Below are 144,179 nucleotides of genomic sequence, written 5' to 3' on the forward strand. Positions count from 1 at the left end.
TGAGCTTTGATTAGCAAGTAATTGGTGAAAAATAGCAACATTGCCTACCATGGCTGTCATGTCAGATAACCAAATTTGCCATTTCAAAAATGTTATCACATTCAGTCGTGTGATTTCTAACTTCAAAATATGATGAAGCGATGAAGTCATTCTGGAGAACTTCAAGCATTCGAAATGTTCGAGAATCCATCTTTACAGTGCTGTAGTTTTTTTTTTTGGAAAAATTAAACAGAATAAAGAAGATTGAGAGCAATGAGCATTCGGGATCAATCAGGTTGCATAGAATATGCTTCGAGGAATTCACAAAAATGGTGATATTTACATTGTTGAGAGAATCAATCGTGAAATTGAGAGCACGCTCCCCCTGCACCCCTCTGGCTACGCCCATGCTAATGCTCTATTGAACGTCCTGAAGCCCCATGAAACCTGCGGAAACTCCCTTACACCAACTAAACGCTCATGATATGCTTGGGAACGACTCTGAAATCCTCTCGAAATTCCCCTTTAACCCCCTTCAATCCATTTGTGGCATAGTAGCACCTTGAAATATGTCTCCTTAACTTCCCCAAAAGCTTAATATTCTTCTTCTTCTTATTCGGCTTAATTTCTCAACTGGAACAAAGCCTACTTCTAAACTAACTTCTAAAGTGTGTTAGTGTTCTATGAGTACTTCCACAGTTGATATCTGTGAGCTTCCTCTGCCCATGACATCCGTTATGCGCATATCGTGATATTTGAACGAAAATCCTTATGCACAAGGACAAACCCGTCACCCTTAGCATGGGTCTTCTAAGCTTCGGTTGTATGAGCTCTGTTTAGCTCGATTTAGCTAAACAAACCTCGACCAGGACTCATTCCCTCAATAGAGGTTTTGGTGTATTAAATGTCTTCTAGATTTTTAGATGCTAATTACACTAGTTTACAGCATTTTTGAACTCGGTAAGCTGATGATTGTTTTTGGTGTAGAATCATGCCCTGAGTTCGAAAACGCAAAGGAAAAAAATTACAGTAGAGCGGAATTTTTTTCGACTTTCCATACAAGGTTGATGATTTGAAATCGAGTTTTGTTCTATTTTTAAGCAAAGTCGCTCACTTGACACATCTCATTCTCCATAATCAATGCGCCGATTGAGCAGATTTTTTTACTGTAACTCGCCCACATATGAAATGTCAAATAAACGTTGAGAAAGGATTTTTAAATTATTTTGTTCTTGTTGAAAAAAATACATTTCTTCATATAATTTTGGAAATTTTTCTAAAATTTAAGGATATCGACCCCAAAACTCGCCAATATCTTGAATTTTATCAATCTGCCGCAAAACCTGTATTCAGATGATCGAATGGTATTATATTTAGCTTTTAATTTATGGAAAAGATTTAAAATTGGTTGAACAAAACGCAAGATATTTGAATTTTATTAAATTCCATCTTTTAAAAAGTTGTTAAACTCGATATTGAGCTTGAACTCAAAAACTGTTCTGCTTTAAATTTTTTGAAGCACGGTTTCGAAATCAGCGCTAAATTATGCTTAAAAAATTTTGGTCGCTGACAGAAGTTCACGACTTTCGTTTTATTTTGTAAACTAGTGTTATTATAAACGTTTCAAAAAATGCCTCTGGGAACTTTATTACTGAAACGTCCCAACAGTGCTAACTCCAATCAATAATCATGGTCACCGAAGGAAGTAACTAATCCTACAGTTACCCATAATCCGATTTCAAACAACATTCAATGGAAACTTTTGTGTGTCTGATATCTCCCTCTCTGTGACAATCAGTAAACATCACACGTTCGTCACCATATCCTTGAAGGAAAACTATTTTTAGTCACACTCTACAGGAAGGAAAACGGCATCAGAAACAATCAAAACGACCGATGGAGGATGGTGAAGGTTAGACAACAGCCAGCAGTATGATACGAATAATGGACGGTTATTTTCTTCCTCCCTTCGCCGGGTGCTGTGATATTGTCACTGCCATCATTGAGAAAACAACGCAGGACACGCGGCCCGTTCGGAGTTGTGTTGATTTTGTTTTCCATCTTGTTATTTTATTCTCAATTGTTTTCATGGTCATAGTATAATTAATATTATATGTACAAAGCTGTTTGGGGTTTTCTCTAGATAGTTTTTTTTTATAAATATATAGAGAGGATATGTACATTTGCGTTTTTTCTCTTTTTCATTTTAGGTTTTCTGAATGTATATATAGAAGAAGCCTCAAATTCCACTTGTCCCCGGTCGATGCTTAATATTTTTTCGATTCGTAGCAGTATTACACATGTTTAGGAGAATTGCATGATTTTTATGTTTTGGTAACTGCTGTATCTAGCCTATCCTATGGAACTGAATCACTCACTGAGATGTTCTTGTTGTGAAGCTTGCCTATTGAATTTTATATCAATGCAAAGTGAGGATCAAAATCGGACTTTGAAAATCATGTCTATGTGTTTAAAGTGATCGAAGTGGAAAATGGGTTCCAATTTTCATCATTCTTCATCTCTGGGGTTTATTTGTGCATCTAACAACGCTTGCTGATTTTCCATTCCGAAATTGAAAGCCAATTTCCAATGTCAATGATGGTTAGGATTTTTTTCTTTACTTTGTAGAAAAATATCATCTCTTAGACAAAATTTGGATTTAATCATATGTTACAAAATTAAAACATCAACTTTCTTTGCTCTGCGCTCTGCACATGGTTTTCCTTCCGTTATTTTTCTGTGATCTATAACATCTCAGCACCTCAGACTCCAACAAACAAACGGATAAACAGGTGTATTTTCTTAGAAAACTTGGCACTGTGTTAAGTGAGTGAGAGTGTCAATCTCGTATCGTATCGGTTCATCCTGTATAAAGACATCCTTAAAACGGAAAACACACTAAAAACAGAAGGTGTTTAACATCAATCGATCGAGCTTGCGTGTGTGTGGGGGTTCTCTCATATCGTGTACCATCTATAATACTCTTTGCTAGCTGGGCATAGCGGAGTCCGTTCTACTAACAACAGTAGCAGTGAACAGTCCTACTCCTCTGCCAGCCCCATTTGATTGTTTCAGTTCACACACACATACAACACACTTGGTTGGTGATTCTTCGGCTTTGTTCCACTCTTCTAGTCGCTACAAAAAATACACTTTTTTAAAAAGTTAGTTATTGTCAAATTTGTTTTCGCTTGTTTTGTTTTTCTCTTCATCTCGTGTTTCGTTTGTTTTACATTTTGCTTGTCTTTTTCTATCTTTTTTTTTTTCGATTGTTATAACACAGATTTTGTAAGTGTGCTAAAAGCGCTTTGTTCGATTTGGGAAATTTTGGAAACAATTGCGTGCAAATTTAAATTTGATCTCAAAGGAAGCGTCGCTTGCTGTTTTGTCTCAAAGAACCATGCGTCTCCATCGGAGTTTGGAACTAATGCCAAACAAGGGAACGCATGGTAGTTTTTTTTTCTTTCTTCTCATGGCACAGTGTTCAGTTAAAACATAGAATATGAATTGAACAACACTCATTAATGTCTTATTTTTCTTGAATATACGTCGAAACTATGAGCAAACTAATCGCTTCCATTGCCTGTTTGTTACATACCGTTTGTGCACCTAAATTTTCTATCGAGGACACTTGGTGGCAATAGTTTACGATAACACATGGCGTTTACAGACGTAGTCCTACGTCAACATTTTCAACCACTGTTTCATCGTTCTCAAACTACTGCCACCGATTATAATTCTGATGAATCGTGGAAATAGAAAATCCGGGAAGAAATAGGAAACAAATGTCATCTAGGATGGAGCAGAAGGATGTGAGGAGGAAGCAAGATTCACCCAGTTCTAGAAGCTGATATGGCGACCGTGACGCCGCGATAGACGGGGGGAAGAGGAACTATAGTGAGAGGTGGGAGAAAGATGGTTTGTTTGCAAGCTACTAGCCTGTGTTTACATTCTCATTCCGTTGAGTGTTATGTATTTCACATCGAGAAGGAATGTCTCCTGTGATTGTGAGTGGTATTGATCTCTGGCTGTGTGGATGGGACGAGAAGGGACCACGATTAAATGGGTCACGCAATGATGTGATGGCGGCGACGGCATTCCGGAAGCAGGGTGTGTGTATGTTTTCTGATGCTTTCCCTTTTACCCGGGACGTACGGTTACATATCAAAGTGTGTAGGCTTTAATATTATTTGTTTGCTTTAGTCGTTATTGTATATCTATCTATTAAAATACTCGTTAGTTGTTTTGTTTTTGTTTTTCATCTTGTTTATTGTTTAAATGCGCGTATGAAATAGTAGTACTGCTCTATGCTTAGTTATTTTTTTGTTATGTCACATCCACGTTTAAAATTTATGTCATATTTTCAATTAGGTACGTAGAATTTCTCCCTCTCGTAATGTTTTGTGTGTGCAATTACTTTTTTCTTTTGTTTACCTATACGATGATGCTCTACTATGGAGTGGTTGTAGAATGAGAATGACTGTTGTGAATCAATTGGCTTCCCTTTGAAACAGTCCCTCGAAGTTAAGTCGAACGAAAGTGCCTACGCGTGATGAATCAGTGCCCGAGTAAAAAAATATATTACCAAAACATCAGCTTTTGATGCCTACACCAACACGTTGATGTGATGTAATTTGAAAATTCCCAAGCAACATTGAAGCATTGGTATTTTTGACATTTCTTGTTCCCTTAGATCAAGAACATGATGTTGGAATACACCAGCAACTTTTACTCGGGTGTTATGGTAGTGAAAAAGTTCCTAGCGCCTTGAGGGGATCAAAGTAATCCGCTGTGCGTTGTTCCCATGGAGAATTAAGCGCTCCGAACGATGAAGACAGCCAAGTGCCCAACAAAACGGTAACTTTCTTTGAAGATTTGATTCAATCATCTCCATCATGGTCGTTGTTGAGGCGAAAACAGATGAACAGCGGTATTTATTAGGTAGCTTAGTGAGTTAAAAACGTGGTTGAATCCGTAAGCAGTCAGCTTGGTGAATTTATAAAAGGTTGGCTTTTGGTCCAATATACCATTCTGATTGGTTATCCGAAAAACAATAACCATGTTTTTCAACCAAGTCTATTTTTGGACTATTGTTAAAAGCTGTCTAAACATAAAAAAATGAACCAACGGATTTCAAAAAAAAAACAAAAAAATAAAGAATAAAAACACAGATTTCTGAAAATTAAATTTTTTAATTTTTTTTGGTTTTTTAAAAACCGTTCCCAGATTATTGCTTCCTAGGTTCTACCTTAGGTTCCTCCCTAGGTTTTTACTATAATTCTTGCACCTTGCACCATTTCAATATTTTCAAGTTTAATTTGTCGTTTTTACAAATTTACACAGAAATTTGTCGAGAAGTTTTGAAGAACAAACAATCACTTAAATATTAGCAGTGAATCATTAACATCAAGCCAAATTTGTCATGTTCCTTTGTGTATTGGATAGATTTATTGTCTTCGTAAATTTCCGCTATCTGGTTCGAACAATTTGTTTTTTTTTTTCTATTTTTTTCAAAAGGTTCCTGTTTTTTTTAAAGAATTATCCTCCACAGAATTAGTTATTTTTTCATGATATGGCTGCAATTTGAAATGCATATCCTTTAGAATTTCCCAATAATTATACATCTATTTCAACTTTTCATTGGATACATAGTAATATCTGCAGAAATTCAAATCTTTGATTTTCCAACAGTTTAAAAAAAAAAAAATAAAAGGAAATATAATGTGTAAAGGCTTAGTCTCTCATTCTCAAATTAAAAACCATTATTTTTATTCTCTTCGACGTTTTGGTTATGGGTAGAATAGTATCAATCTTTTGAATTTTGAGAGTTGAGACTGAGATAGCCTTTCCCCATAATAATATCCAGTTTAAGGCGAAACTGGATCTATTTCCTCACTTTTTAGTTTTCGATTTTTTAAAATAACGAAGCAATATTTTCAAAATCGGTTTTCGTACACATGTAGAGTATGGATCAAGGTATCTCCTGAATTTTTCCCTGGTGGAAAAAGTTTTTCGTTTTTGCAGAAACCATTTTTAAACAAAATTGCACAAAAAAATGGTTTCTGCAAAAACAAAAAACTTTTTCCACCAGGGAAAAATTCAGGAGATACCTTGATCCATACTCCACATGTGTACGAAAACCGATTTTGAAAATATTGCTTCGTTATTTTATTAAAAATCAAAACCATAAAAAAATGAGGAAATCCTTCCAGTTTTGCCTTAAGTAGAAAATTTGAAAAAAAATATTTTAAGTTTTACGTTTTTAAGCATTTTTTCAATCTCCTCAAAACCTTTAATGAGAAGCTTTTTCCGTATAATTACAAAGCACACCTGACGTTCCGGACAAAGGTAGGGAAAAATAGTGATTTTTATCATTGAGACTAAGACAGTCGTTGTACGATATAACATTCAGATTTGATTGAAAATTGAAAAAAAAAATGAATTATAAAAAAGGTTTACACCAGTTTTTACATTAAAAAAAAGGTGAATCCTTTCCAAACCGTTAATGAGAAGTTCGTCCAGAAAAATTATTTATTCTTTCTGGTTATCTACAGAATTTATTTCAAGTAATCCACCCGAAAGCAACTCAAAGTTCTTCAAAAACTTCATGTGTGATTAATCTTGAAAAGAAAAAAAATATTTTCGAGATTTTCAAAGAATTAAAAATGGATTCTCTGTCAGTTTATATTCGTTCTCAAGTTTTCCGAATGTTAAATACATGGTTTTGTGCAGAAACTGCGTCAGGTTTTTTGTTTTATTGAAACTCTCGCTCAACCCAGAACACATCTGATAACATCTGATATGTTTTTTTTTCATTTTTTTTTACTTGGGAACTCATTTCAAGTTCTACATGAGCTCCTCAGGAGTTCATTGAGGCGTTGTCTCTGAGCTTCTTTCAAAGTTTTGTTGCAAGTTTGCGGAATGTATTAAGAGTTCTTCTGAGCTGTAAACGAAATAAAAGATAAAAAAAAAAACAAAAAAAAAAATGTTTTATTTTTGAGATATAGCGTGGTTTTACACAGAGTTTCCGTCCAGTTTTATCCAGTACTTTTCTGAATAAATACTTTTGGAATCCTTTCAGGATATGTCCCTGGAATGCTCTCAAGTCGAAGATCCTAAACTGCACCAGGGAAATTGTTCAAGGAACTGCTCCAACAATGTTTCCAACAAGCCCCTCTAAATTCTTAAAAAAAAAAACAGGCCACTCCAGAAAAACATTATAAAGTTCCTCAATCGATTTATCCAGAATATTTCTCAAATTTTCCAGGAATGCTGTCTGGAATCGTTCTAGGACATTCGCTTCTAATTTCTCTGAACATTCCATTATCTCTCACGTGCATTTTTGAGTTTTCTTTAGAATCTTTTGCTGCCGTGATTTTGGTTTAATATTCAAGTTAGATTTTGTTTACTAGTTTATAGATGAATCTTGATGTTTTGTAACAATTTCTTCAGAAAAATGTCCGTATAGGGTAAGGGAGGTATTTTGGACCGCTTTAGGAAGTGGATGAACAATTCAGCGAAAAAAGAAGGTTCCCACTTCTAAAAATGGATAAATTCAGTAGGCATTACGTAGAGCAACATGTTTTCTGTCGAAAAAGGCCAAACAGAACTCAAAATTGACGTAGTAAATACAAGAAATATCAAAACTCCTGAAGGATCTCGGGCTTCTATTTTGGACCACCTGACTTTATTTTGGACCACCAAGTGCACATATTTTGGCCCACCAAATTAAACTTCAATTGATTGATGAAATGAAGGCCACCTCAACAAAAATTTAAACATAGTTAAAACTACGTGAAGTTTACATCATTTCTATTCATTTTTTGAGGCAGGGAACGTTTAAAAATTACGTAACGGTAAAAAAAGATGAAATTTTGTTGATATTGCCAGTTTTTACGCATTGTAGTATTATGTTTCATAAAAAATGTTACGCAAAACGTGTATTTATTAACTATTGATTGACGTAAGTCATAATGTATAAATTACGTAACGCTTCATAGGAAATGTGAAAGTCTAGTGATTTTGCTAAATATAAAGGCATTCCGCACATATTGTAATGAGTGGAAAGGCCATCAAAAATAAAGTGATTTGAATGATGCGTAATTTGTCAAACATACATTAGATAACACATTGTCTCAGTCATCAACTAATTGCCGAGAAGGACAACTTTTCTAAACTGGATGACTGAACACCTGAGAACTTCAACTTGTCGAAAAGCTGTTAGGGCACAAATCGAAACGAAATAACATGGCGAAAACTTGTTACAACAAATCGAACCCACAACAATCTCATTGTGAAATAAACGTATAGCAACCCAAATCACGGGAGGTCCAAACTTATTCTATTTATCTGTTTACAGAGTAAATTACATTGGCATGAATGTTTTCTCCCTTTAGAAGGAACTGGAGAGAAGAATCTGACAGGTGGTCCAAAATATGTCCACATCTGATTATGTTGAACATATTTTGGCCATACCTCAAACCACCATTTTAGTAAATATTATCGCTCCACCGAGGTTAAGAACAGTTTATTTTGCGTTTTTACATGGCCCTAACTCCATTCACATGAAATAAATATTTATTTATAAAATTTAATACCTCTTCGAAGCCGACTACAAATTTTTGACTGTCTTTGTTTTTGGTGCTTTTCCGTGCGTTTCATTGGAAGTGAAAACATTTTCTCTATTTTTGATATTGAACAGCATATTTAACTGACATCCAAAATAAAGGTCATCAAACAGTTGAATACTTTTCGTGTTCCAATAAAAATTTACCAAGATTTAGTAGAAATTATGTGATAAATATCATAAAACTCCCTAGGTGGGCCAAAATACCTGCCCGGTCCAAAATACCTCCACTACCCTATTTCTCATGGTTCTTTTTTCAGAAAATTCATAAAGAATCCACGATGCATAGTTTTCCATGTTATGGCAACGGTTTGGGAAGCATATTTTTCAGAATGTCCCCAAATTTTTGTGCTACTACATATTTAAGCTTGTCCTAGAACATATTGTAATTCTTGCAACTGTGCTTCGATCTTTCAGCCTTTATTCAACTCGACGTTTGGGCCATGAGTACCATAAAATACCCTTTTTTTCAAATTGAGGCTGGGAAAGCCGTTAAACGTAAGAAAACGTAAAAAAAAAAGAAAAAAAAGAAGAAAAATAAATAAACATAAATGTGGTTTTTAACACATTTAACGCTTTCAAAATAAAAAAAAATGTGTAACATCAATTCAGTTTGCCGTTCCATGTAATAACATTCAAATCATGTGAAAAAAAGGAAAAATAAATAAAAATAAAATAAAATCTTGATTTTACGTTTTCAAATCTTTAAGAAGTTGAATTCCCTCTTAAGTTTTAAATGAAATACTCCCGGAAATTTTCCATGAGTTTCCCATGTGTATTCCATGAGAGAGTAGTGTTGTCTGTTTTCAAAGATTTATTAAAACATTCTTTTAATTACTCTTTAAGAAGTTTCACAAGAAGATCTTTCAGGCCTCTCAATTTTCTTACAATAAGTTACTCGAGTCAATCATCCCGAAGCTTTCATTTTATCCAGCATAACCAAACAACCAAACAACCAAAAATAAGCATTCGAGGGCCCTGTTAAGAGCTGCATATTTCATGAAAGATTCGTGTTGTGTGTTTACAAGCACCCATCAGATGATTTATTCAAAACTTCTTCCAATAAACTCATGGGAAATTTCCCAAGAAATTCTTTCAGACATCTCAAAACTCTTGAAAAAAACAGGCTACTGAAAACCAGGGGCGTCAGGTCAGTTTTCTAAAAAATCTGGATGACTTGGGAAGATTTGTCTGGAAAAGTTTGGATTCGCGTGGAAAACCTTACAAAATTTCTGACAAAACCTTACAAATTCTGGAAGGAAAATGTGTGGATCTTCCTGATTTTTGTAAAATGAGACCGCAAAAATCTGGAAAATCCAGATAAATTTGGAAGGTTGGCAACGCTGCTCGAAACCATTATCCCAAAGTTTCTCAATCAATTCATCCAGAATATTTCGAAATATGTTGAAGACTGTTTTAGAAACTTTTTACTGGAGATCTCATGAGAATGTTATCAAATATCAAAAAAAAGAAAAATAAAAAAGAAAAGAGAAAGATAAAAAAAACATATATATGGATTTTAACATATTTAATGCTTTCAAAATAAAAAAAAAAGAGTAACATCAATTCAGTTCGCAGTTCCACGTAATAACATTCAGAACCCGTTAAAAAATAAAAAAGGATGAAATAAAATCTTGATTTTACGTTTTCAAATCTTTGAGAAGTTGAATTCCTTCTTAAGTTTTAATTGAAATACTGGAAGATCCGGATAAATCTGGAAGGTTGGCAACGCTGATTAAAACCATTATCCCAAAGTTTCTCAATCAATTCATCCAGAATGTTTCGAAATATGTTGAAGACTGTTTTAGATACTTTTTACTGGAGTTCTTACAAAAAGGTTATCAAATATACAACTTTGATTAATTACACCAGTTTTTTTTTTCTCGGTAGGTCTCTATGAGTTGCAACTTTTCTGAACTTTTCTAAACACAGTCCTCCGGAAAGTTTGCCATGAAATTTCTCCAGGATTTTTTGAAAAAAAAAAACAAATGAATGATCTATGGAATGATCATAAAAAAATGAATGATCATGAAGTATTTGAAAAAAGACTCGTCTAAAAAAACTTGAAAGATTCCAATGAGAGGAGACTTGAGAAAGTTTGACTGATATGTGTGCTGTTTGCTCTTTTATCGGCGCTGCAGTCTTAAAGACTGTTTTACGACTGTTTCGGATTTGTTCCGACCGAAAACCAAAGTCTTCTTTGAAGAAGACTCGAATTGAAGTCGAAACGTCAGGACTAATCTATAACAGTAGTTTTGATTCTAAAAGATTGTAGCGCCGATAAAAGTAGCTAAAAAGTTTCCATAGAGATATAGTCAAGCTTTACAACGAGTTTAGATCCACTTTGTTTTAGATACCCTTCAGAAAACTTTTATGGAGTTCATCAGAATCAGGAAGGAATTGCATTAGGAAATTGGACAAGCAGAGTTGCTTCAGGAGTTCTTCCAGCTATACATTTCAGTGTTCTTCATAAGGATGTATATTTACATAAGAAATTCTCCTGACAAATCTTTCAAGACAAATATACCATCAAATATCATTATCTGAGGAAATTTGAAAAATAGATACTCTTGAGTTCTTTTAGTAAATTCGCCAGGAATTCTTTTGACGTACCCTTCACGTTTTTTTTCAGAACTACAACTACTGAAAGCTGCTTCAGAAACTTATTCAATGATCATAAAATATACTACGATCAAAAAGGCTCTACCCCATATGGAATAATGCTGTTTGGCATAACGCCATTGGGCACAAATGCCATTTGTCATAATGGCCATTTGGCATAATGCCGTTTGCATAATACGAAGAACAGCCTTCCTGGTAAAAATGTGCATAATCTTTTATGGCTTTTATGCCAAATGGCTTTATGCTAAATGCCATTATGCCAAATGGCAAAGGTAGATCCATCAAAATACTTCAAGGCAGGAAACGAGTATAGTTCAAATTCCAGTCAGCAGTTTTCTGGATAATTTGTTTCAAATGCCCTTCAGAAAATTCTTCTGAAGTCTCCCAAAATCTTCAGTCATGATTTTATTAGGAATTTGTGCAACCAGATCTGCTCCAGGAGTTCTTCCAGCATCAGTGTTCTTCGAGGGATTCTTGTTGATTTACAAGAACCGTTTCAATAAAGTTAATCAGGAATTCCCCTGGCAAATCGTTCAGGAATTTCAAAGCCCATTCCCTGATGGTCCTGAAGAAGAAAAATCATTCAAGACAATGATCTCAGAGGCCATTATCTCCGAAGTTTTGCGAAATAGATTTTCTTGTTCTTGTTGTTGTTGAGTTCTTTCAATGAATTTACCAGCAATAATTTCTGAAGGATCCTCCATGAAGTTTTACAGAACTTTATGAGTTCATCTGTTGAGAACTGCTTCAGAAACTTCTTTAGATTTTTTGTCAAGATCTTAGTCAAGTTTTTTTTTATTTATTTGAACTGGCAACCCTTCAGAACTTTTTCCTGAAGTTCCTCACAATCTTCAGTCATGAATTCTACCAGGGATTTGTACAGGCAGAGGTGCTCCAGGAATTCTTCCAGCTATGCATTCCAGTGTTCTCTGAGGGGTTCTTGTTGATTCACAAGAACCATTTCAAGAGAGTTAATCAGAAATTCTTCTGACAAACCTTTCGGAAATTCAAGGTTAGCCTTTAATCATCCCTAAGAAGAAAAATCGTTCAAGACAATGGTCCCAAGAGCCGTTATCCCTGAAGTTTTGTGAAGCAGATGTTTTTGAGTCCTTTCGGTAAATTTACCAGGAATTCCTCTGAAGGATCCTCCATGAGCTTTTTCAGAACTTCATGAGTGCATCTGCTGAGAGCTGTTTCAGAAGTATTTTTGAAATATTTGAAGGCAAAGTACGTTTAATTGACAAATTGAGAGATAAATTTGTGAAAAAAAGAAATGAAAATGTTTTGGTGGGATTCGAACCCACGACTCCGTATCGCTAGTCCAGCGCTTTAACCAACTAAGCCACAGAGAAATTAGTAATCCTACATTATAGAGATCTGCGGAAGCGGCCATTGTGAACCAATCGTGCAGAGAGAAATGTCAAAGTGTGTGCCAAACGAACATGTTTATTGTTTGTAGGAATGCGTCCTTCGAACGGTATTGGAATCAGAACTAAACAAATTATAATTATTTACTTTTGATATCGATGAATTGATGGCATATTAAGGGCGGACGGGACGGTCGGGTAAATATCCGCCATTGCTCTGTTGCTACTAAGATGGTAATCTCAGATTCTACTTCATATTTTGCAACAAAAACCTATCATTGTGTATGCTCACTTGCACTGCACATGCTGATTGTTTTTCATCATCTTCAGTGCAATAGAACTCGAGATTACCATCTTCAAAATCGCGAGGCAAATTGTTAGAAAGAGAGGCAAGATAGGAAAAATAACACGGCGTCCCGTTTCACCTTAAATTGTAGTAAAAAAGATAATAAATAATTAATTATGCTTTAAAGTACTCATGTTCAGGTAGAAACTTTTGTATCTTCTCTTCTCGTAAAACCTTCCATTGCTTTTGCTTGATTCACTTCTACTGATATGATTTGCGCTGCTCTTTGCAATGCATTTCATATTTTTTCGATTGCGCTGCTATTTTTTCCAAAATTTTGTAAAATAAAGCTCGACCATTAATTAGCAATCGTAAACAAAACAACTTGCACCACACAAAGTCACGCACAAAGTTTGAACATCTAGCTTTGTTGCAAGTGTTGGAAGCAGTTGTAAACAAAACAAACAGCGTTGCCGATTCGTCATATAAAACTTCCGCTCATCTCTATATAGAGGATTTCTAGAAGAAATACAATAATCCGGAAAAACTGCTGACAAATTTTTACATGAGTTTTCAAAAGTTTCTGAAGTCAAATGTGTAACTATTTGACTTCAGAAACTTTTGAAAACTCATGTAAAATTTTGTCAGTAGTTGCGAAGTATTTCTTCCGGATTCCTTTTAGGAAACTCAAGAAATTCTCTATTTTTTTCAGGAGTTCATAGGAGAAGAACAGTTGATACCCGGATTGTTAGAGAGTTTTCCATGAGCTGCTTTAGAAACTTTTTCGAAAGCGCCGTCAAAGGTTCTATTAAGAATTCTTTCAGAATATATTGCAAGAGTTCTTACAAATTTTTTTTGGAAAATATTCCCAATGCTTGAGATATTTTCAAAAACTGTTTCACCAATGCAATGGAGTTTTTTTTAACAAAAGATCTTCCAAACCTTTAAAGAAAGTTGTCCCTCATAAGTAACTCATTCAGTATTTGTCAGATTGTCAGTTGTTTATGTGAAAAAAACACTGGTTTTTCATAAACCAGAAACAATCTGGTTCATCATTTGTAATCATCTGCTCCAAGATCTGCTCATTTCAAATGTCAGATTTTCAAAGTCTTGCGTTACAGCTTTGGCATTTTCGCGTGAACTCCCATGGGACCGGCAATTCATGAGTGCCTTCTGGCACTCTCACGATCAATAATTCATCAATTTCTTCCAATCGTCCCATTCTTAATGTCACGTTTTCCCTTCTGGTACTGGGGTACATTCCACAATGAATATTCAATCGAGGGTTTTTTTTACCGGTTTTCGTGCGTCGTGATGCGCATTGGAAAGGCGGTATAACCTTTCGCTCGAAAAATGGATAACTTCATTTACCGAAACGACCACTACGTGGAAAGAACACTGCACTGTCGTTTCACAGATCCGAGCTCTTCTGAAGAATGCGATTTGAAGCGTCACTGATTCACTGATTTCATGTGATGAGAGAGCCATGGGAACTCACATCGCTTGATGTATCGGCCAATCGCTTCGAGTTTCCTAATGTAAACAAACTATCAACAGCGCTACCGTAGCCTGACGAATGTGCGACAGAGCTGCAGGGATATCCCAACTATTTTCAGATGGTGAGTGTCAAATAAGTTCCATTCAATGAAAACAACGATGTAATGTTACAGACGATTGACATTCATTCTTTCAAACAGTTGTAAACAATGACACACATGGAACAGTTACTTGAAAAGGGTTCCACATGAGATACCTTCAGTAACTCAGGGAATTCATTCCGCTCGACGACACATTGGAAAGACAATCCAATGCAAGTGGTGGATCAATCAGGGTGATGTGATTATAGTGCCCACACCAAACGATATGATTTTCATTGACCGTGACAGCTGGCGCAAAGTAACCCGTGAAGTAACCGCAGCTAAGCACACCTTTCGCGGAAAATCGGTTCTGCGAATTACTTTGATTCCGTGTTCGTTCTTTCTCTCCGTTTTTTTTTGCCGCCATGGTAACAGCACAGGGCATCAGATAGCACGTAAGTAGGTACTTGTTGCCCGGTGTGACTGTGTTTTCCGCGAAAATTTCCCACCGAAAGAAAAAAAAACGAAGGGAACCATAATTTGTGAATTAAAACGAATCAAACGAACGGTTTTTTTTTATCGTTTTCGTTGGTTCGTTGGTGCGAGAGGCGGAGATGAAGTAGGCGTTGGTTGAACTGTTTGACATTTGCCGATTGAAGACACCCCTCCCCCTCGGATCCGAAGCAAAGTAGGCGGCGAACAAATCCGCACCAGACAAGGGCCGTGGGTTCCGCTTAATAACTTCCGAGAAGTTTTTCGGGAAAGTTCGTTCAATGAAGATGTTTTCCAACTTGTTTGGGGGTTGTTTTTGTTGCTTCTCTGCTGATTGATAAATAATGTTTGGTAAGGAAAATTACTTTGTGGATGGTACGGCTTGTTACGGCGGAAATTGATAATTGGTACGAGAAGTGTGGAAGCAATGGCACTCAATGACGCACTGTGGAATTCAAGTTTCTGGAATCTCGCAGGGTACGATATGGAGTCACATAACGTCACCATCGTTCGTTGTTTTGGTGCAGTGAGTGCCAAATGAGTGTGTGTCGAGTTCACTAACTCTGAGAATTCTCAAACTTATTAAAATTTACCAAACAAAAGTTCGCTGCAATGCCGTTTTCAGCCAGTCATTATTAGAATAGCTCACTTTACCTGTCACAAATGAGTTCCCAGCATCATCGACTGACGCAGGTGAAATAATAGATATTGCTATTATTGTTTGGCATTTCTGGTGCTGTACTAGTTATATCTATTACTAATGTTGAAATTCATGCCCACTTTGCTAAGTGCCACTGTTTAGTGGCGATGAGTTACCAAATGAGTTCCCTTCTTTTTCTAACATGTATTCAATATTGAAACTCACTGAGTCAAAAATTTCCAAGCATCACATTGGTATTAGTTACTCTCATTTGTAAGGTCACTCAAACTAATTCGTTCTAGAACCCGTTTCTTTAAATCCCAGTACACTGAAGATAAAAATCACACATATTTTGTCACAGTGGCACTCGTTTTTTGCCACTGTGTCTCTTCGCATTAATCACCCATACGATCAACGGTAATCAACAGTTACTGGAACAGCTCCTGATGGATTAATAAATTTCCTGTTCCGGCTGTTCCGCACTCTTGTTTCGCCATCCAGGATGGCGTGACGTGAGTTTTACCAGTCAGGGAAATTTCCACGTTGTTTGCAGCTCGTTTCGTGAGAACCCAATCACGCCTCAATACTCATTAGAGGCGACAGGGCAAAAGCCTATGCAATCTTCTAAATCGGTTTCGAATATTCGAAAATTGAGCTAATTAGTGGCTACCGGGAAGTTGTTCGACGCGGCGTATGAAGAGAGGGGATGAACGAGTGTGGATAGGAAACTCAACAAGCGAGACGTGACGCCGCCACCACCGATTGACGTCATCGCAAGGAGCATACATTTTTTATGTTCTTGGTCCGTTGTTGCTCGGTTTGGGGTTAGGTCGAAAATTTTCCGAGCGAAAGTACTATCTCTCTGCTCTGCAGAGTTTTCAGTTTGCTCCAATCACGCTCCAAATGGGATGACTCTCAGCAGCAGAAGCGTGGGCAAGTGGGAGTGCGTGTGACGTATGTGTGGCGAAGCATCATAGTAGGCGTTCGACGAGGGGTGCTTCAATAGGGAGGCGAAGCAATCATTTGGCGGTGGTGAGTGTAAATTTTTTTGATAACTAGCTTTTTGCAGTCCTTTTCTCGTGTAGCTTGTGAGCTTTTTAAGAACAAAAAACAACAGTTATATAGTGCTACTTTGTCCTACATGCAGTCCTTGCTCTCGTAATGTTATGTTTTTCTTTTATGATTGAGTGGTTTATTCTAGTGAGGGTTTGAACTCTGCCATTATTTTTTTTTATAAGCAAGCGGCTGAAGAATTTGGGTTGCGAAGGAATTGCGTTCAGAGGCTATCGTTTTTCTTCTGCAAGCGTGGGTTTGAGATTGGCATTTCAATTCTGCTTCATTGCCATTCCAGAGACAGGCGGCGTAAGAATCTGAACCGAAACTTTGTCCGATTTCGGTGCGCTGCTGCTAGCTGTCAGTGTGAAAGTGTGTGTGTGGGATGTGCTTATATTAATCAGTGCAAGCGTGGGATAGGAATGTTTTGTGCCTCTCGACGAGGTACAAAATGTCAAAGGTTGAGGAAAGTTTAGGGCTTTGATGGAGAACCATTCCTGTCAAATCTAATTCACGTGTTTGCCCTTTGGCTACGAAGAAAATTTAATAACCATTGATGCATTGGCATCAGCTTTCAACGCGTTACCAGACAAAATAAGAAATTTGTAACAAAAAAAAATTAAGATAAACAAAATCATCTCTTAAAATAATGAGCTTGGAAAAGGAATCAATTCATTATTCTGTCAATTGAAAATTAATATGTCAATTTGACAGTTCTATCTAAACAAGCAATGGCAGTCATCATTTTAGTCCTTTTTCATTCATGGTATAACTGTCAAAATATCATGAGAAATGATAAATTTTTCCACAAATAAACCAAAGGTTACTTTACATAAACAGAAACCTGTCAACTGTCAAATTAGCGACTGCAGGAGAGTGTACTCTAGTAGAAAATAAACCAATGAAATGTGATACATTTCGTGAAATTTAAATTTAAAAGCGTACATGTACCATTACATTAGATTGGACAGGAATGGCTCCATGTTGAAAAAAGTGAAAAACATGAAAAAATGCAGATTGGTATGATCGATTCTTATTTACAAGTTCCTGTTGTGGGACCCCTCGGTGGGATTAAACTTTGATAACAGATGCTGCGAACCCGGCCGGGTTTTCGCTCCGAACGAGGGGTCACGCTATGATTAGTTTCTTGTTCTCTCTTATTTAGTTCTGTGTGGTAGTGTTCTGATACACCACCGATTACTAAACATCAGTTCAATTACCCTATATAGTTAGATAATGTTAATAGTGTTTATATCTCTTCTGCCATCATCCTCCTTCCTTCACATTTATTTTTATTAACTAGTTTTTTGCTGTTTCTATTTGTTTTATTTCTCATAGATCGGAACTGCAAAAAGTGATTGACATTCGACATGACAATCAACGCCCGACGAGGGGCGTTCAAACGCCCGCACCGCGACGGGGACTGATTACCGAGTGCTCACACACATGTATCTTCTTAATCATGATTAAATTTGGGCGCTAGCTGCCATTGGAAGGGTCTTTCGTCTCCGTCCGCTGTCTGATTATCCCTCTTAAACACGATTATACACAGGTTTTTTGTTTTGTTTTGTTTATATGCTTTGCATTGTTTACAATTATGATCGAAAAAGTGAGCGTCTGAGAAGCAGTTCCACGCGCAAGTTGGAGCAGTAGGCGCGACGTTTGTCTCCCAATTTGTACAGAGAGGAAACAGTGCTGCCAATGCGACCAATTCAAACCCTGAAAAGCGCCAATGTGACAGCTGGCTCGACCGGGTGACAATCGCGCGCCCACATGTCAGTGTATAATCCATATAGTATTAGTGAACGACTCAAAAGTGTAAAATATAAAAAGCTACTTCTGTTTCTGGCTAAAAATTGACACGATTACACAATCTCCTATACGTCGTAAAATTTGTGTTCAGGCAAAGGCGACGGTCACGACAGCCCCGCTCCGGCCAATTTTTTCCAACAAAAACATTGTCCAACTCGTAACGGCCTGAGCGGGCCGGCGAGCGTCACCTTCCACCGTGGATCTCACCTAACAGCATTATTGTAAGGGAAGAATCTCAAACTCAGAAAGTCGATTGGCAATGAGCATTCCGCGAGGAAAAAACGGTATTTACAGTAAAAAGTACGGTTCCTTACAGTATGAAGAGAGAGATAGAACGAGATAGCGAGAGAATGAGTGTTAGGTTGAAATCGAAGAAAAAAGTGTTTCGACTTAAATATAGCTTAAAAACTTCAAATGTGTTTCAATTTGAATGCTGTCTTCCATCTCTCATCGTCGTCATCCTCGTAAATATATATGTATATACCTTTGTGTTTATACTCATTGTTTATAACTATTTACATAAATTCAGTCTCAATCAGTGTTCTCTTTTGTGTCTCAGTAAGTATGTGTGTGTGAGATAATTTACCCTCCTCTCCTCATTACAGTAACTTTTTAGCTTGATCGGTTTCTAAATTTGCAAAGGAAAAACTTGGAACGAACCACACATTTACATGATTACTATCACCACTGCTATTGATTTTCTTCTTCCGATTACCATAATTATTAAGTTGAACTATCTTGTTTTGTGTTGGCCGTCGCTCACTTGGATGGCGCGCGTTAATTTGGAGCGAAAGGTACAGAGCTAACTGGGTGCACTGCCGCGCCGTCAGAGAATCGATGTGCAAAGAGATTTTGGGCGAGTTGGAAAAGGGACAGTGTTGCGAAATCGGAAGTGGAAGTTGGATTTACAGCTGGAGTTGGAAGAGGATTTTGCAGCGACTTTTTGGAGAAAATTATAGGATCATCTTTTTACCGGGTAGCTAGGCGGGTTATATTTACGCTGTCCGTTTGAGGCCGTCCAGTTGCTGCACCAGGGATTCGGCCGTCGAGACGAACCGCTTGTGGACGCGGGTTCCCTTGTGTCGCTGGCTTTCCAGTTGGTGGCTCAGATCGGCGTCCTGTAAATGGAGATGGAAAGAAATGGGAAACAATGAGAAAAGCGATGGATAGAATGAAAATTTTTACATGACCCCGAAATATTACAGGAAACTTTATATTTTTAGTAGACCCTGTAAAATATTGCAGCACAACATAAAAAATAGTAAACCGAAAATTAAATTAAAAGGTATTCGAAAATATAATAAAAGTGGAACGAGCTCACCACTTTTTCTTACCATCGGTGGGAAAAATAAGTATAATTGTGTGCGCTCTCTTACATGTAGGTAAACAATAAAAATCTCCTTTGTGATATTAGAAATTTTTCTAACACTCTGCCTAATATATTGAAATTGCATAGAAAAATCTAATTTATGGTTTTCAGATATTTTCTTTAAAATTACACAAAATTGAATGTTTACCATTTTTTTTTGTTTTTTTTTCATCCATATTTTAATTATAAAATTTCCAAATTTCTACTTCCAATAAAATTTCCAAATTTCCCTAATTTCTGAAGGGTGGGGTGGGAAGACAAAAAGTCAAAATAAAATTTGTACACTGAAACCTCCATTTAAGTCGATGAATGGCTGATCGAAAATAATTTTTACCGTGCTAGCAATGACTAAACTATACAGTTTTATATTTTTTGACAAATCTCCTTTGTCATTCGAAGTGTTAAAAAATATAAAAGTCTCTAGTTTTGTCATTGCTTGTACGGTAAAAATTATTTTCGATCAGCCATGCAGCGACTTAAATGGAGGTTTCAGTGTATCAGCCTTATTTATTATTTCTCCAACTACTTCATCAGGAATTCCAACAGAAATAAGTCCACGAATTTCAGAAAGCATTCAGGATTTTCATAAGTTATTTCAAGGGTTTTATAATATCTTAACACACAAGAGTTTTTTCCAAGAATTTCTTCAGGTATTCATTTGGGAACTATTTCGAGAATAACTTCAGAGATTTCTACATGAAACAGTCTATAAATTCCTACAGAAATCGCTTGAGGAATTTATTCAAAAAATTGTTTGAGAAATCCATTGAAAAAATCTTCCTAGGATTTCTTCTAAAAGTACGCCAAGGATTCTTCAGAAATGTCTCCAGAGCCTCCTTCAGTATTCCAAAGATTTCATCGGGAGTTTCCAAACCTTTCTTTGATTTCTTAAGGAATTTTCTTTCAGGAGGACTCTTTTTAAAAGATTTCTTAAGAATTGGGTTGTTGAGTGAATAAAATATTGCTATTTTCTATAGCCTAACCGAAAGAGCTCATTTTTATGAGTATAACGTGATTTTATTGGATTCCAATACCTTTGTTTTGGTGGTTTAATTAACAAAACAGTTTTAATTTTCGTGGATAGAATGACAGTTCAATCGATAAAGTGACAGTTCGACCCGAACAAAAAAATTTCTCCATACAAACTTTAAATACATTTTAAAAATAGTTCCCGGACTCCAAAATTTATGAAATTTTGGATTTCGACTAATTTTTGGGCGGAGAATCCGATTATGAAATAATCCGGATACCCCTAAAGAACCCAATTCCCCCAGGGATTTTTTAGAAGATTAGATGATTAGATTGGAAAATTGCCCAGGAACTTCATCAAAGGATTTTTCAAGTTTTTTTTTTAATCTCAAGAGTCTTTATTGGATATTCCTTCAGGAGTACCCTAAGAACTTTCTCCAGGCATTCCTTTGATTTTTACAGGAATTTCTCTTGAATTCCTTCAGGTATTCATTTGGCGATTATTTGAAGAATAAGTTCAGAGACTTCGACAAGAATTCGTTTTTTTTATTTTTTTAGAAATTATTTCAGGAATTTATTCGAAAATTCAGTTCAGTCGTTCCTCCAGGGATTTCTTCTGAAATTACTCCAAGGGTTCTTCAGACATATCTCCAGAGTCCCCTTCAGTATTTCAAGCATTTCATCAGGAATTTCAGCAGTTATTTTTTTCAGAAACTCTTCCATGAACTTTTTTTTTTTGATAATAACTTAGAGGAAATTTATAAAATAAATCCTTCAGGGAATTGTTTCAGGAATTTTCTTAAGAAACTCCTACAAGGGTTTTTCCAAAAAAATGTTGCAGCGATTAGATTTGAAAATCACACAGGAACTTTGTCAATGGTTATTTTCAGGGTTTTCTGCAATATATCAAGAGGCTTTATTCGGAATTTATCTAGAACTTTTCCTTAGGACTTTCTTAGGGCATTTTCCTTCCTTCTTCAGCAATTTTCCTTGGATTCTTTAGAGATTCATCTAGGGGTTATTTAAATAATTTAAATAAATAAATAAATTGCTTGAGAAATCCCCGATTCTCTTCAGAAATCCTTTCGGATGTTCCTCCAGAGATTTCTGCTGAAAATTTCCCAAGGGTTCTTCAGAATTATATGCAGAGCTTCCTTCAGTATTCTAAGGATTTCATCAGGAATTTCAGCAATGATTTTTTTTTTCAGAAATTCTTTCATGGATTTTTTCCGGAAATTACTAGATTGTTGTTTATGAAAAATTCTTCAGAAATCCTTTCAGAAAATTGCTTAAGGGATTCCTTTAGATATTCCTACAAGGGTTTTTTTTAGAATTTGTTGCAGCAGTTCGTTCAGTATTATCTCCCGGGAATATTTGAGAGATTTCTCCAAGATTTTCTAAATATATTCCTCCAGGTTACTTTTGAATGATTAGAAGCTTAGATTAAAAAATCGCTGAATAATTTTACCAAGGGTTATTTCAAGGTTTGTAAAAATATCTCAAGAAACTTTCAATTAGGAATCTTTTTAAGATTTCCCTACGGACATTCTTCACGTGTTCCTTTGATTGCTTCGGAAATTTCCCTTGGATTACTTCAGATATTTATTTGGGGTTTATTTTAAGAATATCTTAACCCTTTGAAGCCATTTTTTTCCAAGCGTTATTATGGAGATTTTTCTACGTTTTTCGATAGTTTTGGTGGTCAATAGCATAAAAACTGTAGAATATTATGCAGAATATTTTTTCTGGTTATTCTAGGTCTCCCAAACTATTCTCGAGTTTATATCATAAAGTCTACGGGTATAACGGTAACTTCTTTCATTATACAAAGCTACGTTTTGTAATCTATCATCTCCAGTAAGTCTTCTGAAAGGTTATTAGACAATATTAGATCAGTTGGGATATCCTAGGTCATCCAAACTGTTCTTGAGTTTAGATCTTGAAGTCTACGGGTGTAACGATAACATCGTTCATTATACAAAGCATCGATTTATAATCTATCATGTCCAGTGAGTCTTCTAAAAGTTCAATAGACAGTATCAGATCAGTAGGAATATCCTAGGTCATCCAAACTGTTCTTGAGTTTGGATCCTTAAGTCTACGGATTGAACGGTAACTTCTTTCATTATACAAAGCTACAACTTGTAATCTATCATATTAAGGGGCTGTCCATAAACCACGTGGTCATTTTTTGGGACTTTTCAACCCCCCCCCCCCACGTGGTCATTTGTCCATACAAAATTTTTTATTTGTCCATACAAAATGGTCATTGGCCGAACCCCCCCCCCCCCCCACAATGACCACGTGGTTTATGGACAGCCCCTAAGTAAGTCTTCTAAAAGTTCAATAGACAGTATCAGATCAGTCAGGATATCCTAGGTCATCCAAAGTGTTCCTAATTTAAGATCTTAAAGTCTACGCTTGTAACGGTAACTTTTTTAACTATACAAAGCTACGATTTATAATCTATCATGTCCAGTAAGTCTTCTGAAAGGTTAATAGACAATATCTGATCAGTCGTGATATCCTAGGTCTTCCAAACTGTTCTTGAGTTTGGATGACAAAGTCTGCGGGTGTAACGGTAACTTTTTTCATTATACTAAGCTACGATTTGTAATCAATTATGTCCAGTGAGTCTTCTGAATGTGCAATAGACAGTATCAGATCAGTCAGGATATCCTAGGTCATCCAAACTGTTCTTCAGTTTAGATCTAATCTAAAATCTACGGATGTAACGGTAACTTTTTTCATTATACAAAGCTATATCATATATCATCATATCATATCATATATATCATGTCCAGTGAGTCTTCTGAAAGGTTAATAGACAGTATCAGATCAGTCGGGATGTCCTAGGTCATCCAAACTGTTCTTGAGTTTAGATCTTAAAGTCTATGGGTGTAACCGTAGCTTCTTTCATTAAAAGCTGTAATCTATCATGTCCAGTAAATAAGTTTTCTGAAAGTTACAGTGGTTGTTTTCATCAACTTAGCTTTATAACAGTAAGGAAATCTATAATATCCCAAAAATATATAACAACGCTTATTGTTCCTCTAACTACTTTGGTAAGTACAGTGGATTATGTAACACTACGTATTGTTCATCTTATTGGACGCAGTGGCTTAATTTCCCCAACAGGGGAGAAAAAAAACACTACTTAACGTAGTGGCAAAAGCTATTATCACAAGTGTAGACCTGAAGCAATGGTCTTCGGAGTATTGTTGTTGATCTGGAATATCTTGAAATGACTCATGATATACCAGAGAGATTACAGTTTAAAATTCATTGTGAGAATAAATACTGTTACTATCGAAAGCTAAGCTTCAGGATAGTTTGTACGACTCTTCATAATAATATATAGTAGACTTCAGGTTGGTCCAGTCACATCAATTGATTATGAAACGTTACTTAGTATAAGAGATATAGCTGATATTACGAGAGTAGACCTGAAGTTCTGAACTGAAAGATAATTGGCAAGACCTGGAACATTCCCATAGTGTCTCTAAATGATATTTGAGAATTCAAGAGCTTCACGGATCTCAGCAGATCATGCAATGCTATTATTTATGGTGAAAACACCTAAAGTTTTTCTTGTAGATTTGAATTACTTCATTATATAACAGTTTGGACGAACCTGGATGTCACAAAGGCAGGGGGCCAGCGAAAGGTAAAATTCCGGTAACTTACAACAAAAACACGTTCAAAATTGTTTGTGCTGAACATTGATGCATTACACAATTTCTTACTGATTTATTTGTTATCTTTATATTGTTATAAATATGCAACGTTACTTAGTATAGCAGTTATGGCTGTTGTTACGATTGTAGACCTGAAGTCTTGAGCTCTAAGGTAGTTTGGCTGACCTGGAATATCCCTGTAGTGTCTGAAATGACATTTGAGGTTTCAAGAGATTCGCGGGTCTCAGCATATTATGCAATACTCCCAATTTATGGCGAAAACACATAAAGTTTTTCTTGTAGAAATGAAGGACTTCATTATAGAACAGTTTGGACGACCCTGAATGTCCCAAAGGATTATAATAAGCTAGTAGACCTCAGATTGCTCCAGTAACTGCGGTTGATTATACAACGTTACTCAGTATAACAAATATGGCTACTGTTACGAGTGTAGACTTGAAGTTCTGAACCCCAAGGTAGTCTATTAATAACATTGTAGATGTCAAGAGCTTCACGGATCCCAGTAGGTTATGCAATGCTATTATTTGTGGCTAAAATACATAAAATTATTCTTGTAGATTTGAAGAGCTTCATTTTATAACAGTTTGGACGACTCTGAATGTCCCAAAGGATTATAATAAGCTAGTAGACTTCAGATTGCTCCAGTAACTATGGTTGATTATGCAGCGTTACTCAGTATAACAGATATGGCTACTGTTACGAGTGTAGACTTGAAGTCCTGAACTCCAAGGTAGTTTGGCTGACCTGGAATATCCCTGTAGTGTCTTTAAATGACACTTGAGATTTCAAGAGTTTCGTGGATCCCAGCAGATTATGCAATATTACTATTTATGACGAAAATACATAAAGTTTTTCTTTTAGAATAGAAAGTCTTCATTATAGAACAGTTTGGAACACCTAGAACATCCCAGAATTAAAAAAAAAACCTTTTGATATTCTTAACGAAGGCATTTACATATAAACGTGACCCACATCCAAGCTCAGCTTTTAGAACAACTGGTATGTAAATTATTTCGTTTTTCCAAATTTCTTGGCGTTCAGGATGTTCTAGGTTTTCAATGAAGTCCCAAATACAAATATTCCCATTTTTCCCTTATAAAGGACTCAATTTGCAACAACTTTGCCGAAGACAGTATTCTGTTTTATCGAATGGGTGAAATTAAGTTTTCTATATATATATTCCTTATAAGAACTCCCTTTAGGTACCGTCAAACGGGGTTACTTGCAACAGCGGTGTAACTTGCAACACGATGACATACACTAAATGTGAAGCACTTTCTATTAATAATGAAAACTAGTATGCTCTACTATTTCGGTTAGAGAGATTATGTGTATCAAAGATCGATTTAGTATAAAAATTAGCTTTGTTTCTTTGTTTATGGTTTAGCTACACTGTTAAAACGGATTGCTCATTTTATGTCATAAAAAACAAGTATGAAAATCGTGCTTGACCTCTCCCTTATGGTAAGTGCGATAAGTCTGATGACCTTGCTTGCAGTTAGGGTACCTAATAGTAAGCTTAGCTAAACGATAAAAGTTTGATAAACTTATCAACTAAGTAATGCAAAAAATCATTATTATATTCGACAACCACTATGGGGTAACTTGCAACATTTGAATTTGACGAAACCTTCTATTATTTATCTTCATTTCACGATATATTTGACAGAAATAACCGAAATGGATCATTTATTGATTACTTAACGCGGTTATTTTCAAATGACAATTAATTTTTACATTTTTTTGCACGTGACCTTCAAACATTTTTAGGAAATACCATATTTTGAAGTTTCATTCATGTTTCATCATGTTAAAAGTTCAATTTTTGTTTATGAACGCTGTAAAGCAATCACCAACATCAATTCTGAATGGATGGAGTAAATTATTTCAGTTTAATACACAAATTAGAGAGTTTGACATTTAAAAAGTAGAATAGGTGTGTTTCAATCATGTTAATTCAGCTGAAATTGCCAAATACCACTTCAAACTGAAAACTACTTGAAGATGACTCACTCTACCTTTTCAAGAAATGACAATAATCATTGTTGACATTTTGTAATGAGTGCTAAGTCACGAGAATCACATATATATTTTGTGTTTGAGGGACGTGAGACCTGTTGCTAAACGACATACTCTCGCTTGCAATAAATATCAATCCTTTCATGAAAAATTGTATGTCAATTGGTTAGTGTACATCTTTTCATGGTATGTTTCATGCATAACATCAAAAATTTACAATACGACTAAATACTAGAATGTTAGTGCTGTTTAATGATAGCTAACTTAGCTTCATGTCCTATGTTGCAAGTAACCCCACAGATGGGGAAACTTGCAACAAGCATGTATTTCGCACCTCCTGATTAGGTGGCAATGTATTTTGGTAAACCAAGTGCTGCATAGTATTCTACTCGGGGTAATTAGCGTACACGATGCTTCACAGGATGTTTCAAATGTTTAGATTTTCAATGATATTGCTTCAAAGTCGAAAAGTGTTGCAAGTTACCCCATTTGACGGTATTCCTTTGATTTATTCAGGTCTCCTTCTCAAGAGTCTCCTTCAGCATTCCAAGGATTGCATCAGGAATGTCTGCAACTGTTTTTTTTCGGGAACTTTTCCCTAGATTTTTTTCGGAAACTACTAGTGAGATATTTTTAAAAAATCCTCCAGGAAGCCTTTCTGGAAATTGCTTCAGGAATTCTTATACGAACGCTTACAAGGGTTTTTCCATATATTATTGCATCGGTTCTTTCAGAAATATCTTCAATCACACCATGGTTCCGAGAGTAAGATGGCAGATGATCGGAGTTTCATGACATTTTTTTTCCATGAAATTCCGAGCCATGTCCCTTACCTGCTTTTGACGTCATGGACTTATACTTTGTCTGACAACGCCCACTTCACCACTCACCTGCAGGTTCTGCTGCATGTTGATGATCTTCTTGATCGTGTCGTACACACTGTTGTTGGAAGAGGACACCGGCATCGCCGGAGATGCCACCTGCCCACCTTGCAGCGCCACCGCATTGTTTTTCGTCGATGCCGGCGCTGTTGCTGTCGCCGCTCGGAAGCCGGTGTGCTGCTGCTGCACCCCTGCGGCCATATTAGCAAACGGATTGCGCACCGGAGCGGCCGGCCGTGGCAGAACCACCTCCTTCTGTCCGTTGCGACCCTGGACGATTTCGACCTTGGGCTTTTCCGTGGGGGCGACGGTGGTGGTCGTGGTGGTTAGGGGGGCGTGCGTTGTCGTGCTGCTGGTCGTTCCGACCGGGAGGATGAGTTTCTTGGGCTGGACGTTGCGTTTGCGGTCCCAGTGGCTCCAGCTGTCGTCGTACTCGTTCTCGCTGTCGTAGTCGCTGTAGGTGCTGTAGGAGGGGCTGTCCCGTTGCCAGCTGTCGCTGCTGCTGGGGTACTGCTGGTAGTCGTTCGATAGGGACCGTTGCTGGTGCTGTTTGAAGTCTTGAACGGGGGATGGGGTTTGCTGTTCGGGGAATTGGGGTTGTTGGAGGAGTTGTTGCTGCTGCTGTTGCTGCTGGGGTCGGCTGTTCTTCTGCTGGTGGATGAGGGATTTGAGCTCTTGAACTTCTTCATCGTCTTCGACGGCGTTCTTGGCCATACTGTTTCGGAGGCTGGTGATTTTGTTCAGCATGTTACGGTTGTTGGTGTTGGAGCCTTGGCTAGGACTGTTTCCCGTGTACGGGTTCACGTAGCCACTGTACGAGTTCCGACTGTCTGCGTACGGAGTATCGTAGTATTCTGGCTCAGTGTCTTCGTACTCTTCGTAGTCCTCATTGGACTCGAACTGCTTGTTGCGAAGCGAATTCATCTGGTTGTTGTACATGATGAGATTACGGAGGAAGGCGTTGTCGGCGGGATGCCGCGAGGGGCTTTCGTACCACTGCTCCTGCCCGACGGGCATAAAGTCTCGCGCACGTTCGCGTTCGTCTTCCTGGAGCATCTCCTCGTGAAGGTCATCCAGGGGGTTGTTGGATTCACGGTCATCCGAGTAGCTATAACTGGGAGCGTGTGCATAGTAGTATGGGGTGGGTTTGTACTCGCCTTGGAATGTCGGAAGGCCGTACGATGGATACCGGTCGAACCGTTGATGCCGCCGCTGCACCGGTGGGACATAATAGTAATTGCTATTGTAATAACCGCTATCGTCGTAGTAATCCGACGCAGCTGGTCCCATCGAATACGACGGCATTGGCATGTACTGCGGCTGATTGTCGTAGTACTGTGGTACGGGTGAATACACTGGCATCGTTAGAGAGCTTCCATAGTCGTTGGCTGGAAGCAGATTCGCTCGAGTGTACCGTTTGGTGCCGAATACTGGATAGCTCAGCGAGGCACTGCCGATGGCCATCAGACCGAACAGCGGCAACAGAAGGGTTTGCATGATTGTTGATTGCACACCTGTTGAACATGGAAGAGAGAACAAAATATCGTGTTTAGTTTCGGGTTTCGTTGACTAGAGGTAAATTGTAGAAATAGGAGAAGCAAGAGAGTATATGTGATTGAGAGAAAGAGCGTCCTTGTAAGAAGCGAACTTTGCAGAGACACCAGTCGCGGTGGTTCACAATTCATCCAACCGGGTCCAGATTGATTGAATGCTTGGAAAACACTTATCCGTGCACGTGTTTGTCCGTGAGACAGACATTTTCTGTATCAACAAAATTATGACCATCATGAGGTTGGAAGTTCCTCTAGGCAACAACCTTGTGAGTGCAACGCGTCAACAAGAACTGGAGAACCTCTGCTTCCCACTAGAATAACGTCACGTTCGCGCTTTGAACCGCTTCTAGTTAACTGGCTGTGCTCCAAAGCTGTTGAACCTCGATGACTTGCAAAGTAATCCCACTGACTGACTAGAAGGGTTATGTGGCAGCCGGCCATCGAGGTCGGGGTTCAGGAGGCGAGTTTGCATTTGCGTCATCGCCGCTAGACAGGGACAGCAAGCAAGTCAACGCGAAAGTCTGTGACTGGTGGCGGCTGCTGTCGCTGCTGGCTGGTGGCCTTCGTTCGCTTTTGGTCGTCCGGAGAAAATGTGACCGATATGTAGAGAAAAGTGCGCACCACCACCGACCGCCATGCTTTGCGAACGACCTCATCGGCGACCTACCACCGCGCGCGCGGTGGAGCTCTCGTGTACCGGGAAGCTACTGTCTACGGGAGCCATGAGGCCGGCCAGAAGGGTATATGAATCAGTAGTTTTTATTTAGCTTGACTACAATCATAATCATTTCGAAGTATGTTGGGGCGGAACGAAATATCTATAAGGCAAAATTTCATTTTTGTAGAACGTTTTTTAACAAAAAAAAAAAAGCTGAAACCGGATGATAGATTACAGAGATAACTTCTATAACAACTTGCAAAGTCAAATTGGTTTAGAGAACGTTATGAGAACCGTCATAAAGCCTAAAATGATTCACATTGGTTTTATGATGGTTTTAAGAAGTCTGTTTGACCTCAGATTATTACTTGGGATGACATCTCAGTTCATATTGTACTCAGTCAAAGAAAAGACACACGGTGAGGCCAGGAATTCCGGGGAAAAGTCGTTGCAAAAGTGGATCGTCTATAGATTCTGATGAAGTAGTTTCAAACAGCGCGCATTTCACCCCAGCCATCCGCTATTTTCGTAGAAAAACCGCTGTTTGGGGTTGGTGGTTGACGGTCGCGCGTTCCTTGTTTGCGTCACATACATGGGGGCCACCCATTTTTGGCTCGGGATTTTGCTCGCTTGTGGTGGCCGGTCTGCTCAATTTTCGCTAACACGGTTGGTGGCCATTGGCCACTGCACACTGGGCCACGAGCGGGATCTAGCAAGTAAAAACCTCTAGCGTTTTGGGAGTACATTTTTTTGAGTTGGTGTCTTCTGAGACTTGTATTAATTTTACCTGTACTTTAATGTGGTGAAGAAAATTAGTTGGTAATTTTGCCGCATAGGTGGCGCTGCGATACTAACTTTTTTGTCTTACGTCCTAGAGGTTTCCCGTTTTGTGCAAAGTTGTAGAGCGTGCAAAAATAAGTAAAGTTGTCGAAGACACCAAAGTTGTGTGACTTCAAATAACAAAGTTATATTAAAAATAGTAAAATTTACGTGAAAATCACGTTTTCATGACTATTTTGAATGTTTATCTCAAATTTATCAATTTTAACACTACACGTGTTAATCAAAGTAGCCTGTGTCTTATGATACCAACTTTACAATTTTTTGAGACCTTTAAAATGGTTTTTCGGGCATAATAGTAAAAATTACTATGATTTTTACTAGCAGTTTTTTCAAAAAGCTGCAAATTTCGGCTTAATTTGATGCTTGCTTCAAAATATACCACTCAAGATCTATTAAATCTGAAAGTTTTCCGGAGGTATAATTTGGTGTTTTTGAAATATCTTGTTTTTAAATAATGATGTTTTTAAATCTAAATTATTTTGAAAGAGAAGCAATTCTTTATTCCAGAGTTTTTTTGTCTGTATTAACGAAATTTTTAATCCTAGGCTAGTTCATCTCGGGAGATTCCGGAGTTGTCCTGCCAGTATTGGTATACCGGAACTTTGCACTAACGTAAGTCACTCACACAGGATCAAAAAGCATTTTTTTTCTTTCAATATACCAATACATATATGTGCATTGTCGATTCAATACTTTGATGCGCAAGACAATTGAACACAAAACGTTTCAATTTCAAGTAATTAAGGCGTTGGGTAAACATAAAACTTTTTATTTAAAAGTGATCCGTGAGGGTCTAATGGCAGGACAACTCCGGAATAAAGAATTGCATCTCTTTCAAAATAATTTAGGTATAAAAACATCAATATTTTAAAACAAGATATCTCAAAAACACCAAATTATACCTCCGGCAAACTTTCAGATTCAATAGATCTTGAGTGGTATATTTTGAAGCAAGCATCAAATTAAGCCGAAATTTGCAGCTTTGTGAAAAAAACTGCTAGTAAAAATCATAGTAATTTTTACTATTATGCCCAAAAAAACATTTTAAAGGTCTCAAAAAATTGTAAAGTTGGTATCATCAGACATAGGCTACTTTGATTAATACGTGTGAAGAGTTAAAATTGATAAATTTGCGATAAACATTCAAAATAGTCGTGAAAACGTGATTTTCACGTAAATTTTACTATTTTTATTATTACTTTGTTATTTGAAGTCACACAACTTTGGTGTCCTCGGCGACTTTACTTATTTTTGCACGCTCTACAACTTTGCAAAAGACTGGAAACCTCTAGGACGAAAGGCAAAAAAGTTAGTATCGCAGCGCCACCTATGCGGCAAAATTACCAATTAATTTTCTTCACCACATTAAAGTACAGGTAAAATTAATACAAGTCTCAGAAGACACCAACTCAAAAAAATGTACTCCCAAAACGCTAGAGGTTTTTACTTGCTAGATCCCGCTCGTGGCCCAGTGTGCACTGGCCACAGTCAGCGCGAAGCTTTGATGGCACTTAAATAAATGGAGTAAAATAGGAGCTCTTGTTTTGGTCCTATATGTGACCGGCGGCGTTTAGTAAGTTTGATGATGTTGTAATATTTTTAGGATGTGACCTGCCTGCCTAACCAGCATAAGTGTGGGGTTATTGTGGTTACTGGTGCGATATTAAATTAGCGATAAAATCATATCTTTTCCCATTCCACAGATTGTTGCATCTAAATTTATTTAATATATAGTGGGTGGGGAAAGTTTCGAGAGCAGTTTGTGACGCAAGCTCGGAAGAGTTGTTGATTACTTGCAGCACACATGTTTGTTGAGCAATCACTCATTTTGCTTTACGTCACACGATACCGATGTGAGTGGGGTGGGGTATAGTTGTGGAGTTGTTTTCAACTAATGTCGATCTAATCGCTTGTGTATAGTATTGAGCTTAATTCATCTATTTTTATTTGATCATGATGTGGGTGGTTTGACGACACCGAATGTGTTTTTCTATTTTTGCTTGCTGCACAATTTCAACTTGTGGTAAATAGTAATATTAGAAATAGGTGTCACACGAGATTAAAAATCTGGAGCTTAGAGGTGAATCGTTATCGGAAGACAAAACAATAGTTTTTAAGCTCATTCAACTTTATGCTAGACCTCGTAAATGGATGCATAGTTTAACCCAAGCAACCATTGGCGTATCTAGGAATTTTTCCTAGGGGGTGCCTAGGGGGTGCCAGTTTCAGTGGCTTCCAGGTTGTTTTGTTTTTTTTTTTTTTGTAAAAGGAAATACCGATCCACCCTCAATTTCTTAGTATAATGATATACTGCGTCGCGGGAAAAATTAGCCCGCAAATTTAAACACGCTATGCATATTTTGAAGAACAGTTTTTTTTTAAATCCGAACCGTTGTACTGATTTAACACTTTCCCTGCCATGTGAGGTTTGAAAACTTGATACCCGATTGCGTATAATATATGAAATCTGTATTTTCAGTTTGAGTTTAACAATCGTCGCGACAACCCCTTAATTATGAATTGAAAACAATAGGGTCCGTGAGAATACATTTTCACATACAAAATTTGGACTCGATTATACTGAGTTCCGTTCTGAAGCTTCACTAACATATTATCAATCCAGTTGAAACCCGGAGTTTGGGGCGAGTGAACTTCGATTTTTCTCTTCAGGAGTCTGATGCTCGCACCAAATTCCAATTTCGTCTGAATTGATAATATATCTGGTTTGACTGACTTAAAACCAACATTGTAGTAATAAGTCAAAATTTCAACTTCGTACATTTTGGATAATTGAGTCTGGTATGTACGTATGATACAAGAAATGTATGCTTTCGGCAAAACATTGTTTCGGTAATTCTTCAGGGAATATTCCCGGCAATTTATTTGGAAATTGGGTTTGCAATTTATTTTTATCAGTAATTCCTTTGGATTTGGCAAATTTCTTCGGTTATATCTTTGGATCCCATTCGGCAGTTTATTTAAGAATTTATTAGGTTATAGGTTTGGGCTTTAATACTAAACACCTTTCACGCATTCTTTGAAAATTAAATTGGGACAATTCTTCAACAATTCCATTAGGAGTTTATTTTGATTTTTATTTCATTCGCAAATTCTTTGATATGTTTTCTCGGGATTTCCTTCGCCAATTTTTAGTAGTATTTCAAGCATTGTGTTGTTAATGTCTGCAATACTATTGATATTTGATTTTGAAAATTCTCCAATTAATCTTCAGGCAATTGCTTTGGGGATTTTTTTAGTGAAGCCTTTGGTAATTCATTCGACAATGTCTCTGGGAATTTCCTATAATTTTTTTTTTGGAAATGTCTTCGGCAAGTCATTCTACTTTTTTTTATTTTCGTCGATTTTTTGTACTATCATTATCTATGCTATCGGTATTCCTTCGCCAATTCCTTCGAAAACCTCTTTCGGAAATTCTTTTATAAATCGCTTCCATAATTTTAATGAAAATTCTTTAGACAATTTCTTCTAGATTTATTCATTATTTATGTAAGGAACTCCGGCAGCAGATTATTTCGGAATACCTTCGGCAATTCCGATGTTGCTTGCATTAAAAATTTATTTGGTAATTTCATCAGCAATTCCATCGGAAATTTTGAACTTCGATTAGTACTTTGAGAACTTCTTCGGTAATTGCTTTGGAAAATGATTCGGCAAATTTCTTAAAGTTATTCTGCGGGAATTTATTTGAAAGAAAAAATCTTTGGCTGTACTTTAAAAAATCTGTCACGGTAATACGGCTATTAATTTTGGAATTATTTCTAAATTTTCTTAAGAAATTCATTTGATGATTCCGGATTTTTTTTAGAATTTCTTTGATTTTTTTGTTAATGTTTGTGGAAATTTTTATAGAATATATTTCGGCAATTTATTTTGAGATTAGATTCGGCCAATTTAAAAAAAAAGCCTTAATATTTTCTTCAGGAATTCCTCTGGAAATTCTGATATGAATTCTTTGGTTCTAAGGTAATTTTAATGGCAATTTTTCCGGTAATTTTTTTGTGAATTTCATAGATTTTTCTTCGAGCAAGTCGAGTTGAGGATTTCTGAATTTCCAGTTCAGCAATTTTTTAAAGCAAAAATATAAATACAATTAAATCATAAAACAATACAAAAAAGTTACGATAAAATTGCCTGAAAAATTTGCAAAATAACAAAAAAACAACTATGCCGAAGGAACCCTCAAAGAAATGGCCATACTGTGGTCTAGCGAATACGGATTCGTGGGTTCTAATTCTACCAGAATTTTTTTTTTCACAAATTCACATCTTAATTTATCAATTAGCAACATTCTCTTAGAAGGCAGAGAATTAATTACAAGTTTTCCTGTACATTCCTATAGGATTTCACTAGAGATTTCCCTAGTAATATCTCCTAGGATTTCTCTGGAAATTCCAAACACTCCCGAAACTCGTTTAGGGATTCCTCTAGAGATTTCTGTTGGGATTCAGATGGAATTCCTTGAAGAAAGCTAAGAGGAGTTCCAGGAGTAATGCCATAATAAATTTCTAGAGAAATACATGAATAACAACGCTAGAGGAATTTCTGTATGAGTCTTTTGATAAAATCCTGGAAGAATAAGAGCCATTTCTGGAAGAGAAAACCCAGGTAATAAATTTCCTTTGGGGTTTTCAGGAGGAAACACCGAAGGTACTTCTGCAAGGCTCCTAGGTAGATTGCCTTGAATAGTCCCAGCAAGTTTTTGAAGAAATCCCCGAAGAAGTTCTTAGAAGAATCTCAAGAAGAATTCCGGGAGTTATTACAGTAAGAATTTCTGGAAAATATCCTAGGAGAGATTGCTGAAAGAACCACAGCAGGAATAGCTTGGGAAATCCAGCTGAAATTTCTGGAGGAAGGTCAAGAGGAGTACTGCCGTTCTACGCATAATTGTCCCATGTTATATGGGATTCCCATACAACATGGGACAATGTGGCGTAGAACGGCAGAGTACCTGGAGGAATTCCGTGAGAAATTTATGAGAGAAACCTTGGATAAAAATTCCTGGAGGAATTACCGAAGAGCTTCTGAAGAAATCACAGGAAAAATCTCAAGAGGTATTCTTAGAAGGATTCTGGAATGTATCATTCTAGAAATCTCAGCAGAAACTCTAGGAGGAATTGCTGGAGGAAACTATACAGAGAAACCCTATCAGGAATGTCTGGGGAAATCCAAAGAAAAAATCCTTGGAATACCTAAAGTAGTCCCTGCAAGAACCGGTAGAGATATTCTGGAAGAATCTATAGAGAAGGCCCTGAAGGAATCGCAGGAGGAATTTCTGAAGGAATCTCAGGAAGATTTCCCGGAAGAATTCCATTCGTATAGGAATCACTAGAAGAATTTCTGGACGTATCATTGTAAGAATGTCTGGAGGAATTGCTGGAAGAATCGCAGGAGGAGTTTGAAGTATTCTTGGAGGAAGGCCAAAAGTAGTTTCTGCAGGAAATCCATGAGGAATTTCTGGAGGAATCTTTGGATTAAATCTCTGGAGGAATTCCTGAATGCGTCCTTGAAGAAATCCCTGGCAGAACAACCAAAGGAATTTCTGTAAGAATTCCAGAGAGATTGCAAGGAAAGATCGCAGCAAAAAAGCCAGGAGAAAGCTCTAGAAGAATCCGCAGCATAATTTCTGAAGTGCCACAATTAGAATTTCTGGAGGAAGAATAGCTGGAAGAAATTGCTTGAGGAATACCAGCTGGAATATCTGGAGGAATTCCTAGAATTCCGGGAGATATCATAGAAGTAATTTCTATAGACATCCTAGAAACAGGAATGCCGGAGGTATCTTAAGAGAAGTTCCTCTAACAAATTCGTTGAGGAATACCTACAGTTCTCCTTGAAAGGGTCGGTAGAAGTATACTGGAGGAACACCTGATGGAATCGCAGGAGGAACTTCTGGAGAAATCTCAGGAAGATTTCCCGAAAGTATTGCAGCAAGTAAGTATGCCAGGAGAAATCCCTAGAAGTATTTCTGAAGGAGTCCTAATGGGAATTGCGTGAAGCTGGAATTTATGGAGGAAGGTCAATAGAAGTTCTTGGAGAAATCCCCTGTGGAATTTTTGGAAGAACCTCTGGATGAATTCCTTAATAAACCCTTGAAGAAATCTCTGGAAGAATCACCGAAAGGATTGTTAGAAATTTTCCGGAAGAACTTCTGTAGTAGAATTCCTGAAGGTACCACAGTGAGAACTTTTGGAGGAGTTCTAAGATAAATTGCTGGAAGAATCGCAGCAGGAGTTGCTTGATGAATCCTAGCCACAATTCCTAGATAATTGCCATGAGAAATTTCTGAAAGAATCTCTGAACAAAATCTCTATAGGAATTCCGGGAAGAATCACCGTGAGAACTTCTGAAAGGATCCCAGGAAGATTGTCTTGAATAATTCCACCAGGAACTCCTGAAGGAATCCCAATAATTTTTTTAGAGGAATCCCTGGAAGAATTTCGAGAAGTATCATAGTAAGAATTTCCAAAGAAATCCTAAGAGAAATTGCTGGATCAATCTCTGCAGAAATTCCTAGTATGTATAACCCCATCAAGACTGCCTGGAGAATCCTAACGCAAGTTTATTGAAGAAATATCGGGAAGAATCGATAAAGAAAGCCTAAAGAAATCACTACATGAATAGATAGAGATATTTGTGGAGGAATCCATGATTGTTCTTACCAATATCCAAAACGTCAAAATGTACAACAGGTATATAAGTAATTCCAGGTGTGCTTAAGTTTTGTTCAAATGTGCCATTAATAAATATTGTAATTATTGTGTCAAGTTTGAAATTTTAGGTGACTGTCAAGTGTCAAGGAAAAATTCTAGGGGGTGCCAAATTTGTTCTAGGGGGTGCCAGGCACCCCTGGAACCCCCCCTAGCTACGCCAATGCAAGCAACACGACTTGTTTCAAAGCCAGTACCAGCAACATCAGTGCAATTTATTCACTGTTCAAATTAAGGACAACAGAACATAATTGCTTTTTCTTTGAAACGCAAAAAGCGCAAATTTCAAATCTTTATGCAATTTGAGCTAGGGGGAATGATAAAAAAAATGAAAAAAATATATTCAGACTCGAACCATGGACACCAGGAGTATTAACCACTCACCTTACATACTACACCAGAAGCTCTGTGAAAGATTTGCTGCTCAATGCACCATAAAAACTACAGAAGTTACGCGTTATTGTACCGTCTTTGCCACAAGTTAGAAAGCTGTCAAAATGAAAAGACGCGCAAGTTCTCCGCAATACATTTGGAACCTAATCTGAACAAACAAACCAGAGTAAGATGTTTCATGTGTGTTACATAGCACATGTAATGCAAGCTGACTGTATTGCCACTTATGAGGAATATGTAAGCTCCGCCTCCATAAATCGATGTTAAATACGATGTTATTTGTAATTCCTATGAAACAAAGCTGTAACTTAACGATATTCGGAGTTTAAATGCAACTCAACTAACAAGATGGAAGTTGCGTGCGCTTTTATTGCAACTCTTTTAGACCAAAGCATAGAAAACCACATTTTGGATGATGTTGCAGGTGCTGCATGGGAACCACCCAAGTAACAATTTTAATTTTATCAAAGTTTTTTAGCGATTCAAAAATCCTAAACATAAAACCATTGATGCCGACTTGAAAATGCTCTCGAGTTCTTGTATGCCTCAATAAGCCCACGTTCTGGCTAGTTGGCCCAGTCTTATTAGGGTCTACAGGACTTCGTATGCAAACCGGCTTAGGATTTCGGGTTGTATCATAGTTTTAACAATCTTCTAAATAAAACCATCTTCTGACTTGCCAAATAATTGTTTTGATTATTTTTCACTCTCAATGTTCGATCGTCAGAATAAATTATGCTTGGTTCTTTATCCAGCCATCAATTGGAAAGATGCAGATATGGAATTCAGATTTGTTTTCTTATTTAATACGTGTCAGGAGACATGCCACGGAAAATTTATGATGAATGTGACTGTGATAATGACAAAAACTAAGTGCGCCATACAAACTATGCATAATTTGGAAGTTAAATGCATTTAATTTACTCGGTGGAATTGGGTGCAAAAAAAAGGTTTTTTCAACACAGCGGAGTTTAAAAGACATTATGTAATTTTTCTAACAAAATAAAATGACGGAAACGTGTTGTTTGGTTTAATTTGATCTTAAGCTGTACGTAAAATCATAAAATTGAGTAAATTTTTTTCTGTATTTACATGAATTATCCCGGCTAGGCGACATATTTTTCTGATAAAACTCTGTGTTCCTGATGATGCCTCCAATAGAGCTAACCCTCCTGAGGTAGTCATAACTGAGCTTATGATAGAACTAGCGGTTTTATCACAGCATTTTTTTGGTTTATGTTACGGCCACGAAATCTTTTGTTGGTTTTATGCATTGCCTCACAGTTTTGTGTATTTGTTTACAAAAAAAATCTCTCCGACAACAACCGCAAATGCAAGTTTTATTGAAATGGTATATAATAAGTGATAATACCAATTCATGTCTACTTGCAAGTCTTTAATTAAAGATGTTTATAGCAGAAGTTATATGATAGTTTTATGGAACGCCAAAAATTCAAAGTAAAAAACTACCACATAAAACTAATTTAGAACAACTAGCTTTTTGACATGCTCGTATAAAACCAGGATAAAACATGAATAAACCTTCAAGGCATGCTGATTGTTACTTGGGCATCGCAGTTGAAATGCTGCAAATCAATTTAACATTTCACCGAGTAACAATTCTTCACATTTTCGAAAATTAAGGTGAAGATATAATGAAGCCACGTCTTGAGTTGCCCAAAAGTCTACTAGTGATCTACTCGATCAGTCCTTGAATTACCCAAAAGCATAACATAAAATTTAGATTCCCATTATCGAATTACATATTGGTAAAAAATAAAGAACTACCGAGTTTTATAACAAATCAAATTTAATATTTGAGAGCTTCTTGTGCATTTTGCAAAGCTTCTGGCAAACTTTTAACAAATTCACGGTTTTCTAGCTGTAATGAAAAGTTACTCATCAGTGCAGTTTCTTGGTTATAAGATACCGTAATCTGATGGGAAATTTATTATTTTTCCTCTAATCTTTTGAATAAAATCAGGTACAATGCATGTGACTCCAAGCAAATATTTTTAAAACATGTACTGAGTGGACCTGTTGCAAGTTCCGTAAACGAAATTATTACAAGAAACTGCTACATTTTGTGAAAAATATATAAATGGCAAAATTTGAATACTTTCAAGCAGGGGTAGAGTGATCAACCAATGACATACCATTCCAAGAACCGAAAATTATTGAACAAACTAAACTGGATGATTCTGAATCTGAATTAATTTTTAGAATTTTTAGAACTAGTGTATTGTGTATGTTGAAAATAAAATAAAGTTAAGTAAGTTACAAAATCTAGACAAACATGTGAAATAGGCGGATTTCCAAAACCTTCGAATGGAGAAAACCGCTAGCAAAGATATGACATCGAAAATCAAATCCTGTTTATCAAGCATGGCATTAATTGATCATTTTTCATTATCAAATTGACGGTAATTAAAAAAATTCCCATAAACACTGCGCAACGTTCATTTAAAATTGTAATTTTAAGCATAAAAGTGTAAAAAGTAAATTACGGCTTGTTTATTTGCAACGTGTAATTTCGCCGCCGATTTTTTTCGCCCGATAAACGTCATCCTCTGGAATTCCGCCGTGGAAATGCACCGTTATTTCTTCTGTGTTGTTGTTGCGCCGTGGTGTTTATGTTCCATTAATCAGCAGGTGTGGAATTACGCCTCTGAAATATTTTTGCAAATCCTCGCGATTTTTCTCGGATTCGTGATTACAGGTGATGCGTGAGTATATGCAAGAGGCAGCGTACAAGAAGCTTGCAACATTGTGCAAAGACAGTGCAAAGGTGCGATTTGAAAGCAATTTTGATGCACCGAGGCGGCGACGATAGTGAAATTTTCTGTTGATTGCGTTTGTCCGATTTTTTGTTTTTCTGTACAATGACGGCTTTGCTTTCGCAAAATAATGCTACGGGCTGTGATAGTATTACATGGTATTACCGATATTACCGGATTACAGGGCCTGTATAGGCAAACACAAAAACAAGGCGTAACAACAATTTGTCTTCACGAACAGCATAATTCCCGGCGGAATTCCAAGTTGGCATTTCAAGAGACGGAATGTACGACGTAACGACGCGTGCAGGGGTTTAGATGGCGTAAGGATTAATTTTATTTTATTTCAACTTAATGATTTTTACAATGAAAAACGTTCCTAATCGTTCCTATTGAGATAAAATTGAGTGACTAGAAGCTACATTTTGGAAATTATTGCAAATAAAACGTCCTCCCATCAAATTTACCGGCGTAACAACACTAAGCGGAATATTGCAAGTGAACTGGAACTACGCCCAAATCCAATTTACGATTTCTAGCATTGCGTTGCTTTATTTAATGAAACGGTAAAGCTCAATCAATAGTTTCATTGAAATTCTAATGATATTGAGGGAAAACTCATTTGTTTACATTTTGGCTCTTCCGCCCTTTTCACATGTTCGTCTAGAAATGATCCACATTAAACGCCTAAATGTAGGCAATTTCTCAAAAAATCGTCTTACTTTCGCAAAAATATGCTAATTTCAAATTAAACTTACATATTAACATCAATTTCAAACCAAAGCTATGTTTAATAAGCCTACCATGCATAAATAAAAGTTGTTGTTGTTGTTGTTGTTTGTCTATTACCAGGGATTTTAACCTTGTATGGGTCATTTATCCCGTATAAATAAAAGTGTTTTGTGAGTCATCTAATACACAAGGTATTGATGGGAAGCGATTTTAAAAAGGCAGTCTTTTCGCCGAATTTTAATACACACATCCAATAAAGTTGAAATGTTTGTGTAAAATCTATCACAATTGGCATAAAAACCTTAAAAAATTCTTCAAATATATGCACAGAATTGATTTACGTCAAAAGTTCTTTCATTGAAACAGAATTGTGGTGTCCTCAGCGGTTGAAGGACGTGGATCCCATAGTGATCAACTACCGCTCAGATTACGGTATCCAAAATACAGTTTAGCCACGCGAATTTCGTCAGTAATATTCTTTACAAGAAGAACTAAGAAAAGCTAAAACCTCAGTAAGAAAGTCTTGTAAAAATTGCCCAAAATTTTGGTTTGAGATACAGGATGGCAACCAAATGTGGATGACATGATTTTTTTTCATCGATCCTCTCTTCAATCAGAGGCAAATTTGATTGTACTTTTGGCCACAGAATGCTAGCTTGCAGTTCAATCTTACGACCGAGGTATTCCTTTGATATTTCTATCAATTAATGTACGTCTTTTTACAAAACCACCATTGCACAGTGGTCCACGAACCAGATTTACGAGGAAAGATGCATGCAGCGCCTTCAATTACTTTTTAGACAAATATGGTCTTCTACAAAGTTGTTGCTAATAATAAGGTCCTCTTTTCAATGCATATGAAAATTAGGGTGGTCCATATTTTCACAGAAATTGGAAACCAACGTTTTTTATTTGCAAGAATAACTATATACATTCTTCGGAAAAGTTGGAGACCTATCAATTTTGAGCAAGTTTGCTGAAGAAGGTTTTTTTGTAGCTTCAAAATTGACCGATCTAGAGATATATTTCTGAAATAGCTTAGGGTGATTCAAGAAGAACAGGTTTTCTGGCTTTAACTTTTTCAGTTTCAATTTCTCATCAAAGTCGCCCAAGAATCACTTGTAGACCATTTGAAAACGCGTTGTTTCGTGCGCTGAGACGATCGTTATCTCTTTTGGTTCAAAAGTTATGAGTGTTTTTCTTTAAAAATCATAGTTTATTCAAAAGGCGATATTAAGAGTTGGGGCAAAGATAAAAAATATCTTTTTCCAGCATTCAAAAGAAGAAATATTGTTACAAAACATATCAAAAAATTAGAGAGGTGTTATTTTTGTAATTCAAGTAAAAAATACTTGAAAAGTGGCTATTTTTTCTAGAAAATCATCGATATCTTTTGAACGGAATGACGTAGCAACATTCTCAGCGCACGAAAACGTGCGTTTTAAGAAGCTCTAAAAGTGGTTCTTTGACGACTTTGATGAGAAAATCCATCATCTTCCATATTCTTATCCGTCAGGAAGCTTGCCCCGTATCCGCAACATGAATAATTTCTATTAAATAAACAACTTTTGATCTTATTTTTGAAAGCTTTAGAGGTTTGAGGTTTAGATGAGGAGTATTCCATGCTCAAAGCGATATACTGTTCTGGGCTTCAAAGAACAATTTAAACAGGTTGAATTTCATTCCAATATTTTAGAAAAGTAACAAAAAAGAAAATGGCTATCTTGAAAATGAAGGAATTAGTTAACAGTTTGTGCTTAACACGCTGAAAGTGATGGCATTAATTTCGAAAACTATTTTGCCTATCTCGGGAGAAAATCTAGAATAAGGTTTCTAAATTGGCTTTAAATGGTTCAGTTAATTCTCTTGGTTAACGGCTACGCAGTCTTGAGAATTATAAAACGAATTGTTTTATTCACCCGACGTTTCGACACGGGGATAGTGTCTTCCTCAAGAAGCAAATAATTACTATCGTTTTTTGTCAATTGTTTTGTCTAACTGTAACTGTCCCTTATTGTGCCGTTTTTGGTACATGACTTCGGAATCACTTTCAGTTTAACAGTTTTTGGCAATGACTAATGGATAAACTTTAAACTTTACCTGAACATGAAAATCTCCATTACATTATGTTGGTTTTGCAGTAATTTCCAGTAATTTTCCAGTAAAACAAGCAACACTGGACAAATTAGAAGATTGTCGAGAAGTATGCTGTATAGTGAACAGTTTAAAGTAGAATTCCATTGTTAACTGCGGATTTGTACACTTAAATGTTAGTTCACAAAGTGCATTAAGGAGTGCAGCGGAAATTAGTTAAGAATGTTCACAATTTCATTAAAAATGTTGGATCAACTGTAGGAGATATTGTTCTTGATTAAGGAATGGCAAAGCCGATTTTCTAAAAATAATAATATAACTGGGACTTCCATCTCAAATATGGGGATTTTTTTTATTACCGAACAGGTTTGGGCTGATGGGTCTCCGATTTCAATGAAAATTTCACCAGAGCTAAACGTCGTGGATATATGATCGTATATGGAATACAAAAAAAAATCATAGAGGACTATTTTCCCGGAAAACGCTAGATAAAATTCCACGATTTTCCAAAATTTTCTTCAACACCCCAAATTTCAAAAAATCATATCTCAAAAACTACACATCGTAGAACAAATTTTTCTTGGTGAAATCGACGCCAAATTACTTCAGCAATCCAAAAAATTACACCGAGAAAAAAAACTCATAAAACTTTTCACCATATAGAAGAAACGTCTAAAATGCTGATAGAAGTACCGTCCCCAGCAAAGTCTGATAGCAAATTGAAAACTTATTTTGATGTTGTGATATTGCAAATTTTGATAACTCAGGTTGATTTCGTTTTGGTCGTTTTAACAGTTAAAACATCAAAAATGAGAGCAGAAAAATGTTCCTGTAACAGCAAATTGAAAACAATTCCTGCTATCGATGACAGCAAACTGATAACTGTTTTTGTTACCAGCACAAGAAAAATGAAAAATCGTTAAATGTAGAGTTTTTCGGTTGATATCAAATCATAAATAAAAAAGTATAATTGCACTAATGACGTATCCCTTTACATAGTTTACTTAAAAGAGTCAAAACTATTCTTACACTAAACATTTGCATTAATTGAAAATGAAAGCAAGCTGAAAACACAATTTGAAATCAAATCAAGTAAAGATAAACTGATATCAAAATGTGATATCAATTTGTTGCTGAATACAAAACATGTTTTCGATCTGCTGTAATTTTGCTGTTGGACTTTGCTCGGGGTCTGTATCATAGATTATTTTCAACATTTTTTTTTTCTAAGCGCAAAAACAAATGTGAAATGAAAATCTTTACAAAATTGCATTTTGAACAGTTTACATTTTTGAGAAGTGAATTTAATCAACCACAGTTTCAATAATACTAAACATTTGCCAAATTGTTTCAGGCTGTCCTAAACTTGACTTTATTTTGAAGATTTGATAGAAGAACCGACATGAAATTTCAACATTACTTGTTTTCTAGATTCCAGATTTGGTAGAAATATCGAACGTTTTAATATTTTAGTTTATTAATTGGTTGTGGCCAATCGATTAGTTTTTAGTGCAATCCGTTATTTAGGTTTTCAGATTTGTGCTCATGATAATTTGAGGAATAACGAAGCCATCTCTTCACCTTAAGGACATTTGGCGTATCAAAAAAAAAAAAAAAAAAAAATAAATAAATAAAAATTCTTGACCTATCTGGATGCGTAGGAAGTTCAAGCACTACTTAAGAAAAAAAAACAGTTTAAGTGGAAATCTTGGAATCGGCCAAGAAACTCCTGAACACGCAACTGAAGCTGGGTTAAGGACAAAATGTCGTAATCAGAGATATATTTTCCTGAATTCTCATGTTAAAAAACTGTTCACTGTTGGGCTGAGGTCGTTGAGCTTCGCCCTTAGAATTAATTTTATATATATAAGGGTCCATATCATTGAGCTTAAAACCCTTTTTTTAATAAAGTATAGAGGTGTATGGTGATGGTTCTAAAAAATAGAAATGAAATAAAGAGGTGTAGATTTTTTTTTAAATTACTTGGTATTCGTATTTTTAAAGCCAACGTTGTGTGTTTTTTTAAATTTCAACTCTTATTTGTGATTTGCTCCCTTGGAAGAACAGTATCACATAATATTTAGGTTTGTTTGAAACAATTATTTGCCTTTCTTGAGATATTTATTTGACATTGTAGCGTTGCAATTTTAATATATTCATAGATAAAAAAAAATTAAATACCTTTTTTCGGTACAGTGCAATCAGTTCCGCACTCTAATGCTTTTTTTTGACAGTCGTCCTCAGTGTCAGTTATCCAAAGTCGAACTAGATAAAATATCCTTTAAAGATTTAATCTACATGCAATCCTCCAAGATTTCGATGGTTGAAATTAATGGGAAACATGTAATTTTTACATTATTTTAATATTTAATTTAGATTATAAGTTGCAAATTTTCGTCCGAAGTTATAGGAGTGAAGTGAGTTTTTGAACTTAGAGTTCAGTTTAAATTCACAAACTTCAAATGCTCCAACATCGAAATTGTTGATTATCTAAAAGGATTAAAATTTAGATTCGTACAATTAAGTTACGAAATATTTTTATACAAAGTGTCTTGTTAGCAAAATTTGAATTCTACAGGTGGAGCCAGGGATGAATTTACAGAATATGCCATGTAAACTTTCGTTATTTTCCGCGTAACCGAACATGAGTCAAAGTGATTATATATTATATTTCACAAACTGACACTGTATGCTATGTGAATCTACATGTTTCGGAGTTTACGTGACATGAAAAATTAAATTTTTATGACATGCAATCATCACCCAACTCGTGCATCACTTAAGACACACTCTTCACTTAAGACATGACAAGAGTTTTCATTGAATTGGAGTACAATTTTTAAGGGTTTTGATAATCCCTACATATAAATACGACTTCAGCCTTACGTCACCAATTGAGCTGAAAATTAGACAGCGAACTACAAACATGGTGAATTTTGTTATAACAAAATCTGAGAATTTTCGAAGCACGTAGAAAATAGTCAAACACTATGTAAAATTGTTCAAATTGTTTTGTCTATCAATGGTTGTGTATCAGTGGTCTAAATTTGGAAATTTGGGCTATTCTCCACGAAGTTATAAAGATTCTTGGAAAAGGTATAATTATCCGATAGCCAACTTTTAGCTGTTATATCTCCGGATTCAATAAACTGATTTCAATGAAATTTTTACCATCCAAAACTTATATAATGAACTCTCAAAAACGATTAACTTAAATTGAAAATTTTAACAAGAGAAAAAGTTATAGTCATCACATTTATTTCACGATTTTTTAGTAAATTGATCTATTTTTAATATGCATCCTATTACTTTCTCAATTTATTAGCGGCTATGTTGTTACTTTCCATTACTTACATTTATATATAAGTCATTTAGAGGGAAATTGAATGAACTATAATTTGCATCTTGAATTTTGAAACGATGTTGATGTTTTGGATAATTTGGTGTTTTATTAGAAATATAATCTAACCGTTATAATTTTTTTTCGTGTAAGAATTTTAAATTATGTCAAAGGTTTTCCATAGTTCGTTAGTCATTGATGGTCAAAATTTCATTGCATTCGGTTTATTGAATACGGAGCTACAACAATTCAAAGTTGGCTATTAGAAAAGACAATTCACACCGTCTTTAACCAGAAGCTGTAGAGACTGAACACATTGGTTACACTAGACAACGAACAACACAAAGAACACCCAGTGGCCCAGTGATGAATTTTTCGTTTGACGAAAAGTTTCCACCGACAAGAGCGGGAATCGAACCCACACTCTGAGGCTTACGATACGCCTAGACGACTGCCGCCGCTAACCGCACGGCCACGAAGCCCGAAGCCTGAAGGATAATTATACTTTTTTCTAGAATCTCTATAACTTCGTGAAGAATAGCCCGATATTTTCCAAATTTGGACCACTGATACACAACTAGTTGATGAACTTACATTAAAAATTCGATGAACTTACATTCGAGAATATTCGATGCAATTTTCAAAAAGTTACAGCAAGTTCAACATTTTTTGAAAAGTGAAAATTTTGCCTGTCCTGATCATATAGTCTATCCCCTGTAGCTGTGTTATTTTATTTTTTCATTCAGTAAATATTTTTAAAAATTTTAACATTATACATTAATTTATTAAACTCCAGGGTGAAGACTGTTTGAATAGTCTGCGAAAATATTTCTTGCTTCTTCAAGTTAAATCTACAGGTAAAGTGCTTCGAAAACTCTCAGATTTTGTTACAGACACACTCTACCGTGACGTTACAACGTTTTGACGCCTTTTTGGTTAGATTTTTCACAATAACTCGTAAATTAGACCGTGGACCCTCAAATATTTTTGCATCCCATTTTTCACATACTTTTCCGATGAAAACTAACTGTTCAACAGATAATACTTATTGGATATTTTACAATCATTTCGAATATGAAATGATATTTGAGGGTTTACGGACGAATTTACGAGTTATAATGAAAAATCTGACCAAAAATGCGTCAAAACGTTGTAACGCCACTGTAGAATGTGTCTATAACAATATTCAGCATATTTGTAGTTCGTTCAAATTTTCAGTACAGTTGCTCATAGCAGAACAAAGTTAGAACATGTACAAATTGGCCATTTAGTATGGAAAACGATATCTCAGTTCTGTACTCGATAATGAATATATCTAATAAATATCTATTAGTTACTAACAGCAATTGCCAACAAAGGACGACTCTACCTTTCTTCGATGACTGCAGCAGCCATTAACCGGCGGCCTTCAGCCTTCGACCAGCGCTAATAGCGCAACATTCCGGGTACAAAATTCACGCCAGAAACAGCACCGAAAAAATAAATGCCGAATACCGAGCCAGGAAGGACATCTCAATTTGCTGCCCGGGGGGAAGGTCATCACACGTGTGTTTTGTCCTGCCCCCGATATTGGTCGCCATGCTCTCACAAAGTGTAATAATGGGACAACAAGATAACGACGGCTCTGTCGTCGACGACGACGACCAATATTGAGGCCTGTCGCTAGGTCCGTGAAAATTTTCCCAGAAGGACTACTTTCTTTCGGAGAGAGGGCTTATCCAATTTCGATCCGGTGGTGTTTGTGTGCGGTGACAAATGGGAAGAACTATTAATCGCATTCAATTCGTTGCGGGGTATGAGGAACCGACCGACGGCGACCGGATCATCGCCATCATCGAATCCACGGATGTGGTTTGAAGCACCATTTGATTAGATCCGGATATGGTGATGATGATGCAAGACCGTCCATCGAACCGGCTGATCGAACTCGCTCGAAAAGCCTCGAATACCTCAGCTGATTGGTTTCTATTTTTAAACCCCCAGCGATAAATAGTGGACTGACGTCGGTCGGTCGGTGTCGGTAAGTCCCAGGCTTGCACCCAGGAGATAATTGTCCATGCGGTAGCTTGCAGCCAGAATTCCCGAACGGGAAATGGTGCAGCTGCGTGCAGAGTGCAAGCAAACAGAAAATGGGTTAATTCGCTTTTGTCTACGAACTTCTGAACGGAAGCTATGGGGAGCTGCGAGGACTGCGGGGACTATAGATTCTGAACACACAACGACCCAGTGCAGAATGTAGTGCTTGCTGGGACGACGACTGGCAATTTAGGCTCGACTGGGCGCCAGCAGCACGCAACTGGAACTCAGAGAGAAGTCCGCACCGCACGTTATGACCTATTTTATGTCAACAGGTTTTACACGAATTGCCCGCAGGGGGTCGATGCACATTTGGGTCAATTTTCGAGCATGACATCAGAAGCATATGTTACTCACCCAGTACGTATGTAGATCCTGGTTAGTTTTTTATCCAAGGAATTGTGAGCACACTGCGTAACACTGATGTAACTTTACACTGAAACAGTTATTAACCACGGTCCAAGGCAATGCTATTTACAGAGATATCATCCACTGAGATTCGATTACTTGTGAGGAAGAGTTTCACTTCCCTTCAATTCTACCACTTCACTATTGCACTTCGATTTGTATTGTAATCAATTTTCCAGTTTTTCCAGCTTATGCTGTGACACCGTTATCTTCGCTTCTAGTTGCTACCGTTTGTGTAGGAAGCAAAATTTTCATCTGCGTGGGTGTCAGTTGATCGACACCCCACACTAAACCTCCCACTCCTCGTGGCACTCACTCTCAGCGTCCCTTCTCCCTATGGTTCCACCTTATCAACCACACAATTTACTGTCTCAATATGGGAGCACTTCTTCTGGTTCGGTGCTGCTTCGCTCTGTTCTCCTTTCACCGTTTTCACTATCGTAGTCACTGGCAAATTGTACAGAAACCGAGCAGCTCAAAGCCTTTTATAGACTTCCGCTCGGTTTCGACTCGGTTTTTCATCCGAACATCCATGTCTATCGCCCACACGTTCTGAATGAAAATTGCTCCCCGTGCACCCTCCACCCGTCACAGTAACCTCCCCCACCTACCCCCACCGACCACCTCATCGGAAGCTTCATTGAGTTGTTTTCCCCGCTGTTGGTAGTGGTATCTCATCCCATCCAACGCCACACTCACACACCCTCACTGCCGGAGCTTTCTTTCATCACTACCCCATGTAGTGAAAGCACTCCGATCGCTCATCTGATTGGTTCGGCAACTCGTGTGTAAAAGCTTCTTCTCAGTTTCCACAGACCACGCTCATCACACACTGACTGACACTGACTGGTGTTGGTGAGGCTTTGTCGTACAAGGAAAATTGCCACCACAACCGGTAGTCAGCCGGTGCAAGGGACGCGCAACTTTTATGACGTCGTCGTCGTCGGCAGCCGCATACACATACTGCGGAGACGAGCTTTGTCCCTTCGATGCTCCCAACAGTCAGCCAGCAGCTAGCAGCAGTGGATAATTGGGAAAATGGAAAATCTATTTTTAGACCAGAGCTATATTGCGTCGCCCGAATGTGCCATCTCATGCGGACGTAGCCCATGAAGTGTTGGTTTCGCTCACTCTTGGAGGCGACGAGAGGGTGCTCTTGCAACTCGTTTGTCCGTTTATCTGGTAGGTATCCTTTGTGCTTTGAGAATGTAGGGTTACCATGTTTGTCGTTGCGAAAAAAGAATCTTAACTTACACACATTTATGGAAAAGTAAAATAGGTAGGATGCGGGCACCGGTTTAGTTAGTCTAACGGATATCATTTTTATAAAAATAACTAGCTGTACCCGGCAAACTTTGTTTTGTCTACTGCGTTTTTTGACGTTTCAAGTCCCTAGTCAAGTCCAAGTCCCCGTTTAAAATGCACAAAAACCCGATTTTCGAAAAACTTTCAATTTTTCCATGTTTTTTGTCTCATAAACCTTCCTTGGGTGAAAACTAACAGAACAAAACTTAGACGACCCAAATCGGACTATCCGTTCGCAAGTTATGTGCGGTCCCACGTATGCCACTGCATTTATATATATATAGATTTTAATACACTTCTGATGAATGTATGCTTCTCCTCTCTGGAGCCACCAAATGTTGGTGTCAGCACAATCTTTCAATTGGCAGCACGATTGGCGTGGTGTTCCTATTGTGGTGGGACTAGGCCAAATACTCACTGAATCCAGCGATTTCTTTAAAATTTTCCATAAGGCTTTTTTTAAGACTGCATAAATTCCTGTTAGGTTTCCTACAAGAATTCCTACTGGAAATACTTTAGGAATTCTTGATGTGATTTTTCCAGAAATTGTTGCTACGAATCCTACAGACATTTCTGCTAGGCAAACCCTGTGCTGCAGGTGCGACGCGTTTGTACACGATTCCACCAATCCCGTTATTGCACGATCAGATGCACGCTTGAGAATGTATGGGAAACTGCAAGGGCCATCGATATCTCATTAATGTGGTCAATGCTCACCTATTTTTATTTGTTTTAATGCTTTAAAAAGCATTCCGAGCAGAGGTGGATAGCAAATTGATAACAACAGAATTACATACCCTGTTTTTATATCATAGTTTGTTATTGTTATCTTATAAAAATATGTATAGCTTTTTAATAATATGTTTTGTTGGGTAATCTTATTTTGCTATGTTCAAGTTATTGGGATATATCCACAAGATAACATTTCAATAATATATTTTGTTGTAGAACGAGTTTAGTTCTCTTTCGTTTGTCGGGTGAAGATCACTGCGTCCAGATTTTAGAACTATTGTGACGTACCCTTTTGCTGTGAGGTACGCAAGTTATCTCAGTAACATGTTTGTCACTGAGATACCTTAGTATCGTCTGAACTCAAGACCATCTATTTTTGATGAATAGAGATCCTGAGTTACAGTATGTGACTCCCCTATTCTGGCGATACTAGCTTTATGAAGCCAACCACGTCCTTGGGAGATAAGATCCATATGTCAGCAGGCCCTAAAAAGGGCTTGCTGAGAACTTTCAACCTACGTTGAGTGAGTGCACTGCAATAGCAGAGGATGTGTTCTGATGTTTCCCTCTCCTCGTCACAGAAGCGGCAATTTGAGGTTTGGATTGCTCCGATCTTTTGTAGATGGTATCGGCAGGGGCAGTGTCCAGTTATTACACCGGGGCAGGTGAAGCATTGCGTCTAGGGCCAAAGTGGGTGTACTACGAACTGCACCAGTGATGGCTATGCAAGCGGTGCGTTGGATTTTGTTGAGCTTTTAGCCCTTGCAGCAGCCTCATTAGTTTTAGGCCACCAGACAAGGGAAGCGTAAGTGGTCCTGGGACGGACAATGGTTTTATATATCCACATGATCATACTTGGTCTTAGGCCCCATCTTTTACCAAGAGTTTTTGAACAAACCCAAAGAGTATTGAGACCTTTCTGCACAACTGATTGGAGATGAGAGTTCCAATTCAGTTTTGCGTCTAGTATGACACCTAGAAATTTAACTTCACTTGAATAAACTAATTGTGTTTGATTCAAGAAAAGGGGTTTCAGTTGGACCTTTCTTCGTTTGGTGAAAGGAATAATGGAAGTTTTTGTAGGATTTATACCTAGTTGTTCCTTTCGACACCAAAAAAAAAGTGTGATTTAGGGCAGATTGCATTCTTTCCACGATAACACTTTCGAATTTGCCTCGTACAATAATGACAACGTCATCAGCAGATCCAAACACTTCAAAGCCTCTTCTCTCTAAGCTGTCTAGAAGCTAATCCACCACCAGAGATCACAACAAAGGAGAAAGCACTCCGCCTTGCGGACACCCCCCTTGTGGCTTTAACAGTGATGTATGAACCGCTAAGCTCAGAGGAGATTTTTCGATTAGCTAGCATAGCATGTACCCAGGTAACAATGCATGGGTCGAATTCTCTCCTCAACATTGCTGACCCTATAGACGAAAAAGAAGCGTTATCGAATGCGCCCTCAATATCAAGAAATGCTACAAGAGCAATTTATTTTTTATTTTATTTATTATATTAGAGTATAACAGCACAAGTAACCTCCTAATGGTTTTCAAAGTATATGCTATTATAATTATTGATTATAAATAATGCCGATGTACTTTACTATTAATTGAAATATGAACTAACACTATGGGGATTCACTTAACAGCGTAAACTGATTAAACTGATTAAACGTCGCGATCATCAAGGCAATCTTTGATTATTTCATTCGCAAAATCATGAAACATTTCAAATAAGCAGAAAATCATGGCTTACGCAGTAATTTAAACTGTTTAGTAAGTACCCCTACTGTTTATAAATGAATTATAGTTTCTCCCACACCTACACGTTCTCGGTAATTGATTCCAGGCACTGATTGCACGATGACGAAACGAATCTTTTAGTCCACAAGAAGAGCATCTCGGAACAATCAATAAAGGACCTCTCATAGATCGTGCATATGAAAAGAAATTTTTTAGGTAGACTGGAGGGTCATTTAAAATTTTAAAACTTTGTGTACAAACCCGAAGTTTTAGATGACTAGTGAAATTTACACCTAGTATAGCATTTGCATACCCGGATATATGATCATATTTGCTTAGGTTAAAAACATATCTGTGTTGAAAGCTCGCTGAAGTTTCCCTAAATTCATTTTAGAGACTAGTGAATATAAGACATCCCCATAATCAAAAATCGGAACTATAAGGGATCTTGCCAAAAGCAGACGTATATGTTGTGGAGTGCTACTTCTTACAGCAACGAGAGAGTGAAGAGCTTTGTACACTTTATTACATACAGCGTTCACTTGGTCTTTCCAGCTCATTTTGCTATCCATAATTAATCCAAGATTTTTCACAGTATCAGAGTATTCAATTTTGTCACTGTCCACTTTTATTTTGGGAGCACACGTTATTCTTGTACGTTGATTACAGAAAATAATTGCTTGTGTTTTCTTCGAGTTCAATACCAACCCGTTGATTTTACACCAATCCAAAACCCTTTGAATATCGCTGTTAATTTTCATGATAGTATGCGCTAAATTGGACATTGAATCAGATAAATAAAGTTGACAATCATCAGCATAAAGATGAAATTTGCAATAATTTAGCATCAACGGTAGATCATTGATGTACATAGAAAAAAGAAGCGGACCTAGAATGGATCCCTGGGACACCACAGGGAACAAATATTCTGTCAGATGTTGTGTTATTGAAGTACACGTATTGTAAACGACGTGATAGATAAGAATTCAGTAAACCAACTGACAAAGAGTCCAGAATGAAATTGTGTTTCAGTTTATCACAAAGAAGGCTATGACTAATTGTATCGAAAGCTTTACTGAAATCAAGTATAGTGCCATGGCTGTGACCATCTTTTTATCTAGCGCTTCTATAATATCGTTCTCAACCTTAATCAAAGCAGTCACAGTGCTACAAGATTTTCGATATCCTGATTGTAAAGGACACAACAAGTTATTATTTGATAGGTATTCTTTCAGTTGTTTAGAGAGGATCGACTCAAAAATAAGGGGGTTAGAGGCAGAGGGGTGTAAGTGACCAAAAAATTAAATTTGAGATAAATATCGTACGTGATTCTACGAGATCAGGTTTACTTGTTGCCAAAGACCCATAATTTTTAAAAATGTTTGAGAATGTTTAAACATTGATTGAAAATATGACGCTTAACCGTTGAGGAGATTTGCTTGGAGGCAGAGGGGTGTGAGTAATTTATTATATTTACATGATGTATTGAATCAATTTTTTTTAATGATTTAATGTACATCTATGATCTCGTTGAATAGGTTTTAATCATGCTTTATGTCATGGACCCATGACGCACTTGGCGAATGTGTTCTCAAAAATGTTGAAATCGCATTGAACCTGTTGTTCCAATATAACTGCTCAACATTGTTTCAATCAATTTAAATTCTCAAGTTTATTATGGCAGTGATGGTATTCTACTAGTTCGAGTCTTACTGAGAGGAGAAGTAACCTTTTCGTCATTTGCCCTTCTCATTATCTATTTCTCACTTACGCCAGTATTTGCGAAGTCTAGCTTTTGGAATAAGGCTTAGCCGCAAACATCGATAGTAAATTAAATGACTGATATTTTTGCTAAACTTTCTCACATAAAAAAGTGACAATATCACTTTCTTTTCGTTGCACATCGTGAGTACGAATGACGATAATGTACCAATTAAGATTACAACACTGCATTTTATTCACAATTGTTCATTCCAAAATTTAAGATTTTATGACGATCCTGAAGATCAGAATTAGGTTATCAATTTGATTACCAAAATTTTGTACAGTCTCACGAATTCAAGCGGTGGTTTGCTAACTATTCGACGTTTCGGCTGTGTTTGGAAGTTTTCTTCTAGGGAAAATTAGGTCTATTTCTCCTAAAAGAAGGCTGCCAAACACGGATGAAACGAAGGGCAGTTAACAAATTACCGTTTGAAATCGTGAGACGTCCAAACTCCACATTTCATTATATACTCGTTGGAAACCACTGTCAGGGACGAGTTTACATACGCAGTATTACACTAGAAGTGCATTATTACGTCGTATATGATGTCATTGAGGCTCTGTTTTAGAATCCGTATAATAAATAGTTAGATTTTAAATCCGTATTGTTGGCGATTTCCATAATTAGGAAGGATCAAACATGTATTAGTAGCGCACTCCTATCTATTTATACATTTAATAATGAGTTTCTGTCTGTCTGTATTACCCTTATAGACTCGGAAATATCTGAAACGACCGGCGTAAACATTTACATGCTAGTTTTTTTTTTTTTTTTGAGCCGTGAAAGATTCTAAACAATTTGACAAATTACTTCTCTATGGGGAGCTGTATGTCAAAAAACCGCACAGCTGGTTTTTTATTATTTTTATCTTTTTTTAATATATCAGGTTAAAATGTATTTTTATTTACATTTAAAAATAAAATAAACTTACATTTTTGAAAATACTATGATGATTAAATTGTAGGTACTTACTGACGTAACAATGATCCGACAAAATGGTCACTAAGGTTTTATGTTTGTGTATTTTAAAAAAATGTTACGGTAGACGCATCACGATAACGCAGTGTTAGTTCAGGGAGCCTGGGTCATAATGACCCCAACATCCCACTAGGGTTAAATTAGGGGTTTTTCTTAATTTGTCACTACTTCATCTGATTTTTTAATTCAGAAAAGTAATAATGCTTCCACATCTTCATGGTTGCTTGCATCATTCATTTAAAACGAAATTAAACATTTTAGGGACAATTTTATTCATAGTAATACTTGAGTCCACATGTAGAGTATATGGCCTATTGAGAACTTGTTTGGTACCAAAGGGGTGTAAGTCAACAGTTTGGTGATAAAGGGGTGTAAGTGACACTAACCCAAAAAATAAAATTTTCCTATCTGCAGAAAAACAGCGTATATAATGTCTGTTTCCATCTCAGATGGTGGAGTAACTTGATATTAGAGTTTTCGGGGCAAATCCAAACTTTTTCGAATATTGTTGATTTTTTTATAAGATGTCAAAGTTTTCGTTCATTATCTCAAAATCAGGTTTTGGTCACTTACACCCCTCTGCTTCTGACCCCCTCAAATCTTCGATAAAGCACACAAGATGCTAATCGGGCGAAATTCATTTTCGGTGGTTGGATTATCAACCTTTTCTATTGGAATGACTTTTGCAACTTTCCAAGCTTCCGGAAACTCACAGCAGGTTATACAGTAATTCATCAAATTAGTAATGAGCGGTAAGGTAACTGGTAAAGATATTTTTAGGATATTTAAAGGAATTAGGTCATCTCCGATCGAATCACATGATGCTGTAGCAAATTCTTCGAGAACTTCGTTGCAAGTTACTCCACGAAAAGAGAACTCTGAGTGTGACTCTGTACTATCAAAATTTTCAACAAAACTGACTGGTGTATAATGAGAAACAAAGTAATTGTTGAGGGTCGTAGCGTTCACATCTCCACCACCCATTCTGGTATTCGTTTGCGTCAATTCGTTGCATTAAGTGTTTTTTCGATCTTTTGAACTACCGTATGTAGTTCCGAGAGCGTGGATTTTCCACTTTGATAAGCGCATACTCCTTTTCCATAATTTTGAGCATTACAGAGGATAAACTTATCGGCCTGAATGCTTTGGGGTTGGTTTTATCTCTCTTCCCTGCCTTCGGAATGAAGACAGCCCGGATTTGACGCCAATCGTTAGGTATATGCCCCTAAATCAGACTCGCTCTAATAATCTCAACCAAGGGTGGAACCAGTGTTTTCTTCTCTTTTTGGATCAATGCTGGGAATGTTCCATCCATGCCAGGAGACTTAAATGGCTCGAAAGATCTCACAGCTCTCACAACCCTGGCCCGAGTGAAAGCTTCCTTTGCAACCTTTATTGCGTCTTTTTTAGATCCAGAAACCCATTCCAGTGCCTTGGTCGCCGATGCTCGACTCAGGGATTGAATCAGGGAAGTGGATCTTTAACAATTCGCTCAGTGTATCGCTAGGCTCTACAGTGAGCGAACCATCCGTCTTTCGGAGGCTACCCACATCATTGGAGTGGTCTTTTGAAAGAGTTTTTTGGAGTCTGGCCACTACGGGTGTATTCTCTATGCTTTCACACATTAGAATCCTCGATTTCCGTTTGGCTGACCTTATTTCTTTGTTGTAGTTCGTCAGGGCCTTTCTGTATAGGCTCCAATCGCCGGTTCGCTTGGCACGGTTGAATTCCCTACGCGCAGTTTTCCTAAGCTTCTCAAGAGTTTTATTCCACCATGGAACGTCTCTACTCGAACCAATTGATTTAGTTGGACAGCTCTCTTGGTAGGCATTAGGGATTTCGTTTTTTATGGATTTGGACGCATCTTCCAATTGTGTTATGGACTTGATGTGACTTTCTATGATGTACTCTTCGGATTGTAGGATAGCTGAGTAGGATTCCCAATCAGTTTTCTTGGGATCTTTAAACGTTTTTTCTATCGTTAGACCCCCTTCCCGTTCGAAGATGATGTGTTTGTGGTCTGACATTGATATTTCTTCAGAAACATGCTAGTTTCTTATTTTATCAGAGATAGACCGACTACATAGAATCAAGCCAAAATTTCCTAACGAATGGAGTTTTCAAACGTGGGCTTGTCACCAACATTACAAATGTCAATATTCTTGGAAGAGAGAAACTGTAACAGGTACTCACCTCTGGTGTTTATATTGGTACTTCCCCATCCGGTGTGATATGCACTTGCGTCACACCCTACGACGAAGAGGATGTTGTGTCGGTGGCTGTAGGCTACGAGCGCAGCTATTTCTGGAGGAGGAATTTCCTCCACGTCACCTGGGAAGTATGCCAAGACCGCCAAAATCTCTCTACTCCCTCTAGCGGAAGGTACCTCCATCCTGACCGCTACGATGTCCCTTTTTATAAATTCTGAAATTGGAAAGTATTTACTGTTTTTATGTAATAAAATAGCAGCTCTAGGAGAAAACTGGCTCTCATCATATACCAACTTACATGAGTGTTGTGGAATGCTTTGTATTCTGGATTTATTGACCCATGGCTCTTGAATGAGGACCACGGCTAAATTCTCTTTGGTGAACCTCCGACAGAGCACACCCGTGGCGCTCTCAGCATGGTGGAGGTTCACTTGCAGAACTTTAGTCGCCATTTCCGGGGTTCCCGCTTTTTTCCGGATGACGAATGCCCGGCTTTGGATGTTGCGGATCATCGAGATATCGTTTGATGTTACAGTTTGGGTTGTTTCTCTTCCCTGTAGCAACCTGGCCCGCCAGTTTCGCCTCTGTGGTGGAGCTGTCGCTTTTTGCACCCCCTTTGCCCTGTTTAGATACCTTTGGATTGGTACCACTAGAGCAGGGGGTCGCATGTAAGCTTCGAGCTTTTCCTTTAGAGGCGGACAGACTAGCCTTTATGGTGCTTTTGGGGTGAGATTTACTAACCTCGCCCGAACTGAAGGCTTCCTCAGGCTCTTGGGTCGGCCTTCCAGTCGGATTTGCGGTAGCGGCAGTCGGTTGATCTGTAATCTTCCTTAGTTGGATTCAGAGATGTCTCGTGACCTATAGAAGTGACTGTGCACTTGCAGAGTTTTCACATGGGACTGTAGTGCAAAAGGAAAACATCAGGAGCCTGCACTCCGCACGACGAACGAATCTTTCAACGATTTCGTCGATAAAACTACTTTGCTATTTCAATTGATGAAACAGGGGTTTTCTATCATCATCTGTATAGATAGGTCCTTATTCCTTTATGCCGGAGGGGTCAATATGACTTTATCGAAATTGGGGAAACAAGAGTAGGCATTATCCATCAATTATTTAGGATTTTTTTTAACCATTACACAATTATGGGTCACTCTGTAACAATTATTAGTCAGTCAGTTCTCCACGCTATATTATCCATGTGATTGTGCTATGACTATAGTCGAAATACGCGTATCTGTCTAAGGATAAGCATTCGAGAACGGAATTTAAATTACATATCTGATTACACCCAATCCACACTGGGCCACGAGCGGGATCTAGCAAGTAAAAACCTCTAGCGTTTTGGGAGTACATTTTTTTGAGTTGGTGTCTTCGGAGACTTGTATTTATTTTACCTGTACTTTTATGTGGTGAAGAAAATTAGTTGGTAATTTTGCCGCATAGGTGGCGCTGCGATACTAACTTTTTTGTCTTACGTCCTAGAGGTTTCCCGTCTTCTGCAAAGTTGTAGAGCGTGCAAAAATAAGTAAAGTCGCCGAAGACACCAAAGTTGTGTGACTTCAAATAACAAAGTTAGACTAAAAATAGTAAAATTTACTTGAAAATTACGTTTTCATGACTATTTTGAAGAGTAGTCAACGCAATTTATTAGACTGAGAGCCGACAATTCCAAAGAATTGCATCTCTTTCATTTTAATTTAGGTGTAAAAACATCAATATTTTAATACAAGATATCTCAAAAACACCAAATTATACCTCCGGAAAACTTTCAGATTTAATAGATCTTGAGTAGTATATTTTGGAGCAAGCGTCAAATTTTGCCGAAATTTGCAACTTTTTGAAAAAAACTGCTAGTAAATATTATAGTAATTTATACTATTTTGCCCAAAAAAAAACATTTTAAATGTCCCGAAAAATTGTAAAGTTGGTATCGTCAGACGCAGGCTACTTTGATTAACACGTGTGAAGTGTTAAAATTGATAAATTTGCGATAAACATCCAAAATAGTAATGAAAACGTGATTTTCACGTAAATTTTACTATTTTCAGTATAATTTTGTTATTTCCCGGGTAGAGGCTAATGGCAAACAAAGGACAAAATAATAACTGGTTTTGCCATCATATCTCGTTTTGCCATTCTTCTGTTATTATGAAAAACTTAAAATGGCAAATCAATAGCAAAATATACAATCATAGCAAATCTTGTCATTGATATGTTATTCATGAATAATGCTAAATAACACATCAATAACAAAAATTACTGTCATGGTAAAACTTGCAATTGAGCACTGTTGCGGAGGCAATAAAGAACAGGATCCAAATTCAATGAATTTATTCTCTGGGTGGGAAAAAATTATAAAATTCCTAAAAATACAAATTCATAAGCATTTTCTTAGCTTTTCTTAATACGTTTAACAAGCTTACTCTTAGTGATCCAGCCTCAGATCGTATCTCCTGCAACAGTGTCCCTTGCTGAACGATTGTGGAACCTCTGTATTTATTAAGAGAAGCTTAGTGATTTCTCTAATATTTATGGAGAATGTGAAATGCGGCTTATAGTGTAAATATTACCTTTTGAGCTGTACCTAGACCAACTAACGATACTGTCTAGGGTTAGCCAATAACAGTTCTAGCTCGACCGACCTACTCCTGTTCTGAGCAAAAAGATATAATGTCAATCAACATAGCGTAGGTAGAACCTACCGTAGAGCATCATACGCTAACCTGCTGCAAACTATATCACCGATACTATATCAACTAATCTGACTTCTAGTTCACCGTCTAGCAAAAATTATAGCGTATCTTAATATGCAAACATGACTCGCAGGCAACGATGCAATGTTGTGGATAATCAACACTCTATTGTTGCGCCGTTCCTTCCACGTTGGACGTCTCGCATACTGTAGCAGGTTCACCACCGTGTGTGTCACTCAGTGGCGTAGAAATAGATGGGGTCGACCGGGCGTAGTCAACAGTCCCCCCCGAAATGCGCGGTGAGCTCCCCAGCTGCGTATTTCCGCTAACGCCTACGTCGAGAACAGCCAACGACACTGCTGATCGCTCGTAGATTCCACCGGACGCAGTTTGTACGGTGGCACGACGGACTTGACCATCGGAAGCCTTGTGCGTAGCAATTACTCTGCCCTTCGGCCAGCAATTTCTGGATAACTTTGGGTCAACGATGATGACGATGTCGCCAACGGTGATTGGTTTCACTGGTGTGAACCACTTAGACCTTCGCGTAATAGTTGGCAAATAGTCTCGCAACCAGTGCTTCCAGAATACGTTCGCCATAGCTTGGGATTGAGTGTAGGAGTTTCTAAGAGTCACGGGACTGTCATCAAATGGAACCCATGACCTCAGGCCATTTGCTGAACCTAACAGGAAGTGGTTAGGCGTCAACACGGGCGAATCATCATCGTCTATCGGAATATCAGTCAGTGGTCTGGAATTGACTATATTCTCTACTTCTGTGAGTGCGTTTTGTAAAACTTCATCGGTGGGTAGTCTGTTGGGTTGCAACACTGCAAGGTTTTGCTTGACGCTGCGGATCAACCGCTCCCACGCTCCTCCCATGTGGGGCGACAAAGGAGGAATGAAGGACCACCGGGTGTGGCTTGAGGTGAACTCATTAGCAAATCGGTCGTGGTCGAGCTGCTGGATTGCGGCCTTTAGTTCCTTGCTGGTAGCTTGGAAGTTGGTTCCACGGTCGCTATATATAACAGCGGGAACTCCCCTCCTAGCCATTATGTTCCGGATTGCCATAACGCACGAGTCGGTTGTCAGTGTGTGACTGATTTGCAAGTGGATGGCGCGAGTGGTTAAACATGTGGCGAGAACCCCCCACCGTTTCTCGGAGCGACGACCCACTGACACTAGCATCGGACCAAAATAGTCCACCCCCATATAGGTGAAAGGACGACTGAAGGCTGCTAAACGTGACTGAGGAAGATCAGCCATCATCGGTACTTGTGGGTTTGCCTGTTGTATTTTGCAATACTGGCAATTTCGACGGACTGTATGATATGTAGCCTTGATTCGAGGAATACGGTAGCGCTGCAAAAGTTCGTTGATGATTGTCGCATGGTTCTGGTGATGGAACCTCTCATGAGCGTCGGCAACGATTAACCATGTAATACGGTGTTTTCTCGGAAGGATTATAGGGTGGACGGCATCACGGTTGACGAATGGACATGACTGGGTTCGTCCCTGGATCCTAACAACTCCGCTTTCGTCAACGAACGCGCTACGGAATAGTGGATTGTTTCGAATGATCCGCTTCAATGAGCTCCCAGTGCGATTTGAAGTCAATGTAGCGATTTCATCTGCATAGGTATCTAGCTGTGCCTGGCGGAACAAGTAGTTTTCAGCTTTAGCAAGCTCTTCCTGAGTTAACGGGCCATTTAAGCGAATTTCCATTTTAATAGAACGTCTTAGGTTTCCGATGAATCTAAAGACGTAAGCAGTTCGTCGAAGCAGAGGAATCCATTTGGAGAAATTTTGTGGATCTATGATCGGCTCCGCTACTGTAGTGTGAATGAGGAGGTGTGGGCGTAGCTCTTCATCAGTTGATCCCCCGAAACTAGGTGTAACTGGCCACGAATCCTTGTCTCGCCAAAGAAATTCTGGTCCACGGAACCAACGGTTGTCAGAAGAAAGATCCGGCACTCTTGCCCACTTTGTCCCTTCATCGGCTACATTCTGCTTTGTTGAAATCCATCGCCATTCGCATACTTCGGTCGACTCCAGAACTTCACTCACACGAAAGGCAACAAATTGACTGTAGCGGCGATGATCCGACTTCAGCCAACAAAGAACATCTTTGGAATCTGTCCAGAAATGTCGCTTGCTTATCTTGATCGAGAGAGATGTCATTATACTATCTGCTAAACGAACACCGAGAAGAGCGGCTTGTAGTTCAGAGCGAGGAATGGATAGGAACTTTAGCGGAGCTACCCTGGTCTTTGCTCCTGCAAGTGCGCATTCAACAAGATCTCCCTCTTGGAATCGTAGATAGGTAACCGCGGCGAATCCGCTCTCACTCGCATCAACAAATGTATGCATTTCAACCAGTGCTTGAACTGATGTCACACGCCTGTAGCAACGCGGTATTTCAATCGATTCCATCTTTGGAAAAACGGATAACCACGTAATCCACTTCTCGAACTGTGCGTCTTCAATGGGGTCATCCCAGCCGACATCCGTTCGCCAAATCTCTTGCAACAGCACCTTTAGAAACATCAGTAAATGTGCTATGAAACCCATTGGATCAAAGATCATCATGAGCGTCCTGAGTACTTCGCGTTTGGTTGGCCGGCGGCTGCCTGATAACAAATGTTCGTCATATCTGGATGACTTTTTGTACGTAAAGCAATCAGCTGACGTGTTCCAGTACATCCCGAGCACCTTTTCTGTTGTATCTGCCTCTCCGATGTCCAAATTCTTCTCGTTTGCGACCGTCTCTGTTAGTGAAGCTTGAACTGCAATGGAGTTGGAAATCCAGTTACGCATTTCAAAGCCACCCTGCGCGTGAATTTCCTTCACCTCTTGGGCCAGATTTACGGCTTGCTCTTCTGTTTCCACACTGACGAGCATATCGTCGACGTAGTGTCTTTTGATAATAGCGTCGACCGCATCTGGATGATCCTGCTCAAAGCGTTTCGCGTTGCTATTCTTAACGTGTTGGGCGATACTAGGAGAACAGCAAGCGCCAAAGGTCAACACCTGAACGACGTAAATGCTGGGTTCTGTTTCACCACCGCTTTTCCAGAAGAAACGTTGACATTGTTGATCTTCCTTGCGTACTTGTACTTGGTGAAACATTTCTTTAATGTCACCACATACTGCCACCCGGTGTTCACGGAAACGAATCAGAACCGATAAAAGCGACGTCAGTTGATCTGGTCCTTTCAAAAGAACCGAATTCAGAGAAACATTATGCACAGCAGCTGCCGCGTCCCATACTACCCGTATCTTGCCTGGCTTGTTTGGATTGACGACTGCGAAAATCGGGAGGTACCAAATTCGTGCATGTGATTCGTTGATTTCTTCGGAAGTCAGCTTCCTAACATATCCCTTGTTGATATGCTCATCAATCCTTTGTCTGAGTGCCTCAGCTAATGCTGGATCCTTGTTCATCCGATTCTCTAAACAATTCCATCTTCTAATTGCCATTGCTTCACTGTTTGGAAGCCTAATCTGGTCGTATCGCCACAGAAGGCCAGACTCGTAGCGATTGTTCGTTCGACGCGTGAGTGATTCTAACAACTCTTGCGCCCGCTGATCTTCTTGAGAAAGAATTAGCTTGTTCGGCTTGATAACTCCCATGCTCTCTAGCGAGAAATAAGATTTCATAGCTTTATGGAGACTATCATCCAACTCTGCATTACATTCGCACCTTTGTACACTATGATAGTTCGTATACACAACAGTGTCATCTTTTCCGGAACAGTTCCCGTAGACCATCCATCCCAAACGTGTCTTCACGGCGATAGGCTCATTCCATTTTCCTTCTCGGCTCTTAGTGCTATGCCCGAGATTGGCGTAGTCCAATCCAATGAGAAGTCGTGGGCTAACTTCCTGATACGATTCGAGGGGCAAGCCTTCGAGATGTGAAAATCGTTTTTCCAGTTCGGGAAATAGTAGCGTCTGCGGGCGAATCTGTAAGGAGGATAGGGTGCTGATTCCTAGAAGATCGAACTTCGTCGCTTCGCTGTTCACTCCGGATATTTTTAGGTTGACTTGCTGCGATTTGTTCTCAATTTTGCGGGTTCCGCCAGTCCATTTTAAACATAGCGACTTTCTTGGTCCTTCAATACCTAGTTCCTCGGCGAGACTTTGCTCAATGAGAGTAAGCTCAGATCCGTCATCTATGAATGCATATGTTTGTATCGCCTTTTTCGGTCCGTACAGTATGACCGGGAGGATGCGGAACAACACTGCAGACTGTCCTTGGTGCACATTACAACTTGGCTCGGATTTGGCTGGCTCTGGTAAAGATGTCGTAGGTACCGGCCCAGAAGGTCTGGAGTCCTGGATTTCTGGTTTATGGAGTAGAGGGTGATGCAGAAAAGTGCATCCATTCGTATCACATTTCTTCTGTTGCTTACAGGAACCATTATGCTTACGAAGACATTTGCGGCACAGCTTGCATTCTTTTACCGCTGCCCATTTCGACTCGTAGTTAAGTTCGGCAAATCTTCTACACTTGGTGATAGCAGGACAACTTCCCTTGCAAACTGCGCAGGAGTCTGTGGTGGCATTTGGCGTTGTGACAGATATTGGCTTGTTGGACGGATGAGTAACGCTCTCATCGTTCAGCTCCGACTCGGAGTGGAAGTTCAGGAAGCCATCTTTCTTACTTCCTTTAGTTCGTTGCTCTTGGCCTGAAGTGGCCATCACAGTGCTTGCATCCTCAGCTATGGTGTATAACCAGCCACTGAAATCAGCTAGATTAGGATCTGGATAGTTCCGAGCAAACCTAGCCCAATCCAACTTGAGAGTTGCCGGAAGGCGTTCAACTAATTCGTAACGGAGTGACGCATTGAAGATGAAGTCGTTAACTTCGCAAGCTCTAATCGTTGCAACCATGTTTTTCACTGTTAACGCAAAGTTTACTAGTGATTCTAGCTTTTCTGTATTTGGTTGCGGCAGATGTCTAATCTTCTTAACGATGGATTGGATGATCGCGTCTGGCCTGCCGTATAACATCTTCAACGTGGATAAAATATCTCCTACGTTCGACGGATGGAGTAACTCACATTTTACCGCCTCTAGTGCGTTCCCTTTGAGACATTTGCGTAGTCGTAGCATGTTCTCCTCGTTTGTAAAACCACACATCTGCGTTGACGAGTTGAACATGGCATAAAATAGTGGCCAGTCCTCTAATGAGCCATCAAAATCTGGCAGATCTCTGGACACTGCCTGACGCGCTGCAATTTGGCTTCTATTGAGGACACAGACGGTTTCATCATCGAACACTGGTGAGCCTGAGTCCTGCTGAGCTGATCTAATCGGAGTTGAACGTTGGCCTGGAACAAATTCGTTCACTAGATTTGGATTCACCGCTGAAACAAACTCCCTCCTGGCTGATAGTTGGCGACATGGTTGTCCTCCTGGAAGATCTCTCGAGTATTGGCCGAAATGCATTTCTGGTAGCGACGAAGACACGACTCTTGGATGACCGTAGCTCTGCGGGTAGGCGGAATGCCTTTGGTGACCTTCGGCTTGGCAACGTTCGTTCTGGTGAAGTATGTGAACAGAGTTCAGTTGAGTGCTGTTAGCATAATGCACTCCTTGTGAGAGACGGTTGTACTGTGGACGTGTAGCTGACGTAGACGGGATCGGTTGATCTTGTTGAATCGACTGCTGCACCGATGAAAAGGGTTGATTCCCTGCAAGGCGTTGACCGCGCCGGCTAGATCGGAGAATTGATGGGTGTAGATTTCGCTGGACCTCCAGAGCGTGGTGCTCCTCGAGTTTTCCCGTACTGTTCGGGGTATGCTCATTTGCCACTTCCGCAACTAACCCAGAATCCTCAGCTTCACCATGACGTTCTGTTTCGGCTAACCATTCTTCGATTTTCGATAACTTCCCTTCCACACTTTCCTCAGTCACAGATGATGTCTCGCTAACACATTCCTTCAGGAGCTTATACTTTCGCTCCAAGAAACGCTTCTCCAACTCAAACTCTTCTTCGAGCTGCTTCATCTCTAGCTCTTTCAACCTCTTTGCTTCACTCCTTGAGCTAGCCTTGCTATTCGACCGTATTGATGTGATCTTGCTTGGAGGAGCTAGATTACGCTGCTTTTCAACTATGCGGTTGGTGTTGGTGGGGGGCACAATAAACGATGAAGCTTTGCATATCGGACACATCCAGCTTACATTGGCGATGTCTTCCGCCACATGCACACATGCAAAGTGAAACCACCGATCGCAACCATCACACTGCACCATTTCTTCGCTGTCACGTTTTCCACACAACTGACACCTATACTCTACATTCCTACGAACTTCGCGTAACGGATTCCTTCTAATGACATGCGCGGAACCGGTGTTGGCAATGATGTTCGATTGACCGATATTGACAGGATTTTCAGAGTTCAGACCGGTTGCCCCGGCTACGTTATTATTGGCAACGTCAACATTTACCTTGATTCCAGTACTAGGAGAGGATGCGATGGTAACAGGAGGGGTGGTACTCGAACCGATTGCCGCTGTTCCTGCGACTCCGAGATCGTATCCATCGGCGTGGCCAGGCATCGATGTTCCAGTATTCGTTTCAGCAATTGCCGACTTTTTCGACATTATAAGAGAATTTTATAAAATGTTGCGGAGGCAATAAAGAACAGGATCCAAATTCAATGAATTTATTCTCTGGGTGGGAAAAAATTATAAAATTCCTAAAAATACAAATTCATAAGCATTTTCTTAGCTTTTCTTAATACGTTTAACAAGCTTACTCTTAGTGATCCAGCCTCAGATCGTATCTCCTGCAACAGTGTCCCTTGCTGAACGATTGTGGAACCTCTGTATTTATTAAGAGAAGCTTAGTGATTTCTCTAATATTTATGGAGAATGTGAAATGCGGCTTATAGTGTAAATATTACCTTTTGAGCTGTACCTAGACCAACTAACGATACTGTCTAGGGTTAGCCAATAACAGTTCTAGCTCGACCGACCTACTCCTGTTCTGAGCAAAAAGATATAATGTCAATCAACATAGCGTAGGTAGAACCTACCGTAGAGCATCATACGCTAACCTGCTGCAAACTATATCACCGATACTATATCAACTAATCTGACTTCTAGTTCACCGTCTAGCAAAAATTATAGCGTATCTTAATATGCAAACATGACTCGCAGGCAACGATGCAATGTTGTGGATAATCAACACTCTATTGTTGCGCCGTTCCTTCCACGTTGGACGTCTCGCATACTGTAGCAGGTTCACCACAGTGTGTGTCACTCAGTGGCGTAGAAATAGATGGGGTCGACCGGGCGTAGTCAACAAGCACCTTAAGGTGAATTGTATAAAATATCAAAACAATAACATAATTTACATTCCTAGTTAAATTTGCCATTATTTTGATATTGTGAGAAATTATTTATAAACATTAGGCACCATAACATATTTTACTCTTAATATACCATTAACTATTATATTGTATATTTCAAGCATAACTTTTCAATTCGACGTATCTCGCAAAAGTAAACAAATCCGGATTCTCAGCTGTGTGTTTGATTCGCAATGGATTCTATTTGATGCACATCAATTTATGTTAATTTAGAACTCAAACAATTAAAGAGTATAATTTGTAAAACGACGTATCTATCTTTTTCGATCTTTTTAAAAAAGCTACTAGGGCACCGGTGTAGTGGGATTCTTCTTGCACATGTAAACATCAATTCTACTAGTTGTGTACAACATAAACTTTTATTTTTGCTATTTTCTCTCTCAATGCTCAGTCAATTTGAGTGCGAATTTTATACTTTGATATGTAATGTTTTGTACTGTTGTCGCTTTGTATATTCATACTGATACATTGTTGTATTGAATCATTGATCTTCATTACGCCGAAGAGATCAATCTCTATGTAGGAATAAACATTATCAAATAAAATGTTTGTTTGCAATCTCTGACCAACTATGTATGTGCAGTTAGTTTGATCGCAAAGAATTTCCAGTATTCGGTAAAATTTACCGTTCATGTAGATCCAAGAATCGTCATATTTGTTCGTCTGCCATTGTCTTTGAGTACACAGATTTAAACCCTCAATATGTGTCTTACTATGAGCGCTGAAACAAAAATAAACAAAATAAAACTGTTTTTGCATTGATTGATGAACTTAAATTTTTTTGAAGAAAAAAAAGAAATAGCTCGTTTTACCTTTCTTCTGCTACTTTGAAATAATAACTGAATCTACCATTATTTTAAAATTGAATTTGAACAACTAAACCTACCATTATTTTGATCGCCACATAAACAGCTCAATTTGTTCTTATTCTGTTATCAATAACTCAATAATGGCATATTTTGTTATTCACCGATAACAGTTAATTTGGGTCTTATTTTGTTATCAATATCTCAATAATAACTTATTTTGTTCTTCAATTTAATCCGCATGCTTTACCATTACTTTGTTATTACAATGACAAAATAAGTTATTTTTAAGTTTTTCTGCTATCAAAATTTTGTTATTATTTTTGTTATTTTAACTCTTATTTCAAACAAACAAATAACACATTTTACCATTCAAACATTCTGTTTTAACACGCTAAGTACCGACAGGCAAAAAAACGTGGAACTGATTTTTTGCACATCCATATCTCAGCAGTTAGTGAACCAAATTTCAATCTTTTTGCGTTAACGGAATCCTACACTATCCTAGAGAGGAGTAGTGAAAGCCGATTGGAATTTCATGCAGCTTCCGGTGATAACCAGGCGAAAACATTAGTTCCACATTTTTAACTTCTTCCGGTTCCGTTTTGTTCCCGGATTGGTTGTGAGTACCATGTCTTTGTAGCGAGTTCTTTCGGAACCTCGACAAGATAGCAACATTCTGTCTTCGGCAAAGTTGTTTAGAACAACAACCACTTCCTGGTGATGGATTTCAAAGTTCCGAATTTCACCACCACGTGGCGCTAGTGTACATAGTGACTTCCGGTACGACTTTGGTGGGTTATAGCACGAGATTGAAGCCAGATAGCAAGATGCGATCTTCGGCAAAGTTGTTCAGGACTACGAGTACTGCCAGTTCATGAAGTGCATAGTTCGGAATTTCACCACCACGTGGCGCTAGTGTACGTGGCTACTTCCGGTATGACTTTGGAGGGATATAGCACGAGATTGAAGCCAGATAGGAAGATGCGATCTTCGGCAAAGTTGTTCAGGATCACGAGTACTTCCAGGTCATGAAGAGCATAGTTCAAAATTTCACCACCACGTGGTGCTAGTGTACATAGTGACTTACGGTACGACTTTGGTGGGATATAGCACGAGATTGAAGCCAGATAGCAAGATGCGATCTTCGGCAAAGTTGTTCAGGACTACGAGTACTTCCAGATCATAAAGAGCATTGTTCGGAATTTCACCACCACGTGGCGCTAGTGTACGTGACTACTTCCGGTATGACTTTGGAGGGATATAGCACGAGATTGAAGCCAGATAGGAAGATGCGATCTTCGGCAAAGTTGTTCAGGATCACGAGTACTTCCAGGTCATGAAGAGCATTGTTCAAAATTTCACCACCACGTGGCGCTAGTGTACATAGTGACTTCCGGTACGACTTTGGTGGGATATAGCACGAGATTGAAGCCAGATAGCAAGATGCGATCTTCGGCAAAGTTGTTCAGGACTACGAGTACTGCCAGTTCATGAAGTGCATAGTTCGGAATTTCACCACCACGTGGCGCTAGTGTACGTGGCTACTTCCGGTATGACTTTGGAGGGATATAGCACGAGATTGAAGCCAGATAGGAAGACGCGATCTTCGGCAAAGTTGTTCAGGATCACGAGTACTTCCAGGTCATGAAGAGCATAGTTCAAAATTTCACCACCACGTGGTGCTAGTGTACATAGTGACTTACGGTACGACTTTGGTGGGATATAGCACGAAATTGAAGCCAGATAGCAAGATGCGATCTTCGGCAAAGTTGTTCAGGACTACGAGTACTTCCAGATCATAAAGAGCATAAAGTTCGGAATGTCACCACCACGTGGCGCTAGTGTACATAGTGACTTCCGGTACGACTTGGATGGGATATAGCACGAGATTGAAGCCAGATAGGAAGATGCGATCTTCGGCAAAGTTGTTCAGAACTACGAGTGCGTCCAGGTCATGAAGAGCATAGTTCAGAATTTCACCACCACGTGGCGCTAATGTACATAGTGACTTCCGGTACGACTTTGGTGGGATATAGCACGAGATTGAAGCCAGATCGGAAGATGCGATCTTCGGCAAAGTTGTTCAGGACTACGAGTACTTCCAGGTCATGTAGAGCATAGTTTAGAATTTCACCACAACGTGGCGCTAATGTACATAGTGACTTCCGGTACGACTTTGGTGGGATATAGCACGAGATTGAAGCCAGATCGGAAGATGCGATCCTCGGCAAAGTTGTTCAGAACTACGAGTGCGTCCAGGTCATGAAGATCATAGTTCAGAATTTCACCACCACGTGGCGCTAATGTACATAGTGACTTCCGGTACGACTTTGGTAGGATATAGCACGAGATTGAAGCCAGATCGGAAGATGCGATCTTCGGCAAAGTTGTTCAGGACTACGAGTACTTCCAGGTCATGAAGAGCATAGTTCAAAATTTCACCACCACGTGGCGCTAGTGTACATAGCTACTTCCGGTACGATCTTGGTGGGATATAACACGAGATTGAAGCCAGATAGGAAGATGCGATCTTCGGGAAAGTTGTTCAGGACTACGAGTACTTCCAGGTCATTAAGAGCATAGTTCCAAATTCCACCACCACGTACGCTAGTGTTCATAGATACTTCTGGTACGACTTTGGTGGGATATAGCACGAGATTGAAGCCCGACAGGAAAGTACGATCTTCGGCAAAGTTGTTCAGGACTACAAGTACTTCCAGTTCCGAACGTGACCACCACGTGGCGCTAGTGTACATACTAATCTCCGGTACGAATTTGATGAGGTATTGCACGATCTTCAAGTCTGATTGGAAGGCAAAATTGTTCAGGACTACGAGCACTACCGGGTTTGGTGATAGCATACAAAAAAACGATTTTTAAGAGCTCTGCAAGAGGAATTTAGGTCAGAAGGACTTCTCTGACTCACTAGAAGGATTGTTCGGCAATTTATCTAGCTATTCATATGGGAATTCCTCAAGGAAATTCCGACAAGGAATTTCCTCCGGGTTGGTCCTGGGATTTTTTTTTTCAATGATGTATTTGAGAATTTTATGAAGGATTTTTGTTCCACAGATTCCTACTGGAATTTCTTTAGAATTTTATTCAAGCATTTCTCCAGTGATTCTTCTGGAATAAACTCACCTATTCATTATGTCTCCAGGAATTCCTCCGGATATTTTTCAAAACTTTTCTCCAGGAATTCCTCAAAATATTGTTCAAGAAATTCCTCCTCCAAAGATTCCTGTGAATATTCATTCGTGGAATTCCCAAAGGAATTTATGCAGTCGTTATTACTAAAATTCCTCACGCATACCCTTCAGGTATCCCTCCAGAGATTCCAGCTGAATTTCTTCTAGTAAAGGAATTGCTTCTGGAATTTTTTGAAATATTCTTCCAAGAATTCTTCAAGAAATAGTTAAATAATTCATACTTAGATTTTTCCAGCTATTGGAAAAATTCTTCGAAATTTCACCAAGAATTCTTTGGGATTTTCTAGAGATTGCTTCGGAAATGCCGCCCAAGATTTCTTCGAATATCCATTCTCCTGCGATATCTTTGCCAAATTCTTCCAGGGATTCTATCGGGATTCCTATAGTGATTTTTTGGAAATTCCTTTAGCGGTCCTTTCTGGATTATTTCCAAGATTTCTTTCGGGAAATCATCTGGGTGATTCCTTTTGGGATCCTTGAGTATTGTTTTGCAAATCTTTCCAGGGATTCAAGAGATTTTCCAGTGATATCTTCAAAAATTCACCCAAGCATACCTTTATATTTTCTACAGGGAATTTTTAACGGGGATTCTGGAGTTCCTCTAGATGCCCGTTTGTATTTTCCTTCATGAACCCATCTTCTAACACTTTCTTTCCCCAAGGTTTTTTTCAGAAATTCCTCCGAAGCTTGAAAACTTCAGCGATTTAATTTCAAATCACTCCGGAGCTTCTTTCTGCGATTCATTTACGATAAATTTTATTCATTATGATACTCCCGAATTTAGGAAAGTTTCTTAGTGATGCTTTCGGAATATGTTTTGCAGTGATTACTACCGTCAAATGGGGTAACTTGCAACACTTTTCAACTTTGAAGCAATATCTTTTAAAATCTAAACATTTGAAACATCCTGTAAAGCATTGTGTACACTAATTATCCCGAGTAGAATACTATGCAGCACATGATTTACCAAAATGCGTTGCCACCTAATCACGAGGTGCGAAATACATGCTTGTGGCAAGTTTCCCCATCTGTGGGGTAACTTGCAACACAGGACATGGAGCTAAGTTAGCTATCATTATACAGCACTAACATTCCAGTGCTTAGTCGTATTGTAAATTTTTGATGTAATGCATGAAAAATGCATTGAAAAGATGTACACGTACCAATTGACATATAATTTTTCATGGAAGGGTTTATAGCTATTGCAAGCGAGAGTATATCGTTTAACAGCAGGTCTCACGTCCCTTGAATAAAAAATATATATGGATCTCGTGACTCAGTATTCATTACAAAATGCCAACAATGATTATTGTCATTTCTTGAAAAGGTAGAGTGCGTCATATTTAAGTAGTTTTCAGTTTGAAGTGGTGTTTGGCAATTTCAGCTCAAATAACATGATTGAAACACAGCTATTCAACTTTGTAAGTATCAAAATCGCTAATTTGGGTATTCAGCTGAAATAATTTACTCCATCTAGGTTCAGAGTTGATGTTGGTGATTGTTTTAAAGCGTCCATAAACTAAATTGAACTTTTAACGAGATGAAACACGAATAAAACTTCAAAATATTGTATTTCCTAACAATGTTGGGCGGTCACGTGCCAAAAAGGAAAAAATGAGTTGTCATTTGAAAATGAACGCGTTACGTAATTAATAAATGATCCATTTCGGTTATTTCTGTCGAAATTATCGTGAAATTAAGGTTAATATTAGAAGATTTTGACAAATTCAATTGTTGCAAGTTACCCCATAATGGTTGTCGGATATTATAATGATTTTTTACATTACTTAGTCGATAAGTTTATCAAACTTTTATCGTTTGGCTAAGCTTAGTATTAGGTACTCTAGCTGCAAGCAAGGTCATCAGACTTATCGCAATTACCGTAGGGGAGAGGTGAAGCACGATTTTCATACTTGTTTTTATGGCATAAAATGAGCAAATCGTTTTAACAGTGTAGCTAAACAATAAACAAAGAAATGAAACATATTTTTTCACTGAATCGATCTTTGATACTCATAATCTCAATAAACGAAATAGTAGGGTATACTAGTTTTCATTATTATTAGAAAATACTTCACATTTAGTGTATGTCATCGTGTTGCAAGTTACACCGCTGTTGCAAGTAGCCCCGTTTGACGGTACGTAATTTTTTCCCAGAGTTCGTTCGCGAAGTCCTCGAAAGATTCCTTCAGAAATTTATGCAGTGATTCATTCGCAAATTCCTCTCCAGAGTGCCCGAGTCCGTGGCGCTGTTGATCGCATGTCCCCCTTTATTTGCGGATGGTCATGGGTTTGATATATTATTCTGGATAATAAATATGAAGTTGGAGCCAGAAATTTATTTGAATATCTTTACTAAAACTTGTGTGAATCATCATTATGAGAATATCTTTCTGAAGTTTACATTTTTTCTCGAAAACAAAAATCTGCCATGAGATCAAAGTCTTTGCAATAATTATACTAAAACCTTAATTCTACTTGAACTGAATCTCTTAGAGAAACGCCTTGGGCATTCGCGGAAAGTATTTCTGTAGATATTCTTAGGGAATACTCTCCAAGTGGTCCTGAAATGATCCTTGCTCCTTGATCCTTGAACGTGGGAGCTAGACTCGTACCTTTCTATCTGGCTTCAATCTTGTGATACATCTCACTAAAGAAAAGACGAATCGGAAGTCAATATATACACTAGCATCACGTGGTGGTGGAATTTGGAACTATGTACTTCATGACCTGGAAGAACTCGTTGTCATGAACAACATTTCCGTAGATCACACCTTCCTATCTGGCTTCATTCTAATGAACCACCTTTCTGTCTTCCTACTGGCATAAATCTTGTGATATATCTCACCAAAGTCGTACCGGAAGTAACTATGTACACTAGCGCCATGTGGTAGTGAAATCCCGAACTATGCTCTTCATGACCTGGAAGTACTCGTAGTCCTGAACAACTTTGCCGAAGATTGCATCTTCCTATCTGGTTGCAATCTTGTGGTATATCCCACCAAGGTCGTACCGGAAGTATCTATGTACACTAGCGCCATGTGGTGGTTAAATTTTGAACTATGTTCTTCATGACCTGGAAGTACTCGTAGTCCTGAACAACTTTGTCGAAGATCGCATCTTGCTATCTGGCTTCAATCTCGTGCTATATCCCTCCAAATTCATACCGGAAGTAGCTATGTACACTAGCGCCAAATGGTGGTAAAATTCCGAACTATGCTCTTCATGACCTGGAAGTACTCGTAGTCCTGAACAACTTTGTCGAAGATCGCATCTTGCTATCTGGCTTCAATCTCGTGCTATATCCCACCAAAGTCGTACCGGAACTATGTACACTAGCGCCACGTGGTGGTGAAATTTTGAACTATGCTCTTCATGACCTGGAAGTACTCGTGATCCTGAACAACTTTGCCGAAGATCGCATCTTCCTATCTGGCTTCAATCTCGTGCTATATCCCTCCAAAGTCGTACCGGAAGTTGCCACGTACACTAGTGCCACGTGGTGGTGAAATTCCGAACTATGCACTTCATGACCTGGAAGTACTCGTAGTCCTGACCAACTTTGCCGAAGATCGCATCTCCCTATCTGGCTTCAATCTCGTGCTATATCCCACCAAAGTCGTACCGGAAGTCACTATGGACACTAGCGCCACGTGGTGGTGAAATTCAGAACTATGAAATCCATCACCAGGAAGTGGTTGTTGTTCTTAACAACTTTGCCGAAGACAGAATGTTGCTATCTTGTCGAGATTCCGAAAGAGCTCGCTACAAAGACATGGTACTCACAACCAATCCGGGAACAAAACGGAACCGGAAGAAGTTAAAAATGTGGAACTAATGTTTTCGCCTGGTTCTCACCGGAAGCTGCATGAAATTCCAACGGGCTTTCACAACTCCTCTCTAGGATAGTGTAGGATTCCGTTAATGCAAAAAGATTGAAATTTGGTTCACTAACTGCTGAGATACGGATGTGCATAAAAATTAGTTCCACGTTTTTTTTGCCTGTCGGTACTTTACGTTACAAAAACCCTGTTGGTATAAGCAGTGTTAATGGTAAAATTTGCCATTCTTTTGCCATTAAGCTCTACCCGGGTTGAAGTCACACAACTTTGGTGTCTTCGGCGACTTTACTTATATTTGCACGCTCTACAACTTTGCAGAAGACGGGAAACCTCTAGGACGTAAGACAAAAAAGTTAGTATCGCAGCGCCACCTATGCGGCAAAATTACCAACTAATTTTCTTCACCACATAAAAGTACAGATAAAATAAATACAAGTATCCGAAGACACCAACTCAAAAAAATGTACTCCCAAAACGCTAGAGGTTTTTACTTGCTAGATCCCGCTCGTGGCCCAGTGTGCAATCGAAGAAGGTATTCTGCTTACAGGGTTCGAGAAGCCGGTTTAGGCTTTTCCACAATTGATCAGCTGGCAAACGGAATTAGACTGTCTACGATATCGAGCTTAATTTTCTTGAGATTTGAAGACCTTACGACAACTAAAATGCAGGGTCATTAATTGGCTCGGTAGCTTAGTTGGTAAAGCACTTGTTTAGCAATAAGGGCCGTGAGTTCAAATCTCACCTGAGCTGTGGGTTTTTCCCTATTTAATAAATAATTTACCCATCTGTCCACATGTACGTTGAGTTATTTGAAAATCATAATTGATCTCACGGATTGGTATTACCGAAAATTTACACTTTGAGTGAGCCAATTTCTCTGTTGCTATTCAATCAATTCAGTTAATTTTTGCAAGATAATTAGCTCATTCTATGCCCCAACTTCACACGAAAAATAAGCTAAATCGGATGTAAGGCACCCGAGAAATCGCGGTGGGCGTAATAGTGATGGTACCGTATAAAAAGAATTTCGACTATTCGTATGGCAACCCTATGTAAAAGGATCCAATCGCTAGTAGCAATAGCAGCACATGACTATGGTAAAGATTTCGCCCATTCTTCGGGACCGGTCGGCCCCAACTGGAGCCTGTTTTCCCCGTCAATGAAAGCTCCTCGTTCTCCCTAATGCGCCACTCATTCTATCCCAACAAATTCCTAAGAACTATACTTTTCCATATTCGGAACTTTCTACTGCAGCAAATCCTTACCAAAAACCATCCAAATTTAAGGGACAAAACCAGTTTTCGGGGGCGTTGCACAACCCTGTGGGACGGCGTTAATTGACTGGCTGGGAAAGCTGCAAAGACAAAGACTTGTTCGTCGATGCCGGAAGGCATCCGCCGCCATCTCACCATGTGCCATTACAACACGGCACGGGCGAGAAGAGATAACATCTAAATCCGCTTTCCGCAAGGAATGTCATCACGTTTGTTGGGATGGGATTCAGGAACGAGGAGAACTTGGGATGTCGATTGGGAGCAGGGGGAGGTAGTTGACAGTGATTACTGGAAAACGGAAAACGCGACAATCGGCACCGGACGGTTTCGTTTGAATTATGTAATGGTCGTTGCAGTCATGGGTAAGGCTAAACGGTTGGGACGTTTTTGGACTGAAAATTGAAAATCTGTGGGATGGATTATGTTGATCCTCATTATGGGGAAATGGAAATTAATTGCGACATTTGAGGAATTCAGGCATATATCAGATAACATTATGTATGTTTCTGTAGCAGATAATATTATTTGGCGTATTTAGTGGACTATCAATTCTGCGACCTCATCCCTTTATCATAGCCTTAGTTTTTATCAAACTGGAAAGTTCACCCGAAACTAACACGGAATTCAACGTGGTATTGATCACTCTAGTAAGCATCTCGGGAAAGTCGATCTCAACAGATCCATAATAACATCATCGCCATGATTCTCCACTAGTTGCATCCAGTTCTTAATCATTTACACTCCCGATCAAAAGTTTGGGGTCACCCCCTCAAAAACATGTCATTTTTAGACCCTTATCTCCACCAATTTGCGTCCGATTTTAAAACACTTGGTCTCATTGAAGAGATAATAAGTCAATGTAACTTTAAACATGATTTGGTGGGAACTTTTACAAAAATATTTGTTTGTAAAACTAACCCAAAGTTGCCAGATTTTCTAAAAAATGAATATAAACTTACGGCAGTGTCGCTGGAAATTGGGTTGACCAAATTTTAAGATGAGAGCAGCGATAATACAACCTACTTTCTATTAGTTTTCGACTGCTTTCTACCGAACATGGTTAAACAATCTAGGAAAAAAGTTATAAAGTAAATTAATTCTTGATGTCATCGGCCAAAAGTTAGGGGTCATCCCTCAATATGATGTATCAGCCAAAAGTTTGGGGTCACTGTCATAGAACATGGAAAAGTGAGTTGGTGATATCTTGGTCATCTATAGTTCAATTTTAATTCTTTCTGGCTCATTTCAAAGATAATTAACTAAATTTGATGTCTAATTTAACGTATTCAACGATTTTTATATAAAAATGTTATGTAAAGTTAACACATTTCACCACATTTCGAAAAATAAGGCAATTTTACGTTAAGTTTTGTATGTGAATTTTAACAAATATGTATAGTTCAATGTCTATGCAGCAATTCCCATACATCCACACATCCCGATGTTTCTCCCATATGCCACTGATAGTTACTTGTCATGCACTGAAGGCAATCGAGATTTACTTCTTGAAGAGCTGCTACGTGGACAAGCCTGGACACTAAATATGCGTCAATATCATCTCGTTTTCTTTTCGCTCTACATCCATTAACATTGAGGGACGCCACTCGCATTCCTCGTGCGGGTAGCACAAGCGCTTCAGCTTCAATAGTTGCCTGAGATGCGGACTGATCACGGGCTACCTTGGTTGCGACAGCCATAGGGTCTGGCAGCAATCTCCGCCGCATTTGTGAATGCTCAGAAGAACGCAGGTGTTCCAGATGCACTATGCTCGCATATACGCTACGATCATTTGCTTCTTCCTCGAATATGTGAAGGGCGACGCTTTGCTTAATTCCAATAGGTTCAATAAGGTTAGTAACGTTCGAAGCGCTATGAACATATATCTTGAAACCGAAAAGCGAAGACATAAGAGACAGCGTTGCCAAACCGCCATCGTGTCTACCAATACGTAAACGAAGCAAAAAGGTCTCGAAGTCCTGCTCTGAAGAAATACCCAAAGACGACAGGAACAAGCTTGTCTGATTCTCAAGTTCACTTGCGATGAGGCCTCGATAGATATTCAATTCTTCTTCAGTTGGTATCCTCCGTGTTAGTTGATGATGGAGTGCAGTGAATACGGACTGATTGGCATCTCCGATACGCACAACATCTGCAACTGTCGTGGAATTCGACAACATAACCTTGTCTGCTTCCAAATCGATAAATTGAAAGGGTGGTAATTCGGCTAGTCGGAAACACAAAACGCTGTCATAATGGGTTCGAACTCCATCAACCAGATCCTTATAGAAGATCCTATACACCGGCCACTCCGCAGTTTCGGATCGTGTTGGGGTAAATTCTACTTTTCCGTTGTCTTGATGTATAGTTATAGCTATCTGATGTAGGTTGCAAATCGCAGCTATACAGTCAGCTCCGACCCACGTACCATCAGCCCTAAGCTGCTCTAAATATCGCTGAACTTTATCCGTAACAGGGATATCGTCAGCAATAGCATCCTCAGCAAAGACCACAAGCTGTTCTGTATAATATTCCAAGTGACCGATAATCTCATCTACCGACGCTTCTCTTAGTTGCCGCTTGTAGAGCTCGAACAAATGATGAGCAGGAGTTATTCCATAAATTTGATGGACAACTGACCCAAAGAGGCAATTGCCATCCCCGGGGATACTTAACAACCAGAACCGAGACCCATGATTATCCACAACCTGATCCACAGCCATAATCTAAAATGATGATAAATACTGTAATACACCAATAAAAATTGGAAAGATCTTAGAAATAAAACCCGAGGGGCTTTTGTGTTTTGTGTTTATTTCTCATACCTTGAAGCAGGAGTAATGAAAAATTAAGAACGTTGAACGGGCAACCCAACTCCCACCAAAACTTCCGCAAAGCTGACTGAAAAATTGACGTGAAGAACTTCGCAGTAACGCTCGGAGGACGAAATTATTTTTTAACTCCGAGAAGGCTATAGCTGTAATCAAAACATAAACACAGAAAAACCAGTCTTATAATCTTAGAGATCAAGTTCCCAATAAGACACGCGTAGGAATTCTAACATGACTCAAAAAATGGGAAAAATATACACTTAAACAAATCGTGCTATAAAAATCAACAAATAAATTTTGCCTAAAGTGTAAAAAAAAAACAATAATAACAATGCATAACAGTAATTAAAAAATAAATATAACTAAAAAACAAAGGAAAACGAATAATTTGCGCTCCAATGAGAAGAAGAAGGGGTCGTATTGGTACATCTGCAGCATCGAGAGGTCGTCGTGGTCGACATGCCGTGTTTTTGTACCTAAATTGGCAAAGTGATGAGAGTTCTCGTCGTGTTTTTACCGCGCGTCGTTGATTTCAGTGGCTGTGGGGAACCAAGAATGACTGCATGGGAGCTTGTACAATGACGTCATCATTATCCAGTGCTTGTGGAGAATGAAAGCGTCTTTTTTCGCTGAAATTCATCAATTACAATTGGTGACTTGTTCGTACTGTGTGTGGTGCGATACTCGGCGAGTGGTGCAAACGAGTGAACATTCGATATCGACTCAAGGTCATCAAGGTCACTAGTTGAATGGAGTCATTCGGTGAGTTCGTTCCTTATTGTTTTATTTTTTTCTCTCTCTGCGATTCTCTTTCTATTATTTTAGTGGTTCCGTCTTTTGTCATAGATAATAATGTATATATTTTTACTATTATCCAGCATTTTGCGGGCGCGGGGAGCAGCTGTTTTGGCGTTTGGCTTATGACGTCTGGCGGCTGATTGATAAGATCGATCATCAGTCTTATCGGTCGGCTGTCGAGCGGCACAGGCGGAGCGTCGGATCGGCTGATCCCTGATTGGTGTTGGAATATTCTTTCACATAATCTGTATGGTTCGTCACCACTGTAACTTTGCTGTAAACAAGAAATGTTCTGGATTTTATTTAGCTAACTATCTATCCCGCTTCTTCTAATATCTCAAATAGATTTTCTATATTATCGGTTTGTACATACTTGTGTATATTTGTGATTTGTGTTATCTGTTGTAATGTGTGCGCGTTGGTTTTTTTTTTTTTGGACGTCAAATTTTGTGGTCGGACGTTGCTACCGTCGGTCGCTCGGGAGAAACTTGCCTCTCGTCGCGTTGGTAAGTGATCTCATGTTCTAGTGGTGTGTGGGCGTTGGTTAGATTTGGACGTCAAATAGAAGAGTGCACCGATGAGCTGAGTTCAGTGGCAGATTTTGGAGGCGACGTATAATCAATGGTATAGCATTGATTATACGTCGTTTTCAAAATTTATTACTGAGTTAGTCACGGTCCGAGAGTTTTGACACTGGAGCGGAACCGTTCTCAGTCAGAATTGTTCAATTCTGATTGGAAACCGTTCACTTCTGATTGGGAGCGGCCCCGCTCTGGTGTCTTGGTTCTCGGACCGCGATGAATTCGGTTCATCGACGCACTCGTCTATCTTGCTTGCGATGAGTGTGAAGATACAACGAATGAGAGTTCTACGCGGCCGCTGGATTGGCTCTGCTTGGAGGTCGGGGGATCTTTTGTTTTCCTGCTCGGTTGCGTTGGAAGTGGGACAACTTGTCCCATTGTTGGCGGCAACTGAATAGGAGGAAGATTGTTTGATTTCTTGGTGGTGATTGAGTGGGACTCTCCTCGGGGTAAAACTCGGAGAGAACGATTCGATTTTCCATCGCGGTCGGCGTCGTCGTGGGTTCTATTTATTTATTTTATTTTATTTTATTTTTTTTTAGTTTATTTGTTTCGTTCGATTCACATGCATTTCCGTGATGCACTAACTAATGCAAAGATAAGGCTCGGAAAGAACGAATTGATTTTCCATCACGGTCGTCGTATAGATTTCATGTTCGTCTCATTCACAAGCAGGCACGCAATACAGTAAGACAAAACATTCCTGAGCCGTTATTTTATGAGACGATTCGTACGTATTTCGCGTCAGTTCAGTCTGAAGGTTTTTGCCGTCAAACATGACGTTGTGCGTTTTTGTTCTTGATGAATAAATAATGAGCGGGTGATAGAATGTTTACTTCCCGTACAAAGCGAACTATAACGCGTCATATTAAATATTTTGTCGCGTTATGTATAGTAGATATTGGACGACCACCTGACGCGGGTGGTCGATTGTTTGCTTTCCGCGTGAAGCGAGCAATAGCGTTATATTCTGCATGACGTGGTTAACCGTTATGTGGCCGGCAAACTTTTTGCTTTTTTCTACATCGTGTATTTTAAATGGGTGCTGGGTACCCGGGTACCCTGCCGGCCACATAAGGGTTAAATGCCAAAAGGTTATCAAAGTGAATCCAGACCCAACGATACCTTCCCTACTAACAAGCAACCCTTCCTACAACCTTTGGTGAAGACGTGCGGTAAACGCCAACTTTCACAAAACAAAGGTTGTTATTAATATTCCTCCCTTCTTCCAACCTGACTGCAAGGACGTGGCCGGCGCCGTTATTGTACCGTTAAAGAGAGCCTCTGAAGCGTGCACGGTGAGAATTGTTGACAACTCCCAGTCAATCGTTCAGTTGATTCATTGTGCAACTATCATTGGTTCGGGTCAATCACGGAGTAGCAACCATAGATATGTGCAGTCAGCTAAGCTAAGCTAAGCTATGCAGCAATTCCCATACATTATGCTGCAATTAAGCCAAAAAGAATTTAAAATTGAATGAAAGATGACAAAGTTATCAACAAATCACTTTTTGACTAAAATATTAACGCGCACTGAAACGGCAAAAATTAGCAATAGCCAATATCTCACAGAAATAATATTAAAAACTCTCAAAGTCTTTGATAACAGAGAGATGTTCCTTCTTTTTATCATCTGCATAAAAAACATTGAAAAATATTCATAGGATTGCCAGTTATTCAACAAAAAACGATTTTTTTATTGCTTCACCCATACAAAATGTTAGGCGATTTTGATCAAGTTTATTGCTAATTTCTAATTTTTTATTGAGCGATAATATAGCTGCCTCACTTTTTCATGTTTTACGATAGTGACCCCAAACTTTAGGTCGATGACAACAAGAGGTAATTTACTTAATAACTTTTTTTCGATTTTTTTAGCAAAGTTCGGTAAAAAGCAGCTGACAGCTAATAGAAAATAGATTATATTACCGCTCTTATCTTAAAATTTGGTCGACCCAATTCCCAGCGACACTGCCGTAAGTTTTTATTAATTTTTTTTAAATAAAATTCGACAACTTTAGCTTCAGTTTACATACAAACATGTTTTTTTTTTTCGAGGGGGCCTCGTGGCCTCGAGGCTGCACGTTCGCCATCTACCAAATGTCGGTTCTTCTTGGTGTTTCTAATCTAATAATTGTTCAACTTCAAAGTATACGTTAAGAGAGTTGCGCTGTCGATGGGTGAAATTTTCTGTGCCGATTGGTTGGTTTAGTAGGAACATTTGTGAGAGCAAAACATTCTAATTCTGTAATATATTATGACATCCATAAGACAACATTCGGAAGTTTTGATTTAATGACTTAGGACAGAATGCCGTAATAAACATAGTGTTTAAATGTCAAACGTTTTTAGACTTCACCACCTAAATATCTAAAACCAGATGGTCTTGTAAACAGCAATAAGTAAAAACAATGTTGTTGCTCGGCATCTTTCAATGTTTTGTGTAGCTTGGGTAAGCTATAGTAAAACTATTTTAAATCTTCACCAAGGTCGCAAGGTTGCCAAATTGTTACTTGGGATGTGGTAGTCAAAATGGTGAGGATTCTGAAGTACTTGCATTTCAAAATTGGCTAAGTTGCTTAGTTGGTAAAACATTTTTCTTACATTGGTCGTGAGTTTAAATATCACCAGTGACGGCGTGATTTTTATTACACATAATTATCACACATAATTTGTTCATCTGTTTATATGTTGTAATTTGAATTCTGGAAACTTGCACGTCAAGAGAATGCTTTGTTGTTTTTTAGCTGGTCCTTAAGTTGGTGAATGACTGATGAATGACACCTTAGCATTGGCGTAGCCAGCTTTTTCTTTTTTTTGTTGGCACGCTCCTTATCTAACACCTCGAATAAGAAAGATGGAAGAAAGGGCCATTCGCCCCCTCTTTCATCCTGCTCTTTCTCGCATTTGTTTAGAAGAGTGAGTAAGAAAAAAGAAAATACTTCTTCAGCGTAGGAGTTGTTTAGTACCCGTCTTCTTATTCTTCTGCTGCTTTGAACCCCACTATTACGCATCAGGTACAATTCATCAATCATTTAACCTAATTTACAGCTCTTTTGTCCACTAGGGCAATGTGTGAGCGATTCCAATTGGAAGCTTTACTTACACTTTGTACAGCGTCTAAATGTATTCTATTCTAATTCTACTATATCGACATGGTTGCCGTTCCGCTGCATTCACTTTCTACCCTATCGTGGTAGAACGATGAGCACGAGGATGCTGATATGTGGCTGTCGGTTGTTCCTTTTTACAGTTCGATTGGGGGTCCATTATGAGGTGCCGTTCGCCGATGTCCAAGTATCCGGGTCCGTTCGAGCCATGGGCTTAGAAGAGGGTCAGTGTCAGCTGCTCTCATGGGGAACGAGCAACTGACGAAAGTGCCGGAGCTGGGATCGAACCCATGACCATCTGATTATGAAGCAAATGTGTGATCAATTGCGCCACGACCCCGGCTCTTCTGGTATAATAGTGTTGAGATTTAGGATAAGATCCTGAATCATTGATGTGATTACTTTTAAGTTTTTGGTTACGATTTCAGAGAGGATTTCAACAGAGTTCCAAAATACAAACAGGGAAAGAACGTTGACATGGCTGTGTTGTGAATTTAGAGGAATGGTGGCTCCAGGGAGGATTTTAGTGGCGTTTACAAATGTTTACGTGTCCGTGTGTTTTAAATGTATCCTAATAAACACGAAATAGAACGCACATTGTTGATTTATTATAAGGTTCATTTGCAAAACTTAAAGGTAATTTTTAAAAACATTTTGAGAAATTGAGCATGAGCATGAGCATAGATGACCGCACAATGCGCAGTTGCTATTCCATGATTGACCGAAGCAATCAAAATTGCACAAAGAATTAATAAACGGGACTTGAGACTAGCACATCACTCTAATTGTAAACAGTTCGAGAGCTCCCAACTACAGCAAGGCCAATAATGGTGCTACCTGAGCAAAGATGGATAACAAAATGACAACAAATTCTGTTACCTGCTTATCATTCGTTTGATAATTGAGTTTGTTGTCATTTAGGTTGAATTAAGAGCTAACATAACGAAAATTATAACACAAATTTACTTCTTGAGTACCAAAATGATAAGAAGTTAAGTTATTGAGTTCAAGTTGATAACTAATTGTGTTATACAATATTTTGTTCAAAATTAATTTAGTTATCAACATGAAAAAAAACAGCTGATTGATAACGGGTTTTGTTATCAATTAGTTATCATTCAGAGCTTTTTAATCGACCAAAATAGTAAAAATGTACTTTACCGACATCGTCAGTAATTGAAAAAACCCGATTTAATCCACCTATGGTGAACAGAACCCTTCTTACACTTAATAAAACTATTGTTGTATTATTTGTATTTAGCATATTTATTTTGTGTGATGGACCAAAGTTCTAGAAAATATTGTGGATTTGGCATCTAGTGGATTGGTTTCCAAAATAGCATCATGGACCATGGACTAAACTACCAGAAATGCCAGACACCTTATAGAATCTTGTGTGAAATTTAAAAAAAAAATAGCTTACATATTCTGGAATATTGTATCTTTTGTTAACTGCCAAAAGATCTTGAATCGATTAACAAATGGACAAGAAATCAGCGCGATACACTTTGTCTAATATCTTTTAATCAGTCGAATAAATTAGCTCCGAAGTACTTGGTATTCATGGTTATGGTGTAAAAAGGACAAAAATAATATATCCTCTCTCTCTCTCTCTCTCCTCTTCTTGGCGTAACGTCCTCACTGGGACAAAGCCTGCTTCTCAGCTTCTATGAGCACTTCCACAGTTATTAACTGAGAGCTTCCTCTGCCAATGACCATTTTTCATGTGTATATCGTGTGGCAGGCACGAAGATACTCTATGCCCAAGGAAGTCAAGGAAATTTCCTTTACGAAAAGATCCTGGACCGACCGGGAATCGAACCCGTCACCCTCAGCATGGTCATGCTGAATACCCGTGCGTTTACCGCCTCGGCTATATGGGCCCTAAAAATAATATATCTACTATGCTAATCAGTTTTGGAATTAGCTAGTTATTTTGGCTGTCTAGTTCCCACAATATACAGTGTATCAAACAATTGTCCGTACAGCAAATTTTTGGTCAAAATATTTTTTCATTCAAATGTTTAAACTTTTTTATACGTCAATCAAAAAACGCTGAAATTTTGACCAATCATAAACCATATATTGCAGCTCCATTGGTGAAATTTTGAGCGAGATCGAATGAGTTTTCTGAAAGTTATAGAACTTTTAGTAAAACTTTTAGGATTTTTGAACATATTTTTAAAACATTATATCTCAATATGTAGTCGATGAAACTTTTTCAATCTTTTTTGTATTACAGCTTATACCTAAGGCTTTCATATGCAGCTTCGTTTGAGGTTTTATATTCACTACATAAAATATGAAAAATCTGTATATATTCAGAGTATTATTTGGAAATTTATCATATTTTGATCAATAGAAGTGCCAAGTGTTTTCAACTTTTTTAAACTCTCTTAATGTAATATTTTTATACAGGACCTACTAAACAACATATGAAGAGTAGGTCCTATGCATTTTTCGTTCAGTTAATGCACTTTTATTGGTAGAAAACGTTTGGCAGATTATATGTTCAAAATATGGTGATTTTTAAATACCGTCAACTGCATAAGCAAATTTTTCATATTTTTTGTAGTGAATATAAAACCTCAAACGAAGCTGCATATGAAAGCCTTAGGTATAAGCTGTAACACAAAAAAGATTGAAAAAGTTTCATCGACTACATATTGAGATATAATGTTTCAAAAATGTGTTCAAAAATCTTATAAGTTTTACTAAAAGTTCTATAACTTTCAGAAAACTTATTCGATCTCGCTCAAAATTTTACCAATGGAGCTGCAATATATGGTTTATGATTGGTCAAAATTTCAGCGCTTTTGATTGACGTATAAAAAAATTATAAACACTTGAATGAAAAAATATGTTGACCAAAAATTTGCTGTACGGACAATTGTTTGATACACTGTATAAATTCAAAGCTTTCATTGACCATATTGTTATTTTTCATAGAATTTCTGTGTATTTGTTATTTATAATTTTGTTGAAAACAATAACCTACTAGTATACACTTTGTATAAGGTCGGCCCATATAGCCGAGGCGGTAAACGCACGGGTATTCAGCATGACCATGCTGAGGGTGACGGGTTCATTTCCCGGTCGGCCCCAGGATCTTTTCGTAAAGGAAATTTCCTTGACTTCCTTGGGCATAGAGTATCTTCGTGCCTGCCACACGATATACGCATGCAAAATGGTCATTGGCAGAGGAAGCTCTCAGTTAATAACTGTGGAAGTGCTCATTGAACACTAAGCTGAGATGCAGGCTTTGTCCCAATGAGGACGTTACGCCAAGAAGAGAAAGAGAGAAGGTCAGCATTATTTATTGAAAAATAATTTCCCATAGACTGGTCAACTAATGCTGGGACTGATGAAAGATAACAAGTGAATATAATAATAAAAAAAAGAATTTATTGAAATATTCTTCTTAAGATATCTCAGTAATCAAATGTCGAATCAATATAAAATTTCAGGGCCTTTTACAAGGATATTGTAGCTTTCATTTGGTGCTTAGAGAACCCAAATCGGTTGACAGATGGCTGAGATATTTATTATAGTACCCTTGGTCAAAAATCTCTTAAAAAGTATTACTCCCAAGTACTCTTTGAAAGATATCTCGGTAATCAAATGTCCAATCCTAATGAAATTGTATAGGGTTCTACTAGAATGTTGTAGCTTTCATTTGGTGCCAGGAGAACCGAAATCGGTTGACAGACGGCTGAGATATTTATTATGATACACTTGGTCAAAAATCTCAAAAGGTTTAGTTGTATAAATCCTAAGTACTCTTCGAAAGATATCTCTGTAACCAAATGTCCAATCGAAAAAAAATTCTGAGTGATCTACTAAGATGCTGTAGCTTTCATTTGGTGCCAAGAGAACACAAATTGATTAACAAACGGCCGAAATATTTATCATGATACACTTGGTCAAAAATCTTAAAAAGTTTAGATTTATGACTCATAAGTACTCTTCGAAAGAAATCTCGGTAACCAAACGTCCAATCGAAAAAAAATTCAATAGCGTTCTACTAGGATGTAGTAGCTTTCATTTGCTTCCAAGAGAACTCAAATCGGTTGACAGACGGCTGAGAAACGTGCGTGACTTTTTTTTTGTAACGCACATACACACATACACACATACACACATACACACACACACACACACACACACACACACACACACACACACACACACACACACACATACAGATATTTGCTCAGTTCGTCGAGCTGAGTTCATTGGTATATGAGACTCGGCCCTCCGGGCCGAGGATCGAAAGTCGGTTTTTCGAGCGATATTTATACCCTTCTTATGGGTGTAAGAAGGGTAAAAAATACAACCAATGTTTTCAGCTATTGCGCCCAGGTGGGTCTCGAACCCTGATCGAGTGATTGTCGGTCGCAGCCGATAGCCCCTATACCAACGGGACTCAGTGAGAGGAAGAGTAATTGAAGGCTACGGTTTCGAACTACAGTCGCATTGACGATGAAAACCGGAATCTATTTTTAGATTCTAGGTTCATCAGACTCTCAGTTTTGGGAAAGCTTTGAAATATGCGTTTGGAAACAGGTAACTTATTTTGTTACCATTAAGAATTTATATGTTATCGTATAGACCAAATTTATCGATAACTGAGTTTGTTATCATCTGGTTACCGTCAATTGGAAAAGATAATAACAAGAAAAACCAAATGATAACACTGATAACACAGTTATTTATCAAAATGATATCGCTTTGTTATTCGCCTTTACTCGGGTAGCTACCTACGATCTTACAGTCATCGAGGATGGGAAGGAATGTTAGTATCAAACCGTAGTTGTTAGACTGATAATTTCAGTATCTATACGGTTGTTTTAGGATGGGTTTTTTGTTGGCAGGATAGGGTATGTTGTCGATTTAGGAATCACCTGTTCTAGGAGTCAGGTTGGTGATGTGATCTGACAAAGGATCAATATTTATAAACCGCCACGCAGAATCGACTAAATATTTGCCACGCAAAACGTCAAAGTCGAAAATCCTATCGCTCCTCTTCGCACCTCACTAAGGAGCAGAATCCTGAAGTTCATTCCACACAGGATCAGAACTGACGTTCTCTCTCCAACAAACGCGAAAAAATTAAAGATAGTGGCGATAAAGATTTTTCGGAAATAGATTTTTATACATTTTGAATGAGGAATTGGACTTAAAAACACAGTAGTCAAAACAAATTTTCCGGGGACTGCTAGTGACTATATTCTTGTATCAGGACACCACTTTTCAAGCCATTTGGTGGGGATGTATGAATTTAAAATGTGCATAAATTGAGAAAGTTATAAAAAGAGGGAATTTTATATATACATTAAGTTAGGGCTACATTGAGGGAATCTATTTCACTACTATAGGTCTTGCTCCTGGGCATTTGAGCTAAGAGGATCTCCAGGAAGTTCTTAGAGAGCTCAAAAAATGAACGTGCCAAGGGGCTTCAAATGATTTCAGGAGTTTCATCAGATTTTGTTGGTGTTCGAGTAGAATTATGGGCATTTCAGAGATTTCAGGAGCATTTGAATAGTATTACGGTAGTTACAGGGACGTTTCAAGGGGCTTTAGGGACGATTCTGGGGTAAACTCAAGAGCCTTTAAGAGGCGTTACAAGGGGTGCGGGGGCGTTTTAAAACATTTCAAAGAGTTTCAGAGGTTTTCAAGGGCATTCCGAGAGGTTGTAGGAGCATTAGATAGCATTTCAGGGGCGCTTCAAGGGGTTCTCAGATGCGTTTCAGGAGATTTCTGGTGCCTTACAAACAAGTTCAGGGGAGTGTAGAATTGACCTTAGTTAAAACACACAGAAATAAAAAAATAACAAAAAGATTTCAGCGGCATTTCAAATTGATTGATTTCAAGGGCGTTACAATGAAAAAAAAAAAACAAATTGTAGGGGCGTTTCGAGGATTTTGTTTGTGAAAGGGCCTCCGTAAATCGTCTGAAGCTCCCTGAAATGCCTGAGCGTCAAAATTCCTCTAAAACCCCCATGGAATCCATTTAATGCACCTAATACCCTCTGGAACCGAAAACGCATCTGAAACGCTCTAAAACCCGACAAAAATCCTCTGAAGCTTCCTGAAATGCCTTTAAAGTCCTCTACAAACTCCCTCAGCCTCATGCAACACCCCTCCGAAACTCCCGAAACCGCCTGCGTAACGCCTTTGAAAGCTACTGAAAATCCTCTAAAACTTCCTACTTATAACGCACCGAGACCTACTGAAACCACCGAAAACGCCTAGGAAACCCCCCAACAATCCTTTGAAGCTCCCTGAAATGCCTCTGAAATTCCCCTTGGACCCCGTGTCATGCATCTGTGACCATCCGAATCCACCGAAAACGCACCTGTAATGCCTCAAAAACCCATTAAAAATCTTCTGAATCTCGCTGCTCTCCCAAGTAAAATTTTTAGTCAATAGACTAGTGAGAAATTCTCACAACGATCACAAAACCAGAATAAAAGATATAAGGATTTATGACGGTTGTGAAAACCTCTGCAAGACAAATTGATCATCAAAATGTTACTTGGGCTGCTTCTGAAACTTAAAGATTAACGTGGTGAAATGATTAACAAACCGCATTATTTACGGTCTACTTTTCTTTGACCATCATTAGACGCATTTAGCTGATTAACTTTACAGCTTCGTCAGACGATCAACACACTGTCGTCGCTCGAATGCAGATAATTTGACACTCCTTGATAAATGATTGTCTTCTGGTCTGAATGAAAACAAATCTGTTTACTATTAGCGCACGGCACTATACAAACAGATAAACGGCACGCCATATGCATATGAATGTGAGACGTAGAGTAAAATAATCATACTGCCATAGCTTCGTGTTTCATAGTGTGTTCCAAGAAGAAGAGTTGATCGCTACTGTTGGATATCGTTGAAATGTGGGCTAGTTTGAGTTGGTATCGGCTTTGCTGTTCGAAATTTGACATTTGAAATGATGGTCGAAAAAAGTGTTTATAGGCATTAACCATCTTGAAATTGCACAGCTCTGTTTACCGTCCGAAAGCAGCGGCTTTCTTCACAAAAAAACGCTCTGCAGTCCTCATAGAACCATACATCCTATCGACTCCGTTTCGCCGGTGTTGTCGGCATTGTATATTATTGAAGACGTAGAGTTTCGGTTGCAATTTGACGTCGGCCTGTGCCAACATTAGCACCTATGTAGTTTCTGATAAAGAAGGGTCACTAGAAGAGAGTTCTGCGAAAGGCCGTCGTGCTCTTAAAGACATACTTTAAAATCAATTAGTCGCAGACCGTTTTCGTTATTCAGCCGGTGGACGTTGAATATTTCAATAGTCTATCTAAATTTCGCCTCCTATATTTTGTGTAAATGATACGATATCTTCTCTATGCACTATAGTGTACTCATATAAGAACTCTTTGATATTTTTATTTGAAATGCTTCGATTATCTTCGGAAATGTAGCACGCTTGAGTAAACATCGCATTACACAACAAATCGTGCTTGTATCATACAGGGGATACTCAAAATAACTGGGACAGGTAAAATTTTCACTTTTCAAGAAATGTTCAAACCGCTGTAACTTTTCGAAAAGGGCATCAAATATTCTTACTGTAAGTTCATCAACTATTTGTGTATCAGTGGTCAAAATTTGGGAAGGATCGGGCTATTCTACACAAAGTTATAAAGGTTCTAGAAAAAGGTATAATTTTCCGATAGCCAATTTTGAGCTGTTATATCTCCGGATTCAATGAACCGAATGCAATGAAATTTTGATCATTTATTACTCGTATAATGAGCTATTAAAAACATTTGACTAAACTTAAAATTCTTCACACGAAAGAAAATTATTTCGATTAGATTATTTTTCTAATATAACACCAATTTTTCCAAAACTTCATCATCGTTTCAAAATTCGAGATTGTAATTATAGTTCATTTAAATTCCCTCTAATTGAATTGAATATATTTATGTTTTAAAGAAAAGCAACCAAATAGCCTTCATTAAATTGAAAAAGTAGTGGGATGCATATGAAAAATAGATAAATTTACTGAAAAAACATGGAATAAATGAAATCGCCATAACTTTTTTTCCTATTAATAATTTCAAATTAAGTCAACTGTTTTTCAAAGTTCATTATTTAAGTCATAAATGGTCAAACTTTCTTTGCATTCGGTTCATTGAATCCGGAGATATAGCAGCTCGAAATTGGCTGTCGAATAATTATACCTTTTTCTAGAACATTTATAATTTTGTGTAGAATGGCCCGATCCTTCCCAAATTTTGACCACTTATACACAACTAGTTGATGAGCTTACAGCAAAAATTTGAGAATATTTGATGCCCTTTTCGAAAAGTTACAGCGGTTTGAACATTTTTTGAAAAGTGAAAATTTTGCCTGTCCCAGTTATTTTGCGTATCCCCTGTATACTGTCGCTCTCCGATTTGAAGGCTCATCCCACATGAACCACTTACATCCTTTCGAAGCATCGCATATTGTGCGGATAAATTTAGAATCCACACCATATGGCGAAGCGCGTGCTCCTAAATTTATCCTTCCATGGAATCATCTCCGTGATGAAATTGCCGAATTATTCGCGGATATGTTGGAACGAAGCACTTCAGCCATCGCATCGTCGTCGGCTGATTGGTTTCCATTTTCAGTGAAGGAATTTCCATTTGTCACGTTATTGTTCGCTTACTTCCCGAGGCTTCATAACTCTATTGTCGTCGTTATGAAACACGTTTTCCCACGTGAACCAATCCTTGGAATTGGTATCGCCCTTCGGCGCGGCACATGAGATCACCACGCTTCTCGTCATGGCCTAGTCTGTCAACCAGCCGGTCGTCGAAGTCAATTCCGAGGCGAATTGAGTCATTTTTTGGCGAACCACACCGCACCCTGCTACATGCAGAAGGCGCTGCTGCGCTGCTGATCCATCGTAATGTGCCAAGTGGCGACAACGGAACAACGGAACAACCTCAACTCCCGCAGTTGATGGTGAGGTCACGGCGAGTGGGTGTGTGCCGGAGAGAGCGACCGAGTGCAAGTGCGCAGCAGCAATTTCATTCACAAAATTTTCGAGAACCTCACTCCATCAGAACGGTTTTACTACACGACGACGACGACGACGACAGTGCGGAATCGGGCCTGGAGCTCTGACGTTGGTGCTTTTTCCTTCCACCGCATTCCATGCTATCCTCTCTTCCTTTGGCCAGGGTTGAGCCGAACGTTGTGGTTGTTCTGGGCAGAAAACTTTTGCCTATAGGTCGGTTTCTCTCTCCACAGCATGGCGCTGCCAGTTGGTTTATGTAGTTGTAGTTGATTTTGGGGAGCTTTTCTAAGCGACAGCTGGCCATGAGCCAGCTGCTTCTAATTGATTCGTAGAGTAGACATGGGTGTAAGTAGGGTTCTACTTTGGGAGGGGATCCAGTACAGATTTGTTAGGGCATTAGTAGCCATATCAGATAAATGAGTTAGAGCATAGATGCCGGAGAATTTAGAGCTTCTAATTTTGGGAAGGATTTACTGGGAAATGAATACAATACAGCACAATACAGTACAATACAGTATAATACAGTACAATATAACACAATACAATACAATACAATACCCGAGCAGAAGCGGATAATAAAATGATATCACTTTGATAATAAACTGTGTTATCGGTGTTATCATGTTGTTATTTTTGTTATCATCTTTTCAATTTGATGATAACCAGATGATAACAAATTTAGTTATCGATAATTGGTCTATCGCGATAACACAAAAATACTAAATGGTAACAAAATATGTTATCAGTCTCCATACGCATATTTCAAAGCTTTCCTAAAACTAAGAGTCTGATGAACCTCGAATCAAAAAATAGATTCCGCTTTCTACTAATTCCATGCGACTGTAGTACGAAAGCGTACACTGAGGATACTGTTCGTATGTTTTTCATAGTTTACATCTTATGAATCAGTTATTTTTATTTTTTTCATCATTTCATAGTTCTCGTATGCTTTTCATACATTGAAAAGCGAAATCCATAAGACTTGTCGTATGAAAAATCTCATAAGAAGCATCGTATGAAAATCATAAGATATGTTATGAAACACCATTGCTAAAAATCAACAAAACCTTTTATTGGCTTCTAACCAGTTCAACTTCCGAAGCGTCGATGGGCGTATGAGTAAAGCACGCATTCGCCAACCTTGACGTTCCTGGTTCGATTCCAGGTTGAGATTTTTTTTAAATTTGTGCAAAATATTTCATAAAAAAATGTATGATTGTCATAAGACATAGTTTCAGTTTTTATACGTTATCGTTATGATTTTCATACGTGAGTGTTATGAAATTTATACAGTAACAGTATGAAAATAATAGTTGGCACTTTGAATCCAAAATCATAGTTCGTAACTATGATTTTCGCAAGAAATTCTTGTGGCAAAAAATAATAGTTGATTCGTATGATTTTCGGAGTTGCAGTATCCTCAGTGTAGTCTTCAAAGTCTCTTCCTCTCACTGTGTCCCGTTGGTATAGGGGCTATCGGTTGCGACCGGCAATCACTTGATCAAGGTTCGAGACCCGCGGATCGCAATAGTTGACAACATGGGTTGAAAATATACATGAAACTGTTTTCAATTGCTGACGATGTCGGTAAAGTAGATTTTTAACATTTTAGTCGATAAAATAGCTCTGAGAGATAACTGATTGATATCAAAAGCAGTTATCGATCACCTGTATATTTTCATGTTGATAACTAAATGTAATGTTGAACAAAATATTAGGGGTACTCACTAAACAGATTAAATTTCTACGTAAGCCATGATTTTCTGCTTATTTGAAACGTTTCATGATTTTGCGAATGAAATAATCAAAAATTGCCTTGGTGATCGCGACGTTTGATCAGTTTACGCTGTTAAGTGAATCCCCCTTTTGTATAACACAATTAGTTATCAACTTGAACTGAATGCTAATTTACTTTCTTACCATTTTGGTATTCGAGAAGTAAATTTAAGTTATCATTTTTGTTATGTTGGCTCTTAATTCAACCTAAATGATAACATACTCAATTATCAAACAAATGATAATCAGGTAACAGAACTTGTTATCATTTTGTTATCCGCCTTTGCTGTATACAGTACCTTTTTAAAATTGTTTTTTTTTTTTTATCTTAAGTATGAGGGAAATTTTTAATTGCCACCCTCCTAAATATAATAAAGTCACCTACATGTATGATTTTTCGAAACTTTTTGAATCATCACAAGCAAATAGCGAAAATTCATGTGATAATTGAAATTTTTCGTGCCTACATAGATTTTGAAAAATTCGATATTGGCAATTTCTCGATTATCGCGATTTGTTTTCGTTCTTTAAAATATAAGAAAGTTACTTTTGAAAGTTTCCATTTTTTGCGCTCTCATATGAGAAAAAATCTCTATTCATTTGTGACTTGTTCCTATGATTCCTTCAGAAATCCCTTCGAATAAAATAAATATTCCGGGGATTATTTCAGAAACTTGTTCTGTGGTTCCTTTTAAAAAAGCAGGAGGAATCTCAGGAGACTCGAGAGGCTCGAAACTCCTGAAAAAAATCCTGAAGAAAATTTAGTAGGAATCCGTGGAAAAATTTCTGAAAGAATACCTGGAGAAATTTCTGAAGAAATCTTCAGTCGAGCAATTCTTGGAAGAATCTCTGCAAGAATATGTGGAGATATACTAGTGAAACTACAAAAAAAACCCCCGAAGGAATTTATTAAGAATACCAGGAGAAGCTCATTGGGAAAACCCTTGGTGGAGTTCGTAAAGCATGTATTGAGAAATTTAATAAAAACTGACTAAGTCCTCTTAAAATTAATTATTAATTATTAGATAAAGTTTTTTCTCATATTTTTTTAGGAAATTTTCCAAATATTTCATCAGAAATTTTTCTAGGGATTCTAATGGAAATCTCCACAGGAATAATTCCAGGAATTTCTTCTGAGATTCATCAAAAAAGTCAAACAAGAATTCTTGTGACGATTGTTGCGCTATTACTTTTAGTAATTCCAGCAGGAATTTCTCCAGACATACTGGCAGATATTCATGCAGAGAAACTTTCAGATGTTCCTTCGCGTATTTCTCCATGTATTTTCCTAGAAATTTCTTCAAGATTTCCTTCACGGATTCTTTAAGGAATTTATTCAGGTTTTTATCTAAACATATTTTTGAGAAATTTTCACGGTTATTTGAGAAGAAATCCTTAAAGAGATTTGTCCTGGAATCTTTACAGAAGTTTTTATTGATAATTCTTAGATATTGTAAAATAGATTCCTTTAGACATGCGTCTAATCTATGAGTACTTTCTGAAATTCCTTCAGTAACTTTTTTGCAGGACTACCCCAGAATTGATGTTCATTCCTCAATCAATTCTTTTATGAATTCCACCTAAGATTACCCTAGGAGATTCTCCAAGCAAACCTCCATGAATTGCTCCCTGTTGGGATTATTTCTGGGTTTTTCATAGGATACCTTCAGATGTTTCTCCACGGATTCTCGCTAGAATTCCTCAAAGGATTTATAGGGGTGGTGGGGGTAAAGTGGACAGGGTACAGTTTTATGGCTTTTATTGTTTTTCAAAATATTTCAACGATTGAAGCTTATGCCCAAGCATGAATTATTATACTTTTGCTGATCTTGAACATTACAATCAAATAAACCTCTTCAAGATGACAAAAACTTTAAAAATCACGTGGAAAATCAGAAATGATGTAAAATCTGCTTATAATTTCTAAGGTTTTCTTGTCAGTTATTTTCTAATTATAACAAGTTTTACACCCTAAATCAAAAAAGTCCACGTAGAAAAATATATTTGACCGAAAAAAAATTTTAGGTTTTGTAAAAAAAAAATGTTTTGGAAATAATTTTAGCAAAATCAGACCGAGGGGGTAAAATGGACAATCGGTTCAAATTTCATCAAAATTTCATTTTTTTTGCAAACTTTAGAATCATCAGCCGTCATACCTATCGTGAGATAGTTGAAGTAAAAAGTTATAAAAAAATATTTTTTATCAACACAATATAATTTTCATCCAAAACAGTGCTTGTTTTTTACACTATTTTAACAATAATTATTCAAGTGTGTCAAAGTTTGTATTGAAAGTTTGAAAACAACAAAATAAAGGTATCGTATGAAATTTCATAGATTGTATTTAAAAACATAGAAACAATATGCTGTTATATAACATTTAACGACTTGTTCATTTTACCCCATCGATTGTCCATTTTACCCCCACCAATTTTTTTCACGCTATTTTGATGCACGATTTGGTGAAGAAAATAATCAAAAAAAAACAATATTTTTTAAATGCAACCCCTTACAAGATTTCTAGACTATATCATTACCTTCCATGTTACTCGGAAAAACAGATGGATTTTGCCGCATTTCCGCGGGAAACGACCAAAATGCTTAGGTTGTCCACTTTACCCCCACCACCCCTAAAGCAAATTCGGCTGAATATTTTTTCATAAGTTCCTGCCGGGGTTTTTGTTTTCAGAAATTTATTCACGGACGTTTTCTGATTTTTTTTAGGAATTCCTGCAAAAATGGCATCAGAGATTCTTTTTGTAGATTAAAAAAAAATCTTAAAATTCCTTTGAAAATCTTTAGGACGTTTTTTGCAAAAATGAAACAAAAAATATTAAATGAACTCTTGAAGAATTCTTCAGAAATTGCTCTAGAATTGCTTCATAAAATCTTCCATGAATTCTACAACAAATTCCTCCAGAAATTCTTCAAAAAAATTTGCCAGGGTTTCCTACAAACATTTACTGCAAAATTCAAAATTTTCTTTCCTAAGATAATTTTTCGTATCACTTATCTAATAATATATTTTTAGGATTTTTTTCTTTTTCTATTATGATTTAGGAAAGTCCTTTGCAATATTTATCCATGAAATTTTTAAAACATTTCTTTAGGAATTTTCCAGGGATTCTATCAAGAAAATCTTGTGGCGATTTTTGCGTTATTACTTTCAGTAATTTCAGCATGAATTTTCCCATACATATCTACAGACGTACAGAGAAGCTTTTAGGAGTTCATTTGAAAAACTTCCAAGCAAATCGCTACATATTTTTTTTAGGAAATTTTTAAAAGAACTCCTAGAGAAATCTCTGGATTTTTCTAGAACAATTTCTAGAAAGATTTCTTGATGGATTCCTGAGCGAAATTCCTCCTGCCGCAATGTCTGAAGTAATCCCTGAGGAATTCTTGAAGAAATCCTCAAGATACGTCTGGAGGAATTCCCAGAAAAACATGTACGAGTAACTTCTGTAGGAACTCTGGAAGTGATTTCGTGGAAAAATTCTCCGGTAAATTTCTGGAGGAGTCTTTGAAAAAAAAAAAAATCCGGAAGAAATTCCTAATCGACATCATTGAGGAAATTCTGAAGCAAACCCGAGAGGAATTTCTGAAAGATTTAAAAAAAACATTCAGCTGAAATTCAATTCCTAATTTCTAAACAGATTTTTTAAGAGCCTCTTGGGAAATTTCTAGAATTTCTGGAAAATTCAGGAATGTGTTGAGCAAGCTTTGGATGATGTTTTATCGAATACCTTCCGAGAATTCCTAGAAGAATTGTATGAGAAACTACTGAAAAAACTCTGGAAGTGATATCGGGCAAAAGTTCTCGGGAGAATTTTTGAAAAAATTCTTGAAAAAAAAATCCTGAAAAGATATCCAAAGGACACCCTTGAGATAGTTGTAAAGCAAACCCAGAAGGAAATTCTGAAAGATTCTCAAAAAAAAAATGAACTGGAATTCCAGCAGATATTGCAGACAATATAAGTGGAGATAGTTCTTAAGAAATCTTTGATTACATTTCTGCAGGGATCTTTAAAGCATTTTTCGGAGGTTTCCTTTAAAGAAATCCTGGATACACTTCCGTAAAAAATCTCAGAGGAACTTCTAGTAAAATTTCAGAACGGATTATTGAATAAAAATCCAAGAAGCAATTCCTTAAGTATGCCTGAAAGAATTTCTGAAGGAAACCCTGGAAAAAAATTAGGAAAAAAAATACTAGAGAAATTCACGAATGTGGAGAAATTTGCTGGATAACTGGAGGATCTTCTGCAGGTATCCCTATAAAAACTTCTTGAAAAATTTCTGGAGAAATGCCAGAGAATCAATCTTGGAGTTATTTTTGAAAGTGTTTCTAAGAAAGTTCCTCCAAGAAATCCTGAAAAAATGTGTGAATAAATCTCCAAAGAAATTTGTGAACTAATCCTTCGAGGACTTTTTGAGAATTTTTGAGAGGAATTTCTGGAGCCAAGGAATAGCTTCTAGAGGAATCCCTGGAGAAATATAATAAGAAATGCCTGTACGGACCTCTGGGGAGGGTTTCCAGCAAAAATTACCGATAGATCTCCTAGAAAATTTCTGTTTTTTCGGAGAGAGTCCCTAGAATGAACTCCTGCAAGAATCAGAATAGTATAGTTTATATCAAAATCCTGAACAATTATACAATACATAACAGAAAGTTTAGTTTTTCAAATAGATCTCTGCATTTAATGTCAAAACTGCTTTTGACTAAAGACAGCCTTAAGTAGCACTACATCATCAATTCAAATAATAATGGAATATTCGAAAAAAATTGTGTAATAAACACCCTTTCTTTATTCGTTTCATTTTGTTCGAAAATCTTGAGAGTATTTTTTTAGAAAATATGAATTTCCAAAGAAATATGTCTATTTACTAGTGGTTCCTTGAAAATTTTCTCGACAATGTTTTCATAAAGCCTGTATCCGCAATAATCGGGACACTGAAATACAGCTGTAACTCTGCAAAAGATACATTAAAATTGCTCAAATTTTGTCTACTAGTATCTTAAGATGAGTTCATTTTACCTACAAAATTTCAAGTGAATCGGTACAGTACTTTTTGTAGTAGTAACGAAAGAGTAAAATGTGCGCCATTGAATTTTGTACAGCCCCTAGTTTGGCTTGTTAGCGCTGTAACTTTTGAATTTAGCAAAGGCAATGGCTGAAATTTTGATCACAAACCTCTCAATCCACATTTGTTGCATAGGCAAAATATCAAAAAAATCGATACACTATCAACAATTTTATAGTCGAAACATGTATTGGGACTGAACGTGATTTTAGCCGCTCAGACAGCAATTAGTCAGCACCCTTTATTGTTTCGATTGTACTATTGAAAGTACTATTCCAATAATCATCAAATTTTGCAGGCATAATATACACATAATCAACTAGCTTCTGTGAGAATTTCATGAAAATTGGCAGAGCAATTCAAAAGTTATGAATGGGCAAAAATCGTACATGAAAAACACGAAACATTTTCGCTAACACTCACCCCTATCAACACCAGTAGCTTTCAAACCAATTGATCAAAGTTGATGAAATTTTGCAAGAAAGTGTCTCTATAAGTATCATAACTGCTAACAAAATTTCATAATTATCATCACAGAACTTTGAACTGTAGCGTAAAAGAACCAGCTAGTATACAAATGAAAATTGATCATGATTGTACAAAATGCTTAAAACATCGTCTGTTTGTTTTTCATCCACAGTTAAAAGTAATGCATCGATTTTTATGAAATTTGGCACAAATAATAAACATACATTAAAGAGTTCTCAGTCAATTATTTGGCCAATTTTACCGATTCATTACAGAGCTACTGACGTACTTCTGTGTCCCGATTATTGCGGATACAGGCTTTATTTTTTTTTTTTGCAACTTACGTAATTTCTTTGGGAAAGCTCTCAGTAATGCCATTGGCTATTTATTTGGAAATTCTTCTAGATCTATCTCTTTCTGAAATTTATGAATCACATCTTTAAAAAAATATATTTGGTAACTCATTCCGAAACTGCTTCAGGAGTTAACTTATCAGTTTCATAAGCAAATTCTTTATTCCCAAATTCTTTTGGTATTTATCTTTTAATTGTTTTGAGCTTTTTGTTTTCTGTAATTTACTAATCATCCCCTCTGGGAATCTTATTGAGAATTTGGTAATGCCTTAAGTTATCAATTTGGCAATGCTACCGGGAATTTATTCGCAAATTTCTCAGACAATTTTCTTAGAATTCCCTCTGCATTTTTTTCGGGCATATTTTCTGTAAATCATTTCGGATTTTTTCAGCATTGCCTGTCGCAATTCCGCCAGGCAATTTCTTTTAGGAAACTTTCGACATATCCTTTATGATTTCCTTTTTAGAATTTCCAAAATTATTTTGTGAATGTCTTCAACAATTCCTATGAATTCTTTAGACAATTTTGGAAATTTCTGTGGCAGTTTCTTTTAGAATGTCTTTGCCAATTACTTTGGTACTTGCTTCGAAACATCCAGAATTCATTTGGAAATTGCTACGATTAGGAAAAAGCATTGCAAATTTCATCACAAATTCTTTTGAAAATAGCTTAGGAAATTCTGTCGGTGTAATATACGAAGAATCCACATTTGCTGCATAGGTTAAATCTTGCATACAAGAAGTTTATTATTTGAATATGGCACTACTTAAACACTGAACTGAAATTATAAAATTGTACATACACTAAAACATACTAATACACACGATGAGCTCATCTACATATATGTACAATAAAGTACTTCACTTGGATTACGGCCGGCTAAAAGAACAGACGTATTATTCTTGATCGTCCCGAATATCACATGGCGCTGTAGCAAAGTCGCCATTGCGAAGTGATAGTGTTAAACCCTTCGAGTGCGTGCCTGGTGTTCAACCTTGTTATTACGTGGTCAAAAGTGATTTCTACGGAAAATGGTTAAGCCAAAATCGAAATCATCGGAGTCACCGGTGCTGGTACGCACTCCAGAATTCAAAGCGTTGATGCCACCTACGCTACCACCACCGCCGCCATTACAAACGGCAGGTAGCCTGCACACTAATTGGATGAGGTTCAAGCAGGCATTCGAATTCTGGATGAAGGGAGCCGGCCATGAACGTCACGATGACGACGTAAAAATCGCAATTTTACTGTCGGTCGTCGGTCCGGATGGATTAGAAATATTCAACATCCTACCGCTAACGGCAGCGGACAAAGAAGACTTCGATGAGGTCATGGAGGCCTTCGATACCTACTGTGGGCAAAAGAAGAATGTGATCTTCGAGCGATTCGTCTTCACGCATCGTCAGCAGAAATTCGATGATTTTCTTCGGGATATTACCACGCTCGTGCAGACGTGCGAGTACGGGAATCTGCGAGACAGTTTATTAAGGGACCAAATTGTCTTTGGACTGCACGATCGAGCGTTTTCGGACAAGCTCATGGGGAGGGAGGCCAGAGAGCTGACCTTGGAAAAGGTCGTTGAAGCATGCAAGATCGAGGAACAACGGAGGGAACAAATGAAGGTTATGAGTCACAGCGATCCAGGACCAGCTGGACGTGTAGATCAGATCAACAAAAAGGGGGGTGCAACGGGGAAAAGGATGGGTAAAACTAGCTCGGAGGGGCAAAACCGGCCAAAAGCTAATAGCTCACACAAAACTACTAACCAGAACACTAACAACAACACAAAGAAGAATGCCAAGTCCAACAATAGATCTATTGTCTCTAATTGCAGCTATTGTGGGTATGACCATGCAAAAGGCAAGTGTCCAGCATTCGGGAAGACTTGCTCGGTCTGTGGCCGGCAAAATCATTTTAGCACTGTCTGTCGGAATCGTTCGCAGACGAAAAATGCTGGAGAACTGTCTGTTTGCTATATGGATGTACTGGAATCTGACACTGGATCTCCCTGGTGTGAGGTGATTAGGATCGACAATATGGATGTGTCATGCAAGCTCGACACAGGCGCGGACGTCAATGTGCTTCCGGCACGGGTTCTATCGAAGATTGGAGTGACTGAACTGGAAGATATCTCTATCGTTCTCCAAGGATTCGGGACGTCGTCAAAGATTAAGCCGCTCGGTAAGAAAACACTCAAAGTGGTGTCCCGTGGCGTTTTGCATGATCTGGATTTTGTGATTGTCGATCTTGATGTGAATCCTATACTGGGCTTGAAAAGTTGCGTAGATCTCGGGTTAATAAATCGTGTTTTTGATGTTCGTTCGCATAGCAATGCTCAAGAGTTCGTTGATAAGTATTCAGATGTGTTTACTGGTATTGGATGTTTCAAGCAACAGCATCGTTTGAAAGTTGACCCGCGTGCCTCCCCCACCGCAAAACCACCTCGACGAGTTGCGTTTGCTTTGTTAGACAAATTGAAAAAGGAGTTAGGACGTTTATGCGAAGACCAGATCATTTCTCCGGTCAATGAACCAACAGAATGGATTTCTAATTTGACAATTGTTGAGAAACCGGACAAATCGTTGAGATTATGCTTGGATCCACGTGATTTGAATAAAGTTCTTCTGAAAGAACCTTATTTGATCCCAACCATTGATGATTTGAGGAACAAATTGGCCAATAAGAAAATATTCTCAGTGCTTGATTTGAAGGATGGATTTTTCCAAATCAAGTTGGACAAGAGATCAAGTTTTATGTGCTCTTTCAACACCCCTTTTGGAGTTTATCGATACAATCGATTACCTTTCGGTTTATCGATTTCCCCTGAAGTTTTTCAAAAGTTCAATGAAGAGAACTTTGCGGATATTGATGGTGTGTTTGTCTACATAGATGATCTTTTGATCTTTGCAGACAGCATAGAAGAGCATGATCGGATAATGGAGAGGGTGATGAAAAGAGCACGCGAGAGGAATATCAAATTCAATCCCAGGAAACTGCAGTACCGCGTGGAAAAGGTTTCCTACTTAGGCCATGAAATCTCACGAAACGGATTCAGACCAGATCAAGGTCGACTAGATGACCTTCAGGAAATAAAAGCTCCATCAACCAAGGTCGAATTGCAGAAAATTCTAGGGATGATCAACTACATAAGAACATTTATACCAAATTTAGCAGAGCTTTCAAAACCTTTGAGGGATTTGTTAAAGAAAGATAGTATTTTTTCTTGGACCAAAGCGCAAGAGGATTGTCTTGAGCGTATCAAAAAGCTCATCAAGAACTCTCCTCATCTTTCAGCGTTTGATGATAAAAACCCAATCAAATTGCAGTGCGATGCCTCTCAATTTGGACTTGGTGCTTGTCTCTTGCAGAACGGCAAGCCCGTGGCATTCTATTCTCGTAGTTTGAATGATGCGGAACAGAGGTACGCACAGATTGAAAAAGAAATGCTCTCTATTGTATTTGCTTGTAAAAAATTTCACAACTACGTTTATGGTCGACAGTTTTTAGTAGAAACGGACCATAAACCGCTGGTTGCCATAATGGAGAAACCATTATGCGGAATACCGTCTGCTAGGCTGCAACGACTTCGAATCAAATTACTACCATACAATCTAACCCTGCACTATTTACCAGGAAAGTACATGTACATCGCGGATGTGCTTTCTCGTTTTTTCAAAAGATCAATTGGTCCAGATGATGCCGAAGAAGATCTCACTGGATACGTCCACACAATCAACATTAGCGACAGTCGTAAACAGCAGTTTGTTGTCGCTACGAAAAATGATCCCATTCTGAGTAAGCTTTTGGAAATTTACCATAAGGGTTGGCCGAATGATAAAAGAGGACTACATGAAAACATGAGATTCCTTTGGAAACTCAAAGATGACTTGCACGTTGAAAACGATATTGTTTTTATGAATGATAAAATTTTTGTACCAGTGAGTCTCAGGCGGACCGTCTTAGATTGGCTCCACGTTGGCCACTTCGGAGTTGAAAAGTCCAAAGCTAGGGCCAGAGAATTGTTTTTCTGGCCAGGTTTGGCCACTGACGTTGAAGACAAGGTTGGCGGATGTAAGATTTGCATTAAGTTTTCGAAGCAAAATGTTAAGGAACCATTGATCAACCACGAAATCCCGGAACTTCCATTCGTGAAACTTGGAATGGATATCCTTGATTTTGAAGGAAAACCATTTTTAATTGTCGTTGACTATTATTCAAAGTGGTTAGAAATAATCAAACTCACTAACAAAACAACAGCTATAATAATAGATAAATTGATTGACCTGTTTGCTACTCACGGACATCCGAGGATGATAATTGCAGACAATATGCCGTTTGGGTCCAAAGAATTTAGGAATTTTGCTAGGGAATTTGAATTCGATTTAACGACATCCAGTCCACATTACCCTAAATCTAACGGACTTGCCGAAAAATACGTAAATATATCTAAAAATATCCTTCGTAAATCAAAAGAATCTGGCAGTGATTTTCGAAAAGCACTGTTAGAATATCGAAACACACCCCTGAAGGATTTGAAAACTTCCCCTGCAGAATTGTTGATGAGCCGAAAATGCAATACATACCTACCTGTGGCTAATACATTATTGGTTCCTAAAGTGAATCACACTGTTAGAGAGCTGCAAGATAGACACTTTACTAAACAAAAGCAATACTATGATAGAAATTGTAAAGGCAGAGATGATCTTGCGGTGGGAGATAAGGTGGTTTATTTGGATAAAAACGGAAAATGGCTTGAAGCAGTAGTTACGTCATTAGCGGATACACCAAGATCCTACTGGATACGCAACTCTGAAGGCTCAGTATACAGGAGGAATAAACATCATTTGAAAAAATTAACTCATCAGAAATCACATAATCCTGATCTTGAATCGGGTCGTACCATAATTGATCATAATCCTTTGAGTAACGATAAGCAGTCTTCGAGTAAGGCCAAAACAAACTTCGATAGTTCTCACTCTGGAAGTAGTCGCGAACTCAGAAGAAGTGAAAGGTTAAAAAGCAAACACCAGTGAGATCTAACGAAGATTCCACCCAATAATGATCCACAAATTGAATTAAAATTAAATCATTATATACATCTTTTCTGATCAAAAGTAGCTTCGAATAAAATTGTAAATAGTAGGTTAAGTTCACGTAAAGTTAGTAAGCTTCTTTCTTTGAGGGGAAGATGTAATATACGAAGAATCCACATTTGCTGCATAGGTTAAATCTTGCATACAAGAAGTTTATTATTTGAATATGGCACTACTTAAACACTGAACTGAAATTATAAAATTGTACATACACTAAAACATACTAATACACACGATGAGCTCATCTACATATATGTACAATAAAGTACTTCACTTGGATTACGGCCGGCTAAAAGAACAGACGTATTATTCTTGATCGTCCCGAATATCACAGTCGGTATTTCTTCATCAATTCCTTTTGAAATTTCTCTGATATTGTCGTTCGTAAATTGCGTTCAAGTCTCTCATTCGAGTTTTATTGGTAGTCCTATCTGAAATTGCTTTGTGAATTGTTGTGAAAATTTCTATTGAAATTTGTCATCTACAAATCTACTGGAATCTTTTTCCGAAATTTCTTAAGGATTTTAGCATTTTGCATACATTGGCATTCCTTCGGATTTTTTTTAATTTCTCCGACAACTTCTTTGAAAATTCCCTTGGCAATTTCATTGGTAATTTCTCATTTTTTGACAATTTCTAAGTATTTTTTTTTCTAAGATAGTTTTTATAAGCATTTCTTTGCAATTTGATACGGCAATTCCATTTTCAAATTCCTCGGCATTTCTCTTGGAAATCGCAATTACATTGGGAATTTCCAAAGAAATGACCGAAGAAATCAACAAAGAATATTGCGGAATAATTGTGGATGGAATTTGTGGATGGAATTAATTATCCGTGAAATAGATGGCGGATAAAGTTTCTGTTTGAGTTGCCAATGAAACTGCATTTTTTTTGAAAATTTAGAAAAAAGTTAGTACCAATGGATTTTTGATGGTTTGAATGGTTTGAAAATTTTTAAAGAAATTTCCAAACGAACTCCTGAAGGACTAGCACTGTAAATTTTATATTATTGATTAGAGAAATTCACAAATATTTTTTTGAAGAAATTTTCAAAGACCGAAGGAGTTTTTAAAGGTGTTGCCAAAGCAGTTCTGGAAGGGATAAATATAAATGCAATAGAATAAAAAGAAATTACAGAATGCTTCTCAATGAAATTGCCAAAGGCGTTGAAAAAGCAATTCGCAAAGCAATTTCCACAAAAATATACTGATACAATTATCATGGAAATTTCGTTGAAGTCTCTATTTTATCTTATTTCAAATTCATTTAGGAGGAACTTATCAATTCCTTTAGCAATGTCATCAGCAAACACTTCGGAAGTTGTTATGAGAGGTTTATGATATTCTTTTTGGGAATTTTAGAATTTCTTTTTAAACTGCTTCAGCAGTTCTTTTGGTATTTTTCTTTGGAATTATTTTGAGCATTTTATTTTCTGGAATTTACCTGGCAATCTCTGAGTTTTTTTTAAAGCAAATGTCTTTGAGGTTTTTCGAGAAATTTTTTGAAAATTTTTCCAAAATTTCTTTAGGATTTTCGCAATTTCTATAGATATTCCTTCGGCAATTTATTTGAAAATTTGTTCATTAACTTTTATGGAAATCCTCTCGGCAATTGGGAATTTGTCATGATGTGTTTCAGATTTTTTTCGCATTTTTTGAGACAGTTTCGATAAGAATTTCTTTGGAATTTGATATGGTAATTCCACTCTCAAATTCCTTCGGTATTTCTCTTGGAAATTGCAATTCCTTCAGAAAGACATACAATAGCTTTGACAAAGACGTGGCAAAAGTGAATTCTGCATGAACTTACTGAGAAAGTTGTCATAGAAAATGCTGTTGAAATTCCCAAATCTTTTATTTTATTAACTTGCTAGATCTTCACACAGAAGTTTCTAAAGAAAAAAAATCACAAGTGATCAAGTTCCAATGAAACTAGCGAAAAATATCCCATTTCTTTGTCAAATTTCTCAAAGAAACAAAAAAAAACAACACCGGCAAAGGAGTGTCGCAGGAATTGCCGAAAAACTTTCTAAATATTTTTTCGAAATATTTTCTGTTCTGTTTCTGTTCTGTTTCTGTTCTGTTTCTGTTCTGTTTCTGTTCTGTTTCTGTTCTGTTTCTGTTCTGTTTCTGTTCTGTTTCTGTTCTGTTTCTGTTCTGTTTCTGTTCTGTTTCTGTTCTGTTTCTGTTCTGTTTCTGTTCTGTTTCTGTTCTGTTTCTGTTCTGTTTCTGTTCTGTTTCTGTTCTGTTTCTGTTCTGTTTCTGTTCTGTTTCTGTTCTGTTTCTGTTCTGTTTCTGTTCTGTTTCTGTTCTGTTTCTGTTCTGTTTCTGTTCTGTTTCTGTTCTGTTTCTGTTCTGTTTCTATTCTGTTTCTGTTCTGTTTCTGTTCTGTTTCTGTTCTGTTTCTGTTCTGTTTCTGTTCTGTTTCTGTTCTGTTTCTGTTCTGTTTCTGTTCTGTTTCTGTTCTGTTTCTGTTCTGTTTCTGTTCTGTTTCTGTTCTGTTTCTGTTCTGTTTCTGTTCTGTTTCTGTTCTGTTTCTGTTCTGTTTCTGTTCTGTTTCTGTTCTGTTTCTGTTCTGTTTCTGTTCTGTTTCTGTTCTGTTTCTGTTCTGTTTCTGTTCTGTTTCTGTTCTGTTTCTGTTCTGTTTCTGTTCTGTTTCTGTTCTGTTTCTGTTCTGTTTCTGTTCTGTTTCTGTTCTGTTTCTGTTCTGTTTCTGTTCTGTTTCTGTTCTGTTTCTGTTCTGTTTCTGTTCTGTTTCTGTTCTGTTTCTGTTCTGTTTCTGTTCTGTTTCTGTTCTGTTTCTGTTCTGTTTCTGTTCTGTTTCTGTTCTGTTTCTGTTCTGTTTCTGTTCTGTTTCTGTTCTGTTTCTGTTCTGTTTCTGTTCTGTTTCTGTTCTGTTTCTGTTCTGTTTCTGTTCTGTTTCTGTTCTGTTTCTGTTCTGTTTCTGTTCTGTTTCTGTTCTGTTTCTGTTCTGTTTCTGTTCTGTTTCTGTTCTGTTTCTGTTCTGTTTCTGTTCTGTTTCTGTTCTGTTTCTGTTCTGTTTCTGTTCTGTTTCTGTTCTGTTTCTGTTCTGTTTCTGTTCTGTTTCTGTTCTGTTTCTGTTCTGTTTCTGTTCTGTTTCTGTTCTGTTTCTGTTCTGTTTCTGTTCTGTTTCTGTTCTGTTTCTGTTCTGTTTCTGTTCTGTTTCTGTTCTGTTTCTGTTCTGTTTCTGTTCTGTTTCTGTTCTGTTTCTGTTCTGTTTCTGTTCTGTTTCTGTTCTGTTTCTGTTCTGTTTCTGTTCTGTTTCTGTTCTGTTTCTGTTCTGTTTCTGTTCTGTTTCTGTTCTGTTTCTGTTCTGTTTCTGTTCTGTTTCTGTTCTGTTTCTGTTCTGTTTCTGTTCTGTTTCTGTTCTGTTTCTGTTCTGTTTCTGTTATGTTTCTGTTATGTTTCTGTTCTGTTTCTGTTCTGTTTCTGTTCTGTTTCTGTTCTGTTTCTGTTCTGTTTCTGTTCTGTTTCTGTTCTGTTTCTGTTCTGTTTCTGTTCTGTTTCTGTTCTGTTTCTGTTCTGTTTCTGTTCTGTTTCTGTTCTGTTTCTGTTCTGTTTCTGTTCTGTTTCTGTTCTGTTTCTGTTCTGTTTCTGTTCTGTTTCTGTTCTGTTTCTGTTCTGTTTCTGTTCTGTTTCTGTTCTGTTTCTGTTCTGTTTCTGTTCTGTTTCTGTTCTGTTTCTGTTCTGTTTCTGTTCTGTTTCTGTTCTGTTTCTGTTCTGTTTCTGTTCTGTTTCTGTTCTGTTTCTGTTCTGTTTCTGTTCTGTTTCTGTTCTGTTTCTGTTCTGTTTCTGTTCTGTTTCTGTTCTGTTTCTGTTCTGTTTCTGTTCTGTTTCTGTTCTGTTTCTTTCTGTTTCTGTTCTGTTTCTGTTCTGTTTCTGTTCTGTTTCTGTTCTGTTTCTGTTCTGTTTGATTCAATTTAATCATAACCAACCTCATACTGCAAATTGTCTTAAAAAGCACAAACATATTCTTAGAAATGCAAATGGCATCATGTTGTATAATAACTATACAGCACTAGCATGGCACCATGCTGTCAGCATCTTTTCAATGGCATCCTTAAACATTCCGCACATATATGAAAACGACAATGGCACGTCAAAACCAAGCGCATCCGATCCTTCTCCGAAACGGGTAAACTAACAGTTGTTTCATAATGGAAATTCCTTTCGTCTGCCGAATCAACTCACTTACACAATATACACACGCGTTGAGCTGACGTCATTTGAGGTGGGATAGCAAGTTGAAATTTACGTCACATTCGCAATCAGTGCCGCTTTGATTGTGATGCTGCCTTTGAGTCGTTTGCTGTTTACATTCCTTTCCTGTTCAAACAGGGTTTTCCGCTAAAGATACCATGTGGCGCTCTTCTCCCACGTAGAAAAAGGAAAGACAAGATGAGGTGCTGTTTCGCCAAGCCATTGCTGATTTTAACGCTGGAAGCTGGAAATTTCATTTCCAGATTCGAGGAAACGGAAAGACAAGCCTCTATAATGATTAGGCGGTGCAATGAACTCCCATTGTGATAGCGTTACTGATGTGAAATTTAATCAATGCCGGGTGGTTTCTTTCCCGTTTCCTTCTTCATGGCTTAACGTTTTTCACTGTAACTCCCCCTATATTTTCAGTTGAATGCTCTTATGAGTATTTCCAGGGTGTTTCATTGAAGGAATTACTGTGTCTGTCAAGTCAAGCGAAATTTCGTGATCAGTTGAGGGCCTAGAAGTCCTTATATGAATGTCGCATGGTGTTAAAGCCTGATTGAAGTTCATCTACAACTTATAGAATTTTATGTTCTCAATAACCCTTCCAGCCCAAAGAACAACAAACGAAAACTTACTGCCAGCCAACGCACAAACTACCCCCTATCATTTCGACTGAACATTGCCCAGCTTAGTGGAAACTAATTACCGCCACGTGCTGCGACGACGAAACAAAGCTCAAACGACAAACAGTATAATCTCCCGAAAAATTATCTTCTTCTCTTCTAACACTCTCCACCCATCACTGCCCATAGACTTGACTGTCTGAGCTCCCAAAGGTGCCTCTCAAATCGCATCGGTAGCTCGCCAAGCTGCCATCCAAATTAATTCCCGACGAGCAACACTCGCCACCACCGACGACGACCGCGTGTAGGCGTCTGTCCGTTCGTCATGACAAAGCACTATCACCAAATTTACGGGGCCAGAGGCCAAAGCACACCACCACTTGTGGGTGTGATGAGATCAGGTGCGGTGGTGATACGCGAGGCGGTCGCATCCCTCACTAACACATGGCTGAAGGAAAAAGTTCGAAAAGTTGGTCTTAGGGAAAACCTGTCAAGCATATTCACAACAACCGGTGTGGGACCTGTTCGATAACACTGGCGTATCTAGAATGAAAGCGTGTTGAATCGAGCCACGGTTTTGCATCCAGTTTTTTTTTATCTTTAATTCACATGCAAAACCGTGATATCCTTCTATTCAACACGCTTCAGGCTTTTAAACTAGATACACTAGTGTTATCGAAGAGGTCCCACCGGTTGTTGTGAATCTCATTGTCGAAATATACACCAAGCATAATAAAGGAACATAACCTAAACAAAATATTTAACGATAATCATTGAGTTTTGTGAGACCAAGTATGTACTCCTTAAATGGCATTGAGATCCACAGGATGGAGCCAGTAATACAAGATATTAAATGACTCCAGTAATACAAGATATTAAATCTCTCAGAATAAGGCAGTAGAGCTTGTAGGAACTTCAGCTCTTTAGCCTCTTTAGCGAGAAGAATTTCGATCTAAGTAACTTTTTGAACCCGATGTTTTATATTTTTGATGTAATATGAAATGTCAAACTCGTGTATCATGCCTCGATTATGTGTGCTTGTCAACAGTGAAATCGTTGCTAGAAACGTCTCTAACCTAATTCACAGAGAAACACGCGTAAAAAATTTCATTAAAAAACATCGTCACGGGAACGTAATCGCCGAATGCTAAACGTACTCTGTTTGGCCGGGCCGCCACTAGATGGCGGTAGTAAGCAAACGTCAAACAGGAGCAAAAGTGATACCAGCGCCGCGAGTGGTTGATCGACCTACTACTGAATATTTGAATCAACCGTTAAAAATGTGGTCGATGGGAAGCAATCAGAGTGTGAAGTCTGTTTCTCTGTGCCTAACTTTTGATTCGGCAATTCCCATGAAAGTTTTCTTGGCAATTCCTTTGGGAATTCCTCCGACTATTTTCTCAAGAATTGTTTTAAAAATTATTGTATTTTTTTAGTAATGCCTTTAACGTTCGATTTCTCGGAAATATATTCAGAAATTTTGTAGTTTATTCTTTCGGAACTTCTTCTTCAATTGCAAAGAGAATTTGATTAGCAATTTCTTTGCTTCTATGATTTCCTAGAGAATTCCTTCGGCAAGCAAATGGATAATTCTTCGGTAGTTCAATTGGAATTTCTTTAGCAATTTCTTTGGGAAATTATTTTGGCAATTTTAACGACAACTTTCTGACATTTCGTTCATATTTTTGTGGGGATTCCATCGTAAATTCTTGCACTAATTTCTTTAGAAATTCGTTCTGTAATTTCTTTGAGAATTTGTTATCGGCAATTTTATCGAGATTCCTTTGTTTATTTAGTACTAGCTGTCCCGGCAAACGTCGTACTGCCTGCCTACTGTGTTTTTTGACATGCAGCTCCATAGGGAGGTCCCCCGCGAAGTCATCTGTATGGGAGCCCGCCGTTCCAGAGACCGGAGAGGTCTCACACCAGGCTAAGAACCTTCCCCGGTCTCAAACCCCCCTGCATACAAAATTTTAAGCCGATCGGTTCAGTAGTTTCCGAATCCATAACGGTCAGACAGACAGACAGACAGACAGACAGACAGACAGACAGACAGACAGACAGACAGACAGACAGACAGACAGACAGACAGACAGACAGACAGACAGACAGACAGACAGACAGACAGACAGACAGACAGACAGACAGACAGACAGACAGACAGACAGACAGACAGACAGACAGACAGACAGACAGACAGACAGACAGACAGACAGACAGACAGACAGACAGACAGACAGACAGACAGACAGACAGACAGACAGACAGACAGACAGACAGACAGACAGACAGACAGACAGACAGACAGACAGACAGACAGACAGACAGACAGACAGACAGACAGACAGACAGACAGACAGACAGACAGACAGACAGACAGACAGACAGACAGACAGACAGACAGACAGACAGACAGACAGACAGACAGACAGACAGACAGACAGACAGACAGACAGACAGACAGACAGACAGACAGACAGACAGACAGACAGACAGACAGACAGACAGACAGACAGACAGACAGACAGACAGACAGACAGACAGACAGAAATTCATTTTTATATATATAGATATATAATATATATAGATTTCATTGCATTTATTTTTATTCCTCCGCAAACGGTAAATACTTTTGGAATCAAGTTTGGGATTCTTTCAGAAATTTCTTTTGAAGTTTCTTAGAAATATATTTGAGTATTACTTTTGAGCTTCTGTTAAATTTATTCAGCTACTCTTTTGTAAACTTTTTCGGCAATTTCTTCGTAAATTCCAATGGAAATTTCTGTGAAAATTCCTTCGGTTACTCGTTTTAAGTTCTTCTAAAATTTCATATCATACATTTACGGTAATTGCTTTGGAAATTCATTGCGCCATTCATCTGGAAATTCCACAGACAATTATCTTAGGAATTCTGTTCACAATTCATTCAACATATTTTTTTTGGAAAATGGTTTGGCCATTTTTTCAGGCAATTTTTTTGGATATCCACAAATTCCCAGTTGGAACTGCTAAGGAACTTTGCAAACGAATTACTAATAGAGTTCACAAATGAATTTGAAAAGTAATTGCGATTTCTAAAACAACAGCCGGAGGAATTTGAAAATGCAATTGTCGAATCAATTCCCAAAGGCATTATCGAAGGAACTGTCACAGAAAACCTTAACGAAATATCGCATAAACTGCCTGACATATTCCCTAAGGATTCGTATGAGATTAGTGAAAGGAATACCTTAAGAAGTTGCCGAAAAGATCAACAAATATCTGAGTCTGAAGGTCCTTTCTAAGAATAAGCCGAAAGAATTTTGGAAAGGATTCACAATTTCTATAGGAATTAAAGAACATTGCCAAGACATTTCCAAAGGAATCAATGAATGAGTGCCTTCGGTAGCTCCTTGCCGAAACTTCAAACTTTGTTTACTTCTTGCTTTAATGCCCTTCATCTTGTGGTCTTTCTTCCTTATGTTTTTGTTTATATTTACAATTCATCAACTCACTTACTTTCTCCCCAACCTACTTACATCTATTCTCAGCGCACGGTCGATGGATGCGGAGTCTTCTCATCATGTGAGAATCACATGTTGCGCCCTGGTTGCGCTGTCGAAGGGTGGTAAGGAGCTGTGCCAACACATCCCCCACCCCGGAACTCTAGTGAGGATCCTTGGCTGCACCTGCACCGGATTTACCCTCCTGCATCTCTGGCACATCCAGTCTGGTCTCTGGGCTCCTTCGGCACGGCTTCATTGGTGATATATATACCACATGCTAATGGCGGCGCGGCGGCTCGGAAGGCCAGTTCGTTCGCTGATTGGTTGACGGCAGATACTCGGGTATCCGAGCTCAACCACAGCTTGTCCGTCAGTCCGTCGCTGTGACCGGTTGTACCGATCCTGCAGCACTTCAATCTCGTTCGTCGCTGGAACAGATTGTTCCTCGCCGACTGCACCAACAACGCACGAATGAAAACGTTCGACGTCAAGGCTTCCTTCACTTCTGGTTCGAGGTCAATCAATTTACGTTATTGGCCGGGAATTGAGGTCTTACCGGTAGACACATGTCACTGTTCGCACTGCTTGGACATGCCACTGTCCGGGCTTTGGGACAGAAGGTCGAAGGACAAATGGTCGAAGGACAAAAGGTCGAAGGACAAAAAGTCGAATGGACAAAAGGTCGAAGGGACAAAAGGTCGAATGGACAAAAGGTCGAATGGACAAAAGGTCGAATGGACAAAAGGTCGAATGGACAAAAGGTCGAATGGACAAAAGGTCGAATGGACAAAAGGTCGAATGGGACAAAAGGTCGAATGAACAAAAATTTCAGTTTACCAATTTACCAGCTGGTATGTTTCGCTTATAAGACAAATTTTTTTGTCTTTGTTGCCGCTCATTGAGAAAAACATTGTAGTGCTGTTATAGAAATCATATGCATTTCAGCCACTAACATTAGGTTTAGGCTTTCCTATAGAATTTAGGCATATATAGGTTTAGGCATTTCCTATATAATTTTTCCTTCTTTTGTTTATAGGCTGTTCTTTCAAGTTGTGTTAATGTAGTATTTATTTAATGGCAATTTAGTTTGATTTTTTGCTCAGGATTTATTCCTTCTTAAATTTATAGGCTGTTCTTTTAACTTTTGTTACTGAAATAATTATTGACTCCTTAGGGACTTATTTTTCAATCAGAAATTTTGCCTTCTTCTTTTCAATAGCTGTTCTTTTTAACTGTACTACAGAAATATTCATTGACTACTTGTGCTTAGTGATCACCACCCCTTGGATTGATAGGTAGATCCTAATAATTATAATGTATAAGAAAACAATTTCATTTTGTTTGCTCATACAGGCGTTACGCTAAAAATTGAGAAATATCGATCCCCGTCCCCCTGTTCTAAACTAAATATATTGCTTGATTCACTTTTACAAACGCCCCTCTCCCTGTAATCGTGACGTACTTCATGGGTCACCCCTATAATACTCAGAGATTTGTTCTTTTCTAATTTATAGTTTGGCTTTATTTAAGCGCTGTAATGATTGAGTTTCAAATGACAATATTCCGATCTATGATTCAACCTTCTTCAACCCATAGGCTGTTCTTTCAAGTAATATTATTTTCCATATTTAACCTTCATGGATAACATTACTTTCCGTCATTTATGGGCATTGCAAGTTTTAGTAGACGCTTTCCTATCTTCTAATAATTATTGTTTTGAAGTTGTTGAAAATTTTTGGCATCACTGGTTCTGTTTATAATTGTCGTTTTTCTGTCGAATTCTGATCATTTTTTCGTGTCTTCCAATTTGTCTTTAGTCTATTTAAGCTTTTTGCCCTTTTCGACCTTTTGTCCATTCGACCTTTTGTCCCATTCGACCTTTTGTCCCATTCGACCTTTTGTCCCATTCGACCTTTTGTCCATTCGACCTTTTGTCTATTCGACCTTTTGTCCCTTCGACCTTTTGTCCATTCGACCTTTTGTCCATTCGACCTTTTGTCCATTCGACCTTTTGTCCATTCGACCTTTTGTCCATTCGACCTTTTGTCCATTCGACCTTTTGTCCTTCGACCTTTTGTCCTTCGACCTTATGTCTTTCGACCTTTTGTCATAGATTCACTGTCCGATGGCTGTCTCCATTTGGATGTATACCACGGCACCGTACGTGTCCTGGCTTGCGCAACTGAAAACGTGCTGTTGTATGCTATGGAACTAGTAGCGGTTAACTTGGACTTCTTCCACAACCTCTGGATCCAGTCGCTCCACTTCTCCTTTCGCGAATTGCGGCCGATGTTCAGTGGAACGTGCCACATCTTGTTGCAGTACTAGCGCTGTACTCCTACACTGTCGCTTCGTGTGCGTAGCCTTCGACGAGATTGCCAGCAATCTTGGAACGGATTTTGGCATAGACCTCGGCATCCCTCCTCAGGCCCGATCAGAATTTGTGGAGCGGTATGCTAGACGTCGGTGATCAACAGGCCTTGGAGATGGCCGTATTTACTTACTACATATTTCCAAAATAGCTACCGTGTGTTACAGAAGCTTGAAACTTTCTTCTGTGGCATGCCTCGGACATCTAGTCAATTCACCAATGCACAACGTGAGCGTTGCTTCTCAGACCTGCGGCTGGCCCAACGAAATGAAGCAGTGGGTTGTGACGCTTCTTACTGCCTTCGAGGTAGCAGCGGAGATTTTGCTTGCAGCCAGCGGAACCGTGATCATTCGCGCAGTTGGCATAGCTTCCATCTGCGTACCGCTTCCCATCGCTCTCCTAGCTGGAGCCTTCAAAATTTCTCACAGTTCCAGATTTGGTGATCCACTATACCACAAATCCGGCAGAGCTTCCTCACAATCCGGTGTTGGCTCGAGCTCCTACTCTTTTCCATGTCGTGCGAGTGTACGTAACCGTTGTACGCTCTGCTTTTCTCAATCCTTTCTTAGGCCCGGATTCTCCGGAACGAGGGATTCCATATCCGTTTGCAGCAGCTTCGCTAGCGTATTTCACTATGTTCGACAGGAAGTTGGATATCGTTCGTAGTGTCACCACTTTGCTCTTCCTGCGATACCGTCTCCATTCCAGCTGGGTGCCAGCCGGTATGTCAGCTCCTGGGTCAACATCGGGTTGACCAAATGTGTTGTCACTAGGTCGTTCTAGTGTCGTTCTAGGTTATAGGCAAGCTGCTTCTAATAAAACTCTGCTTTCCGATGCGTTGCGTTGCAAACCTTCGCCAACAGCATGTTGTGAAGTCACTCCAACCTGCCGTACAGAATGCGTAGAATTTTTGGAATGGACTTTGGCAGCAACAGAGATTTCTTTTGTTTCCACTGCTCTTTGGACTTTCCGAACTTTCTTCTTCACTGCTTACTTTCTTTCCTGCGGAGCTCTCCTCATTTTCGCTGGAACTTTCTTTTTCTCCTTCACAGCTTTCCATCTCTTCAGCGGTCTCTTCATCTTCTTCGGAACTCTCGTTTTCTGATTCAACTGCTTACACCACTTTCTTCATCTTCCTAGGTTACTTCTCCTTTTCAGATTTCGGAGTCCCTGGTCGCCCGAGTGGCGTCGAATCTCCGCCGCGCCTGATCAGATAACTCTGCGGCAAACTTGGTGAACCTCCAACCGACTTGAGTGTCAGTTTGTGACAAATTTTCGGAGTCGCATGTTTGCCATAAGCTCCTCTTTGAAGTTCGATACCGCTGCATTAACTTTTGCAAGTTCTTCATTCCTCGACTTTTTCTTCTTGAATCCTATCCCCGACTTCACATGCTCCGAATCCGCCATCCTCCTAGTTCTGCTTTTTGAGATTCCCACTTCACCGCCCCCATAAGTTTCCTCCAGTTCCACTTTCCACCATCTGCCTCTTTCGCATTCCGATTCAGCTTCAACTACTTCAGCTTCTCTTCTATTTCCGTTTACATTTTCTCGAGTTTCTCTAATTTCCAGTGCAGAATTTTCTCCTTCTTCATTTCCCGTTTCCGCTTGGCCTTCTCCGCTACGAACTCTTTCGGACCCCCTTACATCTCAGCAAAATCAACATCTTTACTCTCACTTCTGATGCACTTCTGACAGCACCAAGAAATGTCATTAACATCTGACAGCCGAAGTGATACAACTGCTGGCAGTGGTCACAAAACACCATTTGCGACTCCTCTTTATCAGGATTATCGCAAGCCACGTAGTTAGTCAGGGGTTTGCGTTTTGAGATTTTGTCGGAGTTTGTTAGATTGTTTATAAATGTTCATTTTGGAGAGGGTATTTTGTTTTGATAATCCATATTTCCCCTGGGTCCTATTACCGGACAGATGCCCCGAACGTCCAGCGTCCAATTTGGCGTGAATTCTCCAGAATTGGGCAATAGAATACTGTCTTCTGAAAAGTTGTTCATCTCGTCCACATCTTGTTCGTAGTGGACAATATAATTTGTGATTGGTTCACTAGGTGGCGTAAACGATGCTGCAAAGATTACATGCCACGATCTATCAGCTTCATTTCCAATGTGAAATAAATGTATTTTCCTGAAACCGTGACAATAATGGTGAATAATTTACAATTCATGTCTTCGGCAGAATTGTTAAACTATATATTTAAAAGTCAAAGGTGACAAAGGGTATTATCGGCAGGTTTGTCCTCTTCATCATAGGGGGTTTTTGTTGGCCAAATTGCCTGAAATTTGGGCATATAACTCAGCCTGATTGGGAAGGATTTGAGGCCAACTTTGAGATCAACAGGTTTCGAAAAAAAAAACCCATGACGAAGAGAACAAAACTGCCGAAATTACGTTAGTTCCCTATGTATATTTGTGTGTTTGTATGTTTGTATGTTTGTCTATTTGTATGCTAATACGTTTGTATGTATGTATGCTCCAGCATAACTCTGGAACGCCTCAACCAATTTCATCCAAATTTAACATACACATTCCTTAGCTTGTGGAGGTGGTTATAGGGGTATTGGAATTCAAGATAGCGATCAAAATTCTATATTGCTTCTTCTTCTTCTTCTGTATGGCTCTTCGTTCTCACTGGAACTTGGCCTGCCTCTCTCTAGTGTTCTTTGAGCACTTCCACAGTTATTAATTGGAGGGCTTTCTTTGCCTGCCATTGCATGAATTTTGTACCTTGTGAGGCAAGCACAATGATACACTATGCCCAGGGAGTCGAGAAAATTTTCCCGATCGGAACGGGAATCGAACCCGCCGTCTCCGGATTGGCGATCCATAGCCTTAACCACTAGGCTAACTGGAGACCCCATATTCCATATTGCATGCTATTTTATTGCAATGCTGCTGCGAATACTATGAAATCAAGTCTAACTTTTTAAAATACCGTATGTAACAATTTCACTGATCAGAGAAAATCGCTTTTAAAAATTTTGATTTATGAAAAAAAATCCTATTTGCATTCGTCGCCAGACAGCTACAGACCGATTAATTGTATCATATAGAACTCAAATCAGTTATATGATATTGGTTTTCGTAGCATTTTTGTTTGAAGAAGTGAAAATGTTATTTAAATAGGGTATTTTCACTATCGTTCTGTACATTCGATAAACATATGAGGAAACTGTGTTAAATACATTTTGTTTATAATTGCTTATAAAATTAGTCAATTAGTCATCCACTGGTGATACCCATGATAGTTTGTCCCACCCACAAGAAACAACGGACAGAACAACGAACAAGATCTTCACCGTACGGCAAATCCTCCAGAAATGCCATGAATATCAGGTCCCAACGCATCACCTGTTCATCGACTTCAAAGTGGCATACGACAGTATCGACTGCGCAGAGCTATGGTAAATCATGGACGATATCAGCTTTCCCGGGAAGCTTACCAGACTGATAAGAGCAACGATGGACGGTGTGCAGAACAGCGTAAGGATTTCGGGTCAAATCTCGACGGGGACTACGACAAGGTGATGGACTTTCCTGCCAACTATTCAACATCACCCTGGAAGGTGTTATGCGACGAGCCGGGCTCAACAGCCGGGATACGATCTTCACGAAATCCGATCAATTGGTCTGTTTTGCGGATGATATGGATATTATTGCTAGAACATTTGCAACGGTGGCAGAACTGTACATCCGCCTGAAACGTGAAGCAGCAAAGGTCGGACTGGTGATGAATGCGGCTAAGACTGAGCGAGATAGGGCAAGCCTTGGCATTGATGTTTCGATAGACGGGGATATTTTCGAGGTAAAGAAAGAAGAATTCGTCTACCTCAGTTCCTTACTAACGGTTGACAATAACGTGTGCCGTGAAAAACGAAGGCGTGCCTACTACGGGCAAAAAGAAGAAACTGCGGGCAAAAAAGATTCACCCACGCACCAAATGCACCATGTACGCTAATAATGGTTCTCTACGGACACGAGACATGGACGATGCTCGAGGAGGACCCACAAGCACTCGGAGTTTTCGAGCGATGCGTGCTAAGGACCATCTTCGGCGGCGTGCAGGAGAACGATGTGTGGCGGAGAATGATGAACCACGAGCTCGCTGCACTCTACGGTGAACCTGAATATGGCTAAAGCTTGACGGATACGGTGGACAGGGCATGTTGCAACAATGCCGGACAACAACCCTGCAAAGTTGGTATTTGCTAACCATCCGGTTGGTACAAGAAGGTGTGAAGCGCAGAAAGCACGATGGGCGGACCAGGTGGAGCGTGATCTGACGAGCGTTGAGCGTGACCGACGTTGGAGAGCTGCAGCTCCAAATCGAGTATTATGGCAGCAATTTGTTGATTCAGTGTTATCATGAATTTGATGTTGAATTAAATAAATGAAATAAAATGAATGGTGCAGATATTTTTGAAATCTTTGAAAAAAAAATCTGTAACGATATCAGTAAAAATTCCTGGAGAAATTCATTGAAGAATTCCTGAAAAAAAGCTGTAATGGATGTTTGGAGCAATTCCAATGAAATCCAGGAGAATTGCCAGCTAGAATTTCTGGAAAAATCTCTGCAGGAATACAATACAAGTTCCTGAATTATTATCAATAGATATTCCTGTAGGAATATCATGAGGATATCCTGGAGAAGTTCTAAGAGAAACAGTAGGGAAATGCATAGAAGAAGCACTATAGGGACATCTATAGAGAAATTCAGGAGAAATATCGTAAGGTATTTCTGGATAAATTGTTTGAGTAATCTGTGGAGATATGTATTACTGAAAGCAAATATTGAGATTTTTAAAAGATGGATAGAGCATCTCCGCAGAAGTCCCTGGATGAACCCCCGCTGGAAATACTGGAGGAGATTCTGGAAGAATCGTAAGAAAAATACCTAGACATATTCCTAGCTAAACCCACGGAGTAGTTCTAGATGGTATTATAGGGAAAACCCCTACACCCGCGATAAAAACTCCTCGAGTTTTCGCTTCCTTCGAATCGTTTATTTCCGAGCAGCTGTGCGGGAGTTGTGATCGATGAATGAACACCACTTCAAGAGCATGAGTATCTTTGTTTACAAGCGCCACTGCAACCAGCGAGAGTTTTCCTCAGCTAGAGAGTGACAGCTGAGTTCATTGCATTAGCGATCAAAAGATACACGGTGAGCTTGGGAATGCCTATCGGCTAAAAAATCGTGGCGAGTGCTGCACGATACGATAATTGGTAAGCTTGGTTACATGTTTTATATTCTTCCCTCTGAGTATGTGTTAAGCTACTCGAAAAAGTTTTGTAAAACTTTCAAACATGTTTAAATAAGCTTTTTAATCTAATTTTTGATTTTGTTGATTTGGGGTAACATTGGTCATGTCAGTGATCAATGTTCGATTGTGTTGAAAATACCCTTACTTACTAAATTTGGGGTCGCTGATTTCGAATACGATGTATAAATTCTTACAAGTTATGTACTTTTTGAATTTTTTTAGGATTAAAGTCCTCCAAACCGCGAATAACGCCTAAAGGTATGTAGGCAATGGATTAAGGAAATGATAGCCTACTTTTAATAAATCGTATATTTTATTGAAAAGAAGCATTTTCATAAAAGTTTCGGTTATTAAATCCAACTTTAGGATACCATATTGAAGTAATACAGTGATTTCGAACCTCATACTGTATCTAGTATGCATGTCATGCATGAATGTTGACAATGTATCTTGCGTTACAAAACACAGTTATGGAAAAATCGATTTATTTCAATGTTTATGAAATTCAATTTTTCTAAATTACATGTCATTCAATAGGGGTCTCCAGTTAGCCTAGTGGTTAAGGCTATGGATCGCCAATCCGGAGACGGCGGGTTCGATTCCCGTTCCAGTCGGAAAAATTTTCTCGACTCCCTGGGCATAATGTATCATTGTGCTTGCCTCACAATATACAAATTCATGCAATGGCAGGCAAAGAAAGCCCTCCAATTAATAACTGTGGAGGTGCTCAAAGAACACTAAGTTGAAGCGAGGCAGGCCAAGTCCCAGTGGGGACGTAGAGCCACAAAGAAGAAGAAGAAGTCAATAGCTAAATAATAGCAGATAATGATATACCATTCGATAGCAAAAACTGATTCCCCAATGATACCCCGTTTTACGGTACTCCCGGAGTAAGTATGTTGGGGTAATATCTAATGGAATTCTTTAAAAAATCCTTGAATAAATAACTGGTGAAATTCCTGGAGTAATTCCTGGGGGAACACTTGTAGAAATTCATGGAAGAATCGCAGCAAGAATTATCCTAAAAAAAAAATCAGTTGCCATCTGTGAATAAAACCTCTGCGAGAAGTCCCATAGAGGAAATTTAAGTGAGAATTCTCTGGTATAAACCCGCCAGTAACTTTTGCAGCAACCCATAATCTACCGCATTATTTTCAGCATACATTTCTAGAATCATCCCAACAAGTCTTCCTGGAGACATCTCTGAACAGAAGAGACAAATTTCGGATTTTTCTATAATTGAGACGAGATTCAGTTAAAGAAGTGATTTTTATCCTTGCGTTACAAGTTTTGAGAATGAAGGTGTCTGACCTTAATCACATCAACAGGCAACATTTGGCGTTTGTTTCGTTCTAGAGGTAACTAATCCGAGTGGAACATATGTTCTGGAAGGGATTGTGTGACTCATTTACGGTTAAATTAGTTCATTTTGGTTCGTAATTTCAAATTAAGTGAAATGTTTTTCAAAGTTCATTAGGCCATTACAAATATTTATTTCACTTTTTGTCCCACCACCCTTCGGCTGGTCGAGGGGGGGGGGGCTAAAAATAATAAAGCATTTAATCTGAAAAATATTAAAAACTCATCGGATTTGTTAAAGAATTTTTAGCAAAACTCGAAATTTTGATAAATATTTTTTGTATGCCCCCTCAAAATGCAAAATCCAGCCAAAAATTTTTGAAGGGGGAGGGGGAGACAAAAAGTGAAAAATAAATTTGTATCAGCCTTATACTGGTCATAAATAATCAAAATTTCATTGCATTCGGATTATTGAATCCGGAGATATAACAGCTCAAAGTTGGCTATCGGATAATTAGACCCTTTCCTTGAATGTTTCGAACTTCGTGTAGAATAGCCCGAACTTTTCCAAATTTGGACTGAAATATTAGATGCCGTTTTCAAAAAAATTACAGCTAGTTGAATAGTTTTTGAAAAGTGAAAATTTTACCTGTCCCAGTTATTTTGAGTATTTCTTGTATGATTTTCCTGAATTATCTTTCTTTATGTAATTTAAAACCTTTGTAAACTAAAAGCTTATAAGAAAAAGCATTTTTTAAAAATTTGCTACAATAAATCAACAAGCAGTAATGTAAAGTAATTCACAGAAAATTTTGCTAATCGGATGACATATGGCAGAGTTACAAGAAGTTCTAAAGCAGTGCTCTCCCTGTCTTGAGGTATGGCAGTTAGTGTAAGTGATTCCGTGGTTGCGGAAGTGTTAATAAATCAATTTGACGAATCTTCTAGAATGACCTTTCAGAAAAGACAAAACTATTTTTTTTTATTAATTATTGGAGCAGAACAATTCTCATTTTTTTCTTTTACCACAAGTGCTAGTTTACTCGTCAAGGGATGGTGAATAAAGCAAAATTATAAAACGCATCAGATTTGTTAAGAAGTTATCGGTCTTTATCTTAAATTTCTATTTTTTTTAAATAAATTAATTTCGTTGCCCCTTAAAATGCTAAAATCACGATAAAATTTTCCAAGGAAGGAGTTTGTTTGGGTCGTGATGTGTAAATTTCGCATTATAATATTACGAGTGAATGACAACAAAGTTCTCAGAAATCTGTAAAAAAAAGGTTCCAATGTGATCCATATGTGATGTATGCACTCAGAATAAATTTCAGTAAAAGCATTCTTTTTTCCCAACAAAAAAAAAACTCCACGAGACAAAAGATTAGCATACATGCAGGTAGGTAGCGTCTGTTTGCAGTGAAACAACACCATAATCAACACAGAGAAGTAACACAACACTCGAAGGTGCTAACATTTTGCAACCATCATCAGCAGTTGGGAGAGCGAAAACAAAAACAAAAGCTTATTCTTCCGTCTACACGTAACTGGTCACAACTTTATCCCCTCCCCCTTCAGACCACCCCACCTTCCTCTATGTATTCCACAAATGATGGTGCAAAGCGGAAACGAAGAAGCAGTAAAATCGCTCTCTTATTCAACAGGCTATGGAATGGATGGTAGGTAGAACGAAAGTTCAAGGATAAAGTTGGAGCTTTGTTTCGCAACATTTTCTTCTGCTTTGTGATACACACTCCTGGCCCGGTGTACCCACGGTGCTTCCTACCTTGTTTTTCCCCCTCCTCTTATGACTAGGTGAGAGATTAACAATGGAACGGATCAGGGGATAGGGGTTCTTTTTGCGCACATTTTTGAACATGTGAAATTTCCATTTTATAGTGACCGGTGAATGGAAGCATTGTGAAGCGAAATTAGTGTGATGAAAATTTGGGACTTTTACCAAATTCGTATGCTTGATTATGATTCCACGTGAACGCAACGGGGGGGGTCTCCAAGCTAATTAAATCGAATGGTTTGGGTGGCCGGCCCAAATCGAAACACGTGTTAGCCTCTTGGCGAGGGTGCAGTAAGTCCGCTTGTTTATTAAGCACGTGGACATATTTCGAAGAATCTCCAACGACTTGTCTGGTGGTGCCAGCCAAACACTTGCTGGGCCACAGTTTGTGTAGGTAGGCGTTGGACCAACGAAAATAATGTGCTGCTCTTCTGTTAGATGTTGTTTTCCAGCAAAGAAATTCCGTGATTTTAGCTTGAATATTCGTTGTTATGACAGTATCAACCTTGTGCGAGGACACGAACTACTAACAAAAACATTTTCCCAAGATTACAGTGGAGATTCAGAGAATGCCTTGTAGTAACTACAGTTCCATGACAGTACTAACGTGGCTGACGCCGTTCTTGCCTTTTGTCAAATCTGAGAGCTCTTTAATTGGAAAGGCAAGCTATTGCCAAGCAATTATAATATGTTGGTCTGGTCAATAATGTGGTTTAAATTCTATCATGCAGAAACTTCCAAGAGTCCGTCCCAATCATCATCGTAATTGATTATTGAAAATACATTTCGAGTCCTTTACGTAAGCCACATGCGTCCCAGTTGCCTAGTTTCTCTGACCCAATTTCGGTGCCTGACTGCCTGCGAGCGATGGCAGGTAAACATCCATCCGCTTTCAGCAATCGTATTTCACCTTGATTGCAAGGTGCGCTCTATTATGATACACGACACGATACCTATCATTGTAATGTGATTGTGGAACAGCCTACACACCTTTGTTTGGTTCGCTGGGAGCCGTTTTCCATGTATTCGGACTTTCCTTGATGATAAAGAGGGTGAATGTTAAATTTCGCACCGATAAAACTTCCTTCTCTTCTATGCTAAGTTTATCCTTTAAAACCTGTTCTTTTCAAGCGTCAGTTTTTTCAGTGGTATTTATATTGGTCCTTAGGATATAAACCAGTATCACCTTCATTCGGACTACAGAAACGAAACTTCGATCTTAATTCATTGCAGCTTTATTGCCCAGTCCTAACAGCAACTCTTATCTGTTGCAATGCTATATTCAAACTAATTCGACAGAATCACTCCAAAGTAATACATACCCAGCTATCCAGCATTTGCTTCTTATTAATTGAGATACTCATTTAAAATTACTACATTTATGATATTAATTTTGTGCTCCAAAACATAAATGACTTACCATATTAGAGATGTTTTGCCTTTTTCGTACACCAAAATGTACTGAAAGGCTATATTCAAAACCCCTAACTAATCCACCTAGCGGTGAAAGCGCCTACCTTGTGCCTTCGAAAACACAATTCAACACAACTCACGTGACATGTTGATGAGTATCGCAGTTTCATACGTTTAACAGAAACCCATTTCATGGCATCAGAGATCATATCGTTTATCTGGCTTGTGATTTTAGAGCCTAAAACCCTTGAAAACAGCCGCAATCTTGAATTTTGAGCCGCCATTTTGGATCGAATTCCAAAATTGGAAATTCTGATCGCTTTTTTGGACTTCAGACACCCATATTGAATGGTTTTAGAGCCTAAAACTCCATTAAACAGTCACCATTTTGAATCTTGAGACGCCATATTGGATATTGTGGTCGCTATTTTTGAACTCCGGTTGTCTTCTTCATTCCAAATATGTATACCCATATTTTTTTCCGTCTTCAGCCTGAGGCTCTTTTAGAGCCTAAACCTCCATTAAACAGTCGTCATCTTGAATTTTGAGACGCCATATGGGATATTTTGGTCACCATCTTAGATATTTGAATTGTCATTTTTGGACTGCAGACTTCTTCCCAATACCAGATATACCCATATTGCATGGTTTTAGAGCCTAAAACTCCATTAAACAGTCGAATCTTGAATTTGGAGCCGCCATCTTGGATTTTAGACCGCCATCTTGGATATTCTTGTTGCCATTTTTGGACTCCGGACATCTTCCTCATACCAAATATATCCATATTGCATGGTTTCAGAGCCTAAAACTTTATTGAACAGCCGCCATCTTGAATTTGGAGCCGCCATATTGCATTTGGTCCGACATCGTGGAATTTTTGGTCTCCAGTGTTCATTTTCGCATAAAATTCGTCAACCATGCTAAAGGTTTTAAAAATCGCCGCAGTTTGATGTGTCGCATGGTCGGCGCTTGGTTCAGTTTTATATACGGCCAGTTCGGTGTTGGTCTGGATCATTGAAAATGCCATAACTCCGGAACGCCTCGACCGATCCGAACCATTTTCTAATAGCAGACAATGCGGTAAAATCGATCAACAATCCGGTTTGATTCGAGCTATAATTCGAAAAATCGGCCAATGGGAAGTGACTTAAAAATGAGTGAACTTTTTTTTGCGCACAGACATACAAACATACACACATACCGATATCATCAATTTGTCGAACTGCTGATTAGTATATGGCCGGGGTTCTGCTAAACCGAACTAAGCGCCAAAAACTTTATTCCGAGATAATAAAGTTTAAAGTTCAACCACTCACAAATAAACAACAGCTAATATTATTTGAAACTTTTCCACACACATGTAACTTACAAGCCTTTATTAATCATCAGAGACGAAGAATACATGTAAATTGTTTGAAATCGTTGATAAAATTACATTTAATTTTTCAGTACTTCGCACTCAGTTCACTCTGGCTGAACAAAAACATTGGAATATGGTTTATAGTTCAGTGTGGCTGACTGTGTTTCTTTGTTTCATAGAAAACCATTCGGATTGTAAAAAAAAACTCGATTTTTCATCGTCCATGAAGTTGAAATCGATATCACTCACAATTCTTTACATGAATCAGAGAGGACGCGTATATTATGGTAGCATGGAGGTCTCAAAATAGTTTGAAATATGAACGGCGGAAGCCCTCCCAGCTCAGCCCTTCCCACCTATGTTTTTTATAGGCGGTGCATGTGCAGGCACAGAGCAAGAGTGATTATGTAAAATGATGTCTTTGCATGTCCTGAGGTCCTGAGATGTGGAAATGGAGCAATTTGTGTACTTCAAATTTATACTGGTCGAAGAAAACCATGAGAATGATCTGCCAAAGTGAACCAAGACAAAAAAAATCGAAAATATTAAAGAGATTCGAACTTGGGTCCTTAAAGTGATAACCAAGCACGTTACCTCTAGGTCATTTTACTTAGCTGAAGGTCAGTCGTTCAGTCTGAATCAAGTTCTAAACATTCTTCTCTAGCATGGTTTTCGTGAAAACGCCATTTTTCGATCAGCCAAAGTGAACCAAGTGTTTGATTTTTTCCAAGCTTTATTATTCTTATTAGCCTTGTTGTACAATGACGGCTTCTGTGTTAAATTATTAGTACACCTCATACACCTCGACATAACGTAGGTATTGAAAACCAGTTGATTTTTGTATTGTTGAGAATAAATAGATTCTAAAATGCAGTGGATTTGGTTCGGTCTGGCTGAATGTGATTTGGAAAAATGGCGATTAGCACCATCGAAACATAATTGTATTCTCCAACATCCGTATTTCTAATAACGTGTTCAATTCTCCCACATATTGTCACTATGAGTCGGTTGGAAGTTAGAAATTTGACGGCGATGCGCAAACTTGAAATTTTCTTCATCTGGACCAACACTTAAACATTTCGATGATTCTATGGAATGGTTTACAGTACACTCTGGTTGGATGCAATTTTATTTTTTGTATGTTCTGCCAAACAGAAATTTTGAATTTACTCCACGAAGAGCTGTCAGAATAACTGCATTTTTGCATGGATGGAGGATCATCAATTTCTTCATCCAATGGTAAAGAAAACTCAATTTTTCAAAAAATGGTCTTTGGTTCGGTTTAGCAGAACCCCGACCATATGTGACTTGACCCTCCAAGCCTTCTATCAAATATTCGTTCAGTACACTTCGAATTCGGATTATAGCTCGAATCGAACCGTAATTTTACCGCATTGTTTGCTATTGAAAACGGTCCGAATAGGTCAAGGCGTTCCGAAGTTATGGTCATTTCAGTGATCCGGACCAGCACCGGTAGAACTGGCCGTATCTAAATAAGTGAACCAAGCCCCATCATGCGACACATCAAATTGCGGTGATTTTTGTAACCTTTAGCATGGTTGAAGAATTTTGTGCAGAAATCAACACTGGAGACAACAAATTCCACGGTGTCGACCCAAAATTCAAGATGGCGACTCCAAATTCGAAATGCCGGCTGTTGAATGGTGTTTATGCTCTAAAACCATGCAATATGGATATATTTGGTATGAAGAAAATGTCTGTAGTCGAAAAATGGGGACCAAAATATCCAATATGGCGGTTCCAAATTCAAGATGGTGGTTGTTTAATGGAGTTTTATGCTATAAAATCATTCAATATGGGTTATTTGGTATAGGGAAGATAACCGGAGTTAAAAAATGGTGATTATAACATCCAAGATGGCGTTGCAAAATTCAAGTTGGTGGCTGTTTAATGGAAAGATGGCGTCCTAAAAGTCAAGATGTTCAATTGTGTTTTAGGCAAATAAATCAATCAATATGGCGGGGTATATTGGATATGGGGAGGATTTCCGGAGTAACCAAAAATAACAACCAGAATAATCAAGATAGCGGTAAAATATCCAAGATAGTGGCAGTTCAATGGAGTTTTAGGCTGTAAACCATTCAATATGGTTATATCGATTATTGGGAAGAAGTCTGGAGTCCAAACTCTTCTTTAATACAAATGTTACGCTTTTATTCAACAGTGTTGATTAGCAGAGGTACTATGTCAATTTATTATCGTTGTTCGCCTTGCTCCTTTTTTAAACACGATTGCTGATTAGGACCCTACGAAAAGCATCCACAGCTACAAGCTTGAAGACCAAACAAACATCTTGCAGCAGCCCAAAATATCACATTTTTTAAAACATTCTGACTCACCTTTTAACATTTATTTATTTGTCAACAGGTAAAAATACAGACCCAAATGACTCAGCTTACTTAAATAACTAACATAAAATTTGCTTAAATCTATGCTTAATCACTACACGAGAAACATTGAAATCAAAAACAGCAAAACAACTATTAAAAAAACACACATACTCTGTATCGGCTCATTCATAATGTAATAGGCTCTAGCATGGCGAATAGATACAGTGCGAGAAATAAGTATAAAGACAGGGCCGTTTTCCATATAAAATACTCATGTTTAGGGATCTAAATCTCTTTTTCTAGCGATTCGATTGTTATGGAATTTTGTCTGCAATCTTAAAATAACTAGAATTTTGGCTAGAAATATAAATCATCATCCATGAAAACGTTTATATCGACTTTTCAGATTCAAATAAATATAAAGACACATTTTTATATGGAAATAAGTGCAATGACATAATTGCACTGTAATAACGAGATAAAAATCAAGTATATTCATTGCCGTATACACCCTTAAATGAAACAACACAGCGCCAGTGGCGTAGCAAGGGGGGGGCGGAGGGTGCGGTCCGCACCGGGCCCCCGAATCTTGGGGGCCTCCAAATCAGGGCAGGTCTAGTGTTATAAACCTTCCCTGATTTGGAGGCCCCCTGAATTCGGGGGCCCAGTTTGAATAAAGTTCTGTGATTAGCGAAAGATTCCTACATATAAGTATAAGTTAAATACTTGCCGATCTGCTGATAGGTATGTAGGGGCCTCTTCGTGATTATCAAGAGATTTTGGAATGGGGAACACAGATGGCTATTTTGATGTTCTATTATTAACAATTATAAATGTACACACTTTATTCATGTAGTTTCGTTAGTTTTGTTTTGATGACTACTCTTTGCACCTGCAGGAGCCCCAAAATACAATAAACAATGTGTTCGAAATCAAAATTGAATTTTACGATATTCAGTATAATTCATGAGCATTATGGAAATGTTATATATATACCTTAAGAATTATGGAAATGTCCCTGATATCCTAACCACAGAACCAAACATAGGTGTTGATTTAGCATAAGACAGCAGCTGAAATTCAGGGGCCCCATTTTTCAAAATTAAGAACTGAACGCATGTTACGTTCTTGAAGGGTTTCTGCGGGAATTCCTTCGGGCAAGAATATATTTTTCGATTTATCAGGCAGTTACTTCAAAGACTTCTACAAAAATTCCTCAATGATTTACTTCAGAACTTTTTTCAGGGATTGCTTAAGAAAACTTTCTAAGTATTGGTTTACGAATACTTACAATGATTGCTTCAGGAACTCCTCCTGACATTTGTTCAAGAATTTCTTCAAATAATTATCAAGAAATCCTTCAGGAATTCCTTTGAGATTTTTTTTGTAAGAATTTCTTCAAGCAGTCGTTCAGAAGTACCATTTCGGAACCGTTCATAAAGCCATTCAAGGATTATATCATGAAACTCTTCAAGAAATCCATCAGATGGACCTCAAGGAATTTCTCCAGGAATGATTTTAGAGATTTCTTCAAGAAGGAATCTTGCAGTAGTTCCTCATGGAAAATATATTTGATGATTTTTTGAGATTTTTGAAGCCATACCCGAATGGATCCTTGGGAGATTTTCCAAAGAAATTTGAATGTATTCCCGAAGAAACTCTTGTAGAAATGTCTGTAGTAAAGTGTCTCGAGTGTACCAAAGTGGAGAATCCTTGTCGTTTTGACAGGTCTCCTGCTCGATTGGAACTATGGGGATGACATTAGATCGACTGTTCCAATTTTGACGTTTCTCCTCTTTGTTTTATCCAGGCTCGTTAGTCTGTAGGATTTTTTGTAGAAATTTCTAAAAAAAATCTTTAAGAATCGCCTAGATGAATTCTAAGATGTATTAGAAAAGAATCATTGGGTTGATTTTGGAGGTATATTTGATGATGTTCTGGAAGGATTACTACAGTACCGTCGTTGGGGGTGAGAATGGGTCAAAAAAGGATACTCAAAGAATGTTTGTTAAATAACAAATGCAATTGAAGTCGGAATAACTTTTTATTTGGTATATGTACTCTTCTATGTGGTAATAATAGTTTGGCAAGAAAGAATCACATTATATGAATTGCTTACCAAACTACAAATGATTGAAAATTGACCCAATCTCACCCCTTAGAGGGGGTGAGAATGGGTCAAAGTATTGGAAATCGCCTATCTAAGAATATAAGTTAATTTTATTGATCATATCTAGTAAACCTACTTAAAATACAATGTAACCATTACGAATAAAAACTTAGGTAATTTGAAGAAATGATAAATCCATCTTAAAGGGCTAATACAACCAAAAAAATGGTTGAAATTTGATAAAATAACGTTTGTATGTTGTATCGCCATTTTTAGCTACCACAATCATCCTCATTTAAAATTTCTACCTCCATGAGAAGAGGGGGATTACAATGAGCGAGGGGCGCATAGAAAGATTGATTGAAAAAAACATACCAATCTCGTATGCCACAATTCGACGTTCGTTCGCTTTCCGACATTGTGCTATGCTACCGGTTTTATAGCCCCGGTGTTTCCTGGATCCCACTACCGTCTGGTAGTTTCACGATATTTCCTTAAAATTTCAAAGATGAATGGAGAAAATGAACGCTATTAAGTCTATTTTGTGAGTTTACGATATTGCAGTACACTGAAGATTAGCTGATGATTAGAGGAGCTGTGCAAACGCATGGGTTTATTGTTACAAATGATATTAGGCACTAAACGTATGAACGCACTCGCTTGACACTTCTTCGACATATTTTCGAAAAAAGTGCTTTTATGAAGATACCGTAAACATGGTACCACTCTAACGTCAAATGGGGACTGCATAACAAGTTGAATTTTCAGTTAATGTTATGTGCACCCAATAACTTGCTTGACCCAATCTCACCCCAATTCTTAATATTTAGACATAATGTCGAAAATATTGAATTTTAAAATAAAAAGAGCAATGACAGCCCGCTTTTTTCGTTGCATCTACTAGACAATACCTACAGCTAACCACTTAAAAGAAAATTTATGGTTAGGTGCTTGTGTGAAACATTACGGAGTAGAATTTTTTTCAGAGTGTCTTTCTAGTAGTTTCATCATATAAGTTTAGCCACAAATTTAACAAAAAATGATTATTGCTAAACATCTTATTCTGCATCATGACGTGTAAAAACATCTCCTCTTTGAAATAATGTAAAGTTTTCAATATAAATTAGCGATAGTTGATGAACTATTTCAAATTTTATGTTTCTACGTTTTGACCCAATCTCACCCCCTAGACCCATTGTCACCCCCATCGACGGTACTATGAAGTAGTACTACAAGTACTAGGAGTACTATGAGTAGTAATTACTTAAAGGATTCCTGAAAAAAAATCTGTAAGCAAAGGGATTTTTGGAAGAACTAATTATGAAATGCCTAGATAATTTCTCAAGAAATCAATGAAGGAAAGCCCAAAGAATTCCAAATTCTTTGGTGCAAATAAAAAAAACAATCGAGCGATTCCAAGCAACAGCATCAAAATTAAGGAAATTTTTTAATTCATGATTTTCTATTGAACTGAAACTTTGCACAGTTTTTCAGTTCCATCTAAATCGCCATTTTTCGATATCAAATTTTTATTTTGAATCACGACTAACTTTTCGAAAGGGTGTATGTGAAAATGGTTCAATAATATTCAAAAATCTGTACAGCCAAAATGGTTCGTTCGATTGCTATGAATTTTTCAGCAAAGTTAGATAACTAAATGGTGATTCCTATGAAAATATACACTGTGAAAAAAACATCTTTTTTAACATTAAAAATATCATTTTTGTCACAAAAACTCAAATATCTCAAAACCCTATCTTTTTACCAACGCAATTTTTTTAGGGAAGACGGTCCATTGTATTAGCAATCTACCATAAAAATTTGGTGATGGTAAACTAATAAACAAAAAAGTTATAACGTTTCAAACATTTCACAATTTTCACATTTAGTAATAATTTTTTTTTAGTGTAAATTAGGCTAATACAAATTTCGATTTTCTCTTATGTCACCGCCCCCTCGGAAAATTTTGGTCGTAATTCAACATTTTGAGGTGGGCACAAATAAAATGTTCAAGAAAATCAACAAATTTAAGGTGTAATTCGAGTTCCACAGAAACTTTCTTAATAAATCCGATGAGTTTATCTATGTTGCCTAATTGTTTGGATATTTTTCCATCGAATACATTTATTATTTATCATCCTCCCCCTTAACGAGTCAACGAGCGCTGTGACAAAAGAAGAAAATGAGATTTGTTCCTGCCTTTATTTCGGCCGGAAATCGCAGCTTGTTGCTGATTTTATTGTTAATGGCCTTGCGTGAGTAAAACAAGCTGTTTTTATTATGTATTATGTATATTATATGTACAGTAATGTTCCGATTTTATCACGCCCTCCGCGCATTAGTCGTTTATTCATTATTTGCTGTTACATTTGAGGACAAGTTTTCCCTCTTCTTCAAAATGAATGTTGAAAGCGTGTTTTGCAACGTTAAAAATATTGAAATGGGTATAGATGTTGAAGTATATATCAAAGCATTTTTGAAAAGGGGCGTGATTAATTGTTTAAACTGATGTCGCTGATGGTACGGTGACATGACTCTCTGCACTTAGCACTTCTGGCAATTTCTCAGTTGTTGTCGTTTTCGAACTTCCTACGCCCTGCTTTACCGATGATATACAGATGGCTCGTTTGTCAAAGTCTAGACGGCAGGACGTGCAAATGCGTAAATTTGGATTCAATTTGGGCATAACCAGTCTCTTTCAGATTATCTATGGTGCTTTCGGTGAGATTTCGTAACTCCTTTGATCATTTTTTTTTCATCAAACGGTCTACAAGAGAGAGTTGAGTTGAAGACCTTTGAGAAAGCGACTGTTCATGTTGTTCGTTAGATTATAATAAACAAAATCACTTATTAGTTTTAACTGACTAGTTTGGTGTTGTTTGCTTGGCTGAAGAAAAAAATTACTATTTAATATCCATAGCGGTAGTATTTTTTTTTTTTGCTTTTTCGTGAGCATTGTCATGGTATGTATACAGACAAACAAACGTAACACTGACGAAATTTTCATTGACCACGCCACGATCATTTTGAATCTTGGTTGTGGCTTTCATAACCAGAAGAGTGCCCATCATTTTTCTTTGCGTTTGACGTTTCACACTAGCGCCTTCTGATGACGATATTGCACATCGCAGTATTTCGTGAAACATTTCCACCAGGTGGGGGTAGTGTGAACTGGGCGATGGATTTTCACGTGGTAGGTAACTCTCATGCATTTGTTGTTGTTGAAGTTACTCGCATTCTTCCGATCATAAAGTCTGTTCTCTAAGAGGTATTTTTTTGAAGATAAACTAGACGTATACGCGTATATAAAACTTTTATTATACAGCTTTTGTCTTAAAAATAAGTTTAATTCCATTTTTCTTATAATCAACAGCTTTTTAACACTATCAAGGGATTTTTTCACCAGTCACGTACAATAAAAAGTATGACACTCTCAATATTTTTGATCAAAACACTGGATCGCGTCTAAGTTTCAAATAGATACTATAGAAATTATGAATAATCAAACAAAAGTATCATAAAAACAACTTGTTTAATTCAGGCGGTAGCCTTTACAATAAAATCAGCATCAAAAAATAATTCTCAAAATAATTTACACAGAAAAAAATTTTTTTTTGTTACTAAATGTAAAAATTGTGAAATGTTTGAAATGTCATAACTTTTTTGTTTATTAGTTTACCATCACCAAAATTTTATGGTAGATAGCTGATATAAAGGGCCATTTCCAGTAAAAAATTAACGTTGGTAAAAAGATAGGGTTTTGAGATATTTGAGTTTTTGTGACAAAAATCATATTTTTTTTAAGTAAAAAAATAATTTTTTTACAGTGTATATTTTCTAAGGAATCATCATTTAGTTATCTAACTTTGCTGAAAAATTCATAACAATCGAAAAATCCGTTTTTGCTGTACAGCTTTTAGAATATTTTTGAGCTGTTTTAGCATACACCCTTCTGAAAAGTTAGTCGTGAGTGAATATGAAGGTTTGATATCGAAAAATGACGATTTAGATGAAATTGAAAAACTGTGCAAAGTTTCAGATATTTTTGAAATGGTCGCTCAGGATCGACTGACATGACTCCGTGGAATTCCTCAATCTTCAAAAGAATTTCCGCAGGAGGCCTTGGGTGAATTTCTGTAAGACCCCCTGAGGAAATTTGTGCAGGAATTCTTTAGGGATGAATGTGTTCATCCTTGTAGGGTTATCTGAAGAAAAACCTCGAGAAATCCATGAACGAATCTTTACACGTAACTTGGAAAACAAAATCCTTGTTGAAAAGATTAAATTTTTACTGGAATTTCTTAAAAGATTCTTGAACGAATTAAAAAGGATTAAAACATTGCCTAAGGAATCTTTGAATGATTTTCTACAGAAATTATTAGAGGAATTTATGAGGAAATCCCTGCAGGTATGATTACTAAAGAAATGCTTGAACAAATTCTTAAGAAATCCTTGAAAGGACTTCCAAGAAAAATCGTATGAGGCAGTGCAAAAAGAACCATTGAAGAAGTTTCTAAAAAAATATTGAAGGAACTCCAAAGTATTCCTCTGAAAAAATGCTGAAGAGAACATGTGGGAATCGTTTGTGGATATCTTTAAGAAACTCTTTATAGAGTTCTTGGGATCACATAATACTGAAAAAAATCCTTCAAGGAATTGAAGAAAAATTTTCCTAAGGAATCGCTGTTGCAACTTTCGCAGAAAATCTTCGAGGAATTTGTAAAGAAGTCCTTGAAGTATTTCCCAGATGAATCGTAAAAGATATCCAAGAAAGAGTTCTTGGAGCTCCGCACTTGAGAAAAAAATATTGAAATCGTCAGAAACATTTCGTTAGAAGTTTCGTGAAAGAAATCCGGACGAAACTGGTGTAATCGCTAAATGAACCGTTAAAGGTACCAATAGAAAAAAAAGCTGATAAAAACCTTGGAAGAATTCCTAAAGGATTCATTGAGGAATTCCAGTAGAATCTCTTGGAGCAATTCCTGTGAGAATTTTTACATCATTTATTACAATTTTTGAAGCATTTCTTCGGATTTTTTTTTATCTTTTTCAGTAATTAATTCGGAAACCCGTGTACAGATTCGTTAGGGATTTCTTTAAACATCAATTTGAGAATCCATTCGACTATTGCTCTGAAAATTTCCTTTGACGATATATTTGATTAATTGTTAGGCATTTCCTTTGGAAACTTCTTCAACTAATTCTCAGAAATGCAACAAAAATGGCTTCTGATTTTTATTTCTACGAACTTCTTTAGATTTATATTTCTACGAAAATTTTGTTGGGAATTCCGTCTGCAACTTTTCACTGACTTTTTTTTGACAATTCGTTTGAGAAAACCTCTGGTAATAACTTTCGGAATAACTTTAACACTTTTCTGCAAACTTCTATGCCAATCCCTATGGGAATTGATTGGGTAATTCATTTGGCATTTTTTTGGTAATTTATTCGGTGAGTATTCTGTGAGTTACCTGAAAAAAACTTTCAAATATCTTTTGGCGGTTTTTTTGGCAAATTCTTGGGAAATGCTTTGATTGGATTTGATCCGAAATTTCCTATAAGAGTATTCTTGGAATTTTCTCTGCAAATGTTTTTGAAAACTATTTCGGCATAACTCTTTTGGAATTTCTCGGCAATAATATTCAAAGTTGAATTAGGTTATTATTTTTGAAAATATCTTTGACAGAACTTTTTGCAATTCTTTGGGTTTGGAAATTTATTACGGAATTCAGCAATTTCTCTAAAAGTTCTACCAGCAGTCCCTTTGCTCATATACCTGACAATTACTATTGTAATTCTTTCAATAGCACAGCGTAACAAAAATTAACTTTTGGTCTGTCTCAAGAGCAAACTAATGTGTCTCTGACAGATTTTGGGCCGCGGTTATGTTAGGTACGATACAATTGCATTGCATTGCATGCAAGTTTACATATTAACATAAAATGCTTAAATCTTTCAAATTTGATTTGATAAAACGAAATATTTTGCGTGAGTCGTAAATTTAGATGTCAATTGACCATTTTACCTTTTAATTACTTAAAAAAAATATTTCCATGCTTAACGGCTTGCAGTCAAAAAAGCCCAAAATCGCACAGTTTGCCCTATAAATTAAGGTATAGCTCAAAATTGTGGCGTCCTGAAACAAATCTGAGCCCGGATTCGGATTCAGCGGCCCAAAACCTGTCAGACACACATACAGGTACTTTGAAAATCAATTAATCGATTCGTTTGTAAATTTAAGTGGCAACTTTTAAAAGCTTCTTTGGTAATTCCTCTGTAAATTTCTTCTGATAATTCTTTATTAAATTCCGTCTGTTATTACTTTTGATGTTCTATGAGATACATCTTTGCAAATTAAAAATAAATCCACGAATTTACAACGGAACGACCAAGAAAAATCTCAAGAGAATTACCAAAAGAATTTCCAAAAAATTTAGATAATTACCAGAAGAGATCACAAACAATTTCCTAAAAATGTATGAAGAAATTTCTATAGAATTTCTAGGAGGAATTTCTGTGAGAATTGAAAAAATTCTTTTTTTTTGTTGAGTTTCTAAAGTATTCATTGGAGGAATTTATGAATCCTTGAATAGGCTTATTACAGGAATTTCTAAAAAAAATCTAGCAAAAACACTCAATGCATCCCCTGGAGGAATTCCTATATAATTTCTTGGAGGAATTTGGGTAAGAATCTCCGGAAAACCCTTGCAGTAGTAATTAAATGAATACACGAAAAAATCCTTGCATAAAAAGACCCCAAAAGATTTCTTGTACAAAATTATTTGTAAAATACCTGGAAAAATAAGTTTAGGAATGAATGAATGAAATCAATTGAAGAAACTCTAAAAGAATACTTGAATAAAATCTGAACGAATATTCGGACAAATCGCAAGAGAATTACTAAAGAAATCACTGGATAAATCCTGAAGGAATTTTGGGAGCAATTTCTAAAGGCTGCCTTAAAGGAAATCCTTTAGAATTTTGAATAACCTTAGAACATTTCCTAAATCCTTGGAGAGACTTCTGGAGAAGTTATTTGTTTTGATAAGATAGGATATCTGTTACTTTACTATTTAGCCATTTACGCTGCCATTTTTATCCCACTCAAAACAATGGAATCAAGCGTTTTTGTTCTGTTTCTTATTTTTGTATATTTGTTAGAAGTGAGCTCGGATTATATAAAAAAAATAACGTAATAATTCTGGAGGAATCAATCATAAATTCTGGAAAAATAGATTTTTTTTGAAAAGTGACCAGAGGAATACTCGTAAAAATTCCTAAAGGAACTCTTGAGAAAACTCCCAGAGTTGATGGATATTGAAAAATTCGTTAGAGGAAGTCCAGAAGGATTTTTCGAAAGAATTCCTACAGAACTCCTACAGAAGTCCATCTGAAAATTTATTTTAATTAATTTAATTTAATTAATTCAATTTCTTCAGTAGTAATCCTTGGAGATTTTGTTTAATTAATGGAGAAATCCTATGATGAATCTCTTAGTAAAACCTTAGAGAAACTTCTTGAAGAATCCTTGGAATTTTTTTTTTTTTGGAAAAGGGAATTTTTGGTGGGATTTCTGAAGTAATCTTAGGAAGTAATTCTTAAGAAATCTTTAAAATGACACTAAGATAAGTGATGAATGCTTGAGGAAATTCCAAGTTTAATTATTGGAGAAATATCTAAAAGAGTTATTTGAGGGAAGAATTGAGAAATACTTGAAGAATCTATGGAAAATCACCAAAGGAATATTATGAGGATTCTCAGAAAGAAACGGAAGACTGTTTAAAGAAACCCTAGAAGGGCTTCTCTTCCTCTGAGGGAATCCCGATGTAATTTCTTGAAAGAACATCTGGTTCTAAATGAATCATTGATGGTTTTTTTGTAGTATTTTTTTCTGGAATTTTGAAAGAATTCTTTAGATGATCTTCTAGATGAATCCTCAGAATATAATTGATAGATTCTTGAACTAATATTTCGAGAAATACTTGCCTTTGGAAGAATATTTTGAGTTACTCTGTAGTATTTTGAAAACATTCCTGCATGTCTGAGGTGAACCAGTCAAGGAATTGAAAACCTCATTAATAAGGCTAATTATAATAATATCATTTCTGAAGGAGTGCTTTTAGAGGAATACTAAATGATAACCTTGCATGTACAACTTAAAAGTTTCTTGAATACAAATTATTCTTCAAGAAAAATTTCTTAAAGAAAAAAGTAAAGCAATCTTTGAAAGCGTTTATAAATGATTATTTGGTGCAATTTCTAAATAAATTGTTAAAACATTTTCAGCATAATTCTTATAAAAAAAATCTCGCGCTCCCGAAAAAAATCATAAAGGAAAACAGAAAATAAGATAAGATAGATAATTTTTAACCTTCCATTGGCCATCACTGCCAGCATCACTAGAATACTGAGTACAAAAAGCGAGATTTTTTCAAAGTTTTGTACAAAATATAACAGTGAGATTATTCGACAGTTAAATGTATAGATTTATCATTGTAAAATATGTACATATTATGTAATTTTCATGGGGGCCTACCAATTCGCTTCCGCACCGGGCCCCCAAATTCCTAGCTACGCCACTGCACAGCGCACGAGTAACTTTCACGCAGCGAGCAAAAAGACAAAAGAATTTTCACGCAGATTTGTGTAATACCGGATCAGCACATTTTTTGTGTTGATCCGGTGTTACACAAATCTCCGTGAAAATTCTTTTGTCTTTTCGGTCGCTGCGTGAAAGTTACTCGTTGCGCTGCACGGTGTCAAAATTTCGATTATTATCGAACATTCATGTACCTCGGATTTTTCTTCGAAAATGATTAGTTTTTGGGCTATATAGTCATAATCGGACTACTAGAAAATATTTCATCGGCGAAAATTTTTCCATACATTTTGTATGGGACGTTTTTTGGACTAAAATAGTAGTTATTGATTTTTAATATGGAAGATAGCCAAAAACTCACCTAACTCAAATTTTCCCCGATAGGATATTTTCAAATTTTACATTTATACATTATAGCCGAAATTCTAACATTCTATGAAGAAAAATCCGAGGTACATGAAAGTTCGATAATAATCAAAATTTTGACACCGTGCGCTGTGTACATCGAGTTCTGCGTGTACACCGGCGAAGAGAGAGATTCAGAGAGCCGCACGGCGCTGAATTGTCGTTCCTCACTCTCACTCGTAATTTTTATTGCTCCCGCTCCCACTTGCTTCAGAAGCATGTTGGCCAATGAAGGCATATTGCTACCGCTTTGGGTTGAAAAGCGCCGGTAAAGGAAGAGCAAATTTTGATTCGTCTGAGGTAAAACGCTTCAATTTTCAAGCGTTGGCGACAAGTGTGCTATGAGTGTAACCAAGACAGCAAACTATTGCCGATACCCAACTTACGGAATTTGGCGAGAGCGACATCGTGGTTCATCTTGTCAAATGCTGCTGAGAGATCTGTGTTAATTGCATCTACTTGGTGACCTTTCTCCATTTCACGTATAATGAGAGAAGTAAACGTTGTCAAATTAGTGGTTGTTGATCGCTTAGACACAAATCCGTGCTGTTCTGGAGCTATGTAAGAGCCAAAGGTCTGAAATAGATGCTCAAGAACAATGCTTTCAAACAGCTTGGAGGTAACACTCAGGGCAGCGATTCCTCGGTAGTTAGAAATTGCTCGTCTGCATCCTTTTTTATGAACCGGAAACACAAACGAATCCTTCCAGCAGCAGGGAACAAGGTAGTCAAGGAAAGATTGAATACAGTTGAAAGCCGTATGGCCGTTTAAGTACCAGTGACGGTATGCAGTCGGGGCCATATCAACTTGAAGATTTCAAATCCTTAAGCCCTGAAACAACCATATCAGGGCTTACAATAAGTCCCAGTCCAGTATAGGAAACGAGAGGTACATGTTGAGTAGCAGAAGCAATGTCCGAATCATCTAAAGCCTCGTCGGTAAAAACACTGCTGAATAGATCGACATTCCAGCGATTTCTATTGTTGAATTGGCCTCTAGTTCCCCATTCGCCATGGACGCACACTGGGGCAGGATTGAAAATACACGGAAAAAAACCTCTAGCTCGTCGAGATGTCGAGATCCTCATTTGGTGTCTTCAAAAAAAAATATTTCTATGGACATGGTCGATATTCTGAGCGGTAGGTAGTTTTTCTTACGTTATTCGCATAAAAGTCCTATAAGTCATTTTTGGCCAAATTGCATTTTAGCGATATGGTGTCTTCGGCGCAATGAAAGCATGCTTTGGTTTTATCATTCGTCAATGCGTTATACAGTCACATGAATATTTTTTGAATGTATGATTATTATCTTATTTAATAGAGATATTAAAAAAAAATGTGGAGAGTTATAAGCATAAATAAATTTATTCAATGATCTAAAAACTCACAGGCATATGAGTAAAAAAATATAGAAAAGCTTTTCAATTATTCGCGCTTAGGCATTTTTTTTTGGTTTATCCTTCGATGGACGACCAGAGAATCAGCGAGTGGTGTGAACGAGTGAACTGAACATTCAATATGGGTTGGACGGCATTCTAAACTATTTGGATGCTGAGACCGAAGGCAAACACAGAAAACCAGCTGAACAGGATTATCCGGTGAGTTCGTTCCTTATTGTCACCTTTTATATTTGAACATGACATATGTACATGGGGATTTCGGAAAGGGTAGCCTAAGGAAGTTAAATGAACTGGTTTCCGGGCAAATGTTCGTGGGGTGCCCAGACTTTGTCACGAGATAACAACCATCATGTTGTTTTCCGAAGGTCTCCAGTGAATTTAGCTTACCCTGCGACAACAAACCATCAGGTAGATCATTCCGATCCGGTATGACTCTGCAGCCATAGGTAATCCTTGCGCTGATGGTGGGTAAACAATCATCATCATCATCATGATCATGATTAGCTACTCTGGCAACCATCGTCAAGTGTGCACCGTGTCCAATAAGTTCTCATACAAAATCAAATTCAATTCATTTCACATCTGTAATTAGGATTTTCAAAGTAAATTTATATATTGAAAGGCCAACTAACACACATCCAATACAGTATATGTTTTGGAACTAACTGTCCTTTATCCTTCTCTGCTGATCGCTTATGTGTCGTAAGTCCATTTCAGCTGGCACGCACGCCATTTCATTGGTATTTCGTCGTATTTTAACGAGTAATAGCTTTAAGTTGAAACAATTTAGGTTTCTGTCCTCCCCATTGCTAGTAGCAACTATGACCAGAAGAGAAAATATATGAGATCCTGTATTGGTAAAGTACGAAGCCCATTTATTTTGCACAAAATAAATCGTTAATTAAACAAAAATGTCCATTTACCTGTTTAATGAGATTTTTTGTGTTAAAGAAGCATCCGTGCATCTTATCTGGTTGATTCACATCATTCTCACTTTTAAAACATGCTTGTATTCCTTTTGTGGAAAATTTTGTCCAAAATTTAGGTTTATGATGTTTATCTTTGACATAACGGTTATTTTCATGAAAATCAACCCAAGTTGAGCTTACTTGCAAATTTCTTACCATATCATCACTAAAACTGTATTGTTTTAGCCTTAGTATATCCATTTGGTACATAACTTGAGATACAAACTCAAAATTTATCCATGTGGACTCTATTTTGCTACCGTAGCATGAAAAACTTTTCGAACCTTTGTCATGCGTGCCGGAGAAAACGGATTTCAGAAAACGAAAGTGTACTGCTAGGCTTATAAAAACAAATAGAAAATAAAGTTATTTTAAACCGTATGCTTTATTTAATCAGTATTATGTAGCCTTTCAATACATGTATTCACT

At 37.9% G+C, this 144,179-nt stretch overlaps 2 protein-coding genes across 2 annotated transcripts; both read right to left on the reverse strand.

Moving 5' to 3' along the window:
* Positions 1-15,973: 15,973 nt before the first annotated feature.
* On the reverse strand, positions 15,974-49,510 carry LOC109420020 (probable serine/threonine-protein kinase tsuA). Its single transcript, XM_029853280.2, has 3 exons — positions 48,942-49,510; positions 27,400-28,904; positions 15,974-19,572 (listed from the first exon to the last, which is right to left on the reverse strand). Exons 2-3 carry the CDS (start codon positions 28,885-28,887, stop codon positions 19,450-19,452), a joined length of 1,611 nt encoding a protein of 536 aa, XP_029709140.2. The 5' UTR covers positions 28,888-28,904; positions 48,942-49,510; the 3' UTR covers positions 15,974-19,449.
* Positions 49,511-60,588: 11,078 nt separating this feature from the next.
* LOC109416656 (uncharacterized) lies at positions 60,589-67,035 on the reverse strand. Its single transcript, XM_062847776.1, has one exon. It carries the CDS (start codon positions 67,033-67,035, stop codon positions 60,589-60,591), a length of 6,447 nt encoding a protein of 2,148 aa, XP_062703760.1.
* Between the last annotated feature and the right edge of the window lie 77,144 nt (positions 67,036-144,179).

This window comes from Aedes albopictus, chromosome 2 (assembly GCF_035046485.1).
Source record: "Aedes albopictus strain Foshan chromosome 2, AalbF5, whole genome shotgun sequence".
NCBI classification, from domain to species: domain Eukaryota; kingdom Metazoa; phylum Arthropoda; class Insecta; order Diptera; family Culicidae; genus Aedes; species Aedes albopictus.

Excerpts from the sequence above, each read along its gene's own strand:
- LOC109416656 (XM_062847776.1), bottom strand. The coding sequence starts at position 67,035 with ATGTCGAAAAAGTCGGCAATTGCTGAAACGAATACTGGAACATCGATG.
- LOC109420020 (XM_029853280.2), bottom strand. The coding sequence starts at position 28,887 with ATGCAAACCCTTCTGTTGCCGCTGTTCGGTCTGATGGCCATCGGCAGT. Across the intron at positions 19,573-27,399 it reads ACATGCAGCAGAACCTGCAG|GACGCCGATCTGAGCCACCA; the intron begins GTGAGTGGTGAA and ends CTCCATTTACAG.